Raw genomic sequence first — 117,330 nt, 5'->3', positions numbered from 1 at the left:
GGCTCAAATCACTGGGCAGAGTTGTGGGATGGACTACATCTAGTTAGTCTGCTGTCATCAGAACCACAGGCTCAAATCACTGGGCAGAGTTGTGGGATGGACTACATCTAGTTAGTCTGCTGTCATCAGAACCACAGGCTCAAATCACTGGGCAGAGTTGTGGGATGGACTACATCTAATTAGTCTGCAGAAATAATGACAGTGATGAAGTTTTCAAAGTAATCTAAACCATCACTTCCCAACCCTCTTCTCGGGGACCACCAGACATTTCACATCATTTTGTTGTTGCCCGGAACTGGCACAACTGATTCCATTAGTCAAGGGCTTGGTGATAGTTGCCTAATGGAATCAGGTATGCCAGTTTAGGGCTGGTGTTCCCAGAGAAGACGTTTGGGAATTAGTGAACCATCATCATATTTTTATTGATATTTTTTCAACGAGTAGTTTGAGCTCCAATCCTTGATTTGTCATCCATCTATTTAACTTTAATTGTCAACTTCACTAACCTAACATAAGAGAAACCAATGTTAGGTTAGTAATGAGGTTCTGTTGACTCTTCCCAATAGATTCCATTTGCATTGACTCTTTGTGATACGCATCGAAGCCCTGTGATCCAGGGGTTTGTGTATCATGGGGTTGTGATCTTAGTATTGTTTGTCTATCTGACAGCAAATTAAGTGGAATTTCACAAGTCTGATCCAATTGAGATCAACACCTAAAACCCTCCTGGCTTCATCTCAATAACTCACACCCATTGGGAATATAGTAGTAGTTGAGATAGGGAGCTCGTGAGAGAAGCTATAGGAGCAATAACTCACACCCACTGGGAATATAGTAGTAGTTGAGATAGGGAGCTCGTGAGAGAAGCTATAGGAGCAATAACTCACACCCACTGGGAATATAGTAGTAGTTGAGATAGGGAGCTCGTGAGAGAAGCTATAGGAGCAATAACTCACACCCACTGGGAATATAGTAGTAGTTGAGATAGGGAGCTCGTGAGAGAAGCTATAGGAGCAATAACTCACACCCACTGGGAATATAGTAGTAGTTGAGATAGGGAGCTCGTGAGAGAAGCTATAGGAGCAATAACTCACACCCACTGGGAATATAGTAGTAGTTGAGATAGGGAGCTCGTGAGAGAAGCTATAGGAGCAATAACTCACACCCACTGGGAATATAGTAGTAGTTGAGATAGGAGCTCATGAGAGAAGCTATAGGAGCAATAACTCACACCCACTGGGAATATAGTAGTAGTTGAGATAGGGTAGTAGCAATAACTTGAATATAGAGTAGTTGAGAGCTCGTGAGAGAAGCTATAGGAGCAATAACTCACACCCACTGGGAATATAGTAGTAGTTGAGATAGGGAGCTCGTGAGAGAAGCTATAGGAGCAATAACTCACACCCACTGGGAATATAGTAGTAGTTGAGATAGGGAGCTCGTGAGAGAAGCTATAGGAGCAATAACTCACACCCACTGGGAATATAGTAGTAGTTGAGATAGGGAGCTCATGAGAGAAGCTATAGGAGCAATAACTCACACCCACTGGGAATATAGTAGTAGTTGAGATAGGGAGCTCGTGAGAGAAGCTATAGGAGCAATAACTCACACCCACTGGGAATATAGTAGTAGTTGAGATAGGGAGCTCGTGAGAGAAGCTATAGGAGCAATAACTCACACCCACTGGGAATATAGTAGTAGTTGAGATAGGGAGCTCGTGAGAGAAGCTATAGGAGCAATAACTCACACCCACTGGGAATATAGTAGTAGTTGAGATAGGGAGCTCGTGAGAGAAGCTATAGGAGCAATAACTCACACCCACTGGGAATATAGTAGTAGTTGAGATAGGGAGCTCGTGAGAGAAGCTATAGGAGCAATAACTCACACCCACTGGGAATATAGTAGTAGTTGAGATAGGGAGCTCGTGAGAGAAGCTATAGGAGCAATAACTCACACCCACTGGGAATATAGTAGTAGTTGAGATAGGGAGCTCATGAGAGAAGCTATAGGAGCAATAACTCACACCCACTGGGAATATAGTAGTAGTTGAGATAGGGAGCTCGTGAGAGAAGCTATAGGAGCAATAACTCACACCCACTGGGAATATAGTAGTAGTTGAGATAGGGAGCTCGTGAGAGAAGCTATAGGAGCAATAACTCACACCCACTGGGAATATAGTAGTAGTTGAGATAGGGAGCTGGGAATATAGTGAGAGAAGCTATAGGAGCAATAACTCACACCCACTGGGAATATAGTAGTAGTTGAGATAGGGAGCTCGTGAGAGAAGCTATAGGAGCAATAACTCACACCCACTGGGAATATAGTAGTAGTTGAGATAGGGAGCTCGTGAGAGAAGCTATAGGAGCAATAACTCACACCCACTGGGAATATAGTAGTAGTTGAGATAGGGAGCTCGTGAGAGAAGCTATAGGAGCAATAACTCACACCCACTGGGAATATAGTAGTAGTTGAGATAGGGAGCTCGTGAGAGAAGCTATAGGAGCAATAACTCACACCCACTGGGAATATAGTAGTAGTTGAGATAGGGAGCTCGTGAGAGAAGCTATAGGAGCAATAACTCACACCCACTGGGAATATAGTAGTAGTTGAGATAGGGAGCTCGTGAGAGAAGCTATAGGAGCAATAACTCACACCCACTGGGAATATAGTAGTAGTTGAGATAGGGAGCTCGTGAGAGAAGCTATAGGAGCAATAACTCACACCCACTGGGAATATAGTAGTAGTTGAGATAGGGAGCTCGTGAGAGAAGCTATAGGAGCAATAACTCACACCCACTGGGAATATAGTAGTAGTTGAGATAGGGAGCTCGTGAGAGAAGCTATAGGAGCAATAACTCACACCCACTGGGAATATAGTAGTAGTTGAGATAGGGAGCTCGTGAGAGAAGCTATAGGAGCAATAACTCACACCCACTGGGAATATAGTAGTAGTTGAGATAGGGAGCTCGTGAGAGAAGCTATAGGAGCAATAACTCACACCCACTGGGAATATAGTAGTAGTTGAGATAGGGAGCTCGTGAGAGAAGCTATAGGAGCAATAACTCACACCCACTGGGAATATAGTAGTAGTTGAGATAGGGAGCTCATGAGAGAAGCTATAGGAGCAATAACTCACACCCACTGGGAATATAGTAGTAGTTGAGATAGGGAGCTCATGAGAGAAGCTATAGGAGCAATAACTCACACCCACTGGGAATATAGTAGTAGTTGAGATAGGGAGCTCGTGAGAGAAGCTATAGGAGCAATAACTCACACCCACTGGGAATATAGTAGTAGTTGAGATAGGGAGCTCATGAGAGAAGCTATAGGAGCAATAACTCACACCCACTGGGAATATAGTAGTAGTTGAGATAGGGAGCTCATGAGAGAAGCTATAGGAGCAATAACTCACACCCACTGGGAATATAGTAGTAGTTGAGATAGGGAGCTCGTGAGAGAAGCTATAGGAGCAATAACTCACACCCACTGGGAATATAGTAGTAGTTGAGATAGGGAGCTCGTGAGAGAAGCTATAGGAGCAATAACTCACACCCACTGGGAATATAGTAGTAGTTGAGATAGGGAGCTCGTGAGAGAAGCTATAGGAGCAATAACTCACACCCACTGGGAATATAGTAGTAGTTGAGATAGGGAGCTCGTGAGAGAAGCTATAGGAGCAATAACTCACACCCACTGGGAATATAGTAGTAGTTGAGATAGGGAGCTCGTGAGAGAAGCTATAGGAGCAATAACTCACACCCACTGGGAATATAGTAGTAGTTGAGATAGGGAGCTCATGAGAGAAGCTATAGGAGCAATAACTCACACCCACTGGGAATATAGTAGTAGTTGAGATAGGAGCTCATGAGAGAAGCTATAGGAGCAATAACTCACACCCACTGGGAATATAGTAGTAGTTGAGATAGGGAGCTCATGAGAGAAGCTATAGGAGCAATAACTCACACCCACTGGGAATATAGTAGTAGTTGAGATAGGGAGCTCGTGAGAGAAGCTATAGGAGCAATAACTCACACCCACTGGGAATATAGTAGTAGTTGAGATAGGGAGCTCGTGAGAGAAGCTATAGGAGCAATAACTCACACCCACTGGGAATATAGTAGTAGTTGAGATAGGGAGCTCGTGAGAGAAGCTATAGGAGCAATAACTCACACCCACTGGGAATATAGTAGTAGTTGAGATAGGGAGCTCGTGAGAGAAGCTATAGGAGCAATAACTCACACCCACTGGGAATATAGTAGTAGTTGAGATAGGGAGCTCATGAGAGAAGCTATAGGAGCAATAACTCACACCCACTGGGAATATAGTAGTAGTTGAGATAGGGAGCTCGTGAGAGAAGCTATAGGAGCAATAACTCACACCCACTGGGAATATAGTAGTAGTTGAGATAGGGAGCTCGTGAGAGAAGCTATAGGAGCAATAACTCACACCCACTGGGAATATAGTAGTAGTTGAGATAGGGAGCTCGTGAGAGAAGCTATAGGAGCAATAACTCACACCCACTGGGAATATAGTAGTAGTTGAGATAGGGAGCTCACCCACTGGGAATATAGTAGTAGTTGAGTGAGAGAAGCTATAGGAGCAATAACTCACACCCACTGGGAATATAGTAGTAGTTGAGATAGGGAGCTCATGAGAGAAGCTATAGGAGCAATAACTCACACCCACTGGGAATATAGTAGTAGTTGAGATAGGGAGCTCGTGAGAGAAGCTATAGGAGCAATAACTCACACCCACTGGGAATATAGTAGTAGTTGAGATAGGGAGCTCGTGAGAGAAGCTATAGGAGCAATAACTCACACCCACTGGGAATATAGTAGTAGTTGAGATAGGGAGCTCGTGAGAGAAGCTATAGGAGCAATAACTCACACCCACTGGGAACGGGGCCTTAGTTTGTCACAGTTGAATCTTCCAAATCCATTGATGAAAAAAATACTTATTTGTTTTTTTTGCACCTAGTAATTGACTATAATCGCTAACAAATGACATTTTGATCCATATCTGTATCCAGGATGATGGTTTATTGGTACACAGAGGTGTGTCCTGTGCTGTTTGACTAGCTAGATAGTTGAGATAGTTGAGATAGTGAGCTCGTGAGAGAAGCTATAGGAGCAATGACTCATTGTATTCATTGTATTCCATGCTGTTTGAGCCAATCAGCAGATGTTAATTATTTGAGATTCTATTCCATGCTGTTTGAGCCAATCAGCAGATGTTAATTCTTTGAGATTGTAGTCCATGCTATTTGAGCCAATCAGAAGATGTTCATTCTTTGAGATTGTAGTCCATGCTATTTGAGCCAATCAGCAGATGTTCATTCTTTGAGATTTTAGTCCATGCTGTTTGAGCCAATCAGCAGATTTTAATTCTTTGAAATTGTAGTCCATGCTATTTGAGCCAATCAGCAGATGTTAATTCTTTGAGATTGTAGTCCATGCTATTTGAGTGGATGAGCAAATAAAATACAACTCTGGAGATAGTGGGATAAGGAATGGCTTATAGGAGGGGCCAAGACAGAGGTGTATTTTATGCTATTTGTTTGGTTGAGCAGAGAAAGTTTGGGGGAGCCAAGACCCCTTGTAGGGGACCAGATGCTGCCAGGGGTCGAGTCAGAACTCCGAAGTATCACCTGATCATTCCAGAGACAGACGTTACATTTAACATCATAAAGGTTATCCACTTAAGACAACTTGCTGTAAATCAAAATACAAAGGTCAATTAACATGATAACCCTCCTCCCTAGTGACTAGGAAACTGGGTTCAAATCCATCTCCAGCCTGTCTCTGCTACAAGACATTAGCTTGGGGAGTTATCACAAGCCATTAGCCAGGTCTCAGGCAATGTTACTCATCGTATGAGTGTGGTTCACCGAACCCCCTCCGTCACAGCTAGCCAATTTACTTATCTGTCAACAATTCATTCCCCTCCTGGTTTTATGGCTCTGTTGGGCCAAGCCAATCTGCCTTTGTTCGTATGAGTCACACAGTATTCATCCTCCTATTGACATCAGACTTTTACAGCCCAATACATCTTGTTTCTATCACACTGCTCTGATTGTAGATTTACAGTTGGCATGTCTGTCTGGGGTGCTGCAACACAGTGATATCTGTCTGGGGTGCTGCAACACAGTGATATCTGTCTGGGATGCTGCAACACAGTGATATCTGTCTGGGGTGCTGCAACACAGTGATATATGTCTGGGATGCTGCAACACAGTGATATCTGTCTGGGATGCTGCAACACAGTGATATCTGTCTGGGATGCTGCAACACAGTGATATCTGTCTGGGGTGCTGCAACACAGTGATATCTGTCTGGGATGCTGCAACACAGTGATATCTGTCTGGGGTGCTGCAACACAGTGATATCTGTCTGGGATGCTCTGAGGATGAGACAAAGCAGATAGAGGGAGGAGGGGAGTGAGAGAGGATATCAGGCAGGCTTGCAGACAGTGTGCCAGGGCTGTCCTCTCCCCACAGCCTGGTCTAATTAAAGAGCTCAGTGGTGAGAGCTGGAGAGACCCCTACACACCCTTCTGTGCTGTGTCCCCCTGCCGGCATCAAACCTGCCAGCTGGGTGGTACTGACGCAGGAACAGGCTCTGAACTGTCACACTGACCCCAGTCATCTCCAACCTGTCTGGTGACTGTGTGAATAGCTCAGCTCAGATAGATTATATAATTATTTATTTTATTTTTTATTTAACTAGGTAAGTCAGTTAATAACAAATTCTTATTTTCAATGATGGCCTAGGAACAGTGGGTTAACTGCCTGTTCAGGGGCAGAACGGCAGATTTGTACCTTGTCGGGGATTCGAACTTGCAACCTTCCGGTTACTAGTCCAACGCTCTAACCACTAGGCTACCCAGTTATCTTGGTAACTGACACATTTTCACTGAGACTGCCATGGGGCCGATGTTTAGAGGTGTTGCTAAATGACTCAAATCACTTCTATTACAACAACACTTTCTCCCTGGTCTGAAATTAATTATTCCTCACACAGCCACAGTAATCTAATCAGTCTGCCTGACAACAAACTGCTTGTCTGCTCATTGGAAGCTTGTCCACTGCATGGGACAATATTTCACAAGGATCAGTCCATTGAGTTCACAGTAGCCTACTGTAGACTACTCTATTCTGGACAATGCACTCATAACACACCAACAATATTACTCTACAAATACTGTATACATATTTATCTTTCTGGCTTCATTTAAATGATTCTGTCCTCAGAAAGCACAGATGGATGACAACTGGGAATGAAAGTGCCTGGTGTTCTGCAGGAGATAAAGATGGGGGAGAACAGAGGAGAAGCGAGACAGGAGAGAGGACAGAGGTGAGGAGAGGACAGAGGAGAGGACAGAGAACAGAGGAGAAGGGAGAAGATAGGACAGAGGAGAGGACAGAGGAGAAGCGAGAGAGGAGAGAGGGGTGAGGAGAGGACAGAGAACAGAGGAGAAGGGAGAAGATAGGACAGAGGAGAGGGGAGAGGACAGAGGAGAGGGGAGAGAGGACAGAGGGGTGAGGAGAGGACAGAGGAGAGGACAGAGAACAGAGGCACACATGCCACCATCGTTACGCGCACCTGCCACCATCGTTACGCGCACCTGCCACCATCGTTACGCGCACCTGCCACCATCGTTACACGCACCTGCCACCATCGTTACGCGCACCTGCCACCATCGTTACGCCCACCTGCCACCATCGTTACGCACACCTGCCACCATCGTTACGCGCACCTGCCACCATCGTTACGCCCACCTGCCACCATCGTTACGCACACCTGCCACCATCGTTACACGCACCTGCCACCATCGTTACGCGCACCTGCCACCATCGTTACGCCCACCTGCCACCATCGTTACGCACACCTGCCACCATCGTTACGCCCACCTGCCACCATCGTTACGCCCACCTGCCACCATCGTTACGCCCACCTGCCACCATCGTTACGCCCACCTGCCACCATCGTTACGCGCACCTGCCACCATCGTTACGCGCACCTGCCACCATCGTTACGCGCACCTGCCACCATCGTTACGCGCACCTGCCACCATCGTTACGCGCACCTGCCACCATCGTTACGCGCACCTGCCACCATGGTTACGCGCACCTGCCACCATCGTTACGCCCACCTGCCACCATCGTTACGCCCACCTGCCACCATCGTTACGCCCACCTGCCACCATCGTTACGCCCACCTGCCACCATCGTTACGCCCACCTGCCACCATCGTTACGCCCACCTGCCACCATCGTTACGCCCACCTGCCACCATCGTTACGCCCACCTGCCACCATCGTTACGCCCACCTGCCACCATCGTTACGCCCACCTGCCACCATCGTTACGCCCACCTGCCACCATCGTTACGCCCACCTGCCACCATCGTTACGCCCACCTGCCACCATGGTTACGCCCACCTGCCACCATGGTTACGCCCACCTGCCACCATCGTTACGCCCACCTGCCACCATGGTTACGCCCACCTGCCACCATGGTTACGCCCACCTGCCACCATCGTTACGCCCACCTGCCACCATCGTTACGCCCACCTGCCACCATCGTTACGCCCACCTGCCACCATCGTTACGCCCACCTGCCACCATGGTTACGCGCACCTGCCACCATCGTTACGCGCACCTGCCACCATCGTTACGCGCACCTGCCACCATCGTTACGCCCACCTGCCACCATCGTTACGCCCACCTGCCACCATCGTTACGCGCACCTGGACTCCATCACCTTCCTGATTACCTCCTCTATATCTGTCACTCCCTTTGGTTCTTTCCCCAGACGTTATTGATTCTGTTTCTGTGTTTATGTCTGTACGCTACTCGTGGTTCTTGTTTTGTTCCATTTATTAATACATTCACTCCCTGTACTTGCTTCCCGACTCCCAGCGTACACGTTACAAGCTGTCTACCACAGCATATGCATTTCACTAGCTGAAGGCAAAACTCCCCAAGAACAAGCAGGATGTCACACCCTGACCATAGAGAGCCTTTGGTTTTTCTATGGTATAGTAGGTCAGGGCGTAACTGGGGGTTTCTAGTTATTATTTTCTATGTGGGGTTCTAGTTTAGTTTTTCTATGTTGGTGTTTGGTATGATTCCCAATTAGAGGCAGCGGGCTATCGTTGTCTCTAATTGGGGATCATATTTAAGTAGTATTTTTCCCACCTGTGTTTTATGGGATATTTTTTTGAGTTAGTGCACGTAGCACCTCTGTCGTCACGGTTCGTTGTTTGTTTCGTTCCTTATTTGTTGTTTTGTGCGTTTTCAAATAAATATTATGTGGAAACCATATCACGCTGCAGTTTGGTCCGATAATTATTCCAGCGAACGTGACACAGGAACTGAAGACAGCTGCAGAAAAGGCAGAGCATCACCAGGGAAGAAACCCAACATCTGGTGATGTCTATGGGTTCCACACTTCAGGCAGTTGTTGACTGCAAAGGATTGGCAACCAAGTATTAAAACTCACAATTTAATTTATGATTGTTAGTTTGTCCAATTACTTTTGAGCCCCTAAGTTTGGGGGGCCGTGTATAAAAATGGTTGTAATTCCTACACGGTTCACACAATAACGTAGACACAACCCTTATATTAAAGTAGACACAACCCTTATATTAAAGTCTACACTTAAAGCACATCTTGATTGTAGTATCCTTTCAAATCCATTGTGGCGCCAATATGCTGTCCAAATACTTACGGACTTCACTGTATATGGGGCAGAGGTTACAGAAACTTTTCCAGAAATCCTGGTTGGATTCCCGTTTTTACTGCTGATTCATTCCTGTTTCTGGGAACCTTCCAACCGGGATTTCTGGAAAACCAGGGAATTCTGGGAAAGTTATTGGAATTTTGTAACCCTGTGTGTGTGTGTGTGTGGGGGGGGGGGTCTCTGTGTCAGTCTCATAATACAGATGCTAATGCCAACGCTGCCCTGAGCCCCATAGAAAAACATTACTCATACAATACTCTCCATGGCAGATGCTGTGCTCTTCTCTGTCACTTTAGACTATGGAGACTAGGGAGTGGGGAGGCAATGTTGTATAGTGTTGTAGAGGGTTTGGTGCTGCTGAAGCTGCTTACCAAGCACGCTGCTGTTATTTTGCAGAGTATCGCCCTCTGGTGGGGAGTTGGATAATGGCATGGAGGTGTGGATTCTGTCATAAGCAGGACGTTCTGTGCATTGAAACAAGTCAAATAGTCACATACACGTGTTTAGCCAATGTTATTGTAGCGAAATGCTTGTGAAATAATTAACAGATTTGATTGACTGCTCAATAAACAGTCATATAATTGAGATTAATTAGTATCTACAGCACCTACCGAAAGTATTCAGACCTCTTGACTTTTTCCACGTTGTTACGTTACAGCCTTAAAATGGATTAAAAATAAATACATCCTCAGCAATCTACCCGAAAACAGCTTTATCGACATTTTTGCAAATGTATTAAAAATACAAAACAGAAATACCTTATTTACATAAGTGTTCAGACCCTTTGCTATGAGACTGTAAATTGAGTCCATCCTGTTTCCATTGATCATCCTTGAGATGTTTCTACAACTTGGAGTCCACCTGTGGTAAATTCAATTGATTGGACATGATTTAGAAAGGCACACACCTGTCTATAAAAGGTCCCACAGTTGACAATGCATGTCAGAGCAACAACCAAGCAACGAGATCAAAAGAAATCAATCAATCAAATGTATTTATAAAGCCCTTCTTACATCAGCTGGTGTCACAAAGTGCTGTACAGAAACCCAGCCTGAAACCCCAAACAACAAGCAATGCATGTGTAGAAGCATGATGGCTACAAAAAAAACACCCTTTGAAAGGCAGGAACCTAGGAGGAAACCTAGAGAGGAACCAGGCTATGATGGGTGGCCAGTCCTCTTCCGGCTGTGCCGGGTGGAGATCATAACAGAACATGGCCAAGATGTTCATAGATGACCAGCATGGTCAAATAATAATAATCACAGTGGTTGTAGAGTGTGCAACAAGTCCGCACCTTAGGAGTAAATGTCAGTTGGCTTTTCATAGCCGATCATTCAGTGTATCTCTACCGCACCTGCTGTTTCTAGAGAGTTGAAAACAGCAGGTCTGGGACAAGGTAGCACGTCTGGTGAACAGGCCAGGGTTCCATAGCCGCAGGCAGAACAGTTGAAACTGGAGCAGCAGCATGACCAGGTGGACTGGGGACAGTAAGGAGTCATCAGTCCAGGTAGTCCAGTGGCATGGTCCTAAGCCTCAGGTCCTCCGAGAGAATGAGAGAGACAAAGAGAATTAGAGATCACACTTAAATTCACACAGGACACCGGACACCTAGCCCCCCCGACACATAAATTACGGCTTTCTATTCCGCAACAAAGCCTCCTTCACTCACGCCGCCAAACTTACCCTAGTAAAACTGACTATCCTACCGATCCTCGACTACAAAATTGCTTCCAACACTCTACTCAGCAAACTGGATGCAGTTTATCACAGTGCCATCCGTTTTGTCACTAAAGCACCTTATACCACCCATCACTGAGACCTGTATGCTCTAGTCGGCTGGCCCTCGCTACATATTCGTCGCCAGACCTACTGGCTCCAGGTCATCTACAAGTCCATGCTAGGTAAAGCTCCGCCTTATCTCAGTTCACTGGTCACGATGGCAACACCCATCTGTAGCACGCGCTCCAGCAGGTGTATCTCACTGATCATCCCTAAAGCCAACACCTCATTCGGCCGCCTTTCGTTCCAGTACTGTGCTGCCTGTGACAGTTATGTATTTACTTTTCTGCTCTTTTGCACACCAATATCTCTACCTGTACATGACCATCTGATAATTTATCACTCCAGTGTTAATCTGCAAAATTGTAATTATTTACCTACCTCCTCATGCCTTTTGCACACAATGTATATAGACTCCCCTTTTTTTTCTACTGTATTATTGACTTGTTAATTGTTTACTCCATGTGTAACTCTGTGTTGTCTGTTCACACTGCTATGCTTTATCTTGGCCAGGTCGCAGTTGCAAATGAGAACATGTTCTCAACTAGCCTACCTGGTTAAATAAAGGTGAAATAAAATTAAAAAATTAAAACTGCAGCATAAACACTGGACGCTGAGGCAGGAGTGGTCGGGAGACACTGTGGCCCCGTCCGCGGATACCCTCGGACAGGGCAAACGAGCAGGATATAACCTCACCCACTTGGCCAAAGCACAGCCCCCACACCACTAGAGGGATATCTTCAACCACCTAGTTACTATCCTGAGACAAGGTCGAGTATAGCCCACGAAGATCTCCCCCACAGCACAAATTATCCATAGAGCTCCGGATTGTGCAGAGGCACAGATCTGCAGAGGCACAGATCTGGGGAAGGGTATCTAAAAACGTTGGCAGCAGTAAAAGATCCCCAAGAACAGTGGCCTCCATCATTCCTAAATGGAAGTAGTTAGGAACCACGAGACTCTTCCTAGAGCTGGCCCCCTGTTCAATCTGAACAAATGGGGGAGAAGGGCCTTGGTGAGGGAGGTGAACAAGAAACTGATGGTCATTCTGACAGAGCTCCAGACCTCTGTGGAGAAGGGAGAACCTTCCAGAAGGACAACCATCTCTGCAGCACTCCACCAATCAGGCCTTTATGGTAGAGTGGCCAGATGAATGCCACTCCTCAGTAAAAGGCACATGACAGCCCACTTGGAGTTTGCCAAAAGGCACCTAAAGACTTTCAGATGCTGAGAAACAAGATTCTCTGGTCTGATGAATCCAAGATTGAACTCTTTGGACTGAATGCCAAGTGTCACATCTGGAGGAAGCCTGGCTCCATAGCTATGGTGAAGCATGGTGGTGGCAGCATCATGCTGTGGGGATGTTTTGCAGCGCCAGGGACTGGGAGACTCCTTAGGATCGAGGGAAAGATGAACAGGGCAAAGTACAGAGATCCTTGATGAAAACCTGCTCCAGAGCGCTTCGGACCTCAAACTGGGGCGAAGGTTCACCTTCCAACAGGACAACGACCCTAAGCACATAGCCAAGACAACACAGGAGTGGATGTCTCAATGTCATTGAGTGTCCCAGCCAAAGCCCAGACTTGAACCCAATGGAACATCTCTGGAGAGACCTGAAAATAGCTGTGCAGCGACGCTCCCCATCCAACCTGACAGAGCTTGAGAGGATCTGCAGAGAAGAATGGGAGAAACTCCCCACATACAGGTGTGCCAAGCTTGTAGCATCATACCCAAGACTCAAGACTGTAATCGCTGCCTCAACAAAGTACTGAACAAAGGGTCTTGAATTTTTTTCTAAAAAACAGTTTTTGCTTTGTCATTATGGGGTATTGGGTATAGATTAATGAAGGGGAAAAAACTATTGAATCCATTTTAGAATAAGGCTGTAACGTAACAAAAATGTGGAAAAAGTCAAGGGGACTGAATACTTTCCAAATGCACTGTCATTCACCAGTTGCTCCTAGGCCGACTGCACAAGCGTGCTACAATGAAACAGTCTATAACTTCAGCTGTACAACTGGGTGAAAAACATTCATAAATGTAGTATATTTACAATGTGATGTTATTTATATAGTAATAAATAACACACAATGAATACCAAACAGAACAAAACATTTTTTTATTCAAGTATTAAAATGTAAACCACATTATTTTTTAATTTCAACACTCATAAAATACAAATCAACACAATTAGAAAAAGCAAAACTTGAACTTTCATTTTAACAATCAATTTGCAATGTGCAACTCTTTTCAGTATTTATTCATTCCCCTGTACCCCAACACCCAGTTCACTGCATAGAAATACTGTAGCTTGATTTCAACTACTATGTCTCCCAAAGATATTTCAGTTGGTCCCTAAACGAAAAATGGTATATACACGTCCCAAATTGAACACTATTTCCTATGTAGTAGACTTGAGCACACTATTCTCTATATAGTCCACTATATTTGACCACCCCTCTAGTTGACCAGAGCCCTGTAGTACAATCTATAGGAAATAGGATGCCATTTGATACAGTTGAAGTCGGACGTTTACATACACCTTAGCCAAATACATTTCAACTGAGTTTTTTCACAATTCCTGACATTTAATCCTAGTAAAAATTCCCTGTCTTCGGTCAGTTAGCATCACCACTTCATTTTAAGAACGTAAAATGTCAGAATAATAGAGAGAATGATTTATTTCAGCTTTTATTTCTTTCATCACATTCCCAGTGGGTCAGAAATTTACATACACTCAATTTGTATTCGGTAGCATTGCCTTTAAATTGTTTAGCTTGGGTCAAACGTTTCGGGTAGCCTTCCACAAGCTTCCCACAATAGGTTGGGTGAATTTTGGCCCATTCCTCCTGACAGGGCTGGTGTAACTGAGTCAGGTTTGTAGGCCTCCTTGTTCGCACATGCTTTTTCAGTTCTACCCACAAATTGTCCTTTGGATTGAGGTCAGGGCTTTGTGATGGCCACTCCAATACCTTGACTTTGTTGTCCTTAAGCCATTTTGCCACAACTTTGGAAGTATGCTTGGGGTCATTGTCCATTTGGAAGACCCATTTGTGACCATGCTTTAAGTTCCTGACTGATGTCTTGAGATGTTGCTTCAATATATCCACATAATTTTCCTGCCTCATGATGCCATCTATCTTGTGAAGTGCACCACTCCTGCAGCAAAACACCCACAACATGATGCTGCCACCCCCATGCTTCATGGTTGGCATGGTGTTCTTTGCCTTCCAAGCATCCCCCTCTTTCCTCCAAACATAACGATGGTCATTATGGCCAAAAAGTTCCATTTTTGTTTCATCAGACCAGAATACATTTATCCAAAAAGTAGGATCTTTGTCCCCATGTGTAGTTGCAAATCGTAGTCTGCCTTTTTTGTGGCGGTTTTGGAGCAGTGGCTTCTTCCTTGCTGAGCAGCTTTTCAGGTTGTGTCGTTATAGGACTCATTTTACTGTGGCTATAGATACTTTTGTGCCGGTTTCCTCCAGCATCTTCACAAGGTCCTTTGCTTTTGTTCTGGGATTGATTTGCACTTTTCGCACCAAGGTACATTCATCTCCAGGAGACAGAACACGTCTACTTCCTGAGCAGTATGATGGCTGCGTAGTCCCATGGTGTTTATACTTGCATACTAATGTTTGTACAGATGAACGTGGTACCTTCAGGCGTTTGGAAATTGCGCCCAAGGATGAACCATTTTTTTCTTAGGTCTTGGCTGATTTCTTTTGATTTTTCCATGATGTCAAGCAAAGAGGCACTGAGTTTGAAGGTAGGCCTTGAAATACATCCACAGGTACACCGCCAATTGAATCAAATGATGTCAATTAGCCCATCAGAAGCTTCTAAAGCCATGACATTTTCTGGAATTTTCCAAGCTGTTTAAAGGCACAGTCAACTTAGTGTAAACTTCTGACCCACTGGAATTGTGATACTGTGAATTATAAGTGAAATAATCTATCTGTAAACAATTTTTGGAAAAATGACTTGTCATGCCTTGTAGATGTCCTAACCGACTTGCCAAAACTATAGTTCGTTAACACATTTGTGGAGTGGTTGAAAAAAAATAAGAGTTTTAACTTCTTGAGTGTAGGGGGCATGATTTTCATTTTTGGCTAAAAAAAAACATACCCATTTGAAACTGCCTATTTATCAGGCCCAGAAACTAGAATATGCATATAATTGTCAGGTTAGGATAGAAAACACTAACGTTTCCAAAACTGTCAAAATATTGTCTTTGAGTATAACAGAACTGATATTGCAGGTGAAAACCTGAAGAAAATCAAACCAGGAAGTGCTGTTTTTCCTGAAAGCTCTCTGTTCCATTGGATGCCTTGCCTCCATTTAAAGGGATATCAACCAGATTCCTTTTCCTATGGCTTCCTCGAGGTGTCAACAGTCTTTAGACATAGTTTCAGGCTTTTATTTTGAAAAATGAATGAGAAAGATCACATCACATCAGTGGATAGCTCGGTGTTCGCAGAGTTTTGCAACAGAGTGGGGCAGCCATCGTCTCTCCCATTGAAAAAGCGACAGACCCAGTTGATATATTATCGATTATATATTTTATAAACAACCTGAGGATTGATTGTAAAAAAACATTTGACATGTTTCTGTGGACATTACGGATACTATTTGGAATTTTCGTCTGCGATGTCGTGACCGCTCGAGCCTGTGGATTTCTGAACATAACGCGCCAACCAAATGGAGGTATTTGGGATATAAAAATTCTTTATGGAACAAAAGGAACATTTATTGTGTAACTGGGAGTCTCGTGAATGCAAACATCCGAAGATCATCAATGGTAAGCAATGTAATCTATTGCTTTTCTGACTTTCGTGACCAATTTACTTGGCTGCTGGGTGTTTGTAATATTTTGTCTACTGAGAGAGATGTTCTTACATAAACGCTTGTTATGCTTTCGCCGAAAAGCTGTATTGAAATTTGACATGCCAGGTGGATTAACAGCAAGCTAAGCTGTGTTTTGCTATATTGCACTTGTGATTTCATGAAAATTAAATATTTTTAGTAATTTAATTTGGCGCACTGCAATTAAGCGGGTGTTGATGAAAATTATCCCGCTAATGGGAAGGGTGCGTCAAGAAGTTAATAGACTCCAACCTAGGTTTATGTAAACTTTCAACTTCAACTGTATATAGCAAAGGAAAGGGATATTTAATGAATGTATGGGCCTAGTAAACTCAGCAAAAAAGAAATGCCCCTTTTTCAGGACCCTGTCTTTCAACAATAATTCGTAAAAATACAAATAATGTCAGATCTTCATTGTAAAGGGTTTAAACACTGTTTCCCACGCTTAACATGCACCTGTGGAATGGTAGTTAAGACACTACGCTTACAGACAATTAAGGTCACAGTTATGAAAACTTAGGACACTAAAAAAAAAAGAAAAAAAAGAGGCCTTTCTACAGACTATGAAAAACTCCAAAAGAAAGATGCCCAGGGTTCCTGCTCATGTGCGTGAACGTGCCTTAGGCATACTGCAAGGAGGCTTGAGAACTGCAGATGTGGCCAGGGAAATAAACGGCTGATTGTCCTCGCAGTGGCAGATCACATGTAACACCTGAACAGGATCGATACATCCGAACATCACACCTGCGGGACAGGTACAGGATGGCAACAACAACTGCCCGAGTTACACCAGAAACACACAATCCCTCCATCAGTGCTCAGACTGTCCGCAATAGGCTGAGAGAGGCTGGACTGAGGGCTTGTAGGCCTGTTGTAAGGCAGGTCCTCACCAGACATCACAGGGAACAACGTCGCCTATGGGCACAAACCCACCATCTCTAGACTAGACAGGACTGGCAAAAAGTGCTCTTCATTGACAAGTCGCGGTTTTGTCTCACCAGGGGTGATGGTTGGATTCGCGTTCATCGTCAAAGGAATGAGCGTTACACCGAGGCCTGTACTCTGGAGCGGGATTGATTTGGAGGTGGAGGGTCCGTCATGGTCTGGGGAGGTGTGTCACAGCATCATCGGACTGAGCTCGTTGTCATTGCAGGCAATCTCAATGCTGTGCGTTACAGGGAAGACATCCTCCTCCCTCATGTGGTACCCTTCCTGCAGGCTCATCCTAACATGACCCTCCAGCATGACAATGCCACCAGCCATACTGCTCGTCCTGTGCGTGATTTCTTGCAAGACAGGAATGTCAGTGTTCTGCCATGGCCAGGGAAGAGCCCGGATCTCAATCCCATTGAGCACGTCTGGGACCTGTTGGATGAGAGGGTGAGGGCTAGGGCCATTCCCCCCAGAAATGTCTGGGAACTTGCAGGTGCCTTGGTGGAAGAGTGGGGTAACATCTCACAGCAACAACTGGCAAATCTGGTGCAGGTCATGCACTGCAGTACTTAATGCAGCTGGTAGCCACACCAGATACAAACGTGTCCCTGTGTTCAGGGACGTTATTCAACTTCTGTTAGTCACATGTCTGTGGAACTTGTTCAGTTTATGTCTCAGTGGTTGAATCTTATGTTCATACAACTATTTACATGTTTAGTTTACTGAAAATAAACGCAGTTGACAGTGAGGATGTTTCTTTTTTTGCTGAGTTTATATTCTTTTACATCATCTGACTGCAGACAAATAAATAGGAGAAGGTAACAGACTAGAGTCACTGGACCAGGACTCTCAAACCCTGTTTCTGGCGAGCTACTGTTCTGTACGTTCACTCCAACCCTAATCTAGCTACCGTTCTGTACGTTCACTCCAACCCTAATCTAGCTACTGTTCTGTATGTTCACTCCAACCCTAATCTAGCTACCGTTCTGTACGTTCACTCCAACCCTAATCTAGCACACCGGATTTTTAAAAAATTGCTAGTTGATGAGCTGAATCAGGTTAGTTTCAACTGGGGTGTGAGTGAAAACCTACAGGAGGGTATCTTTCCAGGAACATGGTTGGAGTGAAAACCTACAGGAGGGTATCTTTCCAGGAACATGGTTGGAGTGAAAACCTACAGGAGGGTATCTCTCCGGGAACATGGTTGGAGTGAAAACCTACAGGAGGGTATCTCTCCGGGAACATGGTTGGAGTGAAAACCTACAGGAGGGTATCTCTCCGGGAACATGGTTGGAGTGAAAACCTACAGGAGGGCATCTCTCCGGGAACATGGTTGGAGTGAAAACCTACAGGAGGGTATCTCTCCGGGAACATGGTTGGAGTGAAAACCTACAGGAGGGTATCTCTCCGGGAACATGGTTGGAGTGAAAACCTACAGGAGGGTATCTCTCCAGGAACATGGTTGGAGAGAACTGCACCATCTATAGGCATCCTTTTCTCATGCAAAATGACTCACACACAGAGCTTGATCATTTGTGAGTGAGGCTACGTCGTTGGACTGCTTTCATCTGACATATCACAGAAAAACTCATGCAGATACACATCAGTATATATATATATATATATATATATATATACTCAAAAACGGTAGAAAGCCAGATAACGCTGCTGAGTCTCACCCTCCAAATAACAATTAAGACAGTCTACTAAAAGAACATGCTTATCATGAATTAATATCCACATGATCCACTGTCTTCAAACTTGACTAGAATATAGGCACGCTAACCTTTTGATAAATGTATCAAAACAAGGGAACTAAATACCTCACTGGCAATACCGCTGTAAGGGACTGCAGGATTTTCCTCAACACTTTCATATTACAGGTACCTATGTTGTTAATCCTAGATTATTCCTGTAGAAGACAAATGTGAATTACAGCAGATAGATACCTCATTATTTATGAGACAATCGTCAAACAAACGTCTCCTGGACAGATAGGGCTTGCATCCAAAATGGCACACTATTCCCTACACTACTTTGGACCAGAGTCCTATATAGTGCCCTACATTTGACCAGAAGCCTATGGGCACTTTTACTCTGTATAGGGAATAGGGTGCCATTTCAGCCAGGGTCAGAGGTATTAAATATACAGCCTATTGTGCATTTGATTTGGTTTAAGTGGTTCGACATCACGCCCTCCTTATTTGACATCATCAAGTAAATCTGGTTATTACAAAATGAGGAGTGCTGACTGATTGGCTGGCTGACTGGAAATCAAACTGAACTCAGAACCTGGTCTCCTATTCATTAAGCTTGTCAGAGTAGGAGTGCTGATCTAGGATCAGGGTCCCTATTCATTCATTATGATTGAAAAGGCCACACTGATCCTACATCAGCCCTACTACTCTGAGACACTTTGTGAATACAGGGCCTGGTCCTGGGAGGGGTAACATCTTAGAGTAGAGAAACAGCCGAGGGGAGAGAGGAGAGAGAGAGAGAGCAAGGGACGGTCAGGAATGACAATGAATCTCACACTTAGTAGTCAGTCTATCTGGACATTCCTGGTTCATCTGCTAGAACAGAACGGTGCAGCAGAGAGACATCAAATAGAAAACATTCTTCCTATTTAAGTAAAAAGGAGAAGAAATCAAAGGAGAGGAAGATCAAAAGGGAAATGAAGGGCTCCAAGAAAATTGACATCAACTTCTAGCTACCAGGCTATTAGCTTCACGGCTGCTAACGACTAACGCCTGCCTGGCTTTGTTCAGAGCATTCTTCCATCTACCAGTTCCCTGAAGTGGAAGCAGAGAACCACAGAATTAGAATGATCATTCTAATTCAAAAGGATAATTCTTATTCTATGCAGAGAACAACTCCCCCTCCAACAGTGACTGAACTACTGACGGACTCCCTCCCTCCTTGACAAAGTGCCTTCGAGTGCAACTCCTTTCAGAGAAATTTAATTATTTCATTAGGAGCTTTCTATTGAAACAGACAGTAGTATTCTGCCTGCCACCAACTATCTCTAGTACTGTCTTAATACAGTGTAAATAACAGGTTATTATTAACATAATTACATAAACAAAAATAGTATTATTCTAAGAGCGTACTGGACAGAGCACAAATCATGTGTTTTTAACAGGTAGATAAAGAATGTGCGTGGAAATAAACAAATATAACAGACAAAATAGGACTCTTCTTTGAACGTAGGTTTAAAAATAATATTTAAGTAGTATGTACCTTCACATTATGAATCCCTATATGATAAATACTTGGATGAGTGGAGCCAAAAACAGCTCACACAGAGATTGCACTGCACTCATTTGTATGTTTTCTTCAACACAAAGTGCTGCTGGGTTGAGCCGAACTCGGAAGATAGATAACGAGGATAGGAACATAAGGGTGAATCCTAAATTCCACTTTAGATAAATGTTCACTTCCACTTAAGTCAAAATGGTCTCCAATTGACATCAATGCATGATTAGTGAAAATTCGACTGAAGTGGAAGGTAGGAGTCACCCCATCAAGTGGTCTTGTAGGGATATGTGGGCCTCCACTGGGCCGTACTCCTGTGGCTGCTGTGGGGCCCAGTCACATCTCGTATTCATCCGCTGCTCTGCTGGGTCTAGGTCCAGGAGACTGCAGCCTAGCAACCACCAGCAGCAGCAGGGCAGCCAGAGGTTCCTAAAATGTTCCTAGAATAATCATTCTAGAATCTGTACGGTCAGTCTGCAGCGATGCCTTTCTCTCGGAGTTCCTCGGTCACTCTCACCAGGTAAGTGGGGTCTGGGTATCCAAAGCTGTCAGGAGAAATGAACAGAAAACCCTCAGCAGGTCAGAGAGTTGTTGTAATCACAGGAACAGCTAGAGTTCCTTCTAGGAGCAAATGCACGACAATAATCACAATTTAACCCCCAACCACATGCTCAAAACATGGATAGCTTTCTATTGATATAAACTGAAAAATATATTTCTGTTACAGCTCATGAGAACAAACTAAAGCCATGTGATTCTAATTGATTCTATTTGACTTCCATGCAAGCAGTCATCAATAGCTTTTTTCACAAAAATGTAAACATGACTTGTCACATCTCACAAACATACTTAAATCTCCAATAGCCTTCAGTAAAGACATCTGTGTCCATACCAGTGTGGTCCGCCCCATAAGGAGGTCTTGTGGTGGATGTCGTTCCAGGTGATGACATTATGCATTCCTGTGGTCATGGAGGTCCCTATGGTGAAGATGAGGCGCTGTTCGAAGGCCCGGCGGAGCAGGCCCAGGACCCGGTTCCCCTCTGGGCTGTCTGGGAGGTAAGCCACGCGGTCCGTCCCAGGGTACCTCACCCCCGGGTTAGGGTGCTCTGGCTGCAGGATCCAGGCATAATTCAGAGGAATGTTAGAAAAGAACATGAACAATTATATCCACAGAAATGAAGTAAAGTGGTATAGACATTAAATAACATTACTTCAAGCATAGACTGGATTTTATTTAACTAGGCAAGTCAGTTGAGAACAAATCCTTATTTACAATGACGGCCTACACCGGACAACGCTGGGCCAATTGTGCGCCTATGGGACTCCCAATCACAGCCGGTTGTGATACAGCCTGGATACGAACCATTAAAAGATCCAAGCTGGGATTTGTAAACATTGCTGTGAACATGGCCACAAATAAAAATACTAAAAAGAAATGGTTAGCAATGTAAATGATGTATCAGATGTAGGAAAACCCCGAAAAGGTAAAGGGCTAGACCAAAAACCCCGAAAAGGTAAAGGGCTAGACCAAAAACCCCGAAAAGGTAAAGGGCTAGACCAAAAACCCCGAAAAGGTAAAGGGCTAGACCAAAAACCCCGAAAAGGTAAAGGGCTAGACCAAAAACCCCGAAAAGGTAAAGGGCTAGACCAAAAACCCCGAAAAGGTAAAGGGCTAGACCAAAAACCCCGAAAAGGTAAAGGGCTAGACCAAAAACCCCGAAAAGGTAAAGGGCTAGACCAAAAACCCCGAAAAGGTAAAGGGCTAGACCAAAAACCCCGAAAGGTTAAGGGCTAGACCAAAAACCCCGAAAAGGTAAAGGGCTAGACCAAAAACCCCGAAAAGGTAAAGGGCTAGACCAAAAACCCCGAAAGGGTAAAGGGCTAGACCAAAAACCCCGAAAGGGTAAAGGGCTAGACCAAAAACCCCGAAAGGGTAAAGGGCTAGACCAAAAACCCCGAAAGGGTAATGGGCTAGACCAAAAACCCCGAAAGGGTAATGGGCTAGACCAAAAACCCCGAAAGGGTAATGGGCTAGACCAAAAACCCCGAAAGGGTAATGGGCTAGACCAAAAACCCCGAAAGGGTAATGGGCTAGACCAAAAACCCCGAAAGGGTAATGGGCTAGACCAAAAACCCCGAAAGGGTAATGGGCTAGACCGAAAACCCCGAAAAGGTAAAGGGCTAGACCGAAAACCCCGAAAAAGTAAAGGGCTAGACCGAAAACCCCGAAAAGGGTAACGGGCTAGACCGAAAACCCCGAAAGGTAACGGGCTAGACCGAAAACCCCGAAAGGTAACGGGCTAGACCAAAAACCCAGAAAGGTAGTGGGCTAGACAAACACTTCTTACTAGTTCCCATTTCTATACCCTTCCATGCGTCTTTAGTATACACACACACACTCACCGCCTGTAAACCAGGGGGGAAGCTGTAGATGATGCAGATACACCCATAACCCGCGTGTCCTGGCAACTCCAGATCTGGGTCCCTCTCCACCATCATACACCCGGTAGCCGGCTGGTTCCCTATGAGCTGGCCGTACACCTGACGACACACAGGACACGCTCTCTTCACCTTGAAGGCCTGGTCTAGACACAACCGGCAGAATGCGTGGCCGCACCTGGGGGGGGTCAAAGAGGAAGAGAGAGAACACTTTTACTTATAATTTTGAAAACATTACATAGCATCAATAGCAGTGAAGGCTGACACATTTCATGGTTTGGAAAAACCTTGAGAATTACTGAATTACTGAAAAAGTTTCAAATGTAGCTATACCTCTCCAGCGTGGTCCTCTCCACCATGTCACCCATGCAGATGGAACATGAGGTGTAGTCGTCTGCCTCACTGTGGGATTGGTTATGAGAGGAGGCCATCATACTGCAGCTGACCTCCATGTTGTCCTTCTTCCTCTGTCCGAATTCGTTGTGGGACGTGGAGTTGGAGAGGACCACACAGGCCTCTTCCTCCGCTGGCTTCTTATATCTCTGTTGCTGCCTCTGAGAGCGTCTGGGCTGGGGAGGCTGAGGTGGTAGCAGGCTCCCCTCTCCATCCCCCTCCAGGACCCCCAACCCAACGCAGGGCAGCAGGGACCTCTTCCGTTTAGGACCCCCATCCTGTTTGCTCATCTCTTTGCGGGCGCAGCGGCATAAGTCTATGAAGGCCTTGCGGGTCTCGTTGGAGATGGGTCCTTCCTCAATCATCCCGGGTCGTCCCCCAGAAGGGGATCCCTCTACGGGGCGTAGCCGCACTGCACAGCAGCCTCCCCGCTCACCTCGGCGGATGATGCCGGCGCTCAAGCCCTGCTTGTCCTGAAAGTCTATGAGCCAGGGCTGGCCAGCGGCAGCCAGGTAGTCCCACACCGCCTGGGACACCAGCACCTCGTCACTACCCTGCCCCCCGCGCACACTCATCTCATCCGATGAAACTGCATAGGGAAATACGAGAGAAACCATTAGACACATATTCAAGCCTAACATAAAAGGAAAATGTCATGCTAAACTTACTGCACCGGAGGAAAATGTACAGGAAACACAATAGAGAGACTAACATTTCAAATAATGCAGTGAACGTAATTGTTAACATTTGCATGATAAACAATGTTCGAGAATCCCCTGGCGAGTGTGCTGTGGGACTAAGTTCCAGCAAGCAGTGTTGCCATGTTCACTGCAAATTGTCCTACATTGAAAAAAATGTCGAGGGTGAAAATGTATTGTTCGCGGCTTGCGGGTTTTTGGGCTAAATTGCACCTCGGGCACCACGGCATTTCTCTTAAAAATAAATAAATACATTTTATATTTGAGGTTCTTCATACTAACCATCCTTTGCCTTGACAGATTTTTGCACACTAGGCATTCTCTCAACCAGCTTCACCTGGAATACTTTTCCAACAGTGTTGAAGGACTTCCCACATATGCTGAGCACTTTTTTCGCTGCTTTTCCGTCACTCTGCGGTCCAACTCAACCCAAACCATCTCAATTGGGTTGAGGTCGGGTGACTGAAGGCCAGGTCATCGGACACAGCACTCTATCACTCACCTGGAGGTATGTTGAGTAATTGTCCTGATGAAAAACAAATGACAGTCCCACTAAGCCCAAACCAGATGGGATGGCGTGTCGCTGCAGAATGCTGTGATAGTCATGCTGGTTAATTGTACCTTGAATTATCGGTGGGAACCACACATGCAGAGATCTGTTCACCTACTCTGCGTCTCACAAAGACAACAGTTGGAACCAAAAATCTCACATTTGGACTTAGACCAAAGGACAGATTTCCACCTGTCTAATGTTCATTGCACATGTTTCTTGGCCCAAGCAAGTCTCTTCTTATTGCAGTCCCTCCAGGATTCTGCGATACTTCAATCACATAATTCAATGCAAAAATCAACCAATCAGTGCATATTATGCAAGAGCTCACAATTTTGACCAATCCCCGCACTTTTAGAGCATAAAAGAGTCCAATCAAAAGCGGGTTAGTAATTTTGACCAATTACTGCATGGTTACCGTGGAAAAAGGCCCAATTCAACCACAAGTTTTTTTACCCTGGCCTGTCAGCGTGTGAAGAAGATGGCTGATTGTTGATGGCTGACAGGAAGTACAATGACCAGAAATCAATCTCATTTGCCAACAAAAATAACAGTTAAAGACCAATTTCCAAATGTTTTACATGGAAGTGGGGGGAAATTGTTTTGCATTCCGTGCAACGTTGTGCTGGAACACAAGAGAAAGTCGACAATCAACAGTCACTTGGAATCAGCAAAGCGTATGGAAATGTCAGGACAGTTCCCACAGGAGCGGCAGATCACCATGACTGACGTGGTAGCAGGGAAGACTGCAGCAAGCACTGAAAGAATCAAGGTGAGTGGCATTTTACTCAAACTTTTACTCCTCTGACCTTGGCTTTAGTAGGGTGGTCGGCACTCTGCTCTCCCCAGTCTGTCTACGGAGAGCACGGCTCAAAGCACTGAGTGCAATTTGTCAACTTTTCCATTTAAAACTCTGTAAAAATTAATACGGATTACGAAAACACAATCTAACTGTTTATTTTATTTTTAGAAATGGTAATATTGTTTAAAAAGTACCTGGTAGCCATCCCTGGATACCACCACCTACAGGAAAAGTACTTGGGAGAGGAGGTCTACCTGAAGGTGAAGGAAGAACTCAAGCAAAATTTTGCAGGGAAGTCAGTGACAGTCATCATTGATGAAACTCCAGATGTTAAACATAGTCATCGCACCACTTGAAAAGGATACCTCGGGATAATTGTTGCCTACCTCACAGAGACAGTGTTTCTGGAGCAGTGCAAACATTCAACGGTTTCCATGGCGGTGGGGAAATGTCTACAAGATTACAATATCTCCAACGAGGACGTCATTGTCTTTGACACAGACAATGCTGCGTGCATGAAGAAAGCCTACAAAGCTGCACTGCAGTCATTGTTCCCCTCCTCTCTGCACATAACACGCTTGGCTCACAACAATCTGATAGGGAGTGCTTTCTGCAAACCTTTTGATCAGCTGAACGCATTCATGCTAAGTTCACATATGTTTTACCAGTCAGGGGCATGTAAAACAAGTTCTCAGCAGTGCAGTTTGGCATCTACAGTGGGTTCATAGAGATGGAAATACAGGTATGATTTAAATCTACATACCTTGTACATTTGCTTAAATCATTGTCATTTAGATCATTGTAATTATACAGAGAAAGGTGACCTACATTTTTTGGAAGACGCGATGTCATTTCACATTGAGTATAAGTAATATTTCTTATGTTCCTCTTTTTTATTCCTTGTCATTCACAGGTGTGTGGCCGAGGTGCCCCAACAGTCTGTAGAGAAACTCCATGAGATGCTACAAAACCAAGAGCTAGTTCAGTCACTGCAGATTCAACTGAACATCATGACAGACAAGTATAAAGTCATCCTGCAGCTTCTCAACATCTTTCAGAGCAGACATCCCGTGAAAACAAAGATCTTTCACTATTTAGAGGACTTGCAGATGAACATTGTGGCGAACAAATAACTACAGTATGAGGCTTGTTCACACTACTTTGATGCAGTTGACGACTTGCCCTTTGCTGTTGAGGCATACAGCAATGCAGAGGACAAAATGACGAAGTACATGTCAGATGGTCAGCCTGCCATGGAGTTCCCCCAAGAAGTTAGGGTGTTTGATCCACGTCACATTGTGTTTATGGATGATAGTGCCCAGCTACAAGGCTATTCAAGGCTTCAGTAAGGTACCGAGAGATGAACTGGGTGACTACTTGACCAATGTAGGACGAGCAGCACTGAGAGCCACAGTGAGTGGGGTGGTGGATTTGGATATCTTCTGGGATGCACTTCAAGAGAGACTTCCTGTGCTGAGCACCCTGGCCAAACACTACAAGGATGCAGTCTCAAACTCAGCTGATGCTGAGCGAAGCAACAGTATCTACAAGCTTGAGTTGTCCAGCCGTAGGCAATCAACCTCTTAACAACAACCTACGAGCCTTGGGTCTTCATGTACCACAATTAACGACTCCGCAGTGGAGCAATTGATATGGAGGAGGATAGGGAAGATGAAATGAATGATTACGTTGAGATATAGGCCTAGATGAGCTTGGCCCTTGGTCATCCCTCACCTCTCGTTATGTTCAGAAAAAGAAACAGCCCAAAAGATCACTTTGTCTCTAATTATTTTCACGGAAGATGAACTTGAGATTTGTCTTCATTTCAGATTGGACCCTAGGTGTTTCTTTTAACCTAGTTTATGTTTTTTTTTAGTACCTCCAGATTATGGGGGCAATCCCCCATAAGACATTAAATCTCAAGTTCATGTCACATTCAAGTTATGTTGGAACTCTAAGCTAGCTTCCACCCCTTTTTTCCTTCAGAAAAATAGCTGTTTTTCAGTATTTTGGGGCACAGAAATCACAAAACAATGTCGTGAAATCCTGGAGGGACTGTTAGTGTCATTTAGTAGTGGTTTCTTTGCAGTAATTCAATATGTGGGAACTCCTTCAACACTGGAAAAGCACTCCAGGTGAAGCTGGTTGAGAGAATGCCAATAGGGTGCAAAGCTGACATCAAGGGTGGCTACTTTGAAGACTAAAATATATTTTGCTTTGTTTCACACCTTTTTTGGTTACTACATGATTCCATATGTTATTTCATAGTTTTGATGTCTTTACTATTATTCTACAATTTGTTGTTGTTGAAAATAGTAACAATAAAGGAAAAACCTTGAATGTGTAGGTGTGTCCAAACTTTTGACTGGTACTGTATGTATGTGGATATATTTTTATTTCACTGTGACCTGCTGCTGACTACAAGGCAGTGAGCAGACTGAGTGAGTGGTGGAGAGCCAAAAGGATGCGTGGAGAGCGTGCTGCAGCAGGGGCAGCTGAGTCAGAGACAGAGCAGCATGCACACACATAATGACAACTTTCGGTTATTATGGAGACACTCTTTTTCCATAAAACATATTAACGCGACATAACTGATATAATGGTGACAAAGCATTGGAAAAGGACTTCAGGCGCACTAGAGCTCTATAGATAAATTCGCTCAGAGGTGGTTTAATGTAAACTGCATTCTATTGTTGACTTTCCTTATGGATAACCGCATCAAGCGAAGGGTTTTACTCATGCTCAGTTCTAGGGTCTGGAGTTTTACTCATGCTCAGTTCTAGGGTCTGGAGTTTTACTCATGCTCAGTTCTAGGGTCTGGAGCGCTGCGAGGTGGAAATTTGAAATGGAAGTTATGGAACTCCCTCGTGTGCTTGTGTTATGGGGGGTAAAGGTCCACAATGAAAAATTACATTAAAATGTGGAGAATGATGGGCTACATCTGCATCTGTTGGCCATCAAGTAGGCTATTCATTTCTACATGTCATTGCAGGTTACTGTTGCCTACCATTTGATACAATAAATATGTTGAAATTACTATCACTGGAGTCATTGCAAATCCATTTGTGCCACTTGTGTAGCTGGCAAACAGATTTAATAAATAGCCTGTAACTCAGTTTGTTGTTGTAGCCTTGTGTTATGTCCATGAATACATGCATAATGTTTTGTTAATTGGTCACAGCAAATGTATCATTCTTCACATTGTGGATTCTTCCCTGAAATTAGATGTTGGCATATCAGGGGCTATAGGCCACCTGCATCTAGCTCAGTAAACCATGGCAAAGTTGAATTGGAATTATTAACCCAGATTTTAGTCAGAAGCCTGTGTCTATTGAAATAAGTCAATCTCACAAACATGCCATTTATAATGGTTTCTGGTCTCAAAATCTGGCACAATTGCCAGAAAATAAACTAACATTTGCTTTTTGAAGTGCTTCTTGCACAGAGATTGAGATCCTCTGTCCAAGTTGCATCACTCAAACTCGCTTGCAGGATTTATCTATAGTTATACACATGCGCAAACAGGATTTATTTACAATTATAAACTGGGTGGTTTGAGCCCTGAATGCTGATTGGTTGAAAGCCATGGTATATGAGATGTGTACCACGGAAAAGACAAAACGGTACTTTTTACTGTTCTAATTATGCTGGATAACAGTTTATAATAGCAATAAGGCACCTCAGGGGTTTGTGATATATGGCCAATATACCACAGCTGAGGGCCATGTTCCTTAGATGTGGTATATTGGTCCTACTGTATACCACACCTCCTGTGGCGTTATGGCTTAATCATAGCAGTAAAAACAAGTTAAATCAACATCCATTGATGGAATGTTTTTATTTAAACTAGGCAAGTCAGTTAAGAACAAATTCTTATTTACAATGACGGCCTACCCTGGCCAAACCCGGACGACTTTGGGCCAATGGGACTCCCAATCACGGCCGGTTGTGATACAGCCTGGAATCGAACCATGGTCTGTAGTGACACCTCTAGCACTGAGATGCAGTGCCTTAGATTGCTGCGCCACTCAGGAGAGTTTAATAAGGGTGATTTATCTTCACACTTGCAACATTTTTAAACTCGCAATAATTATTATTTATGGGAAACCTCATTATGCTTCTTAGCCTACGTCATTAAAAATTACGCCGATATACCTTCTTAATTCACTCGATAACATTATGGAAAAAAGGTTTACTGGATAAATGTGGGTTTTCAGAAGTCACCGGGCTAGGAATTTTAGCTAGACCTGGCAACCCTGCCAGCATGTTTACACTGAGTGTACAAAACATTAGGAACATGCTCTTTCCATGACAGACTGACCAGGTTAAAACGATTGATGTCACCTGTTAAATCCATTTCAATCCGTGTAGATGAAGGGGAGGAGACATGTTCTAGAAAGATTGTTAAGCCTTTAGACAATTGAGACATGGATTGTGTATGTGTGTTATTCAGAGGGTGAATGGGCAGCTCGGCTTTTCACGGTAAACAGTTCGTATCAAAAATGGACCAGCACCTGTGGAACACTTTCGACACCTTGTAGAGTCCTTGCTCGGACAAATTGAGGCTGTTCTGAGGGCAAAAGTTGTTCCTAATGGAAGATGCTCATAGCTAACCATGTACTGCTCAGACAGGACCACTGCACGCTCCTGCAAGGGCAGACATACATAACATACATGGCTCTGAGCCTGACAGTGCATGGAATGTGTGTACACGAAGTTGTAGTTGTTGTTTAACTTGGCTTTGTTTGGTCTGATGAAACAAAAATACAACTGTTTGGTCATAATGAACATCGTTATATTTGGAGGAAAAACGGGGAGGCTTGCAAGCTAAAGAACACCATCCCGACCGTGAAGTACAGAGGTGGCAGCATCATGTTGTGGGGGTGCTTTGCTGCAGGAGGGACTGGTGCACTTCACAAAATAGATGGCTTCATGAGGGAGGAAAATTATGTGGATATGTTGAAGCAACATCTCAAGACATCAGTCAGGAAGTTAAAGCTTGGTAGCAAATGGGTCTTCCAAATGGACCCAAACATACTTCCAAAGTTGTGGCAAAATGGCTTAAGGACAACAATGTCAAGGTATTGGAGTGGCCATCACAAAGCCCTGACCTCAATCCTATAGAAAATTTGTTGGCAGAACTGAAAAAGCTTGTGCAAGCAAGGAGGCCTACAATCCTGACTCAGTTACACCGGCTCTGTCAGGAGGAATGGGCCAAAATTCACCCAACTTATTGTGGGAAGCTTGTGGAAGGCTACCCAAAAGTTTGACCCAAGTTAAACAATTTAAAGGCAATGCTACCAAATACTAATTGAGTGTATGCAAACTTCTAACCCACTGGGAATGTGATAAAATAAAATAAATAAAAGCTGAAATAATTCACTCTACTATTATTCAGACATATCACATTCTTAAAATAAAGTGGTGATCTAACTGACCTGACAGGGAATTTTTACTAGGGTTAAATGTCAGGAATTGTGAAAAACTGAGTTTAAGTGTATTTGGCTAAGGTGTATGTAAACTTCCCACTTCAACTGTATGCATAGTAGATACAGTCCTTGTTATGAAGTATTTCTGTGTAACAGCTTACGGTTTATTGCTGCAGTGTATTATCACAAGTCTTTCATATTGTGCTATTGGGAGTTCTAGGCCATGACATGATTCAAACTCATTCATGTCTTTTCCCTATTCTGCTCCATCCATTGTAACCTGTATGTGAATATTCCTAATTCCTTTCAGAACCATCCCCATGTAAATCTTCTCCTATGTGTGAACACAAATTCCCTGGGTGTCAACTCACGGGCTGCTTTATTCTCCTCTAACTGGGGGCGGTGTCGGTGAGTCACAACCCAGTAAAATACGTAGAGCCGGGTTGCTCTCTTTCAAACAGTCTCATCTTCTCATTTCATCCAATCCCAATGTAATCTGTGACCTGTACTAGTGTGTTGGAAAAGTGCACAGGAGACAGAGAGACAGTTTCATACATCCCCCTCATAATCAACAGCGGCTTGTGTTCAAGGCAAGCCACTGTTGAATAGAAAACATGTCAAGTGAAATACTGAACTTAATAGCCAACATCAGAAACATCATTAAATGGGATCAGTGAGTTTGGCGACTCTCATATTCTAAATGACTTTTACTTCAGTTCATTAAACTTTAAAATGGAAATCATATAAATGACCCCCCCTACTCTTTACCCAAATCTCTGCCATAACAGTGCACCAATCCAATGCAGTTTGAGTTTACTACCCTACCACAACAATCGTGACATGATGACAAAGTAAGGAGATCTGAGAACCCCACTCATAGTCTATATGCAGCTTCCAATCAGTGCTCCTATGTGGACTGTTAGAGCAAGAATTTAACATGCAGCCAGGTCAAAACGTTAAATTGTTCTCAGAACTGTTAAGTGATGTAATCATTATTTCTGCTGGTACACTGCTGCTATTTCGGCCTATGCTGCGTGGAGAAGGGTAGATTTGCAGCACGCAATTCAGGGAGTTCCTGCACGTGGGAATTCCTGCATCTGTAGGAAAACCCTCTAAACTTCTATTGGTCCATTTTTAGCTAGGACAGAAAGGAAGTGGGGCACTCCATTACAGTAGGTACCATAAAGTTGAATCACGACCGCCAAAAAACCCCACAGAAGAAGGGCCGAGGGCGACAACGGTAGACGGTGTCCTTCACCCCCGTTTGGCGGTCACTAACTAGCAAGCATGTTAGCTCACTGTGCAGCCACACCTCTTGCCTCATGTGTACCGGTCGGAGTGGCTAGCAGGAGGCGGGGGTCTGTCCGGCACTGTTTTCCCGCAGTTCTGTTAATGAAGGTGAGTGCAGGTGTTCGGCAGGCGGGTGCGCAGGTCACTGTCTACCAGTGTCGCCCCGCCTCCCGTTGGCTAGTAAGAGGTCCGGTACATAGCAGCCTGAAGGTGGGTTGTGAAAAACTCAGATAATACCACAGACAGAAGGGGAAATCCAGACACATCACAGGGGGCAATAAAGCTGAAGCATCAGTTTAGAATGTGCTCACTACCAATACAGGGCACTAAGTTATAAAGACTTGTCGCTTACGTTTTTTACATTTTTAAATGGCATTGTTAGGAGTGCAATGTCGAATTGAGTTTGGGAACATATGCACTTCAAAGGAGGCGTTCCCTAACGGAAATCTGAAAATACATGCTACAATGCGCCAATAGGATCTCGCAAACTCCTGCTTAGCCTTGCCCACCTCCTTGCTTGATCTGCCCACTATGCTTCATTGCTCCCACTATAAAAACGACACATTAACTATCTTATATTAGTTATAAATATCTTTGATAATACTTTTATTTCCCTTTTGACACACTATTTGTTTTGCATGAGAAAATGAGAGCCAGCGGCAAATTATTCGCCAAAGCAAGGTTCATGCACTGCTAGACAACAGACCTGTTAGAATACCGCTAATCGCAAACCGTTACAAAGTAACAACTGTGAAGCTAACGTGTTTGTTTCCATATGGAGCGCGTGTGTTTAGTGTCAGTAGTCGCAGCACACCTCAAAGCTACAACAGGCTGGCAGACAGTAGTTATCGCGACACTGCTGAAAGGAACGCTCTTCTGAAATGCAGACTGAGTAAACAAAGGAAACTGCGCCTACCTCAATCCGATCCTCTGTCCATCAACACGTTTAGCTGTTAGCAATATTTTACCTCTGACAGTCGTATGAAACAAGTGTAAATAAATATGATTTTAGATGGTTACCTTGCGATCCCATATATTCCCTTCAATCGAGAAAATATCCCCCTGTTGAACACAGAGAAAAACTGAAGTAGTAAACATTGACACACGTCAGATTACATTCGCATACTTTAGAAATCAGCAGCGAGGAACCAAACGATTCTGTTCAAATTCCTAAGTGGCACGTCCATAATAATTTTACTAAAGAGAATGCGGCGTGGGGTAAATTGTCTCACCTTTTGCCGTAGCTGTCAGATGAGTTTTAGAGATTATGGAACTAGCTACACCATCTTCCATTGGACGAGGCCTGAAAATCGTGTACTGCGGTGGATATGTTGAGAAGTATTTTGTAGTCAAGACATACTTGATATCCACTCTAAGCTATCCGTAACGTTAGCTAACAATTCATCCGAGTCCCCTTCTCGCTCGCTACTGGAGTTTGTCTTGCTATTTCCACGTCCTTGAGACAGACTACTACAACATCAACCCCCACTTACACACTAGGCTACGATTCCACGTTAGCTGTTTCATTCGGCTTGTGACAGCTGCGTACTCAAGACAAATACTTACAGAAATTGTTTGCACTTTCAACCATGTCTTAGCCTTTAAAGTCCATGGCCGTGTTTGAGAGCATCACGTCCATGATGCATTGTGGGTAAATGGTGAACGATTGACTGATCTACAAATAATAATGAGTAGTTTTTTTATGAAGCAAGGTTATTTGTAGACCAGTCAGTCGGTAGTCTTCTGCAATGTCGGTCCAGCTCAATGTCTGACAGTTTAATGACGAGACAATCATAAGCAGGAAGTTCGTCATAAGAACCCTCTGTGACGGGTAAAAAAAACATTTAGGCAAGGATGTGATCGGACTGAAAAACAGTAAAGACATTACAAATGTCATATTATATATATATATATATATATATATACGATGTACAAATAGTTAAAGGACACAAGATAAAATAAATAAGCATAAATATGGGTTGTATTTACAATGGTGTTTGTTCTTCACTGGTTGCCCTTTTCTCGTGGCAACAGGTCACAAATCTTGCTGCTGTGATGGCACACTGTGGAATTTCACCCAGTAGATATGGGAGTTTTTCAAAATTGGATTTGTTTTCGAATTCTTTGTGGATCTGTGTGATCTGGGGGAAATATGTTTCTCTAATATGGTCATACATTGGGCAGGAGGTTAGGAAGTGCAGCTCAGTTTCCACCTCATTTTGTGGGCAGTGATTCTCTCTCTCAAAGAATACACAACATTCTTAAAGAAAATAATGTGCTTTTTACTCCATACATTTTCCTTGACACCCAAAAGTACTCTTTACATTTTGAAAGCTTAGCAGGACAGGAAAATGGTCCAATTCACACATGTATCAAGAGAACATCCCTGGTCATCCCCACTGCCACTGATCTGGCAGACTCAATAAACACAAATACTTCATTTGTAAATTATGTCCGAGTGTTGGAGTGTGCCCTTGGCTATCTGTAAATTTTAAAAACAAGTAAATTGTGCCGTTTGGTTTGCCTAATATAAGTAATTTTAAATTATTTATACTTTTACTTTTGATACTTAAGTATATTTTTGCAATTACATTTACTTTTGATACTTAAGTATATTTCAAACCAAATACTTTTAGACTTTTACTCAAGTAGTATTTTACTGGGGGACTTTCAATTTTACTTGAGTCAGGTAGGATAAAGGAGGTAAGGCAATAAATAGGCCAATAGTGGCAAAGTAAATACAATATAGCAATTAAACACTGGAATGGTAGATGTGTAGAAGATGAATCTGCAAGTACAAATACTGGGGTGCAAAGGGGCAAGATAAATAAATAAATACAGTATGGGGATGAGGTAGTTAGATGGGCTATTTACAGATGGGCTATGTACAGGTGCAGTGATCTGTGAGCTGCTCTGACAGCTAGTGCTTAAAGCTAGTGAGGGAGATATGAGTCTCCAGCTTCAGTAATTTTTACAGTTTGTTCCAGTCATTGGCAGCAAAGAACAGGAAAGAAAGGCGGCCAAAGGAAGAATTGGCTTTGGGGGTGACTAGTCAAATCAAATCAAATCTATTTATATAGACCTTCTTACATCAGCTGATATCTCAAAGTGCTGTACAGAAACACAGCCTAAAACCCCAAACAGCAAGCAATGCAGGTGTAGAAGCACGGTGGCTAGGAAAACTCCCTAGAAAGGCCAAAACCTAGGAAGAAACCCAGAGAGGAACCAAGCTATGAGGGGTTGCCAGTCCTCTTCTGGCTGTGCAGGGTGGAGATCATAACAGAACATGGCCAAGATGTTCATAAATGACCAGCATGGTCAAATAATAATAATCACAGTAGTTGTCGAGGGTGCAGCAATCAGCACCTCAGGAGTAAATGTCAGTTGGCTTTTCATAGCCGATTATTAAGAGTATCTCTTTGCATGAATGTGATAATGCAGGGTGTTGAAAGATGCTAAAGCAAACAACCAAAAAAAACACCAAGAAAAACAACCAAATCTATAAAGGTGTCTGCATGGAGAGAGTCTCTTCCATGAATAGGGAAGTGGTGTATTTATCCTGGGAGACACCGGGCCCAGGTGCTTCCCATGTAGCTGACGACCCTCCCAACTCCGCCCACCAGCATCCTAATAAGGAAATAACAAAGAGAGAATACGGCAGACTGAGTGGGAGGGTCGTCACAGTTCTCATGATCATTGCAGCTCCACGAGGTGAGATCTTGCATGGAGCCCCAGCCCGAGGGAGATCGACAGTTCTTTTGTGTTTCTTACATTTGCGAATAATCGCACCAACTGTTGTCACCTTCTCACCAAGCTGCTTGGCAATGGTTTTGTAGCCCATTCCAGCCTTGTGTAGGTCTACAATCTTGTCCCTGACATCCTTGGAGAGCTCTTTGGTCTTGGCCATGGTGGAGAGTTTGGAATCTGATTGATTGATTGCTTCTGTGGACAGGTATTTCTGGCTCCTTTTATACAGGTAACAAACTGAGATTAGGAGCACTCCCTTTAAGAGTGTGCTCCTAATCTCAGCTCGTTACCTGTATAAAAGACACTTTGGGAGCCAGAAATATTTCTGATTGAGAGGGGGTCAAATACTTATTTCCCTCAATGCAAATAATGTATAACATTTTTGACATGCGTTTTTCTGGATTTTTGTTGTTGTTATTCTGTCTCTCACTGCTCAAATAAACTTGCCATTAAAATTATCGACTGATAATTTCTTTGTCAGTGGGCAAACGTACAAAATCAGCAGAGGATCAAATACTTTTTTCCCTCACTGTACCTGCTGGAGCGCGTGCTACGGGTGGGTGCTGAGATAAGGTGGGGCTTTACCTAGCAGAGACTTGTAGATGACCTGGAGTCAGTGGGTTTGGCGACGAATATGAAGCGAGGGCCAGCCAACGAGAGCGTACAGGTCACAGTGGTGGGTAGTATATGGAGCTTTGGTGACAAAACGGATGGCACTGTGATAGACTGCATCCAATTTGTTGAGTAGAGTGCTGGAGGCTATTTTGTAAATGACATCGCCGAAGACGAGGATCGGTTGGATGGTCAGTTTTACAAGAGTATGTTGGCAGCATGAGTGAAGGATGCTTTGTTGTGAAATAGGAAGCCGATTCTAGATTTAATTTTGGATTGGAGATGCTTTATGTGAGTCTGGAAGGAAAGTTTACAGTCTAACCAGACACCGAGGTATTTGTAGTTGTCCACATATTCTAAGTCAGAACCGTCCAGAGTAGTGATGCTGGACGGGTGGGCAGGTGCTGGCAGAGATCGGTTGAAGAGCATGCATTTAGTTTTACTTGCATTCAAGAGCAGGTGGAGGCCACGGAATGAGAGTTGTATGGCATCGAAGTTCGTCTGGAGGTTAGTTAACACAGTGTCCAAAGAAGGGCCAGAGGAATGCAGAATGGTGTCGTCTGAGTAGAGGTGGATCAGAGAATCACCAGCAGCAAGAGCAACATCATTGATGTATACAGAAAAGTGAGTCGGCTCGAGAATTAAACCCTGTGGCACACCCATAGAGACTGTCAGAGGTCCGGACTACAGTCCGTTGGTCAAGATTGTCTAGCTCGGCTGATTTATAGGGGTCCAGATTTTGCAGCTCTTTCAGAACATCAGCTATCTGGATTTGGGTAAAGGAGAAATGGGGGAGGCTTTGGCGGGTTGCTGTGGGGGGTGGGGGGCTCTTGATTGGGGAAGGGGTAGCCAGGTGGAAAGCATGGCCAACTGTAGAAAAATGCTTATTCAAATTATCAATTATATAATGGATGTATCAGTGGTGACAGTGTTTCCTAACCTCAGAGCAGTGGGCAGCTGGGAGGAGGTGCTCTTGTTCTCCATGGACTTTACAGTGTCCCAGAACTTTGAGATTATGCTACAGGATGCAAATTTCTGCTTGAAAAAGCTAGCCTTTAGCTTTCCTAACTGCCTGTGTATATTGGTTCCTAACTTCCCTGAAAAGTTGCATATCACGGGGGTTCTTCGATGCTAAATTGGAATGGAAATGGCGCCACACCAAACTGGAAGTCTTCCGACTAGCTTGGAAAGACAGTACCGTGCTGTACCGAAGAGCCCTTACTGCTGCTCGATCATCCTATTGTTCTAACTTAATTGAGGAAAATAAGAACAATCCAAAAATCCTTTTTGATACTGTCGCAAAGCTAACTAAAAAGCAGCATTCCCCAAGAGAGGATGACTTTCACTTTAGCAGTGATAAATTCATGAACTTCTTTGAGGAAAAGATTATGATTATTAGAAAACAAATTACGGACTCCCCTTTAAATCTGCTTATTCCTTCAAAGCTCAGTTGTCCTGAGTCTGCAAAACTCTGCCAGGACCTAGGATCAAGAGAGACGCTCAAGTGTTTTAGTACTATATCTCTTGACACAATGATGAAAATAATCATGGCCTCTAAACCTTCAAGCTGCATACTGGAGCCTATTCCAACTAAACTACTGAAAGAGCTGCTTCCTGTGCTTGGCCCTCCTATGTTGAACATAATAAACGGCTCTCTATCCACCAGATGTGTACCAAACTCACTGAAAGTGGCAGTAATAAAGCCTCTCTTGAAAAAGCCAAACCTTGACCCAAAAAAATATCGGCCTATATCGAATCTTCCATTCCTATAATATAATAATAATTCCTCTTAAAATTTTTTGAAAAGGCTGTTGCGCAGCAACTCACTGCCTTCCTGATGTATGCGAAATGCTTCAGCCTGGTTTTAGACCCCATCATAGCACTGAGACGGCACTTGTGAAGGTGGTAAATTACATTTTAATGGCATCGGACCGAGGCTCTGCATCTGTCCTCGTGCTCCTAGACCTTAGTGCTGCTTTTGATACCATCGATCACCACATTCTTTTGGAGAGATTGGAAACCCAAATTGGTCTACACGGACAAGTTCTGGCCTGGTTTAGATCTTATCTGTCGGAAAGATATCAGTTTGTCTCTGTGAATGGTTTGTCCTCTGACAAATCAACTGTAAATTTTGGTGTTCCTCAAGGTTCCGTTTTAGGACCACTATTGTTTTCACTATATATTTTACCTCTTGGGGACGTTATTTGAAAACATAATGTTAACTTTCACTGCTATGCGGATGACACACAGCTGTACATTTCAATGAAACATGGTGAAGCCCCAAAATTGCCCTTGCTAGAAGCATGTGTTTCAGACATAAGGAAATGGATGGCTGCAAACGTTCTACTTTTATACTCGGAAAAAAAACAGAGATGCTTGTTCTAGGTCCCAAGAAACAAAGAGATCTTCTGTTGAATCTGACAATGAATCTTAATGGTTGTACAGTCGTCTGAAATAAAACTGTGAAGGACCTCTGCGTTACTCTGGACCCTGATCTCTCTTTTGAAGAACATATAAAGACCATTTCAAGGACAGCTTTTTTCCATCTGCGTAACATTGCAAAAATCAGAAACTTTCTGTCCAAAAATGATGCAGAAAAATTAATCCATGCTTTTGTCACTTTTAGGTTAGACTACTGCAATGCTCTACTTTCCGGCTACCCGGATAAAGCACTAAATAAACTTCAGTTAGTGCTAAATACGGCTGCTAGAATCCTGACTAGAACCAAAAAATGTGATCATATTACTCCAGTGCTAGCCTCTCTACACTGGCTTCCTGTCAAAGCAAGGGCTGATTTCAAGGTTTTACTGCTAACCTACAAAGCATTACATGGGCTTGCTCCTACCTATCTCTCTGATTTGGTCCTGCCGTACATACCTACACAAGACGCAGACCTCCTAATTGTCCCTAGAATTTCTAAGCAAACAGCTGGAGGCAGGGCTTTCTCCTATAGAGCTCCTACCCATGTCAGAGACGCAAACTCGGTCTCAACCTTTGTCTTTACTGAAGACTCATCTCTTCAGTGGGTCATATGATTGAGTGTAGTCTGGCCCAGGAGTGGGAAGGTGAACGGAAAGGCTCTGGAGCAACGAAGCGCCCTTGCTGTCTCTGCCTGGCCGGTTCCCCTCTTTCCACTGGGATTCTCTGCCTCTAACCCTATTACGGGGCTGAGTCACTGGCTTACTGGAGCTCACTCATGCCGTCCCTGGAAGGGGTGCGTCACCTGAGTGGGTTGATTCACTGTTGTGGTCATCCTGTCTGGGTTGGTACCCCCCTAGTGGTGTGGGAGCTGTGCTTTGGCAAAGTGGGTGGGGTTACATCCTTCCTGTTTGGCCCTGTCCGGGGGTATCCTCGGATGGGGCCACAGTGTCTCCTGACCCCTCCTGTCTCAGCCTCCAGTATTTATGCTGCAGTAGTTTATGTGTCGGGGGGCTAGGGTCAGTTTGTTATATCTGGAGTACTTCTCCTGTCCTATTCGGTGTCCTGTGTGAATCTAAGTGTGCATTCTCTAATTCTCTCCTTCTCTCTTTCTTTCTCTCTCTCGGAGGACCTGAGCCCTAGGACCATGCCCCAGGACTACCTGACATGATGACTCCTTGCTGTCCCCAGTCCACCTGACCGTGCTGCTGCTCCAGTTTCAACTCTTCTGCCTTATTATTATTCGACCATGCTGGTCATTTATGAACATTTGAACATCTTGGCCATGTTCTGTTATAATCTCCACCCGGCACAGCCAGAAGAGGACTGGCCACCCCACATAGCCTGGTTCCTCTCTAGGTTTCTTCCTAGGTTTTGCCCTTTCTAGGGAGTTTTTCCTAGCCACCGTGCTTCTACACCTGCATTGCTTGCTGTTTGGGGTTTTAGGCTGGGTTTCTGTACAGCACTTTGAGATATCAGCTGATGTACGAAGGGCTATATAAATACATTTGATTTGATTTAATGTAGAATGCCACTGGATGTTTTTGTGCTGGTCAAGGGCAGTCAGTTCTGGAGAGAACCAAGGGCTATATCTGTTCCTGGTTCTACATTTTTTGAATGGGGCATGCTTATTTAAGATGGTGAGGAAGGCACTTTTAAAGAATAACCAGGAATCCTCTACTGATGGGATGTGGTCAAAATCCTTCCAGGATACCCGGGCAAGGTCGATTACAAAGGCCTGCTGAGGGGTGGTCGTTTGACTGCAGACCCATTAAGGATGCAGGCAATGAGGCAGTGATCGCTGAGATCTTGGTTGAAAACAGCAGAGGTGTATTTGGAGGGAAAGTTGGTTAGGATGATATCTATGAGGGTGGCCGTGTTTATGGATTTGGGGTTGTACCTCGTGGGTTCACTGATAATTTGTGTGAGATTGAGGGCATCAAGCTTAGATTGTAGGATGGCTGGGGTTTTTAGCATGTTCCAGTTTAGGTCACCTAGCAGCACGAGCTCTGAAGATAGATGGGGGGCAATCAATTCACATATGGTGTCCAGGGCACAGCTTGGGGCAGAGGGTGGTCTATAGCAAGCGGCAACGGTGAGAGACTTGTTTCTGGAAAGGTGGATTTTTAAAAGTAGAAGCTCAAATTGTTTGGGTACAGTCCTGGATAGTAAGACCGAACTCAGCAGGCTATCTCTGCAGTAGATTGCAATACCGCCCCCTTTGGCAGTTCTATCTTGTCGGAAAATGTTATAGTTAGGGATGGAAATTCAGGGGGTTTTGGTGTTCTTCCTAAGACAGGATTCAGACACGGCTAGGACATCCAGGTTGGCAGAGGTGGTAAAACAGTGAATAAAACAAACTTAGGGAGGAGGCTTCTAATGTTAACATGCATGAAACCAAGGCTTTTACAGTTACAGAAGTCAACAAATGAGAGCACCTGGGGAGTAGGAGTGGAGCTAGGCACTGCAGGGCCTGGATTAACCTCTACATCACCAGTGGAACAGAGGAGGAGTAGGATAAGGGTACGGCTAAAGGCTATCAGAACTGGTCGTCTAGTACGTTCGGAACAAAGAGTAAAAGGAGCAGGTTTCTGGGCGCAGTAGAATAGATTCAAGGCATAATGTACAGACAAAGGTATAGTAGGATGTGAGTACATTGGAGGTAAACCTAAGCATTGAGTAATGATGGGAGAGATAGTCTCTAGAGACGTTTAAACCAGGTGATGTCACCGCATATGTGGGAGGTGAAACTAAATGGTTGGTTAAGGCATATTGAGGAGGGCTAGAGGCTCTACAGTGAAATAAGACAATAATCACTAACCAGCACAGTAATGGACAAGGCATATTGATATCTGAAAGAGGCATGCATAGCCGAGTGTTCATATGGGTCCAGTGAGCTGTTGGGCTGGCTGGAGACTCAGCGATTCAGACAGCTAGCAGGCCGGGGCTAGCAAGCTAGCAGAAGGGCCTTAGAGGGACGTCTCGATGGAGGAATGTCTGTTTTAGCCTGTTTTCGTCTGTTTTAGCTCATGACCTAAGGCACATGCACAATATGGAAGTATATGCATGCAATACATGCATACTAACCAGTCTTGCAGGCGTTTACATGGTTTTGCCTAATGTCAGGTGATTGAAATTTCAACGGCAGTCCCAGTGCTCTAAAAAAGTAGGGCCAATAATACTTAACTGTGTCTATTTATTCTCAAATGTCAACTAGCTAAAGGATCAAACGCTCAGACAACTGTTAAGAGTAAGTTAAAATGTAATTTTATTCAATATTTTGGCTTGTCGGGGACTTTCCAAGTTTTGCAATGCTTTGTTTCAGACATGTATACCAAGAATTGGTATCACAGTCGGATTTAGGCAAGGTGGTAGCCAGCCATGGGGCCCAAAGTTTCCACCACCTGGTGCAGCAAGGGCCCACCTCGTAATGAATCTTACCAGACAAACGTTATTACAAAAACTTGAATCTAAAGTTAGTTTTAGGTTAATCTCTTATGGAAAAACTACCACAGGAGGTTGGTGGCACCTTAATTGGTGAGGATGGGCTCGTGGTAATCGCTGGAGTCATCTGTGGAATGATATAAACTACATCAAACATGGTTTCAGCCATTATTATATGCCGCCTCTCCTGCTGAAACTATGTAAACATAAATGGTACTGACCAATTACACAATACTTTAGTTCTGGGTTAAACCGATATTAGGGTAGTCGTTTGTGGGTGGGTATAATTTGTGGAACATTCAAACAGGAAACTGCTCCAAAAACTTAAAGTACAAGGTTGCCAACAAACAAAGCATACAAAGTAGCATGATCAATTTAACTAGAATAGGCATCAACTCACCACGTAGCTTGTTCTTAATGTTTGTCCATGGGCTACCATAGTGAGGACAGACATTTTCCAGAATAAAGTGGTAAGTTAAAAACTTAATGAAATAGCCCACTCCCTACCTGGTATCTTATTCTGCCGCTATACAACTTTATATGCGTTATTTGTTGACAACCTTGTTATTTACAAAGTTTTTGGAACAGATTCCTATTGGAACGTTCCACAAACTATACCCACCCGCAGTTTGTCGCTGTATTCTAATTCCAAGAGGGTTATTTGCATAAATCCGGAAGTTGAGTCAGTTATTTGTTGCAGCCAGGCGTTCTGGTACTTGTAGTTCTTTTTTACACCCATCTTAGATCTACACTCCTATCACAGTAAGTATTTCTCGTCACTATCTGTCCACATCTAACTTAGAATTGTGTGCCATTATATGTGTTAGTTATCGTAAATAGATATTCTGAAGTTTGGTATTACTGAGGAATTCACATTTTATGGTTATCATCTCGTATGATTTCGCTAGCAAGCTAACTAACAGCGCCAGTCTCTTGTCTCGAAACCAACGTGAGCTAGCTATGTTTCTTTTAGCTAGTTTCCAAATAACATTTGTACATAATACACTAAACATTCCATACGGTGTGAGATGGCCATCTACTTAAATGTGCAACAAGAGTGTGTGAATAAAGTCAGATAGCTAATTATCAAACAAACAAGTCAAGTTGTTAACAAGCCAGCCAGTTGGATAGCTAGCTAGCTAGCTAAATCAGTAGTTTGCCCCCATACCTTGTATTGCATCATGTAATTCTAGGTTATATTCCAGGCAGTTCTAACAGTTTGAATTTGGAAGACCTCAAGTTACTGTACTGTCATATCGTGTTCATGTACGACACAGTTACTTGTACTGTAGCTCAAGTTACACCGTTTAGTAGTTCCATATTTCAAAGCTTGTCATGTCTTGGCCCATCCAAACACATCTTAGCCAAACCTGTTACCCATTTCAGTCACATTTAGTTATTATTACACCCTTTACTCTGACCAGAGGTTTTGCTATTGAATGACTAACGTTACCTGCCTGGCTTTCCACATAGCTGTCTTTGCAAGACTAGCTAATAACCTCTAAATTGCTTATGTTTGTTTAAATTGACCAATAATTTTGTGTGGATGCTAGGTTTTTGTCTTCACTAGAAGGGTTGGTGGTGGTCGACCACACATTTTACAAGTAGGGGAATTGCTACTGTTGCTCATAAGACAGAATTGACTGATAATATTTCTGTTGATTCTTGTTTTTTTGTGAAACTACACAACCAAATTGACTCCAAATGTTGTTGTTGACAGACATGCCAGGTGAAACCACCACAGAGACAGTCCCAGCAATGGAGCTGCAACAGTCCCAGGCAGAGACCGGTTAGGATCTAATTTATATTTCTCAATGTGTCTGTACAGTTCTCGAGGCTGTGTCTTGACCTGGCATGATATGTTTTTCCACATATGGGGTCCAGGAACTCAACAGCAAAATTACTAAACAATTGGTTTCTCCTCAATATGGCATTTCTTTACTCTGATCATACTGGACCAAACCTTGTGTGCGTAATCTCATGTAACCTCTAACATAGAATCCAACAGGGTTTGTTTTGGTTTCCTGGACTCTGAAACATTACTTTATGAGGTTTCTTTCTACTGTACTCACCTGCACTGTATGAGTTTTGTCTTGGGACTGGGAATGGACAAACTAATACGCCATGATACTTTTTCTTGTGGTGTCTTGCATGGAACATAATCTGTCTCCAAAAAACAGACTGCAAAATGTCTGGCGAATACCTATTCAAAAAGGCAATGAGAAAGCATAGTGATGTCCTCACGAATTACAGTTTTCAGAATCTGAGCTATTAAATTAAATTTACCGGGAAGAAATATTTGCTAAATTACTGGATTCTCTTTTATTTTCAATGGACAATGTGCTATGTGCTTGGATTACCAGTGGTCATTATCCATTCACAATAGTGTAGGCCTAATGTTAAATATAATCTGTAATATTTATTGTAAAATGGCTTGTGAATCACCAATCTACTGGACCTGTTCATGCTAAATGAAAATGCTCAACTCAAAGGTTCCTCAACTGCTCTACATTCAGCTACATCTTTCATCAATCTTACTTTCCGTACATTTTCTGGCTGATCTAGCTGAAATAGTACACAAGGTAAAGCATGTTTGTTTAATTTCCTCCTTCACTTTCTTCCCTTATGATGAGTAGTTATCACATCTTTTGAACGATAAGCCTAATTGACCCTTTATTTAGTGCTTGTTTCTTCAGTCTGTGTACTGAAAGGTGATGGGTCCCAAGGTGTTTCACTTGAATGCGGGGCACTGCATGATAAGACTGGTAGGGGAATACAAATATTCATTATCTCTGTCACAAACACTCTCTCAAAAACTCATGGTTTATACTGTCACCGATTACACTCACATTGGGCTCATCATGCACAACTTGGCGGTCTACATTTGGCCCTTCTTCTGTGTGTAGAAACAGTACATGTATTGTGGTTCCATTAGTACATGTTTTAGGAGTTGTTGTTTCTCAACAGGAGTATTGGTTTCTCCAATTTCTTGTTAAGATGAATTTGGACTAAATTCAGCCCCAGTTTTGATTCGCATATGGTTATTTTTAAGGAGAGAGACTCTCACTCCATCGTTTGGAACAGTATCCCGCTTCACATTTAAAATATAAAAAAATCCCAACAAGGGTTGCAGCTTTTAATGTCGCTGTGACTCCCCCCTACTCTTTCTACTTCCCCCTTCTACTCCTACTCTTTTCCTGGATTCCCAGTGTTGAGATTCGATGGGAGTTGTATCGACAAACCAGTTTCACTACTTGAGGTTACCAAGGAAATGGCTGATCCAAACCCCACTGTAGCTGCCGAAGCAGTTCAAGATTACACTGAGAAGGTTAAGGACAAGCTGAATGAAGAAGAGATTGTAAACCCTGTTAAAGAAGAACCAACAACCCAAGACCAACCTACTGGTGTGCCAGAGGAAGACCGAGGGACCGCTGAGGAAGATGTGCCAAAGGTTGCTGTTGAAGAACAAGTTAGGCAAGTAGTGCCAGTTCCTGAAGCCACCACGGAAGAGCAAGAAACTGCTTCAGAATATCTGACGCCACCTGAAGTGGTTGAAGCCCCTGAGGTTGTGGGCGTTGCAGTCCAACAAAACGAAAAGGCCAGTCAGAGCGAGGAACCCAAGGTGAAGGTCCAGACTAATGATGTTAATGGTCATTCCAGGTCATTTGCTATTCATTCAGGTGGGTTATATTTATTACAACTTAATGACAACTGTCCCTCTACGTGCTTTTCTTTTGCCAATTTGGTTGGTTAAAATGTTTAAGTGGTGTTTCCCCTTTAGCACTAAGGAATCGGCAATGTTCTTTCTGAAAGGGTCACCTTTTTTGGTCTAAACTTGGGACTTTCAATGATCACCAACTACACAATTTCTAAATGTATTGAATGACACCGTCCCCCATTGTAAATCACCTGAACCATCAGTCAGGTTTTTGACAGGGTAGTCTTGACTACTGTACTGTGGCTGCCGTGGGTCTGTCTTTTAGGAAATGTATAACACCTTTTAGAAGCTGGTTGTCCTTGCTAGTAGTTTGCTGAGTAGTTTGTGTTGCAGTGCACAACAATCTGTATGTACCTCCATGTTTTTTGCCTGTGCTTTTTATTTTTTACTGTTGTGAGTTAAGTGCATCTAATATGCATTGCCACAGAAACCACTCCCTTTGCCACTCCTACCCCAAAAGCCTTTTGTGAACTAACACTCACACTTAACCCCCCCCTTACAAGCTCTGACTCTACATCTACTAAATGTGAATATTGTAGTTCTTGAGATTGAACATTCTCTTATGATGTTGTCAATCGCTGTATAGTGTGACAATGTTTTTGCACCGACTAGTTGGATTTTGTCCTTGACATTTGTATTGATTATGGATCCCTGTTAGTCTACTAGGGCGAACATTAAACATTCTCTTATGACATTGTCACTGTCGTCCAAATCCAACTGACATCCTGTCTTCCCTTTACTCTGCTTCCAAGGTGCTCTATTCCTTTACCCTGTGCTCTTCTACCAGACCCCCTAGCCCCCTAAACTGACAAGACTTTAAGTGGGACCACGCCTCCTCTCCTCTTCTCCCAAAGCTGTGCCTTCTTTCGACACCAAGTGCCCATCTCCAACCAACCCTACCTCCGCTCCTAAGTCCCTCGCCACTCTTCACTGCTCCTCCACTACCCCCTCTTCACCCTTTGCTTCGCCCCCTGTCGGCTCTCATTTTGGTGGTAAGGACCAGGCCACCCCACAACCCACGGTAATAAAATCTGGGGAGCCAGGGAATACTGAGAGGTTTACTAGGTCTAATGTTCTTCTAAACCTGTCCCTCTGGCCGACGCTGCCAACTGAATCTAACAATATTGCGCTGTTACCTGAAGCTCTACTACCAGCCAACTCTAACCCCACTGCCCCAGTTAATGCCAGACCATTGCCACCCACCATGTCTGAGAGGGCCCCAGACACCACTGGTGCAGCTTCACACATTCACAAACCCCCTGCTATTCCTATCCTCACCGGAACTATCCTCTGCCTCGTACGTTCAGCAAGTGGATGTCACTGCCGCCACCCTCCTAACTGAAGACGCTGTCCTCTTTTCCCCAGCACCTCCTGACATAGCTGTAGTAGCCTCCAAGTCTATTGTCCATCCAGAGAATTCCAAAACCACAACCTACTGCCTTTCCAGTTCAGGTCTCATTGTCAGAAGTGACGGCTGTTCCATTGGCTACGTTGCCTGTTAAAGCCCTTTCTCTTTTTAAAGTGTTTTGCGAACATGCTGCTATTGCACCTATGTCATTCTCCACTGCTTTGCCCCCTCTGAGAGCTACGGAAGGTCAAGCAAAGCCCGAGCTGCATAAGGCTACAGCTGTATCTGCTGAGGCTTCTGTTGTGAAGAATTAACTGCCCTGTGAGTCTGCAGCAGTTGACGACAGAGCTGAAGAGGTGTCCGTAGACGTGGCTGCTGAAGAACCAGCTGAGAAGCAGGTTGATATGCCGGCTGCTGCCTCTGTTGCCTCTCTCCAAACTTCTGCTACTGAGCCTCCTGCTGTTGAAAATACTCCCACCACTCTACACCAGTTTTCTCCATTTGATAAGGAAACTCCTTACTACACCCCCGCTGGTGTGGAGGTATTTGTCTCTCCTAAACCACCAGCACCTCGAGCATCTTTTCCCAGGCTGTCCCCTGTCCATGTCACCCCTCTGATTCCACTAGACGAACCTGATGGCAGCTCACCCGTATTCCCCTGTTGACCCACACCAGTGGAGTCTCCCCCTCCCGTCACCTCCATCTTTATCACTGAACCCTGTGGCTGGGCGGTATACTGTATTTTATGATATACTTACCTTCTATACCGGTATTTGAATGTTTTTGTTTGTTTAATGTGATACGCCATGTGTAATGTAAATTTTTATAGTTTTAGAGTCATCTCTCTCCACTCTTTGTCTCCGTGCCACTTTCCACATAGACCTAGCCACACCCCTTTCACTCAAGGGGCGCATTTGATGTTCCTCAACCACGGGACACTTTAGTCTGCATGGTCAATGCAGCACATGCAACAATGCTGTTTTCTATTTGCTTCTTAATATAAATCCACTAGAGTTCTATAATGACACTATTAGTTTGTGTTTCTTATATCAGCAAGTTTATTTTCTTAGCGAAGTAGCTTGAGAGAACCCTGAATCTTATAGGGTGAGAAACACTTAATTGTTCCTACCCTGCCACTATTGTCATCTCAAACACTGTTCAATGCTAATAAATGTATTGAATAGTAAGAGCAAACGTTTTAGCTAGCTAATACAGCCTGATTAATACCAGTGATGGTGTAGACCTGATTCAGCATGTTTGTGCAACATTATCTTCTAAATCAAATAGGAAAATGCAAAGCAACAATATGAAACTGTACTTTTTACTCCATAAATTTTCCCTACAGGAAGTAGCATTTTGAATGCATAGCAGGACAGTAAAAACATGCAATGTAGAAGAGAGCATCCAGAGCTTATCTAGGGACTCACTAAACACATGCTTTGTTTTATCAACTCTTTAGTTCCTACCCTGTCACAATAACAAGAAAAGGGTTTCCTCCCTGGCATTTTTAATTCATTGTCATACTTTTGATACTTAAGTATATTTCAAACACTGTATTCAAGTAGTAAGTGACTTTCACTATAATTATATTCTAACTATACAATTAGAATAGTCATTTCGGGAAATGCAAAATTCCAACAGTTTTGTTTGAAGTTGAATTGAACAGTATAAAAATCACAATTGCAACATTTGGTTAAAAATAAGTCCTAGATTATTTGCCCATGTTGTGCAGCCCTACGTGGTAGTGTGGAAATTCTCAATTGAGCAGAGGTATGAATAACTTAAGTAAAAATACTTTAAAGTTGATTTTGGTATCTTTATTATTTTTTATTTTTGACAACTTTTACTTCACTACATTCCTAAAGAAACTGTACTTTTTACTCCATACATTTTCCCTGATACCTAAAAGTACTCGTTACATTTTGAATGCATAGCAGGACAGTAAAATAGTCCAATTAAGCACTTGTGAAGAGAGCATCCATGGTCATCGATCGCCTCTGATCTGGAGGACTCACTAAACACATGCTTTGTTTGTAAATTGTGTTGGAGTGTGCCCCTGGCTATCCATAAATAAATAAACAAGAAAATGGTTTGCTTAATATAAGGAATTTGAAATTAATTACATTTTATCAATTTTACTTTTGATACTTAAGTATATTTTAAACCATACTTTTTAGACTAACTCAAGTAGTATTTTACTGGGTGACTTTCACTTCAGTAATTATCTTTACTTTTTCTCAAGTATGACAATTGGGTACTTTTTCCACTGCTGCAATTGAGTGCGGGAAATGCAAAACTTTTAAGTACTGAAATTTGTTTTGTTTGAAGTTGAATTGAACAGTATAAATTAATCAGAATGGAGAAAGACTCATCGAAATCACTTAATGTATGTGTTGCCACTTTAGGATCACTCACTACTCATAAAGCACCCTAGGATCACTCACTACTCATAAAGCACCATGGGATCACTCACTACTCATAAAGCACCCTAGGATCACTCACTACTCATAAAGCACCCTAGGATCACTCACTACTCATAAAGCACCCTAGGATCACTCACTACTCATAAAGCACCCTAGGATCACTCACTACTCATAAAGCACCCTAGGGTCACTCACTACTCATAAAGCACCCTAGGGTCACTCACTACTCATAAAGCACCATGGGATCACTCACTACTCATAAAGCACCCTAGGGTCACTCACTACTCATAAAGCACCATGGGATCACTCACTACTCAAAAAGCACCATGGGATCACTCACTACTCATAAAGCACCATGGGATCACTCACTACTCAAAAAGCACCATGGGATCACTCACTACTCAAAAAGCACCATGGGATCACTCACTACTCAAAAAGCACCCTAGGGTCACTCACTACTCAAAAAGCACCATGGGATCACTCACTACTCATAAAGCACCCTAGGGTCACTCACTACTCAAAAAGCACCATGGGATCACTCACTACTCATAAAGCACCCTAGGGTCACTCACTACTCAAAAAGCACCATGGGATCACTCACTACTCATAAAGCACCCTAGGGTCACTCACTACTCAAAAAGCACCATGGGATCACTCACTACTCATAAAGCACCATGGGGTCACTCACTACTCATAAAGCACCCTAGGGTCACTCACTACTCAAAAAGCACCATGGGATCACTCACTACTCATAAAGCACCCTAGGGTCACTCACTACTCAAAGCACATGTACAACTTTTATTATTCAAAAACTAAAAATATTGTCAATTCAAATTTGTTATAAATACGGTGATATATTATTTTGGCCATATCGCCCAGCCCTACTGATTTCCCTCCCCCACCAGATCCAGAGCCCATTGTGGTAAAGCCAGTGGTTAACAACAAGAAGGGTATGATGAATCCACATTGGCCTGCTTCGCATGGCAATTTTAAAATGACACTAACAATATTAGTATGCATCATTTAGGGTCTGGTCATTTCTAAAGGTGAAGTTTCTTCATTGAATAAATTGGGGTCAAATGTAAGATTTTGTTCAGTCACTGACATTGTACTAACAATTAAAAAAAAATAAAAAATTACATCGGGTAAAATGTAGACAATTCTAACTTTGTGAGTCTCTTATGCTGAATTATTTTTTATTTTTTTATATTTAAAAATATATTTTTCCTCAGACCACACTTTCTGTCGCAGTGGGATGTATTAATGCTTATGTGAATGGTTGTCTTAACTACCTTTATACCTACAGTCTATGTTTGGTCCATCCTCACTCTAGAAAATCCACCCTTTGCTTGGCTTCTGTAGTAGCAACCATTTAGTGCTGACCAAAACCTGACCAATGGCAAAATGTGTATTTGATTTGTTTATCTACACCCAGGGGCCAACCTCAAACTGTTTTTTTCTGGTCCAGCAACCCCATTTTTATATAATTTCATTTTATTGTGGCTATGACCGTTTTATTACAAATCAGTCTGATTTTAGAATTATTGACAGTATTTGAAGGAAGTTCGGTTTGAAGTGAAATGCATCAGAAAGGAAGTAGGAATTTTTGTATGATTGGTGTAGAAAATAATGTCATTGATGGTCTCCCCCCCCCAGTCTGAATAAGTGCCTGGTCTTGTCCACTCTGTTCTGTGTCCTGCTGCTTTTGGGCACTGTAGAAGGAAACAGAAGACATGTCCGGGTTCCTGAGAGTCTTCTTTCATTCATGGGGTCATAGTATTTTGTAGCTTAAACCGTTCAAAACAGAGCCATATTTTTTTTTTAAGAAAGCAAAAAACGCTCTGTTTATTACAACCATGTCTAGTGGCTATCGGTGGTTACTAACGTAACCGTGGTTCTATGAACCAAGCGTAATGTATTTTATTTCAGTTTCTCTCACGACCTCATTTTCAAATCAGTGAGACCTCTGTATTTGTGCAGATTTTCCCGAACTAATCTCCTGCAACTGTCCCAGGGAAGTGTATGAATGTATTTTGATGTGTTTGTAACCAAGTTGACTCCATATATTACCACATAATTACGTTCCCTTATCCTTTTCTGCTTACGTAAATAGTTTTGTTTATGTTATACTAAAGAACTGATTCTGTGATATGTTGTGACGTGTTCCATGTTCTAATGGAATTTATCTGGTGGTGTCTAGGGTCTGGCACAGATTCTGACAGTGATGACTCCGTACCAGACTTGGAGGAGCAGGACTCAACACAGACACAGCAGGCACAGGTACAGTATGGCCATTGGCCACCAGAGGGTGCTGCTCCCCTACACCCGGGGGGTCAAGTCGAGGGGGGAATCCCTCTTGTAAATAAATATATTGGTTATCCACTTTTTATTAACTTGATTTTGACCATAATATACTTAACGCAACCACCATCCTCATGTTAAGTAAAAATGACCTGTCTTAGGTCAGTTAGGATCACTACATTATTTTACGACTGTGAAATGTCAGAATAATAGTAGAGAACAGTTTATTTCAGCTTTTATTTCTTTCATCACATTCCCAGTGGGTCAGAAGTTTACATACACTCAATTAGTATTTGGTAGAATTGCCTTTAAATTGTTTAACTTGGGTCAAACTTTTTTGGTAGCCTTCCCCAAGCTTCCCACAATAAGTTGGGTGAACATAGGCCCATTCCTCCTGACAGAGCTGGTGTAACTGTGTCAGGATTGTTGGCCTCCTTGCTCACACATGCTTTTTCTATAAGATTGAGGTCAGGGCTTTGATGGCCACTCCAATACGTTGACTTTGTCCTTAAGCCATTTTGCCACAACTTTGGAAGTATGCTTTTGGTCATTGTCAAATTTGGAAGACTCATTTGCAACCAAGCTTTAACTTCCTGACTGATGTCTTGAGATGTTGCTTCAATATTCATAATTGTCCTGCCATCTATTTTGTGAAGTGCACGAATTCCCTCCTGCAGCAAAACACCCCCACAACATGATGCTGCCACCCCTGTGCTTCACGGTTGGGATGGTGTTCTTCGGCTTGCAAGCCACCCCTTTTTTCCTCCAAACATAACGATGGTCATTATGGCCAAACAGTTATATTTTTGTTTCATCAGACCAGAGGACATTTCTCCATTTACGTTCTTTGTCCCCATGTGCAGTTGCACACCGTAGCCTGGCTCTTTTTATGGCGGTATTGGGACAATGGCTTCCTTGCTGAGCGGCCTTTCAGGTTATGTCGATATAGGACTTGTTTTACTGTGGATATAGATACTTGTACCTGTTTCCTCCAGCATTTTCACAAGGTCCTTTGCTGTTGTTCTGGGATTGTAATTTTCGCACCAAAGTACGTTCATCTCTAGGAGACAGAATGCGTCTTCTTCCTGAGCTGAATTCTTTTTAAATATATTTTTTTAACCTTTATTTAACTAGGCAAGTCAGTTAAGAACAATTTCTTATTTTCAATGATGGCCTAAGAACGGTGGGTTAACTGCCTTGTTCAGGGGCAGAACGACAGATTTGTACCTTGTCAGCTCGGGGGTTTCGATCGTGCAACCTTTCGGTTACTAGTCCAATGCTCTAACCACTAGGCAACCCTGCCGCCCCAGGCTGTGTGGTCCCATGGTGTATATATTTGCATACTATTGTTTGTACAGATGAACGTGGTACATTCAGGTGTTTTGAAATTGCTCCCAAGGATGAACCAGACTGGTGGAGGTCTACAATATTCCATGCTTTTTAAAGGCACAGTCAACTTGGTGTATGTGAACTTCTGACCCACTGGAATTGTGAAACAGTGATTTATAAGTCAAATAATCTGTCTGTAAACAATTGTTGGAAAAATGACTTGTCATGCACAAAGTAGATGTCCCAACCAACTTGCCAAAACTATAGTTTTGTGAAGAAATTTGTGAAGTGGTTGACGAAAAAGTTTTAATGACTCCAACTTAAGTGTATATTAACTTCCGACTTCAACTGTATGTGAACAACAGCTGGTGCGCGATGTATAAGGAAGTCTTGAGGTTTTGCTCGCCTGAGGTAGAGTATCTCAGGATGAGCTGTAGACCACACTATCTACCTAGAGTTTATCTGTATTTTTCATAGCTGTCTACATACCACCACACACCGACGCTGGCACTGAAAAGATCTGAAAAGTTGGGTACTCAGATCCTCAAAAGGTTTTCTAGCTGCACCATCGAACATCCTGACGGGTTGCATCACTGCCTGTTATGGCAACTGCTTGGCGTCCGACCCCAAGGCACTACAGAGGGCAGTGTGTACGGCCCAGTACATCACCTGGGCTAAGCTTCCTGCCATCCAGGACCTCTATACCAGGCTGTGTCAGAGGAAGGCGTCAAAAATGTATTTGACTCCAGCCACCCTAGTCATAGACTGTTCTCTATGCTACCAAATGGCAATCGGTACTGGAGTGCCAAGTCTTGGTCCAAGAGGCTCCTTTATTGCTTCTATCCCCAAGCCAGAAGACTCCTGAACAGTTAATCAAATGGCTTCCCAGACTATTTGCATAGCCCCCCCCCCCCAAGGAACACTGCTGCTTCTCTCTGTTGTTATGTATGCATCGTCACTTTAATAACTCTACCTACATGTACATATGACCTTGACGCCGGTGCCCCTGCACATCGACTCTGTACCGGTACCCCCTGTAAACAGCCTGGCTATTGTTATTTTACTGCTGCTCTTTAATTATTTGTTATTATTAACTTGTATTTTTGTAAAAAAAAAAAAATTGTGTTTGCTTAACTGTATTGTTGGTTAAGGGCTTGTAAGTAAGCATTTCACTGTCAGGTCTACACCACCTGTGGTGTATGTGACAAATAACAACGTTTGATTTGAACTGAGCAATTTCCGCTAGATAAGCCAGCTTCAAAGTCAAAATTGGTCCCCCGTAAAAGTAATGTTAGGGTTAGGGTTAGGCATTAGGGTTTAGTGTGGTTAAGGTTAGGTTTAAAATCAGATTTTATGACTTTGTGGTTGTGCCAGCTAGTGACCCCTCTGCAGAGGTGCCTCTAGTATAGTCATGACGATAAATGACAACCTACTGATAAATGTGTCCAACTTACAGAATAAGTGATTTTTACAAACCTGTTCTCTCCTCAGCTTGCTGCAGCAGCTGAGATCGACGAGGAGCCAGTCAGCAAAGCCAAACAAAGTAGAAGTGAAAAGAAAGCCAGAAAGGTCAGTTAAGTTCATTCACATGTTCCTAGAGTAAATTGTTTTGAAATAGCATCATTCCCCAAACAAAGTTATTATGTCATTATCTCTGAAGTCTATGGGATATTATTTTTTTACCCAGTGTAAAAACATATTTTTTTAGTTTTAACGACTTTCAGTTCAGTTTCCTTTGGACAGTGTTTCCTACAGACCAATATGTTAGCTACTATAGTTTTCTGTGGACAAAAATGTAGTAATCTTCTCTGTCAACACCAGGCCATGTCCAAGCTGGGCCTCCGTCAGGTGATGGGCGTAACCAGGGTTACCATCAGGAAGTCCAAGAACATCCTGTTTGTCATCCCCAAGCCAGACGTCTACAAGAGCTCCGCCTCCGACACATACATCGTTTTCGGAGAGGCTAAGGTTGGAATCTATGCCTTTTTATATCAGACATGTGCATTGTCTTTGGGGAATCCAAGGCACGTGATGCTATTTTAAGTGGTAACCAGAAATGCTAGAAGAATCATTCATCAATTTCATCTTGGTTGGCTCTGACAGTGCAACTTTTCATTTGATGGGACCTGCTATACTTTCTAATAGTTTATAAATGCCTTTTTAAAGCTGTTGTAAGCCATTTATTTCACAAGTATGTTAAGTTCTCTGAATTACACCAAGATATGCTTGAAATATTCTTGCAGCTCTGTTTTCTGAAAGTTAATTTCCGTTTGTTCCAGATTGAGGACCTGTCCCAACAAGCTCAACTGGCAGCAGCAGAGAAGTTCAAGGTCCAGGGAGAAGACAGAATGTCTAGCATCCAGGAAAACACACAGACACCCACAGTACAGGAGGAGAGTGAAGAGGAAGAGGTGAGGGTCAAGGAAAGCATTTATTTACAATGACTGATGTGTGATTTATCTCACCTAGCTACTTAGATACATACACACAAGTATGTGGATTTGGCTATTTCTCCCAATTCACTTCTGGGTTCCATCATGCTTTGCAGGTTGATGAGACTGGCGTGGAGGTGAAGGACATTGAGCTGGTGATGTCACAAGCTAACGTATCTCGAGTGAAGGCTATACGAGCGCTCAAGAACAACAACAACGACATTGTTAATGCCATCATGGTAAGTATATTTAATTGGTCGTCACTTGTGTTATGAATGTAATATCAGGTGTAATTGACATTTCACCGTTGCTTGCTATGTTCTGAGGTGATGACCGGCACATTTCCATCTGTACAATAAAGTTGTAGATTCTATTCAATGTTGACACCTCCTAAAATACAAACCACTTTTTATTTTTTTGCAGGAGCTGACCATGTAGATGCCCAAGAACCATGAGGACCCGGGTCCAGTCCATCATTAAACACGAGTAGATGTGGTCTATTCAATTAATTCCAAGGATAAAAATAAAAGTTGTGGATTAAAGGGGATGGAATATTTCTTCTTCTGGTTACTGTTGTGTATTTATGTTTTCCCATTTGTTGTTAAATAAAATGTTTTCCTCGCATTATTTCTGTAAGATTGTGCTTCACTAATAAGCAGCGATGGGTGTAGTACCATTATAGGTAAGGAAACACAAAATAAAAATGTAATCGACGTTATCATTTCCTCAATCAAAGTTTGTATCAACAGATGTAGCCTGTGGAATACATCATTCTAGACAATATAATATTCTATGTCGTTATAAATATGCATAATGCGTCCTCCAATTGAATGCCTCATCCTTGAATATAAAATGGATCCTCCGTCTGACTCTATACCCACACATATTTTCTCAATGTTATTTATTTTTAATAGCTTCATTCACAAAGTTAGACATACTTAATTACAAAATAGGCCATCATCACTGTCAATCTTGAATGATCATTATTTGTTATACCAGTGAAATGTCCAAACTGCCTCTGCATGCCAATCATCTGACTGATCTAAACATTTTTTTAAAAATTTAACCAGGCAAGTCAGTTAAGAACAAATTCTTATTTAAAATGACTGCCTACCAAACCCCTCCCCTAACACAGACAACGCTGGGACAATTGTGCGCTTCCCTATGGGACTCGCAATCATTGGCCAGTTGTGATACATCCCGGAATCGAGCCAGGGTCTGTAGTGATGCCTCTAGCACTGAGATGCGGTGCCTTAGACAGCTGCGCCGCTCGGGAGTTTCATGGGAATATGAATTTAATGTCCTTTAATTACTGTTCTGTGAGTGAACTACAGCAGATGGATGTTAAACTATTAGCCTTGTATTTTGTTTCAATTAAAGTTTATATCCAGCCCTGGTGCATGAGAAGAAGGGAAAAAAATAAGCTACAATTCTGCCTCAACTAACCATCTTAAAATCTCATAAATTAGGTGTTTTTGGTGTAATAGTAAAGTTCTAGGCCTACTGTGCTATGTGGTTGTGTTTTATGTAAAAATGAAAATGATTAGTTATGTGATCTTGCATGACATTGATTCAGCTTGGTTGTAACTTTAGTAAACCCGAGCACAATTGTGAGAATGTTCTATTTGTAGTAAGAAATGATGAGTGGGAGTATCACAGATATTCAAGTGTTTTAAGCGATTGGAGCCCCCTTCGTGGTGCTGAAAGGACAGTGTCTTGCCATGGTGTTAAAAGCTGAACCAGCTTGTGGTGCTGAAGGATAGCGCCAGTGTCGTGCCATGGTGTTAAAAGCTGAACCAGCTTGTGGTGCTTTTCGGCCATTTCGGGAACAAACAATAATTTGCATTAATAGTACTACGACTACGTGGTATATAGCTATTTCTAGGCTGTAGCCTAATGTAAATACAAATACATATAGTTTATCATTGCACAAGGAGAGCTTTAGAAGCGAGTAGGCATTTCATTGTAGCTTACACTACGGTGTATCATTCAACTTCCATTTGATGAGCTTGAACACATGGTTACAATAAACCCTATTACAGAATAACAGAAAACCGAGCAGTGAACTATCAATTCAGATTGATTTGCATACAAACTCAGCAAAAAAAGAAACGTCCTCTCACTGTCAACTATGTTTATTTTCAGCAAATTTAACATGTGAAAATATTTGTACGAGCATAAGATTCAACAACTGAGACATAAACTGAACAAGTTCCACAGATATGTGACTATCAGAAATGGAATAATGTGCCCCTGAACAAAGGGGTGGTCAAAATCACAAGTAACAGTCAGTACCTGGTCTACACTGGAGTGGCTTACCAAGAAGACAGTGAATATTCCTGAGTGGCTGACTTACAGTTTTGACTGAAATCTACTTAAACATCTATGGCAAGATCTGAACATGGTTGTCTAGCAATGATCAACAACCAATTTGACAGAGATTGAAGAATTTAAAAAAGAATAATGAGCAAACGTTCCAGGTGTGGAAAACTCTTAAAGATTTACCCAGAAAGACTCACAGTAATAGCTGCCAAAGGTGCCTCTACAAAGTTTTGACTCAGGGGACATGAATACCTATGTAAATGAGACATTTCTGTATTTAATTTTCAATAGATTTGTCATTATGGGATATTGTGTGTACAGTCGTGGCCAAAGGTTTTGAGAATGACACAAATATACAATTTCACAAAGTCTGCTGCCTCAGTTTGGATGATGGCAATTTGCATATACTCCAGAATGTTATGAAGAGTGATCAGATGAATTGCAATTAATTGAAAAGTCCCTCTTTGCCATTGATAGAGGAAAATATGTTTGAAATGACTAATTATGTATACATTCCAATCAGAAACTGACTAGTCCAAATGCTATAATGTACTGTCCCTCTTGCTCCCTTTCACAATTGTATATAATGTAGTCAGGAAGTTTAGTAACAATGAAGGTCTGTTCTTTAAGTTCATTCAGTTGTACAAATCTCCAGGTGGTGGGAACGGGCCATCTCCAAAATGGTCGGGAATGTTGATTTATGCTGACTGGCCTTGACTTTCTGCTGATAACGCAGAGGCTTGAGAATTAGAGGGGCCCTCTGTTTGTGAAACGGAACGTTTGGAAAACGCTGACGTCATTTTCAGTTTATAACCTGTGGTAATGTGTGTGAGCATTTAGTACTCTCTGGAATTAAACGCTCTTTACCTGACTTTTAAGACTGGTCTCGATCTACTTCATGTATAATTAATGAACTTACACCTCATTAATGAATAGAAACGAGTGTGAAATTGGTTTTGGCAATTAAAGCATAGAGTAATTTAGAATTTCTCTATCAGCCATGCAAATGAACTAAATCCCCCAAAAACATTTGCACTGCATTTCAGCCCTGCCAGAAAAGGACCAGCTGACATGTCAGTGATTCTCTCCTTAACACAGGTGTGAGTGTTGACGAGGACAAGGCTGGAAATCACTCTGTCAGGCTGATTGAGTTAGAATAACAGACTGGAAGCTTCAAAAGGAGGGTGGTGCTTGGAATCATTGTTCTTCCTCAGTCAACCATGGTTACCTGCCAGGAAACATGTGCCATCATCATTGCTTTACACAAAAAGGGCTTCACAGGCAAGGATATTGCTGCCAGCACAATTGCACAAATCAACTATTTATCGGATCATCAAGAACTTTAAGGAGAACGGTTCAATTGTTGTGAAGAAGGCTTCAGGGTGCCCAATAAATTCCAGCAAGCACCAGGACCGTCTCCTAAAGTTGATTCAGCTGCGGGATCGGGGCACCACCAGTACAGAGCTTGCTCAGGAATGGCAGTAGGCAGGTGTGAGTGCATCTGCACGCACAGTGAGGAGAAGACTTTTGGAGGATGGCCTGGTGTCAAGAAGGGCAGCAAAGAAGCCACTTCTCCAGGAAAAACATCAGGGACAGACTGATATTCTGCAAAAGGTACAGGGATTGGATTGCTGAGGACTGGGGTAAAGTCATTTTCTCTGATGAATCACCTTTCCGATTTTTGGGAGAATCCGGAAAAAAGCTTGTCCGGAGAAGACAAGGTGAGCGCTACCATCAGTCCTGTGTCATGCCAACAGTAAATCATCCTGAGACCATTCATGTGTGGGGTTGCTTCCCAACCAAGGGAGTGGGCTCACTCACAATTTTGCCTAAGAACACAGCCTTGAATAAAGAATGGTACCAACACATCCTCAGAGAACAACTTCTCCCAACCATCCAGGAACAGTTTGGTGACGAACAATGCCTTTTCCAGCATGATGGAGCACCTTGCCAAAAGACAAAAGTGAAATATAGATATTTTGGGTCCATGGCCAGGAAACTCCCCAGACCTTAATCCCATTGAGAACTTTTGTGGTCAATCCTCAAGAGGCGGGTGGACAAACAAAAATCCACAAATTCTGACAAACTCCAAGCATTGATTATGCAAGAATGGGTTACCATCAGTCAGGATGTGGCCCAGAAGTTAATTGACAGCAGGGCGGATTGCAGAGGTCTTGAAAAAAGAAGAGTCAACACTGCAAATATTGACTCTTTGCATCAACCTCATGTAATTGTCAATAAAAGCCTTTGACACGTATGAAATGCTTGTAATTATACTTCAGTATTCCATAGTAACATCTGACAAAACAATATCTGGTCCTTCTGTAGCTCAGTTGGTAGAGCATGGCGCTTGTAACGCCAGGGTAGTGGGTTCGATCCCCGGGACCACCCATACGTAGAATGTATGCACACATGATTGTAAGTCGCTTTGGATAAAAGCGTCTGCTAAATGGCATATATTATTATTATTATTATATATATTATAACACTGAAGCAGCAAACTTTGTGGAAATTAATATTTGTGTCATTCTCAAAACTTTTGGCCACGACTGTAGATGGGTGAGCTTTTTTTATTGTATTTCATCCATTTTGAATTCAGGCTGTAACACAACAACGTGTGGAATAAATCAAGCGGTATGAATACTTTCTGAAGGCACTGTACCTCTAGGCTGCTATACATACTTATTTGGTTTGTCATTCTATCGTTTTTCATGGGATTTTAGTGGTAATTACATGTATTTAGAATTATTTATCAGAATTAATTTTCCAGAAATAGTTTTACCAGCTCAGTGTATTCTTAAATTGAAAAAAAGTAAGGGTGCGCCACTCCTTGCGCTCCAGCAGCACTACAACCCTGCCAGTAACGCCTGTTCATACTGGTGTTATACAGGGGAAATAGTTGACATTATGTGATACAGATCAACTATTTTTTTTAATTATTATTATACAGATCAACTCTCTCTGTGTGTGGGTGTGTGTGTGTGTTGCCACGGTAACAGCGTAGCTTACTTCAGGTAAAGCGCGTGCAAGAGACTTGTCCCTGCACGAGCGAAAGATCCAGAAACTTCTTTCGGACTGCGCGAGCGAGGCCACCGTGACTTGATTCTAGATGCGTCATTGCGCACAACGAGAAAAAGCAGTTACTGGTCTAGGATTGATATTTACATTTTGCCTTGTTTTTCGCTACAGAAGAGAATTTCCAACAACACATCGTGGTTAATACTGCGGTCTGGAGTGGGAAGAAATAGATAGCAAGAGATGTACGTGTGGAACGGGGGTAGGAGGGAGCTAACGTTAGCGTGCAATGCATGGGATGCATATTATTGGAAATGCGGGGTAGCTTGCTAGCTAGCTTCAAGCTTAATCAGCGTTTAACTAGGGCTGGCTGTGTCTGGCATGCCCACACCTTTATACGTGTATAGCAACGCTGCAATGATAGTTTCCATATTGTCCATGGGACACAGAAATGCAACGTTAATGTTATAGCTTGCTAGCGGGTGCCAAATGTAGCTAACTAACTCGCTAGGCCTGCTCTATGCTCCTTCATGTGCATGGGGACGATTAGTGGGAATGAATGGCGCGCTTGTCAGTTTACACTAGTCGAAATGTCGGCTTTACACTCGCGCAATGATATTCGTCCATATCATCACGAGCCATAGTGATACTTTAATAATAATAATACAAGGCGGAGTCTTGGCTTCATAGCTAGCTAGTTATTCAAGTTATTCCTTAATCACGTGGACTAGCTAGTTTTAGCTAGAGCCATATAAATTGGTATTAGCGAGCCATTTCCTTACGAATGGGCTCTTAGCTACTGGCTTGTTAGTTGGAGTTTCATGACATTCTATGTGGCCTGCTAGCTAGCTCATGAATTGATATATGGAAGGGTGTCGGAGCTGGTTGCCAATAATACCAATTAGGCTTGGCCATCAAACCACTGAATTCAAGGAAGCCTTATCCCTTGAGACCAGTGACAGTGAGCCACCTGACAAGTATGACCTTGGATTAAATAAAGTTGATGGGTGGAGCTACACTCCAGCTGATAAATTAATGTTCCTGATGTATGAACCAAACAATGTATTACCTTAGCTAGCTAATCAATGCTTAAAGCAAATGTGTATGCTTTCTGTTTCACCATGCATGTAGCAGATGAGTAGACAGCTTTCTAAGTGGCACATTATTCCGTTTTGCATCTATAATGAATGGCTGGAACCAGAGTGATATATAGATGGAACAAGCCCCCTATCCTTCCCACATTTTATCCCTTCATAAATGTATCCCCTATTCCCTAATGATGGTAGTCTTGGTAACTCTGTTAAACTATCATTCCCCTCGCCACTCCCTGTCATGCTAAACATTTGGCATAATGACACAGAGTACATAGAGTGGACTGTTGGCTAAACAAACTTGTACCCAGGCTATAATGATGGGGTGCAGTTTCCCAAATATGGATGGATGGATTTCATAATCAAAAACTAGAAGACATTGATCACTGCTTTGTATCGGACTAATCAGTATTCTCTAACGTCCTATAGGCAGCCAGCAACAGCGAAGTGGTATGACAGAAGGGACTCTGTCTTTATTGAGTTCCTGGTAGAAGACAGCAAAGATCTACAAGTGAAGTTTGAAAAATCAAAACTTGATTTCCGGTAAGCTGCTTCACCCGGTACACACTGTAGTTTAAGTGAGACTGATTTTAGGCTAAATTGTGAGCTGTCTATAAATTAGGCCTACTGCAGAGGCACTTTGGGGGGCAGTTTCCTGGACGCAGATTTAAACCTAATCCTGGAATAAAAACCATCATCTTCCTTTTAGCCCATGAATAAGATCAATCTTATTGGCCCTTACTGTCTGAATGAACAAAACCATCTATTTTACTTTGTCTTTTCAGTTGTGTTGGTGGGATTGAAACCCTCAAACACCATAATGAATTGGACCTTTTCGACTCAATTGATCCCAATGTAAGTATGTTTTTCATTTAGCTGCAGAATCACTATCTGCAATGACCCAGAAAAACCGCTGCAATGACCTGGATGTTAAATCGGCTGACAAAGAAGATCCCTCATCCAAAATGACTTGTAAATATACCGATTATCTCTCTTCCTCTCGTTACAGGCATCGAAGCACAAACGTACAGACAGATCAGTGTTGTGTTGTCTGAAGAAAGCAGAGGCAGGAAGAGCATGGCCACGGTTAACAAAAGACAAGGCAAAAGTAGGAACTGTTTCAATGCGCAATACTACGTATTCTACCTTACTTTTTCTGCCCTGTATTTCTGGGCCTCCCATCCATGTATCTTATTCCTAAAAGGCCAAACTGATTAGCACCCCTACCCTGAGACGCTTTGAATAGGCTCAGATCACATAAGAAGGGCATTTTGTCTTTAATGTTGGTTCAAATAATTTTGATTTGGGATGTCCTGTTTTCTTTCCCACAGTTTCAATGGCTGGGTGTCGACTTCAACAACTGGAAAGACTGGGAAGATGATTCTGATGAGGATCTGTCCAGTTTCGACAAGTTCTCAGAGGCAAGCATGTCACGTTGCACAAAGTGTGTAATGTTTTAAATGTGTTAAATTATATATATATTTTTATGTTGAAACAATGATTGTTGCTTATTTTCAGATGATGAATACGATGGGAGGAGAAGACGGCATGCCAGATCTGGGCATGGGTGGTATGGAAGGTCTCGAAGAGGTCTGTGTTTATTTTCTGTCATCTAAATTCATTTTACAGCAAATATATCAAGGCAAATGCAAACATTTACCAGTGTACTATATACGGTGGCTGCAAGAGAAACTACTTGCTTTCTTGCTCTGTTGAGTTTTCCAGTTTTGACACTGAATCTCATATTGTTTTTATTTCCAGCACGACAGCGATGATGAAAGTAAGTTGTGATATCATTTTAGCACATGGTTAAACGCAAGCAGCCAATTTCTATAGCATTTTCATGGTGCATTTCATTGGAAAGTTGTTCATAAGTCTCATACCATCCACACATGAGCCATGTTGTAGACTTGGTAGATTAGCTTTTTACCTGTTTTAATCTTTATTACATTTTAATATTTGTAATTTTTTCAGAGATGCCAGACCTGGAGTAATGGTGCATATAAAGTCTGTAACCGATGACGACAAGAAATGAAAGCCTCAAAGGTCGGTTGAAGAGAGAGACGAGTTGAGTTGGTAGCCATATTTGAAAAAGGAGGAAATATCAGCAGTTTTCCAAACACGTCAGAGGAACCTCACTGAGGAGAGACTATCTGTCGTCATGGCATCGCAGCAGAGCATTCTCCAGCCAATGTCTTAGTGCTGTGCTTTGCTGTTCTAATTCTGCATGGACAATTCAGTTGTTTCCATGATGTGCTGTGGGGTTCAGTTATACCGTGCTTTAACTTAACAACCAGGGGTGACTTCAGCAAGGAACAGTGTTATGGAACTTTCAGATAGAATTATGTAATGTAGAACAAAGGTGCCACTGACATGTAGAATGAAGGAATCGTGTCGGCTCATCGTATTTCAATCTGCAACGTTTAACAATGTTTTCCTACTGAATGTGGCCCTGCTCTGATGGGATAGTCTGAAAGTTACTCTCCACCTTTTTATTTAATAACGTCAGTGAGGTTACGTATTGAATATCAACATAATTGTAAATTCTAACCGAAGAAAAAACATGTTTTAAAACAACTGCCTATTTTCAATAAAGTTGTTTCTTTTTTTTAGTGAGAAATGTCCCCTTTTGTTCATACTGTACATTTTGTTTTATTTTTCTTAATGTATTGAAACAAGTTTTAGCTCCGAACAAATATTTTCTCAATGTACGTTAACATCTGTAAAGGTATGACAAATGAATGAATGAAATATGCATGTTAAACTTATTTTACAGTATAGCATAAATTGTAAGTTATAATTGAAAAACCTTTCAATCACATTTTGCAAGGATGCTTTTGTTTTAGTTAACATCGTACATACAGAACATTTTAAAAGTATATACCGTTGGTCAACTCTATTTGTTGCATGCTGTTTTGTATAAAACAAGCAGCAAATTGTTTATTTCTTCCACGTTGAAAGGGGTGCAGAAACGCAACAAAAATAACTTGTCATTACCAAGTTTAATTTAAACTCTCAGTACAAAAAAAATAAATGCACGCGTTAAAACATGCACTACTAGGTTTCGCAAACCTATATCGTAGATCATGTTGATGAAATATCAGTTTAAATGCGGTGGGAATTTCTCCACATATTTCTATTACACTGTCTCTGACTAAGTTGTTGTCCGGTTTAAAAAGTGTCTTGGCACGTAGTGAGAATAATATATCTTTGACCTAAACAGATTAAAGGGATATAAAGGGCATGACAACATGAACAAGGGTCATCTGTTATTACAGCATGTGAGAATGTCTGTTGAATGCTAGTACATGCTATGACCACCAGGTGGTGTTGATGGTCTATATACCATGGCTTCATACCCAGATATAACCATTGATACATCATTGGATATTAATTACACAGGAGTAGGGTACTGAGAGCATCTATACAGATTAGAAACCAACATAGCAATATGTTCTGCCAGAGAATGTACCTTTTGGACAGTCCCACTTGAAGTTTTAATTTCCTCTAAACAAAATGATTGTTGGTTCAGTTTAGGAGCATGCTAAATGTCGGCACTGCTCACCATTCACGGACTAAAATGAGTAAACACTCGATTCTGCTGATTGGGGCTTTTGTGTTGTAATATTCTCCATTTCAAATAATTATGCACAAACCATTAATTCCACATCTTTTTTGAATTTGTTAATATACATACATTTAATTTCCCTGTCCATTGAGTTCTATCACATTTATATTTGGGTTAAATTTTACAATTGGATAAGAAATTATGTATATTATGCAGATGCAAGGAAAATATGTTGTGACTGAATGGCACACCTGTCACCCCATTGGTAATAATGAACCTAAAACTGTTCCAGTGTTCTTTTCTACAGTTCAATCTAGAAGAAAACAGACAAAGACAGAAAAATCTGAATTTTAGGAAGTTTTTAACATAAAAATTATAAATCCAGGATTCTCTGATTATTAAAGTATATAATATGTTATTGATAGGATCTAAGCGTATGGTTATTACATATTTTCCCCATACCTTTCATAACTAAATGGTCAAAGTGGAGAAATTGTATAGCTTTGAAATTATATTGTCTATCTATCCAGTTTCAACAATCATGGTAAAAAAAAAAATTGTACACTGTAAATCACAAAGCTTTTCAATGGAATACAAGCATCATTATTTTCATTTTAAAAAGTAAGGAAACCTATTATATCCATCGTTGGGGGAATCAAGTGGAATAAAAGTGAATGTAAAAAGGAGAATCAGTTTACATGTCTGGTTCAGTTTACTTCTCTACCAAGCATTGGAAACGGAAAGGGGGTGTAATAGCACAATGAGCTGGTTCAACGATGCAGGACCCCTCCCTCCATCCCATCAACTGTCCTGTCATCATTAGATCAGAACACAAAATGTCCGCCTTGTAAACAGAGGGAGGAGGAAGGGGGGTAAAGCAGGAATGGAGGGAAGAGGGGAACCAAGGAATCGGGGGGGGGGCATACAAGTGCACGTTTAGTTTACCTCACATCCTCACCCAGACAGTAACACAAAGTTAAAGCATTTAGTCGCCTCAGTTAACACGATCCTCTCTCTTTTTCGCCTCTGTTTTTACCCACCAGGTATAAGAACCATAGCCTGGTTTCAGATCTATTTGTGATGTCTTGCTAAATTAATGGCAACATAGCACAAACAGATCTGCAACCAGGTTATAAGAACCTGAGTTTGGAGGGAAAAACAGACCTTAAACCGAACCCCCTCCCCCTAGAGACAGGTGAGAACCTCTTCTCCTAGAAAGAGAAGAGAACCTCTCCTCCTCGAGAGAGAAGAGAAACTCTCCACCTAGAGAGAGAAGAGAACCTCTCCTCCTAGAGAGACGGGAATCTCTCCTCCTAGAGAGACGAGAACCTCTCCTCCTAGAGAGATACGAGAACCTCTCCCCCTAGAGAGAGATGAGAACCTCTCCTCCTAGAGAGAGACGGGAATCTCTCCTCCAAGAGAGACGAGAACCTCTCCTCCAAGAGAGACGAGAACCTCTCCTCCAAGAGAGAAGAGAACCTCTCCTCCAAGAGAGAAGAGAACCTCTCCTCCTAGAGAGAGAAGAGAACATCTCCTCCTAGAGAGAGAAGAGAACCTCTCCTCCTAGAGAGAGAAGAGAACCTCTCCTCCTAGAGAGAGAAGAGAACCTCTCCTAGAGAGAGAAGAGAACCTCTCCCCGGCCTAGACAGAAGAGAGATTTAAAGGATATGTATAAGAAATAATCTACAATCAACTAATAAAATAAGCTTGAGCCACACGACAAAGCCAGTCAGGGTTTGATTTTTTTTGTTATTGAGTAAAATGACACAAAATAAAAGCCAATCCAGCTATCACACGCCTGTACATGAAACCGCTGTAACAGCAAAACCTTTAATGAAAAACCCCCAGCATTCCAGAAACAGAGTAAAACATAACAGTCTGGCACAGATAATACTGGTACTGAACTGCATACAGTAGAAACCCTTTTATGTCTTCAGGCACTTATCATGGCTGTAAAAAGTCAAAGTTGAGAGACATCAGGTCAAAGAAGTGAAATTTTGTAATACTAAATGAAAAATAATATACCATTTCAAGATAATGTGTTTAAATAGAAATGGAGATTGAGTTTTTGTGTGTGTTAATTTTCATATAAATCTGACTGTTTGTGCTCCCCTAGAAGAGACAGTCTACAATTAGACAGAACAATTTTTAAAAAGACAGCTAAAAATTGAAGGGCTTTTGGACAAAAGGGGAGCACTCTAAATATTTTGCTAGTAATGAATCAGAACTTTCATTGAGGAAGAGGGGGACAAAAGATGCTTCTTTCCCTTAGAATAGGCTGCAGTCTAACAAGGTACAATCTGTTGTTGTGTCACTGAACAGTCAACCCACTGTTCCCCCGTAGGTTGTCATTGTAAATAAGAATTTGTTCTTAACTGACTTGCCTAGTTAAATAAAGGTAAACTACGTACTGTAAAACAGCATGATGACGAACAAAGGAATTGTTCATGAAAAAAATAAATAATAATAACAATGGTCTCCTAAAACACGCACAAACAACACAACGCATGACTTGAAAATATAACTAGAGTTGAAAAAAATCCCTAGAAATTCTTCAAGGGCATAATAATAACATACACATCAGGTACCAGAAGTTTCATAAAAAAATGGAAATAGCATGAAGTTCACTGCTCTACTGTAGCTACACTCCTAGCAGACTACAAAATATAGATAGAAAAGAAGAGAGAGAGAGATGCCCCTGTCCTGAGCAGTTACAGCCACCTGGTCAGCCAGGACTGACCCACTCCCTACACAACAGGCCGCACAGGGTGCTTTCTTCAGTGGCCACTTCAAGTCCTCTTCTTACCCTCCATCTTTGTCCTGCAGTCCAAGGAGGGGAGGGGGTCATAGTTCACAGGTCGGAGGAGGGTTATAGCTTTGGCTGCCCAGTAATTCAGCATGTACTGTTTCTGGATCAGCAGAGTAAGGATGAGGAGGGTGAGAAAGGTTGGAGTTGTCGTGGTGGTCTGTGTGTACTATGTGGGTGTGTGGGTTAGAGAGGAAGAGAAATGTGTGTGTATGTGTGTTGGGTAGGGTTGAGGGTTCGGAGGAGGTTTGTGTACAGAATAGGGGAATATGGAGTTCAGAAAGCCAACCCTTTTCACCAGGCTTATAGGGCCTGAGTCTTGAGCTCGATGGGCTCTCCTCTGGCGTCTTGCTGGCTCTCAGCCTCTGGGGGCCTGGTACCCTTCAGGATGGCCATCCTCTCAGAGAGACTGCGCATGCGGGGGAACAGCATGAAATCATAGATAATAGCTCCCATAGCACCGCCAATCATCGGACCCATCCAGTACACCTGCCACAGAACCAGAACAAATAGAGGGAAGAGAGGAAGACAGAGACACACACACAGAGAGTGAGTGAGATAGGGAGATGTGTTGATGAGTTCATCTAGCGATATGTCACATTACACATTTCTAAACTCCAAACAACACATTGTAACTTGTTTTTAACTTGCCGTAAATGTTGTGGCTTCATAAGGTGTGAACAAAAGGTCTTACCCAGTGGTTGACAAATTTTCTGACCAGCACAGCGGGGGCGAAGGACCTGGCAGGGTTCATTCCAGTACCAGTATAGTACATCTACAGGAAGGACAGTGGATCAGGGTTATGTTTAGGTTGCAGAGTGTAGAATATGCAGTGGTCAACATCATAATTGCCCTCTCTCTCCTGACCAATCACATCAAAACAATGGATTACACACTCCTTCTCCCTTGTAGTCACAGGGATGGATTAATCAGGTTCTACTGCTTCTGTCATCGTCATCTAATCATTCATCATTTAAATTGACCGAAACCTAAATCGGCAGCTTTTGTCTATTATATATGCTGTTGTGATCATATTGTTGAGTCATAATGGCCTCTCTCTCCAAGACTATGTCTCTTACCCCACCTTCATCCCAGTTGACCCTGTGTCTAAGCTCGTTTTCACCCCGATACAATTCCCTATATAATCCATGGTCTATAAATATATATTTAATATATTTGTAATATGTCTTACCCCAAACAGATGTCCTATGAGAACAGAGAAGCCGATGGCCAGGGCGGCAGAGCCCAGGCGTCCGTTACGCCTCTCGTCGGTCACAGCGAAGATGCAGACAACCAGCTGCAGGGTGAGGAACACCTCCACGGTTGTGGCCATGCCCAGGCTGATACCTGGCTGCAGCTGGTCAAGGGGTCAGAGATCAAACACGGCTTAGTGAATGGTTCCAGTTCACTTTTGGAAGTCATATCGGCTCCACTGGCCGATGTGAATCACTTCAGCAGTCAGTCAATCAATCAATCAATCAATCAATCAATCAATCAATCAATCAATCAATCAACAGGTTGAACATTCAACACATCAAAATGGCTCACGGAGAAAAGATCATTAGCAAATCTGACATTGTCCATGCATTCTAAAGAGTGGTGTTTTTGTATAATTACCTATTCATAACGTCTAACATTGTAAAAGAAAAACAGTATCCACAACCCTGGCCATGTTTTATTAAATAATAAGACTGTTGGACTGTTATATAACCAACACATCTGCCACAGGCCTTCTATTAGGACCTTTAAACTGAGTTGCTATATTGTCTGATTCTCACAATGTTAGAAAGACTGAATTGGAAATTCTAATAGACCACCTAATTGTGGTTACACACACATATGTTCTTTATCCCCTGTCAAGTTCATTTCATTCATTCAAATGGCAGATGAAAATGGAACTCTGAAATGTGTGATAAATACTTTCCTATCAGGGTTGGGATCAATTCCATTTCAATTGAACTGAATTCACCTGTCATGGGTCAAGTAGTCCAAAGATTGTCTATTATATTGACAAGATAGTCAACTGACTGCTCTAACAATGGAAATACTGTCCTCAAAGATGGAAGGCAGGCGGGAGGAGGCGAGATAAGGTGGGACAATTCTAGCCAATGAGAGAGCAGATACACGTGTGAACAACATGCCATAAAGATAGAGGACTCATCTTTGTATCTCTGCTATCATAGCGTCAGCATGGGCTCATCTCCATTTTAAAGTACTCTATTTTCTTCTTATTTGACTGATTGCTCCCAACTCATAGGAATCCCCACCCAGTTGACTACTTTAAAATGGTGGAATCCCTTAATGGAAAAGCCCTCTGTCTCTATGACAACAGACACTACTCTGATAGTCATAAAAAATGTAAATTGCCTCATGCCTCATGCGTCCATGTATATATCAGTGCATTCGTAACAACCTAACCATTACTACTGTCACGTAGCAAATTAGCAATACATTTTTGTGTTGACCAAATTCGACACTCTCATTTACCTCACTTCGTGGGCTTATTTTCGTGGATACATTTTGGGCAGAGTAAAACTTCTCGCTTTGCCTCTTTCTCTCTGGCTAATCTTACCATGTTGAGTGCCAGGTTGCCCCTCATGTTGTTGGGGGTGACCGAGTAGAGCACAGCGGCCCCAGCCAGCGCCCCCAGACACTGGGCCACGATGTAGAAGACAGCGCGGAACAGGGACATCTGGGAGCCAATCAAGTAGGCAAAGGTGACAGCCGGGTTGATGTGTCCACCACTGATGTGACCGATGGACTGGATGAGGGTGGCAGCGGCCAGGCCGAAGCAGAAAGCCACGTGGAGAACGTTGTGGGACCCGGTGGTCCAGCGCAGAGCCGCCCCCAGACCAAAGAACACAAAGAACATGGTGCCATAGAACTCAGCGAACACCGCCCGCCAGAACGACATGGACCGGAACTCCCACATGGTGGCCAAAAAGTCAAGAGGCTAGCCCAAATGGCTACCCCAAATGTGTATTCTCCTTTAGAGTGAGCTAGCTCTGCTCACCGTATCAATAATGACTTATCTCAGTGATGCCTTCAAGGTAAGATAAAATAAAAAAGAGAGCAAACTTCAAAGCAAAATTGGCCCCTAAACCTAAAGATGCTTCCGCACGTAAACAACAGTTCCACATGCAACTCTCTAGGAGTCACTAACTTTACTGACTTCCAATGATCTGCAATGTTGTTTTCTGTAAGCTGTTTTCAGTCCAGTTATAGAGAACCGCGTCCTGTCTGTGTGGAGCGGAGTGTGGGTCTCTGTGCGTCAATATGGCAACCCTGCTCGTCCTGTCTGTGTGGAGCGGAGTGTGGGTCTCTGTGCGTCTATATGGCAACCCTGCTCGTCCTGTCTGTGTGGAGCGGAGTGTGGGTCTCTGTGCGTCTATATGCCAACCCTGCTCGTCCTGTCTGTGTGGAGCGGAGTGTGGGTCTCTGTGCGTCTATATGGCAACCCTGCTCGTCCTGTCTGTGTGGAGCGGAGTGTGGGTCTCTGTGCGTCTATATGGCAACCCTGCTCGTCCTGTCTGTGTGGAGCGGAGTGTGGGTCTCTGTGCGTCTATATGGCAACCCTGCTCGTCCTGTCTGTGTGGAGCGGAGTGTGGGTCTCTGTGCGTCTATATGCCAACCCTGCTCGTCCTGTCTGTGTGGAGCGGAGTGTGGGTCTCTGTGCGTCTATATGCCAACCCTGCTCGTCCTGTCTGTGTGGAGCGGAGTGTGGGTCTCTGTGCGTCTATATGGCAACCCTGCTCGTCCTGTCTGTGTGGAGAGGAGTGTGGGTCTCTGTGCGTCTATATGCCAACCCTGCTCGTCCTGTCTGTGTGGAGCGGAGTGTGGGTCTCTGTGCGTCTATATGGCAACCCTGCTCGTCCTGTCTGTGTGGAGAGGAGTGTGGGTCTCTGTGCGTCTATATGCCAACCCTGCTCGTCCTGTCTGTGTGGAGCGGAGTGTGGGTCTCTGTGCGTCTATATGCCAACCCTGCTCGTCCTGTCTGTGTGGAGCGGAGTGTGGGTCTCTGTGCGTCTATATGGCAACCCTGCTCGTCCTGTCTGTGTGGAGCGGAGTGTGGGTCTCTGTGCGTCTATATGGCAACCCTGCTCGTCCTGTCTGTGTGGAGCGGAGTGTGGGTCTCTGTGCGTCTATATGCCAACCCTGCTCGTCCTGTCTGTGTGGAGCAGAGTGTGGGTCTCTGTGCGTCTATATGCCAACCCTGCTCGTCCTGTCTGTGTGGAGCGGAGTGTGGGTCTCTGTGCGTCTATATGCCAACCCTGCTCGTCCTGTCTGTGTGGATCGGAGTGTGGGTCTCTGTGCGTCTATATGCCAACCCTGCTCGTCCTGTCTGTGTGGAGCAGAGTGTTGGTATGCCAACCCTGCTGGTGGTTAGTAGAGAAAAGGATGTCCTGCAGACATTCAGCCTCTCTGTCAGAGCAGGGAGAGCCCATGGGACTATTTATAACAGCCCAGGGCCACGGGCCCCCGGGGGAAGGGGCTGGGAGGGTTCACCCGTACAACACAACAGATCAACACAACAAAAATACTTAACCCTTCTCTCACCCTGACCTCTCGCTGCCCAGTGCCCATGCCAGGGATCATCATCCTAACCCTAAACCTGAACTCTGAGGTTCATATAGTTCATATAGTCCAGGACACAGATAAAAGGTTGAAGGAGGAGATTTTTGAAAGGCTATATGTTTGAATAGACATATTTTACTTTGATCATGTGTAAATTCAGGAAAATCCTATTGAACAGGTACCAGTAGTTTGGGTGGGATTCCTAACTGTTAATATTGGTAATGTTAGACGTTGAGGTCGGTAAGGTCAGATACTTGACATTCTACTACTACCAGTAGTGGATCGCTTTAGACAAATAGCAAATCACATTTTATTCGTCACATGCTTCGAAAACAACAGTGAAATGCTTACTTACGGGTCCTTTTCCAACAAGAAACAAATTTATATACACACATATGTGTATATATATATACATATGTATATATATGTATATATATATGAATAGTGAATAAATACACAGTGAAAAACAATAACGAGTAAAAATGACTTGTCTATATACAGGGAGTACCAGTACTGAGTGGATATATATAAGACCTACGTGGTTCCCAGTTAGCCTTTCCAGAGCCCTATTGGGCCCATCTCATCTCTCCAGTGGGGTAAAAAGGTTCTGTCCTCCTCTCTGAACATGCTTCAAGTGCTGACAGACACCAGAGGACAATCCCAGTATTCATAACACCATAGAGCAAGGGAGGCCCCATAACAGAAACCAACCTGAACTCACAACCTGCTGCCAACAGAAAGACTGAAGTAATGTGTGGTTATGCATGTAGTATTCTCATCTTACTATGACCTAAATTACAAGATGAGTTCAGGAGATTGATTGACTTACTGTCTGTTATGACAACATCAATGTAACTCTGACAATATTATTTGATTATTGAGGGTTTATAATATGTGTTGCTTTATATCAATGCAAATCAGTGATATGAACTATATCCATATTAATAATATATAATTATATTAAGAAGCCGGTTTGCCTCTACAATGGTGTTCTCAACTGTTAGTATTTTCCAAAGTTGATCTCTAACACTGCATTGAATATGTAACTGGGTTTTGAACCTTCAACCTTTAACCCCCTCAGTTGGCAACACTGCATCCAGAGGGGTGCCTCATTATCAACCGGTCTTTCTCAATAGTCTTCTGATTGTCTCCACACGCTAAGCTATTCTCATTCTCACACATCCACTCTATGAAACCCTTCAATGGAAACTCCTAGTGAACGATCATTACATTGATTGCAATACATGTATTTCTTTATTCTCCATAGGTAGCTCTCTCCCTAGTATTCTGGATGCTTGCAATGCAATTCAAGTTGGTTCTGCTCAGCCCCATATTTGATGAGGCAGACTTTTACATTGTATGTGGTGGCTGAGCGGAGAGGCTCGGGCTCAGGACAGATAAAGCAACAGAGGAGGAGGAGAGGGGTGGGGGGGGCGGACTACAGGGGGTTTGTACGGGAGCGTCCAGCATCGCGCTGATCAGGCTAGCCCGCTAGAGAGGACAGACGGATGAAAGGATAGTGCTGTGCTCAGGGACATTTTCCTCCCTTCCTTTCATACGCTAGAAACAAAAGGCTCCCAGTCACAGATTCTGTTGCTTTCTATGATCTGTTTGTCTTGCTGTCGAATGTATAAGAGCTGCCCTTATCCATGGTGGAGCAGTAGCTACTCATATAGCTGCCCTTATCCATGGTGGAGCAGTAGCTACTCATATAGCTGCCCTTATCCGTGGTGGAGCAGTAGCTACTCATATAGCTGTCCTTATCCGTGGTGGAGCAGTAGCTACTCATATAGCTGTCCTTATCCATGGTGGAGCAGTAGCTACTCATATAGCTGCCCTTATCCGTGGTGGAGCAGTAGCTACTCATATAGCTGCCCTTATCCATGGTGGAGTAGTAGCTACTCATATAGCTGCCCTTATCCATGGTGGAGCAGTAGCTACTCATATAGCTGCCCTTATCCATGGTGGAGCAGTAGCTACTCATATAGCTGCCCTTATCCGTGGTGGAGCAGTAGCTACTCATATAGCTGCCCTTATCCATGGTGGAGCAGTAGCTACTCATATAGCTGCCCTTATCCATGGTGGAGCAGTAGCTACTCATATAGCTGCCCTTATCCATGGTGGAGCAGTAGCTACTCATATAGCTGCCCTTATCCGTGGTGGAGCAGTAGCTACTCATATAGCTGCCCTTATCCATGGTGGAGCAGTAGCTACTCATATAGCTGCCCTTATCCATGGTGGAGCAGTAGCTACTCATATAGATGCCCTTATCCGTGGTGGAGCAGTAGCTACTCATATAGCTGCCCTTATCCGTGGTGGAGCAGTAGCTACTCATATAGCTGCCCTTATCCGTGGTGGAGCAGTAGCTACTCGTATAGCTGCCCTTATCCATGGTGGAGCAGTACATTTACATTACATTTAAGTCATTTAGCAGACGCTCTTATCCAGAGCGACTTACAAATTGGTGCATTCACCTTATGACATCCAGTGGAACAGCCACTTTACAATAGTGCATCTAAATCTTTTAAGGGGGGGTGAGAAGGATTACTTTATCCTATCCTAGGTATTCCTTAAAGAGGTGGGGTTTCAGGTGTCTCCGGAAGGTGGTGATTGACTCCGCTGTCCTGGCGTCGTGAGGGAGTTTGTTCCACCATTGGGGGGCCAGAGCAGCGAACAGTTTTGTCTGGGCTGAGTAGCTACTCATATAGCTGCCCTTATCCATGGTGGAGCAGTAGCTACTCATGTAGCTGCCCTTATCCATGGTGGAGCAGTAGCTACTCATATAGCTACTCATATAGCTGCCCTTATCCATGGTGGAGCAGTAGCTACTCATATAGCTGCCCTTATCCATGGTGGAGCAGTAGCTACTCATATATCTGCCCTTATCCATGGTGGAGCAGTAGCTACTCAGATAGCCTACTCTTTCCACCCCATATCTATATGCACTCACTGTGTAGCATACCCTTTACCAGAGTGCTTACACTGTAGTACCATGGGACAGAAATTCCATAAGAATACATTGGTTTTGGGGTGTGCCATGTCTGTTAACAATCACATTCATTTAAATCAATCAAATGTATTTATAAAGCCCTTTTTACATCAGCAGATGTCACAAAGTTCTTATACAGATAACCATCCTAAAACCCCAAAGACCAAGCAATGCAGATGTAGAAGCACCATGGCTAGGAAAAATTCCCTTTGAAAGGCTGGAACCTAGGAAGAAACGTGGAGAAGAACCTAGGCTGGAACCTAGGAGGAAACCTAGAGGAACCTAGGCTGGAACCTAGGAGGAAACCTAGAGGAACCTAGGCTGGAACCTAGAGGAAATCTAGAGGAACCTAAGCTGGAAACCTAGTGGAAACCTAGAGGAACCTAGGCTGGAACCTAGAGGAAACCTAGAGGAACCTAGGCTGGAACCTAGAGGAACCTAGGCTGGAACCTAGAGGAACCCTAGAGGAACCTAGGCTGGAACCTAGAGGAAACCTAGAGGAACCTAGGCTGGAACCTAGAAGAAACCTAGAGGAACCTAGGCTGGAACCTAGAGGAAACCAGGCTCTGTGACGTGGCTAGCCCTATTCTGGCTGTGCCGGGTGGAGATTAGAGAGTACATGGCCAATAAGGCCAGATCATTCTTCAAGGTGTTCAAATGTTCATAGATGACCAGCAGGGTCAAATAATAATCACAGTGGTTGTAGAGGTTGCAACAGGTCAGCACATCAGGAGTAAATGTCAGTCGGCTTTTCATAGCGGATCATTCAGAGGTCAAGACAGCATGTGCATGGGAGGGGGTGGGGGGGGAACAGCTGGTCTGGGACAATGTAGCACGACCAGTGAACAGATCAGTTTTATACCCACAGGCAGGATACCAGAAACTGGATCAGCAGCACGGCCAGGAGTCATCAGGCCAGGTTGTCCTGAGGCCTGGAGTCATCAGGCCAGGTTGTCCTGAGGCCAGGAATAATTTGGCCAGGTTGTCCTGAGGCCAGGAGTCGTCAGGCCAGGTTGTCCTGAGGCCAGGAGTCATCAGGCCAGGTTGTCCTGAGGCCCGGAGTCATCAGGCCAGGTTGTCCTGAGGCCAGGAATAATTTGGCCAGGTTGTCCTGAGGCCAGGAGTCGTCAGGCCAGGTTGTCCTGAGGCCAGGAGTCATCAGGCCAGGTTGTCCTGAGGCCCGGAGTCATCAAGCCAGGTTGTCCTGAGGCCAGGAATAATTTGGCCAGGTTGTCCTGAGGCCAGGAGTCATCAGGCCAGGTTGTCCTGAGGCCAGGAGTCATCAGGCCAGGTTGTCCTGAGGGTGGGAGTCATCAGGCCAGGTTGTCCTGAGGCCAGGAATAATTTGGCCAGGTTGTCCTGAGACCAGGAGTCATCAGGCCAGGTTGTCATGAGGGTGGGAGTCAACAGGCCAGGTTGTCCTGAGGGTGGGAGTCATCAGGTCAGGTTGTCCTGAGACCAGGAACATCAGGCCAGGTTGTACTGAGACCAGGAGTCCTCAGGCCAGGTTGTCCTGAGGGTGGGAGTCATCAGGCCAGGTTGTCCTGAGACCAGGAACATCAGGCCAGGCTGTCCTGAGGGTGGGAGTCATCAGGCCAGGTTGTCCTGAGGGTGGGAGTCATCAGGCCAGGTTGTCCTGAAACCAGGAGTCATCAGGCCAGGTTGTCCTGAAACCAGGAGTCCTCAGGCCAGGTTGTCCTGAGGGTGGGAGTCATCAGGCCAGGTTGTCCTGAGACCAGGAACATCAGGCCAGGCTGTCCTGAGGGTGGGAGTCATCAGGCCAGGTTGTCCTGAGGGTGGGAGTCATCAGGCCAGGTTGTCCTGAAACCAGGAGTCATCAGGCCAGGTTGTCCTGAAACCAGGAGTCATCAGGCCAGGTTATCCTGAGGCCAGGTCCTCCAGGATGGTAGAGAGAGCGAGAGAGATGGCAGAATTATAGGGAGCATACCTAAGATCACACAAGACACCATTTATTAACGACTGACCCCAGGACACAGACTGTTATAAATGATCATGTGTAATAAAAGGAAAGGGATGTTTAATTTTTACGATAAAGATCAGCGTAACTTTAAGCTATTCTCTCATACCAGTCAGCTGCACACTTCAATGTAATTTCCAAGCCCACTCTTACATGGAGACATGGAGGAAATTGAGCTGTGCATGTTGATGTTATCACCAACAATTTTAGTAAGTTGACAAACAACTGAAATAACCGAAGAACACAAAGTTCTGTATTATCTCAAAGTCTGAGTCGACCAAATGTGTAAAAATCAAGCTTTGCCTTTATGGCTGTAGGCCTTAATAAGGAAGAGGCAGGCCAAGCTCAGAATGAACTCGTTGGGTGGTGGGTTGTTGTATCTCTATTGTGGTCTGTGCGTTCTGCCCCCCTCCTGACCAGTCCTGCATCGGTAAGCCCTCTATTGTGGGTGTAAGCCTGTTTTACAGGGATGGGGTTAAAACCTGCTAGCGTGGGGAATTTATTTTCTATCACCTGCCTCTCTGCTTCAGACTGCTGACTCCAACACAACCAATCACTCCACAGCCCCTCTTTCTACCATCCAAGCCATATAGCTCGCTACCATCTATCTAATACTGTTTTTCCTGGCTATTTTAAGATTAATGCACTAGCTGTGGGTCGCTCTGTATGTGTGCGTCTGCTGAATGGCTGAATTGTAATGGAATTGTAATCTAGTGCTGTGTATATCATGTTATGTTGTTTCTTGTCTGGACCCCAGGAAGAGTAGCCATTGCCTTGGCAACAGCTAATTGGGGATCCTAATAAGTACTAAATCCACCCCAGCCCTGCTACTGTGTGGTAGAATCACACACTACAGCATACAGAAGCCTAGACCATCTCCTTCTCTCCTCAATAGCAGCTCCGAGCTAACTCACAGGCACTGCACAGTGGTAGAAACACTCATTACAACAAGGGTTGCAAAATTCCAGGAACTTTCCAGAAATCCTGGTTGGAGGATTCCGGATTTTCTGCCTATCACGTCTTGATTTCGGGAATCCCCCAACGTCATTGTTGGATCTATGAGTTTGAATTCAGTACTTAGGGCTCCCGAGTGGCGCAGCGGTCTAAGGCACTGCATCTCAGTGCTAGAGGTGTCACTACAGACCCTGGTTTGATCCCGAGCTGTATCACAACCGGCCGTGATCGGGGGTCCCATAGAGCAGTGCACAGTTGGCCCAGCATCGTCCGGGCTAGGGGAGGGTTTGGCAGGGGTAGGCCCTCATTGGAAAATAAGAATTTGTTCTTAACTGACTGGCCTAGTTAAATAAAAAATGTAAAATACATGACGTGTAGAACCTAAAGGTTTGTATATTTGCTGTGTCAGAAATTTTCCTCATAGTTGATTTCTTTGGTTTCGTGTATGAACGACGAAATAATGAACGATGTGGAAGGTGTGTTCCATGGCGTGTTATTAGCAGGGTGGACCTGACCTTCCACGGAGTTGCATTATTTTACTAGTCCAACGCTCTTACCACTAGGCTGGCAGACTTACTCTCGGAGGGAGCCACATATGCGATGGTGATGCCTACTATCTCAGAGTCACTGAAGCACAGTAGGAAGGTTCTGTTGAGGGTGGTCCTTTAGGATCAATATCAACCTAGAGGAAGGAAGACACCAGCACACACCCTTATCTCTGTGTGTGTGTGTGTGTGTGTGTGTGTGTGTGTGTGTGTGTGTGTGTGTGTGTGTGTGTGTGTGTGTGTGTGTGTGTGTGTGTGTGTGTGTGTGTGTGTGTGTGTGTGTGTGTGTGTGTGTGTGTGTGTGTCTGTCTGTCTGTCTGTCTGTCTGTGTGTGTGTCTGTCTGTGTGTGTGTGTGTCTCTACTGTGACTCTACATATGAACTCTTTCAAATACTTTAGCTGTGCTCGATTGAGCTTGTCTGGCGCGATGGAACCAATGGAATAGTCCCAAAGGTATAAACCCTGTCCGTCTGACACTCAAAACTTTCAAACACTATTTGAACCCAGGTCTGCTCTGTGTTTGACTGGTAGACAGTTCATTTGGGCACACCGAAGCAAAAAATTAATTCATGAAAACTAAAACAAGCGTAGTCCTTCCCTGTTCCAGTCTGTTTTCTTCCGGGTGGTTCCAGGTGAACACAACCTAGCTCTGATTGTGACTGTCAGACATGACTCACCAGTCACTCCAATAGCTCTTCAGGTACCTCTTGGTCAAACTGGAGGAAACGACAGAACAAGATAGATGACTTTATGAAGACTGTAGGAAATGACAGAACAAGATAGATGACTTTATGAAGACTATAGACAGGAGGAAATGACAGAACAAGATAGATGACTTTATGAAGACTATAGACAGGAGGAAATGACATAACAAGATAGATGACTTTATGAAGACTGGGGGGGGCGATAGGAAGGGTGGGAGAGAGGGAATGCTTTTATCAAGTTCACCTGCTTTTGCAATGTTAACATACGTTTCCCATGCCAATAAAGCCCTTACATTGAAATATAATTGAGAGAAAGAGAGAGAGAGAGAGAGAGAGAGAGAGAGGGTGGGGGGTGGGTGGGTGGGTTAGAGAGGGAGGAGAGGGAGAGAGAGGGTGGGTGAGAGAGGGGGGGAGAGGGTGGGTGAGAGACAGAGAGGGAGGGGGAGAGAGAGAAGGTGGGTGAGAGAGAGGGAGGGCGGGATGGGGGAGGGAGGAGAGAGAGAGGGTGGGGAGGGGGAGAGAGGGTGGGTGAGAGAGAGAAGGTGGGTGAGAGAGAGAGAGGGAAGGGGAGAGAGAGAAGGTGGGTGAGAGAGAGGGAGGGCGGGATGGGGGAGGGAGGAGAGAGAGAGGGTGGGGAGGGGGAGAGAGGGTGGGTGAGAGAGAGAGAGAGGGAGGGGTAGAGAGAGAAGGTGGGTGAGAGAGATAGAGGGAGGGGGAGAGAGAGAAGGTGGGTGAGAGAGAGGGAGGGCGGGATGGGGGAGGGAGGAGAGAGAGAGTGGGTGGGAGAGAAAGATGATTGGGATGTGTTTGTGCGTCCACTTTTCCAGTTTTATTTGTGCAAATTCACATTGTATGTGCTTGCTTGGGTGCGTGCCTACATGTATTCTTGCATGCTCGTGTGTCTCCTACCATCTCTGGTCTTTGATCCAGTTGGCCAGGTAGCACCTCAAGGGGAAGGAGGGGGGATAGAAATGGTTGAGGGTCTGTGTGGCCAGATAAGCGATCAGCTGTTTCATCTGTATCCACTGTGCCATGGTGAAGCAGAGTTGATGGATTAGACAGGAATAAAGGACATCTGATGAAGAACTAAACACGCCGACCTAAATGGCACCATATTCCCTACATAGAGTACTGCTTCTGGCTAAATGGCACCGTATTCCCTACATAGAGTACTGCTTCTGGCTAAATGGCACCATATTCCCTACATGAAGTACTGCTTCTGGCTAAATGGCACCGTATTCCCTACATAGAGTACTGCTTCTGGCTAAATGGCACCGTATTCCCTACATAGAGTACTGCTTCTGGCTAAATGGCACCGTATTCCCTACATGAAGTACTGCTTCTAGCTAAATGGCACCGTATTCCCTACATAGAGTACTGCTTCTGGCTAAATGGCACCGTATTCCCTACATAGAGTACTGCTTCTGGCTAAATGGCACCGTATTCCCTACATAGAGTACTGCTTCTGGCTAAATGGCACCGTATTCCCTACATAGAGTACTGCTTCTGGCTAAATGGCACCGTATTCCCTACATAGAGTACTGCTTCTGGCTAAATGGCACCGTATTCCCTACATAGAGTACTGCTTCTGGCTAAATTCAATCAAAGACATATTGCTGAATTAGGAAATCACAGTTGGTTTTGGTTACTGTAAAAGCCTTCTGTTGCCAGTTAGGGTCATGTTCATCTACCTCTCAGGCAGATGCTTTCAATTAATGTGTCAGCTATGTTGCTTTGATTTTAGTTCCAGCCGAAGCCAAAGGGGCCCGAATAGGGAATACTTGAGATAAATCTGTGAATATAAATCCCTTATAAATAGGTTATTTGTAAGAGCAGATTGTCAGGAGGTCAATGTTAGTTCCTTGCATCACACAGAGACAAACACCAGAGGTATATACCACAAAGGAGGGTCAAGGAGCTAGTCAGCTAACTTGAATACATTTTCTGGTATAACATTTTATTTTTTAGAAAGATAAGCTTGAAATGGGCATGGTCTCATTGACTCAACTAACTAAAACACATGTCTAAGTTTATCTTTAAAAACAAAAATGAAGCAGAATAGCAATAGTTATTTCTGGTTGCTTATTAAAGTTAGCTGGCTAAATCCTTGATCCTACTTTGAAGTACACCCCTCAGAACAGCCATTAGGCCACTGTGTTACAATCACTTCCGGTCATGTAAATGAACACCCTGACTCAGTAATGAGAATCAGATAAAAGATGTAAGTCCTCAACAGGACAGTGGAGGGACTTACACAAACAAAAAGGTTATCATTTGCTACCTTGTTGTTGTCATGTTGTGTTGCTACCATGCTGTGTTGTCATGTGTTGCTGCCATGCTGTGTTGCTGTCTTAGGTCTCTCTTTATGTAGTGTTGTAATATCTTTCTTGTCGTGATGTGTGTTTTGTCCTAAAAATATATTTTTTATCCTAGCTCCCGTCCCCGCAGGAGGCCTTTTGCCTCTTGGTAGGCTGTCATTGTAAATAAGAATTTGTTCTTAATTGACTTGCCTAGTTAAATAAAAATACAATTAAATCATTCTCCATCTATTGTTATGTTAGTAACGCAATGCCATCATCCCTAAACAAATTAAAGCAACAACATAAAACAGCATTCAAAAACATTGCTATGAGAACTATGGGAGAAATACTGTGCAAATGCCAGACATGCAGAAAACAAATGACAATTTTTCAAGTAAAGAATATGTTATAGAGCCAAGAACAAGACAGAACTGTTAAGACAATCTACACTACATATACAAAAGTATGTGGACACCCCTTCAAATTAGTGGATTTGGCTGTTCAGCCACACCCATTGCTGACAGGTGTGTACAATCGAGCACACAGCCATGCGATCTCCAAAGACAAACATTGGCAGTAGAATGGCTTTAATGAAGAGCTCAGTGACTTTCAATGTGGCACCGTCATAGGATGCCACCTTTCCAACAAATCAGTTTGACAAATTTCTGCCCTACTAGAGCTGCCCCGGTCAACTGTAAGTGCTGTTATTGGGAAGTTGAAATGTTTAGGAGCAACAACGGCTCAGCCGCAAAGTGACAGGCCACACAAGCTCACAGAACGGAAGTGCAGAAGCACGGAACTATTCGAAGGGACCTTCATGAAATGGGTTTCCATGTCTAATTAGCCGCACACAAGCCTAAGGTCACCTGGTGCAATGCCAAGAGTCGGCTGGAGTGGTATAAAGCTCGCCGCCATTAGACTCTGGATCAGTGGAAACACGTTCTCTGGAGTGATGAATCACTCTTCACCATCTGGCAGTCCGACGGACAAATCTGGTTTTGGCGGATGCCAGGGGGAACGCTACCTGCCCCAATGTATAGTGCCAACTGCAATGTTTGGTGGAGGGGGAATAATGGTCTGGGATGTTTTTCATGGTTTGGCTAGGTTCCAGTGAAGGGAAATCTTAATGCTACAGCATACAATGACATTCTATTCGATTCTGTGCTTCCAACTTTGTGGCAACAGTTTGGGGAAGGCCCTTTCCTGTTTCAGTATGACAATGCCCCCGTGCACAAAGCGAGGTCCATACAGAAATGGTTTGTCGAGATTGGTGTGGAATAACTTGACTGGCCTGCACAGAACTCTGACCTTAACCTCATCGAACACCTTTGAGATTAATTTGAACACCGACTGTGAGCCAGGCTTAATCGCCCAACATCAGTGCCCGACCTCACTAATGCTCTTGTGGCTGAATTGAAGCAAGTCCCTGCAGCCATGTTCCAACATCTAGTGGAAAGCCTTCATAGAAGAGTGGAGGCTGTTATAGCAGCAAACGGGGGACCAACTCCATATTAATGCCCATGATTTTGGAATGAGCTTGTTGGCAAGCAGGTATCCACATACTTTTGGTCATGTAGTGTGCTTAATACACCTAGCCTATAGCTTAATACACCTAGTTAATAGCTTAATAAACCTCGTTTATAGCTTAATACACCTAGCATATAGCTTAATACACCTAGCTTATAAGCTTAATACACCTAGCCCATCGCTTAATACACCTAGTGCATAGCTTAATACACCTAGCATATAGCTTAATACACCTAGTTTATAGCTTAATACACCTAGCTTATAGCTTAATACCCCTAGCATATAGCTTAATACACCTAGATTATAGTTTAATACACCTAGTCTATAGCTTAATACACCTAGCTTATAGCTGAATACACCTAGCATATAGCTTAATACACCTAGCTTATAGCTTAATACACCTAGCCTATAGCTTAATACACCTAGGTTATAGCTTTATACACTTAGCCTATAGCTTAATACACCTAGCTTATAGCTTAATACACCTAGCTTACAGCTTAATACAGCATGGAACATTTCAGAAAAAGATGTCTTGGCTTCAGAAGCTTCTGATAGGCGAATTGACATCATTTGAGTCAATTGGAGGTGTACCTGTGGAGGTATTTCAAGGCCTAACTTCAAACTCAGTGTCTCTTTGTTTGACAACATAGAAAAATCAAAATAAATCAGCCAAGACCTCAGAATTTTTTTTGTAGACCTCCACAAGTCTTGTTCATCCTTTGGAGCAATTTCCAAACCCCTGAAGGTACCACGTTCATCTGTACAAACAATAGTGTGCAACTATAAACACCATGGTACCACGCAACCGTCACACCGCTCAGGAAGGAGACGCGTTCTGTCTCCTAGAGATGAATGTACTTTGGTGCAAAAAGTGCAAATCAATCCCAGAACAACAGCAAAGGACCTTTTGAAGATGCTGGAGGAAACAGGTACAAAAGTATCTATATCCACAGTAAAACATGTCCTATATCGACATAACCTGAAAGGCCACTCAGCAAGGAAAAAGACACTGCTCCAAAACTGGCATTAAAAATCCAGACTACGGCTCTCTCCCTATCTGCACAAAATGTTGATTCAGGCCAATGAGGATGGAGCTCTCCCTTCTACTTTGGACGAAGCGTTCATTACAGTTATACATAAGAAGGGTAAAGATCCAGAAGAGGTAGGGTCATACAGACCAATATCTCTCCTTAATACAGACCAAAAGATTTTAGCAAAAACTCTGGCTAACAGGCTTAGCACTTTAATTGGCAAATTGGTCCATTTGGATCAGACCGGCTTTATCCCTAACAGAAACTCATTCTTCAATCTCAGGCGCCTCTTCAATATTATGTATTCTCAGAGGTTACCCAACGTGGACCTTGCCGTCAGCTTTTATATAGGAACCCCTGTGCCAGAATACTCACTAACCAATTTAACCTCAACAGGGGGACAAGGCAGGGTTGTGCTCTGTCGCCTATGCTCTTCGCCCTTATTATCGAACCGCTCGCTCAGACGATTAGATCTCATGCAGCAATACACGGCTATAATACTAAAGATACTCTAAATAAGATCTCCCTATACGCAGATGACATCCTCCTCTATGTAACAGAACCCCAGGCTAGTATCCCAGCTATTCTTGATGTGATCAATTTGTTTGGTACCTTCTCGGGATACAGAATAAATTGGAACAAGAGTGAATTAATGCCCATACGGTCGCAAAATACCTCCTGGCTAGAACATCTCCCATTTAAGTTATCTTCAGAAAAATTTACCTACCTAGGAATTGTAGTTACCAAACAATACTCCTTACTATTTAAAGACAATTTCCCCTCTCTGATACACAAACTCAAAGCAAACATACTATTTTGGAGAACTCTCCCAATTTCTCTGCTCGGAAGAATTAATGCCATTAAAATGGTCTTCCTCCCACAACTGCTCTACCTATATCAGAACATCCCACTATTCATACCTAAATCCTTTCATAAACAACTGGACTCAATAATCAATCCTTTCATCTGGGATTATAAAACACACAGGATAGGTAAAAACACCTCTGTAAATCCAAGATGGAAGGAGGATTGTCTCTCCCAAATTGTATATTTTATTACTGGGCCGCTAACCTCCGCATTGTTACGTTTCTGTTGGATGACGTACTCCCGGCATCCAGCTGGCTTAGTACGGAGCGTGAGGAGTGTCACCCCTTCTCTATTGGCGCTGTGATTTTGTCGCCTGTCAATCTGGAGATGTCACTTTATTGTAACAATCCTATTATACATAGCACAGTCCGAATCTGGAAGCAAATTAAAGTCCACTTTGAGCTTAGACCAATGTCATTCATGCTCCCTATCGCCAGGAATCCCTCCTTTGCCCCCTCTAACCTTGATAACACCTTTGAGCGATGGGGAGAGTTGGGGATAAGTACCATAGGGGATTTATACATAGAAGGGACCTTTGCTTCCTTTGAGTTGCTGAGGGAAACTTATAATCTTCCCAGAAGTAATTTTTTCAGATACCTACAAATTAGAGACTACGTTAGAAAACACCTCCCAACATTTGGGAATGCTAAACCTTCCATGTTTGACGGATGCACAAAAATATGCCCCACCTCAGACAAACTGATATCGCGTCTATATGATGCTTTTCAATCTGTTAGCACACCTTCTACTGATGCCATCAAGGCAAAATGGGAGGAAGAACTAGGGACTGACATCTCAGTGGCAGACTGGGAAGAGAGCTTGGAGTATATCCACACATGCTCCATTAATTCCAGACATCGTCTTATACAATTCAAGGTATTACACAGATTACACTATTCCAAAACTAAACTACATAGAATATTTCCTGACACATCCCCTACATGTGATAAATGTCAGGCTGTGCAGGGTACACTACTCCACTGCTTTGCCCTATGCTCTAGCTTGCATGGTTATTGGTGTGGAATTTTTAGGATCCTCTCTGAAGTTTTGGAGACTTCAATAGATCCAGACCCGCTTCTGATAATCCTGGGAGTATCTGAGTCCCTAAATGGATTAACCAACCCCCAAAAACAACATATCTCGTATGGTCTCATCTCGGCAAAAAAAATAATCTTGTTGTTTTGGAAAAGGAGGGAAGCGCCCTCTACCAAATTATGGCTCAGTGAATTGGCAAACACTGTACACTTAGAAAGAATTAGATATATTCTGAACAATAAATTATCAACATTTGATAAAATCTGGCAGCCTTTCCTCTCCTACTTGGACGAGTCGGCGCTGTGAATTCGTACTTATTAACGCACTCTCAATTGTAATATTTTAATCTACCTTTGGGCAGCATGTGCTGGCCCTGCCACCCGAGCAGTTGGGAGGGGGATAGGGGATGGGGGATAGGGGATGGGGGGGTAGGGGATGGGGGGGGATAGGGGGGAGACATCTTCCCTCTTTCTTTCTACGTGTCCTTGTTTTGTATGTCGTGTTTTGTATTATTTGTTTTGCACCCAGAACTCTGGGTCTTGTTGTTCCTGTATGCTCTTTTATGTTTAGATAAGAATTGTATACCTGTCATGTCACCTATACACCATTCTTGTGTGTGTTTAATAAAAATATTTGAAACAAAAATCCAGACTACGGTTTGCAACTGCACATGGGGACAAAGATCATACTTTTTGGAGAAATGTCCTCTGGTCTGATGAAACAAAAATAGAACTGTTTGGCCATAATGACCTTGTTATGTTTGGAGGAAAAAGGGGGAGGCTTGCAAGCTGAAAAACACCATCCCTACTGTGAAACACGGGGGTGGCAGCATCATGTTGTGGGGGTGCTTTGCTGCAGGAGGGACTGGTGCACTTCACAAATTAGATGGCATCATGAGAAAGGAAAATTATGTGGACATATTGAAGCAACATCTTAAGGCATCAGTCAGGAAGTTAAAGCTTGGTCGCAAATGGGTCTTCCAAATGGACAAATATCTCAAGAATACTTCCAAAGTTGTGGCAAAATGGCTTAAGGACAACAATGTCAAAGTATTGGAGTGGCCATCACAAAGCCCTGACCTCAATCCCATAGAACATTTGTTGGCAGAACTGAAAAGGCGTATGTGAGCAAGGAGGCCTACAAACCTGACTCAGTTACACCAGCTCTGTCAGGAGGAATGGGCCGAAATTCACCCAACTTATTGTGGGAATCTTGTGGAAGGCTACCCGAAACGTTTGACCCAAGTTAAACAATTTAAAGGCAATGCTACCAAATACTAATTGAGTGTATGTGAACTGCTGACCCAGTGGGAATGTAATGAAGAATTAAAATCTGAAATAACTCCTTCTCTCTTCCATTATTCTGACATTTAACAATGTTAAAATAAAGTGGTGATCCTAACTGACCTAATTTTAACTTGGATTAAATGTCAGGAATTGTGAAACAATTGAGTTTAAATGTAGTTGGCTAAGGTGTATGTAAACTTCCGACTTCAACTGTAGCCTTCAATTCTACCATTGCACTTGCCTACAGTTGTTACCTTCACAAAAAAAAAGGCAACACATATTGACAGGTAGGATCTTAACCCAACCATTGTTTTGTTTAGTATTAAAGAAATGTTGTGGAAATACAAGAACAACCAAATATTGATAAAGGACTGGTCATTTTCACCCTTCAGTAAGCCCCGCCCCCCCTTGGGTATTGTTGCAACCTCAGACCAAATTTGACAGGTGTGGTGATACTGATAATTTGTTGCCACTGATCAAATCAAATTTTATTGGTCACATACACATATTTAGCAGATGTTATTGCGGGTGTAGCGAAATGCTTGTGTCCTAGCTCCAACGGTGCAGTAGTATGTAACAGTGCAGTTGTATCTATAAACAATCACAGCAATACACACATCTAAAAGTAAAAGAAAGGAATTAAGAAATATATAAATATTAGATCAAGCAATGTCAGAGTGGCATTGACTAAAATACAGTAGATTAGAATACAATATGTAATGAGTAAAGCAGTTTGTAAACATTATTTAAACATGATTAAAGTTACTATAGTGTTCCATTATTAAAGTGGCCGATGATGTATATAGTCTATGTATATAGGGCAGCAGCCTCTAAGGTGCAGGGTTGCGTAACCGAGTGGAAGCTGGCTAGTGATGGCTATTTAACAGTCTGATGGCCTTGAGAAAGAAGCAGTCTCTTGGTCCCAGCTTTGATGCACCTGTACTGACCCTTGCCTTCTGGATGATAGCTGCGTGAAGAGGCCGTGGCTCAGTTGGTTGATATCCTTGATGATCTTTTTGGACTTCCTGTGACATCGGATGCTGTAGGTGTCCTGGAGAGCAGGTAGTTTGCCCCCGGTGATGCATTGGGCCGACCGCACCACCCTCTGGAGAGCCCTGCGGTTGTGGATGGTGCAGTTGCCGTACCAGGCGGTGATACAGCCCGACATGATGCTGTCAATGGTTTGATTACATAGCAGGTTAGGATAATTAACGCAGCAGGTTAGGTGAATTAACGTAGCAGGTTAGGAGAAAGGAAAAGGATTAGCTGTTGTCCCTGACACGACCACTAGAAGGCGCTGTAGGCCTCTGTCCTAGACACAATTCTAGAAATGTAAACAAGCCATCTGCAGTGCTGACAAGTGCAATTAAATCAACATATATATGTACAATATGTGTCTCACTAGTGGAGGCAGTGGAGATGCCTTGGATATAAGGCATAAAACATTGTAATTCGTTTATTGGGTTGAAAAGCTGTGAGGTTGTGCATCCCACTGCTACTGTTCTAGATGACTGTTGGGAATATACTAGTAGACAAGGCAGTGGTTTTGGTTGGACAGTTGGAAAGCTTGCTGATGAGAGTGGTTTGAGGGAGTTGGAGGTTGGCCCTTCTGTGGTGATCGGGGATGTTCCTCCGTGGTTTCTCCCAGATCCTGTTGTTGATCTAACCCTGGTAGAGAAAGGGAAAGATTGGTCAGAAGTCAGTGATTAAGGGAAACTGGTTGACATTTACATTGGTAGAAGTTTTTATGCTTTTTCTACCGCTTTTCACAGATGGATCCAATGACCCAGATAGTGGAGCACAGAAGCAGGTGTTTACCTTCCTGAATTTGATGTGCAGATATGTAGAAAACAGATGAACTGTTGGTGATAGTAGTTGCCCTCCAGTGGGTGGAGGACGTACAACCTGTTAGAATTATAGTATGCTCAGATTCTCTGTCTGTATTGAATAGTTTATCACCTGGTAAATCTAATATGAGTGATCTACTATTAGAGGTATTCATGTTATAATGGAGAATTGAGAGAATGGGTGTAGTAGTGAGATTCTGCTGGGTCCCAGCACATTCGGGTGGGGAAGGGAATGAAATTGTAGACCAGTTAGCTAATAGAGCTTTGAAACTAGTTATAATTGCTATTAATGTTCCACTGGGTAGAGTTGAAGCCAAATGTAAGATCAGAGCCATTTGGATAGATGTGTGGCAGGAGAGATGGGACTCTGAGCCCAAGGGCCGGCATTTATATGCCCTCCAAAGAAAGTGACCAAGATGGACTAAGATGTGGACCAAGATTCAAAGGTCAGATTAGGAAGGAATAGGTGCTGTTTGCTAGATTGCATTTAGGACATTCTACATTGAACTCATCATTATATCTGGTTGGCAAACATGTGAATGGTTTGTGTCCGGAGTGTATGGTCGATGAAATGGTGGAGCATGTGTTGTTATATTGTTGTAAGTTTGTTGAAGTGAGGGAAAGATTGAAGTGTAGGGTCATTGAGGTTGGGGGGTGGAAGGGATTTTGGGGGATGGGGGAAGGTCTATTAGAAGTTATTAGGGTTCTTTTTATTAGGTAGGGGGATTTAGAAATGTTGTAAAACGTGACTGACCACACACTCCAGCACAGTAGGTGGCGGCATGCACATTTAACTTTTGTTTGCAGACCGCCATTTATATCAAAGAAGAAGAAGAAGAAGAAACAAAGCACAATTCCCCAGGAATTTAACGACTGGCTAAATGCCCTTAGAATGATCTCAAAGTGGGTTGATTTCTGATTGGCCCGGTAAATTACTGTACACATATGATTGGTCAATTACCAATGGTTCTTGCACTCTGTAAAATGTAATTGCCAATGCTTTCCTGCCTGAGCAGAATGTTCAATATTTACCTGGATCATGACCTCTGGGTGCATTACTGAGTATACTTTGCTGGTGTCAAACTACATATGAAAACATGATACATATTTTGAAAGCTGAGAAGGAGTTCTTTCAAATGATATGACAAACAATAGCACCCCATCAATCAGTCAAGAAAAAACACATGTGAAAATGAGTATCGTATATGAAAATCCCTGCTTTTCCACCAAACAACTACCATTTACATAACATTCTAATGAAAATATTCTGTTAGGCTTGATGATCTGATATCAGAATATAAATATATTCTACTGTGCACAATTTACCGGAGACCTTCCGGAGACACCTGAAACCCCACCTCTTTAAGGAATACCTAGGATAGGATAAGTAATCCTTCTCACCCCCCTTTTAAGATTTAGATGCACTATTGTAAAGTGACTGTTCCACTGGATGTCATAAGGTGAATGCACCAATTTGTAAGTCGCTCTGGATAAGAGCGTCTGCTAAATGACTTAAATGTAATGTAAATGTAATGTAAATGTAATGTAAATGTAATGTAAATGTTTACAGCTGTTTTAGTGTCCGACGGTTTTGTTCTGTGAGCAGACACTTCCTTGTGTGGGTAGTATATTTAATACATATCTCATTATAAATGGTATTTAGTCTTACATATGTTAAGGAAAGACAGTAATATAACTGTATTGACAGAAAAAAGGGTAGGGGAATACATTATTATTCAAACCTGAAAACAGAGTGCAAGTTACATCACTATCATAACCGTAACATCATACAATATTCATCTATATACAGTGGGGCAAAAAAGTATTTAGTCAGCCACCAATTGTGCAAGTTCTCCCACTTAAAAAGATGAGAGGCCTGTAATTTTCATCATAGTTACACTTCAACTATGACAGACAAAATGAGGGGGGAAATAATCCAGAAAATCACATTGTAGGATTTTTATGGAAAAAAACAATTGGTCAGATTTTTCTTAATCATTTGTCCAATAAAATCATGTTTAGCTTTTTATTACCATTATGATTGATTGGTATAATTTGTAAACAAAAAAACCCATATCAGTAAAGGCTGGTTTTAGATCATTATGCCCTATCTGGGTTGGGAACCCTGACAAAGATGTAAGAACAAATTCTTATTTTGAATGACAACCTAGGAACAGTGGTTTAACTGCCTTGTTCAGGGACAGAACACCACATTTTTACCTTGTCAGCTCTTTAATTAGATGTAAGAACAAATTCTTATTTTGAATGACAACCTAGGAACAGTGGTTTAACTGCCTTGTTCAGGGACAGAACACCACATTTTTACCTTGTCAGCTCAGGGATTTGATCTTGCAACCTTTCAATTACTAGTCCAACACTCTAACCACTAGGCTCCCTGCCGCCCCAAATTTAGCGGATGTTATAGGGGACTTTCCTACATAAATAGAATTGCTTCACTGTGGTCACTGAGAGGATGTTTGTATATGTTTCTCATTGCGTTCTTTTCTGTGTAGTAAGGTGTTAAGGGATGAAGCTTCATGTGTCCTTGGAGAAGTTTAAAAACCACACAGCATGTATTATTCAGGCCCTTTTAACAAACACAAATGCGTATGTACGGAACCTCTCTCTCTCTCTCTCTCTCTCTCTCTCTCTCTCTCTCTCTCTCTCTCTCTCTCTCTCGGTAATGTCCTTGTTGGTTTCTACAGTGACTTTACTAAAGGTTATTTCCCTGTTGTAATTCCAATACTAAATCAGTGATTGGACGTAACACATTACAGAATGTATCCTTCACAGCAAATACTTACTATGAAATGTCAACTAAAAGCAGTAATTTGAAATACTGTTTGAGACAAAACAATAACAGTCTTGCCTATAAGCATCACCACCAGTGGGGTCAAAAGTTCAGCAAGTCATCTTTTACATTTATTTATCCTGTTAATGATAGGCTATCAGATTCCTATCTCTCTTTCCTGCTACCTCCCTCCCCCTCTCTCCCTGGCATAGCCTGGAGGAGTGTTGCAGCCAGCATCTGGAGTCCGGCTGTTTGAATGGGATCCTTTCTTACAGGGGCCTATCGGTCCAGCGAGCACCCTCAAGGCATGGGCCAACTGCTCTGCAGACCCACGGAAACAGGTAGGGGTAGCCAGGGGGAGTGGAGAGGGAAGGGGTAAGCAGGGGGAGTAGGGGGGTAGGGGTAGGCAGGGGGTAGGGGGAGAGGAGTAGGCAGGGGGAGTAGGGGGGTAGGGGTAGGCAGGGGGTAGGGGGGAGAGGAGTAGGCAGGGGGAGTAGGGGGGTAGGGGTAGGCAGGGGGAGTGGGGAGGGAAGGGGTAGGCAGGGGGAGTAGGGGGGTAGGGGTAGGCAGGGGGAGTAGGGGGGAAGGGGTAGGAGGGGGAGTAGGGGGTAGGGGTAGGCAGGGGGAGTAGGGGGAAGGGGTAGCCAGGGGGAGTGGGGAGGGAAGGTGTAGGCAGGGGGAGTAGGGGGTAGGAGTAGGCAGGGGGAGTAGGGGGTAGGAGTAGGCAGGGGGAGTAGGGGGTAGGAGTAGGCAGGGGGAGTAGGGGGTAGGGGTAGGCAGGGGGAGTAGGGGGTAGGGGTAGGCAGGGGAGTAGGGGGGTAGGAGTAGGCAGGGGAGTAGGGGGGGAAGGGGTAGGCAGGGGGAGTGGGGGGTAGGAGTAGGCAGGGGGAGTGGGGGGTAGGAGTAGGCAGGGGAGTAGGGGGGGGGTAGAGGTAGACAGGGGGAATGGGGGGGTAGGGGTAGACTGGGGGAAAGGGGGGTAGGAGGGTAGGCAGGGGAGTAGGGGGGGGGTAGTAGGGGGTAGGCAGGGGAGTGGGGGTAGGGGTAGACAGGGGGAATGGGGGGGGGGGTAGGCAGGGGGGAGTAGGCAGGGGGGTAGGAGGGTAGGCAGGGGGAGTGGGGGTAGGGGTAGACAGGGGAATGGGGGGTAGGAGTAGGCAGGGGAGTAGGGGGGGTAGGCAGGGGGAAGGGGTAGGGGGGGTAGGGGGTAGACAGGGGAATAGGGGGGTAGGGGTAGACTGGGGGAATGGGGGTAGGAGTAGGCAGGGGGAGTAGGGGGTAGGAGGGGTAGGCAGGGGGAGTGGGGGGTAGGGGAGAGGCAGGGGAATGGGGGGTAGGGGTAGACAGGGCAAGGCAAGGAAAGGGGAAAGGAGAGGCAGCGTAAGACAGTGGGAATGGAGCTGGGCATTATGTGGGTTTTGGGGCAGAATCACCAAACATAGCATTTTAGCCTCACACCTTTGCACATGTTCTCCCCTCTCCTCAATTTACAGTGCCTACAGAAATTATTCATACCCCTTGATTTATACCACATTTTGCTGGTTTACAGCATCAATTCAAAATTGATTAAATCTATCTGCACAATACCCCATAATGACAAAGTGAAAACATGTTGTTAGATTTGTTTTGCAAATGTATTGAAAATTAAATACAACACTATGTAATTTACATAATATTCAACCCCCTGAGTCAATAGATGTTAGAATCACCTTTGGCAGCGATTACAGCTGTAAGTCTCTAAGAGCTATGCACACCTGGATTGTACAATATTATTTTTTTTTAATTGTGGTTGTTGATCATTGCTAGACAGTCATTTTCAAGTATTGCCTTAGATTTTCAAACTGATTTAAGTCAAAACTGTAACCAGACCACTCAGGAAGATTCAATGTTGTCTTGGTAACCAACTCCAGTGTATATTTGGCCTTGTGTTTGAGGTTATTGTCCTGCTGAAAAGTGAATTTGTCTCCCAGTGTCTGTTGGAAAGCTTTTGCCTTGTGCTTAGCTCTATTCAGTTTATTTTTATCATAAAAAACTCTCTAGTCCTTTCCGATGACAAGCATACCCATAACATGATGCAGGCACCACCATGCTTTAAAATATGAAAACTGGTCCCCAGTGATGTGTTGTGTTTGTTTTTCCCCGAACATAACTCTTTGTATTCAAGACTTTAAGTCTATTTCTTTGCTACATTTTTAGCAGTTTTACTCTAGTGCCTTGTTGCAGAATGCACAGAATGCATTCTTTTGTATTATGTACAGGCTCTTTTCACTCTGTCATTTAGGTTCGTATTGTGGAGTGACTATAATGTTGTTGATCCATCCTCAGTTTTCTTCCATCACAGTCATTAAACTCTGTAAATATAATTCATTCATAAAAATGTATAAAAACATAATTCCACTTTGACATTATGGGGTATTGGGTGTACGCCAGTGACAGAAAATCTAAATGTAATTCATTTAGATTTAGGGGGCAATGCAGGTAGTCTGGGAGGCAATTTGATTAGCTGTTCGTGAGTCTTATGGCTTGGGGGTAGAAGCTGTTTAGAAGCCTCTTGGAACTAGACTTGGCGTTCCGGTACTGCTTGCCATTAGGTAGCAGAGAGAACAGTCTATGACCAGGATGGCTGGAGTCTATGACAATTTTTAGGGCCTTCCTCTGACACTGCCTGGTATAGAAGTCCTGGATGGCAGGAAGCTTGGTCCCGTTGATGTACTGGGGCGTACGCACTACCCTCTGTAGTGCCTTGCGGTCAGAGGCTGAGCAGTTGCCATAACAGGCAGTGATGTAACCCGTCAAGATGCTCTTGGTGGTGCAGCTGTAAAACCTTTTAAGGATCTGAGGACCCATCCCAAGTCTTTTCAGTCTCCTGAGGGGGAATAGGCTTTGTCGTGCCCTCTTCACAACTGTCATAGTAGGCTTGGACCATGTTGGTTTGTTGGTGATGTGGCTGCCAAGGAACTTGAAGCTCTCAACCTTCTCCACTACAGCCCCGCCGATGAGAATGGGGGCGTGCTCGGTCCTCCTTTTCCTGTAGTCCACAATCATTTGTCCTTTGTCTTGATCACGTTGAGTGTGAGGTTATTTTCCTTGCACCACACGGTCAGGTCTCTGACCTCCTCCCTATAGGCTGTGCTTCCCTTTGTAGTCTGTAATAGTTTGCAAGCCCTGCCATATCCAACGAACACCGGAGCCGGTGTAGCACAATCCGATTTTAGCCCTGTATTGAAGCTTTACCTGTTTGATTGTTTGTCGGACGGCATAGCGGGATTTCTTATAAGCTTCAGGGTTAGAGTCCCACTCCTTGAAAGTGGCAGCTCTACCCTTTAGATCAGTGTGAATGTTGCCTGTAATCCATGGCTTTTGGCTGTGCGTACAGACACTGTGGAGACAACGTTCTTGACACACTTATTGATAAAGCCAGTGACTGATGTGGTGTACTCCTTAATGCCATCAGAAGAATTCCGGAACATATTCCAGTCTGTGCTAGCAAAACAGTCCTGTAGTTTAGCATCTGCAATCAGGCAGGAGGATAGAGTTATGGTCAGATTTGCCAAATGGAGGGTGAGGGAGAGCTTTGCACACATCTCTGTGTGGAGTAAAGGTGGTCTATAATTTTTGTCCTTCTGGTTGCACAAGAAATTAAGTAAAATGGATTTAAGTTTCCCTGCATTAAAGTCCCCCACCCACTAGCAGCTCCGCCTCTGGATGAGCGTTTTCCTGTTTGCTTATTGCGGAATACAGCTCATTGAGTGTGGTTTTAGTGGCAGCCTCGGTCTATGATGGTATGTAGACAGCTACGAAAAATACAGATGAAAACTCTCTAGGTAGATAGTGTGGTCTACAGCTTATCATGAGATACTCTACCTCAGGCGAGCAAAACCCTGAGACTTCCTTAGATATCGTGCACCAGCTGTTGTTTACAAATATGCATAGGCCCTCGTCCCGTGTCTTACCACAGGATGCTGTTCTGTCCTGCCGATGAAGTGTATAACCCGTCAGCTATATGTTCTTAATGTTGTCGTTCAGCCACGACTCGGGGAAACATACGAAATTACAGTTTTTAATGTCCCGTTAGTAGGATATACGTGCTTTCAGTTCATCCCTTTTATTTTCACCGATTGAACATTAGCTACAAGAACAGAAGGCAAGGGCAGATTAGCCACTCGTTGACTGATCTTCACAAGGCATCCTGATCTTATTCCACAAAACCTATGTTTCCTTTCCCAGCGAATCATGGGGATCTGGGTCTGGTCGGGTGTCGTGAGTATATCCCTGGTGTCCGACTCATTGAAGAAGAACTCCTCGTCCAATTTTAGGTGAGTAATCCCAGCTCTTTTCGGTCATAAGAGACGGCAGCAGCAACATTATTTACAAAACAAGTTACGAACAACGCGAAAAAACAAAGAAAATAGCATGATTGGTTAAGAGCCGATAAGACAGCAGTCCTGCCCTCCGGCACCATCTGGTCTGTTAGAGAAGAAAGTTATACAATCTCTAGCAGAAGGCTGAGACATGGGGTTATGGTATAACTCTGATCTCTAACAGAAGGCTGAGACATGGTATAACTCTGATCTCTATCAGAAGGCTGAGACATGGTATAACTCTGATCTCTATCAGAAGGCTGAGACATGGTATAACTCTGATCTCTAACAGAAGGCTGAGACATGGGGTTATGGTATAACTCTGATCTCTAGCAGAAGGCTGAGACATGGGGTTATGGTATAACTCTGATCTCTAACAGAAGGCTGACATGGGGTTATGGTATAACTCTGATCTCTAGCAGAAGGCTGAGACATGGGGTTATGGTATAACTCTGATCTCTAACAGAAGGCTGAGACATGGGGTTATGGTATAACTCTGATCTCTAGCAGAAGGCTGAGACATGGGGTTATGGTATAACTCTGATCTCTAACAGAAGGCTGAGACATGGGGTTATGGTATAACTCTGATCTCTAACAGAAGGCTAAGACATGGGGTTATGGTATAACTCTGATCTCTATAGCAGAAGGCTGAGACATGGGGTTATGGTATAACTCTGATCTCTAACAGAAGGCTGACATTGGGTTATGGTATAACTCTGATCTCTAACAGAAGGCTGAGACATGGGGTTATGGTATAACTCTGATCTCTAACAGAAGGTTGACATGGGGTTATGGTATAACTCTGATCTCTAACAGAAGGCTGAGACATGGGGTTATGGTATAACTCTGATCTCTAACAGAAGGCTAAGACATGGGGTTATGGTATAACTCTGATCTCTATAGCAGAAGGCTGAGACATGGGGTTATGGTATAACTCTGATCTCTAACAGAAGGCTGACATTGGGTTATGGTATAACTCTGATCTCTAACAGAAGGCTGAGACATGGGGTTATGGTATAACTCTGATCTCTAACAGAAGGCTGACATGGGGTTATGGTATAACTCTGATCTCTAACAGAAGGCTGAGACATGGGGTTATGGTATAACTCTGATCTCTAACAGAAGGCTGAGACATTGGGTTATGGTATAACTCTGATCTCTAACAGAAGGCTGAGACATGGGGTTATGGTATAACTCTGATCTCTAACAGAAGGCTGAGACATGGGGTTATGGTATAACTCTGATCTCTAGCAGAAGGCTGAGACATGGGGTTATGGTATAACTCTGATCTCTAACAGAAGGCTGAGACATGGGGTTATGGTATAACTCTGATCTCTAACAGAAGGCTGACATGGGGTTATGGTATAACTCTGATCTCTTGCAGAAGGCTGACATGGGGTTATGGTATAACTCTGATCTCTAACAGAAGGATTAGGCATGGGGTTATGGTATAACTCTGATCTCTAGCAGAAGGCTAAGACATGGGGTTATGGTATAACTCTGATCTCTAACAGAAGGCTGAGACATGGGGTTATGGTATAACTCTGATCTCTAACAGAAGGCTGAGACATGGGGTTATGGTATAACTCTGATCTCTAACAGAAGGCTGAGACATGGGGTTATGGTATAACTCTGATCTCTAACAGAAGGCTGAGACATGCGGTTATGGTATAACTCTGATCTCTAGCAGAAGGCTGAGACATGGGGTTATGGTATAACTCTGATCTCTAACAGAAGGCTGAGACATGGGGTTATGGTATAACTCTGATCTCTAACAGAAGGCTGAGACATTGGGTTATGGTATAACTCTGATCTCTATCAGAAGGCTGAGACATGGGGTTATGGTATAACTCTGATCTCTAACAGAAGGCTGAGACATGGGGTTATGGTATAACTCTGATCTCTAGCAGAAGGCTGAGACATGGGGTTATGGTATAACTCTGATCTCTAACAGAAGGCTGAGACATGGGGTTATGGTATAACTCTGATCTCTATAACAGAAGGCTGAGACATGGGGTTATGGTATAACTCTGATCTCTAGCAGAAGGCTAAGACATGGGGTTATGGTATAACTCTGATCTCTATCAGAAGGCTGAGACATTGGGTTATGGTATAACTCTGATCTCTAGCAGAAGGCTAAGACATGGGGTTATGGTATAACTCTGATCTCTATCAGAAGGCTGAGACATTGGGTTATGGTATAACTCTGATCTCTAACAGAAGGCTGACATGGGGTTATGGTATAACTCTGATCTCTATCAGAAGGCTGAGACATTGGGTTATGGTATAACTCTGATCTCTAACAGAAGGCTGAGACATGGGGTTATGGTATAACTCTGATCTCTAACAGAAGGCTGAGACATGGGGTTATGGTATAACTCTGATCTCTAACAGAAGGCTGAGACATGGGGTTATGGTATAACTCTGATCTCTTGCAGAAGGCTGACATGGGGTTCTGGTATAACTCTGATCTCTTGCAGAAGGCTGAGACATGGGGTTATGGTATAACTCTGATCTCGAGCAGAAGGCTGACATGGGGTTATGGTATAACTCTGATCTCTATCAGAAGGCTGAGACATGGGGTTATGGTATAACTCTGATCTCTAACAGAAGGCTGAGACATGGGGTTATGGTATAACTCTGATCTCTAGCAGAAGGCTGAGACATGGGGTTATGGTATAACTCTGATCTCTAACAGAAGGCTGAGACATGGGGTTATGGTATAACTCTGATCTCTAGCAGAAGGCTGAGACATGGGGTTATGGTATAACTCTGATCTCTAACAGAAGGCTGAGACATGGGGTTATGGTATAACTCTGATCTCTAACAGAAGGCTGAGACATTGGGTTATGGTATAACTCTGATCTCTAGCAGAAGGCTGAGACATGGGGTTATGGTATAACTCTGATCTCTAACAGAAGGCTGAGACATGGGGTTATGGTATAACTCTGATCTCTAGCAGAAGGCTGAGACATGGGGTTATGGTATAACTCTGATCTCTAACAGAAGGCTGAGACATTGGGTTATGGTATAACTCTGATCTCTAGCAGAAGGCTGAGACATGGGGTTATGGTATAACTCTGTTCTCTAACAGAAGGCTGAGACATGGGGTTATGGTATAACTCTGATCTCTAACAGAAGGCTGACATGGGGTTATGGTATAACTCTGATCTCTTGCAGAAGGCTGACATGGGGTTATGGTATAACTCTGATCTCTAACAGAAGGCTGAGACATGGGGTTATGGTATAACTCTGATCTCTAGCAGAAGGCTAAGACATGGGGTTATGGTATAACTCTGATCTCTAACAGAAGGCTGAGACATGGGGTTATGGTATAACTCTGATCTCTAACAGAAGGCTGAGACATGGGGTTATGGTATAACTCTGACCTCTAACAGAAGGCTGAGACATTGGGTTATGGTATAACTCTGATCTCTAACAGAAGGCTGAGACATTGGGTTAAGGTATAACTCTGATCTCTAGCAGAAGGCTGAGACATGGGGTTATGGTATAACTCTGATCTCTAACAGAAGGCTGAGACATGGGGTTATGGTATAACTCTGATCTCTAGCAGAAGGCTGACATGGGGTTATGGTATAACTCTGATCTCTAACAGAAGGCTGAGACATGGGGTTATGGTATAACTCTGATCTCTAACAGAAGGCTGAGACATGCGGTTATGGTATAACTCTGATCTCTAGCAGAAGGCTGAGACATGGGGTTATGGTATAACTCTGATCTCTAACAGAAGGCTGAGACATGGGGTTATGGTATAACTCTGATCTCTAACAGAAGGCTGAGACATTGGGTTATGGTATAACTCTGATCTCTATCAGAAGGCTGAGACATGGGGTTATGGTATAACTCTGATCTCTAACAGAAGGCTGAGACATGGGGTTATGGTATAACTCTGATCTCTAGCAGAAGGCTGAGACATGGGGTTATGGTATAACTCTGATCTCTAACAGAAGGCTGAGACATGGGGTTATGGTATAACTCTGATCTATAACAGAAGGCTGAGACATGGGGTTATGGTATAACTCTGATCTCTAGCAGAAGGCTAAGACATGGGGTTATGGTATAACTCTGATCTCTATCAGAAGGCTGAGACATTGGGTTATGGTATAACTCTGATCTCTAGCAGAAGGCTAAGACATGGGGTTATGGTATAACTCTGATCTCTATCAGAAGGCTGAGACATTGGGTTATGGTATAACTCTGATCTCTAACAGAAGGCTGACATGGGGTTATGGTATAACTCTGATCTCTATCAGAAGGCTGAGACATTGGGTTATGGTATAACTCTGATCTCTAACAGAAGGCTGAGACATGGGGTTATGGTATAACTCTGATCTCTAACAGAAGGCTGAGACATGGGGTTATGGTATAACTCTGATCTCTAACAGAAGGCTGAGACATGGGGTTATGGTATAACTCTGATCTCTTGCAGAAGGCTGACATGGGGTTCTGGTATAACTCTGATCTCTTGCAGAAGGCTGAGACATGGGGTTATGGTATAACTCTGATCTCGAGCAGAAGGCTGACATGGGGTTATGGTATAACTCTGATCTCTATCAGAAGGCTGAGACATGGGGTTATGGTATAACTCTGATCTCTAACCGAAGGCTGAGACATGGGGTTATGGTATAATTCTGATCTCTAACAGAAGGCTGAGACATGGGGTTATGGTATAACTCTGATCTCTAACAGAAGGCTGAGACATGGGGTTATGGTATAACTCTGATCTCTAGCAGAAGGCTGAGACATGGGGTTATGGTATAACTCTGATCTCTAACAGAAGGCTGAGACATGGGGTTATGGTATAACTCTGATCTCTAGCAGAAGGCTGAGACATGGGGTTATGGTATAACTCTGATCTCTAGCAGAAGGCTGAGACATGGGGTTATGGTATAACTCTGATCTCTAACAGAAGGCTGAGACATTGGGTTATGGTATAACTCTGATCTCTAGCAGAAGGCTGAGACATGGGGTTATGGTATAACTCTGATCTCTAACAGAAGGCTGAGACATGGGGTTATGGTATAACTCTGATCTCTAGCAGAAGGCTGAGACATGGGGTTATGGTATAACTCTGATCTCTAACAGAAGGCTGAGACATTGGGTTATGGTATAACTCTGATCTCTAGCAGAAGGCTGAGACATGGGGTTATGGTATAACTCTGATCTCTAACAGAAGGCTGAGACATGGGGTTATGGTATAACTCTGATCTCTAGCAGAAGGCTGACATGGGGTTATGGTATAACTCTGATCTCTAACAGAAGGCTGAGACATGGGGTTATGGTATAACTCTGATCTCTAACAGAAGGCTGACATGGGGTTATGGTATAACTCTGATCTCTAGCAGAAGGCTGAGACATGGGGTTATGGTATAACTCTGATCTCTAGCAGAAGGCTGACATGGGGTTATGGTATAACTCTGATCTCTATCAGAAGGCTGACATGGGGTTATGGTATAACTCTGATCTCTAACAGAAGGCTAAGACATGGGGTTATGGAGAACTCTGATCTCTAACAGAAGGCTGAGACATGGGGTTATGGTATAACTCTGATATCTAACAGAAGGCTGAGACATGGGGTTATGGTATAACTCTGATCTCTAGCAGAAGGCTGAGACATGGGGTTATGGTATAACTCTGATCTCTAACAGAAGGCTGAGACATGGGGTTATGGTATAACTCTGATCTCTAACAGAAGGCTGAGACATGGGGTTATGGTATAACTCTGATCTCTAGCAGAAGGCTGAGACATGGGGTTATGGTATAACTCTGATCTCTAACAGAAGGCTGAGACATGGGGTTATGGTATAACTCTGATCTCTAGCAGAAGGCTAAGACATGGGGTTATGGTATAACTCTGATCTCTATCAGAAGGCTGAGACATGGGGCTATGGTATAACTCTGATCTCTAACAGAAGGCTGAGACATGGGGTTATGGTATAACTCTGATCTCTAACAGAAGGCTGAGACATTGGGTTATGGTATAACTCTGATCTCTATCAGAAGGCTGAGACATGGGGTTATGGTATAACTCTGATCTCTAACAGAAGGCTGAGACATGGGGTTATGGTATAACTCTGATCTCTAACAGAAGGCTGAGACATGGGGTTATGGTATAACTCTGATCTCTAGCAGAAGGCTGAGACATGGGGTTATGGTATAACTCTGATCTCTAGCAGAAGGCTGACATGGGGTTATGGTATAACTCTGATCTCTATCAGAAGGCTGACATGGGGTTATGGTATAACTCTGATCTCAACCAGAAGGCTGACATGGGGTTATGGTATAACTCTGATCTCTATCAGAAGGCTGAGACATGGGGTTATGGTATAACTCTGATCTCTAACAGAAGGCTGAGACATGGGGTTATGGTATAACTCTGATCTCTAGCAGAAGGCTGAGACATGGGGTTATGGTATAACTCTGATCTCTAGCAGAAGGCTGACATGGGGTTATGGTATAACTCTGATCTCTATCAGAAGGCTGACATGGGGTTATGGTATAACTCTGATCTCTAACAGAAGGCTGACATGGGGTTATGGTATAACTCTGATCTCTATCAGAAGGCTGAGACATGGGGTTATGGTATAACTCTGATCTCTAACAGAAGGCTGACATGGGGTTATGGTATAACTCTGATCTCTTGCAGAAGGCTGACATGGGGTTATGGTATAACTCTGATCTCTAACAGAAGGCTGAGACATGGGGTTATGGTATAACTCTGATCTCTAACAGAAGGCTGAGACATGGGGTTAAGGTATAACTCTGATCTCTAACAGAAGGCTAAGACATGGGGTTATGGAGAACTCTGATCTCTAACAGAAGGCTGAGACATGGGGTTATGGTATAACTCTGATCTCTAACAGAAGGCTGACATTGGGTTATAGTATAACTCTGATCTCTAACAGAAGGCTAAGACATGGGGTTATGGTATAACTCTGATCTCTAACAGAAGGCTGAGACATGGGGTTATGGTATAACTCTGATCTCTAGCAGAAGGCTGAGACATGGGGTTATGGTATAACTCTGATCTCTAACAGAAGGCTGACATTGGGTTATGGTATAACTCTGATCTCTAGCAGAAGGCTGAGACATGGGGTTATGGTATAACTCTGATCTCTAACAGAAGGCTGAGACATGGGGTTATGGTATAACTCTGATCTCTAACAGAAGGCTGAGACATGGGGTTATGGTATAACTCTGATCTCCAACAGAAGGCTGAGACATGGGGTTATGGTATAACTCTGATCTCCAACAGAAGGCTGAGACATGGGGTTATGGTATAACTCTGATCTCTAACAGAAGGCTGAGACATGGGGTTATGGTATAACTCTGATCTCTAGCAGAAGGCTGAGACATGGGGTTATGGTATAACTCTGATCTCTAACAGAAGGCTGAGACATGGGGTTATGGTATAACTCTGATCTCTAACAGAAGGCTGACATGGGGTTATGGTATAACTCTGATCTCTAGCAGAAGGCTGAGACATGGGGTTATGGTATAACTCTGATCTCTAGCAGAAGGCTGAGACATGGGGTTATGGTATAACTCTGATCTCTATAACAGAAGGCTGAGACATGGGGTTATGGTATAACTCTGATCTCTTGCAGAAGGCTGAGACATGGGGTTATGGTATAACTCTGATCTCTATAACAGAAGGCTGAGACATGGGGTTATGGTATAACTCTGATCTCTTGCAGAAGGCTGAGACATGGGGTTATGGTATAACTCTGATCTCTAGCAGAAGGCTGAGACATGGGGTTATGGTATAACTCTGATCTCTAACAGAAGGCTGAGACATGGGGTTATGGTATAACTCTGATCTCTAGCAGAAGGCTGAGACATGGGGTTATGGTATAACTCTGATCTCTAGCAGAAGGCTGAGACATGGGGTTATGGTATAACTCTGATCTCTATCAGAAGGCTGAGACATGGGGTTATGGTATAACTCTGATCTCTAACAGAAGGCTGAGACATTGGGTTATGGTATAACTCTGATCTCTAACAGAAGGCTGAGACATGGGGTTATGGTATAACTCTGATCTCTAACAGAAGGCTGAGACATGGGGTTATGGTATAACTCTGATCTCTAACAGAAGGCTGAGACATGGGGTTATGGTATAACTCTGATCTCTATCAGAAGGCTGAGACATGGGGTTATGGTATAACTCTGATCTCTAACAGAAGGCTGAGACATGGGGTTATGGTATAACTCTGATCTCTAACAGAAGGCTGAGACATGGGGTTATGGTATAACTCTGATCTCTAACAGAAGGCTGAGACATGGGGTTATGGTATAACTCTGATCTCTAACAGAAGGCTGAGACATGGGGTTATGGTATAACTCTGATCTCTAACAGAACACAGCACACAACTCTTTCTGCTTCAACCTATGTCTCTGATAGATATCACAGAGCCCAGCCTGCCTCTTTATAAGGCACATACAGATTGCCATGCCATGTATTGCACAGCACAGCATATCACAACACAGCACATCAGGGCATATCACAACACAGCACATCAGGGCATATCACAGCATAGCATGTCACAGCACATCACAGCACAGCATGTCACAACACATCACACTATATCACAGCACAGCACACTATATCACAGCACAGCATATCACAGCCCAGCACAGCACACTATATCACAGCCCAGCATATCACAGTCCAGCACAGCACACTATATCACATCACAGCATATCACAACATATCACAGGACATCACACTATATCACAGCACAGCACATTATATCACAGGACAGCATATCACAGCACACCATATCACAGCACAGCACATCACACTATATCACAGCACAGCACACCATATCACAGCACAGCATAACACAGCACAGCACACTATGTCACAGAACAGCATATCACAGCATATCACAGCACAGCACAGCAGATCACAGCACAGCACAGCAGATCACAGCATTTCACACCACACCACAGCACAGCACAGCATATCATAGTAGAACACTGTCTCCATGCAGAGGCTTTGAACTAGCAGGAGGTCAGGTTGGCTTCTCGAAACTTAAAATGCTTTAATTTAGTTGTTTTTATTGTCTGTTTCTATATCTTGTCCCATGCGACAAATCCTATCCTTCTTCCTCCTTATTCTCAGAATCCCTGTAATATGTGTCCTATTCACTATGGGGCTGGATCAGACTTAGTACATCTTTCAGTACTTTCAGTACATCTTTCCTACGCATGCCTTTCCTGCGCACAGTTTTTGGTATTCAGACTTGCCTTATTCAGTCATGTAATACACTCTGAATAAAATTAATTCAACCACTGAAAACGCTCCCACTGGCTGGTCAACATATGTTCAATAGGTTTTTCAGTACATGTATCTTAAGCCATCAATCAAATGTATCTATAAAACCTTACATCAGCTGATGTCACAAAGGGCTGTACAGAAACGCAGCCTAAAACCCCAAACAGCAAGCAATGCAGGTGTAGAAGAACGGTGGCTAGGAAAAACTCCCTAGAAAGGCCAGAACCTAGGAAGAAACCTAGTGAGGAACCAGGCTATGAGGGGTGGCCAGTCCTCCTCCAGTTGTGCCGGGTGGAGATTATAACAGAACATGGCCAAGATGTTCAAATGTTCATAGATGACCAGCAGGGTCAAATAATAATACTCACAGTGGTTGTAGAGGGTGCAACAGGTCAGCACCTCAGGAGTAAATGTCAGTTGGCTTTTCATAGCCGATCATTCAGAGTATCTCTACCGCTCATTTGCATATTGTTGAGCTAGCTATTGTTCTCAGTTTAAAATGATACCAGTAGATAATGTATACCGTATGAGGCTAACGGTTTTATAAGACAGATTTTCTACATGATTTCTCTGACAAATAAATCTCTGATAAAATTGTTTAGTACAAATCCAACCCTTGTATTCTAGGTACTGTACTATACAGGGATGTAAAGGTGCTGACAGTCTGTAAAGGAAAGGGGGAAACCTAGTCAGTTGTACAACTGAATGCCTTCAACTGAAATGTGTCTTCCGCATTTAACCCAACCCCTCTGAATCAGAGAGGTGCGGGGGGCTGCCTTAATCGACATCCACGTCTTCGGCACCCAGGGAACAGTGGGTTAACTGCCTTGCTCAGGTGCAGAATGTCTGATTTTTACCTTGTCAGCTCGGGGATTCAATCCAGCTACCTTTCGGTTACTGGCCCAACTCTCTAACCTCTAGGCTACCTGCCGCCCCACAGGCTAATTCAAAATGTCAAAAAGCAACATAGTGGGACATGGGGAGCATTCTAATTCTCCCTGGTTTATTTGCTGAGAATGGTTTTAAAACACAGAGACAAAATCAGAAGGTCAATGGCATGGAGGATCTTCACCCCAAACCAATAGCTGGGTGAATATCATGCTGTTCTCATGCTAAAGTTCAGGATACGCATAGAGAGAAAAGTGCATGAAAAAGGGAATTCCTCTCCATGTAAGTTCACATAACTCGGATCGGAATTCAGCCCATTGTGATTACATTTATGGAACAGAAATGACACATTCAATTCAAATCCTTCCAAGTAGATGATCCACTCATCTATAGAGCACATGCATCCCGGGCCTCAGCATAATTGCTGTTGGTTTGTGTTTGGTGAATGGACAGGGGCACAGGACTGGACCTGGGTTCAAATGCTATTTGAAATATTTATAATAATTATTTATTTATAATAATATATAATACTATTTGAACCCAGGTCTGGACAGGACAGTGCCTGGCTTATAACCTACACTAGGCCTGGAGAAAAGGGGCTGATCCGCCCTTCCATCCACACCCAGCCCTATTAAAGCCACTGTGGACCAGAGCTTTTCTACATGGTCTTCCTGCTGTGTCCTATCTGATCGATGTTGACTGGGGGTCACCTAAGCCTGTAGCAGCCATGGGACCAGGGAATTGCAGTGTTTGTGTTTGTGGTGTGTGGTGGTGCACACAGGGGGCTAAACGTTTACATGCATTAATGTGACTTCATTTGACTGGTGGCCCAGGCTGAGGTACAGACCATGGTGACCCAGAGCCCATGGACAGACTGCGCCCTATGTTAACCGCCTTTCTCCCCAGAGCTAGAGATAGCTCAGAGGTTAGGAGGAAACCAAGAGGCTGTTTGGGTGAACTTTAGTGTTGCCACATTCCAAAGTCTAATTTTCACTCAGCTTTTGTTTATTTCCAAACGAACATGAGAAAGCAGGAAATCAAGGTTCTGTGTGATGACTCTGAGGGTTTCAACAGGGAAATCAAGTACACGCTCAGACTGGGTGGGTAGTTAACACAGCGAACTGTTATGCAGGAGTTGGATGGTGATGTTGTGCCTCTATTGACGTTATTGGACTGACTGACACTGGCTGACTGGCTGGCTGGCTGGATGACTGGCTGGCTGACTGACTGGCTGGCTGGCCGGCTGCATGACTGACTGACTGGATGACTGACTGACTGACACTGGCTGGCTGGCTGGATGACTGGCTGGCTAGCTGGCTAGCTGGCTGACTCGCTGGCTGGCTGGATGACTGACTGACTGACTGACTGACTGACTGGCTGGCTGGCTGGCTGGCTGCATGACTGACTGACTGACTGACTGACACTGGCTGGCTGGCTGGCTGGCTGGCTGGCTGGATGACTGGCTGGCTAGCTGGATGACTGGCTGGATGACTGGCTGGATGACTGACTGACTTACTTACTGACTGACTGGCTGGCTGGCTGGCTGGCTAGCTGGATGACTGGCTGGATGACTGGCTGGATGACTGGCTGGATGACTGGCTGGATGACTGACTGACTGACTGACTTACTTACTTCCTTACTGACTGGCTGGCTGGATGACTGGCTGGCTCGCTGGCTAGCTGGATGACTGGATGACTGACTGACTGGCTGGATGACTGACTGACTGACTGACTGACTGACTGGCTGGCTGGCTGGCTGGCTGACTGACTTACTTACTGGCTGGCTGGCTGGCTGACTGTCTGTGGTGGAAAGGACACAGATTTGGATGGTGAAACACCTGGGTGTTACTGTAGAGCTGCTGTGTCCCTCTACTGCTTTCATTCACTAAATTGTGACCACTGATTTCTCTGGTAAAACATTCACTGTATTCAAAAAGTATTTTCTCACTCAGATTGGATCTCTGTCTCTTTCTCTTTCTGTCTCCCTCTGTATCTCTCACCCTTAAAAGCAATACAGCTTTTTAGTAATCACAAATTCGAATGTGTTTGTGTGATTGTGTGTATGTTTTGATATTAAGGATAACCTGCCTAGGGGGCAGGGTAGTTTAGGGTAACTGATTGTAGTGTGTGTGTGTGTGTGTGTGTGTCTGTGTGTGTGTGTGTGTGTGTCTCTGTGTGTGTGTGTGTGTGTGTGCGAGAGAGAGAGTAGAATATATCTTAATCTGAAAGAACAGAGGAGAGAGCAGACAGTGAGAAATGACTGATTGTTCGTGCGTGCCTGTGTGCAATTCACTGCCTGATAATGTGTGTATGGGTGTTAGTGTGCATGGCTGCCTCAGCGTGTGTGTTCAGTTGAATGACTGGTGGGAACAATATTGACTATTTGTAGGTAACTTTTGGTGGCCCACAAAACTGTCCTGTTAGAAACACCCCCCCCCACACACACACACACACACACACACAAAGAGCTCATCCTCGGCTCCCAACTCTCCTCACTCCTCAGGCCTGCAGCAGGGAGGGTGGTGAGAGGGGGTCTGGAAAGTGGGATGTCTCTTCCATCTCTCCCAGGCCCAGAGGAGGGGGGGGGGGTGCTGTCTCTCCTAGGCCCAGAGGAGGGGATGCAGTCTCTCCCAGGCCCAGAAGAGGGGATGCTGTCTTTCCCAGGCCCAGAGGAGGGGGTGCTGTCTCTACCAGGCCCAGAGGAGGGGGTGCTGTCTCTCCCAGGCCCAGAGGAGGGGTGCTGTCTCTCCCAGGCCCAGAGGAGGGGGTGCTGTCTCTCCCAGGCCCAGAGGAGGGAGTGCTGTCTCTCCCAGGCCCAGAGGAGGGGGTGCTGTCTCTCCCAGGCCCAGAGGAGGGGATGCTGTCTCTCCCAGGCCCAGAAGAGGGGATGCTGTCTTTCCCAGGCCCAGAGGAGGGGATGCTGTCTCATTGACCAATGCTGACCAGGAGGCAAAGAGAGAGGAGGCTGATGGTAGGAGCCTGGTAGAGAGATCAATCTGGTGATAGGAGCCTGTTAGAGAGATCAATCTGATGGCTAGAACAATAGCCATCTGTCGTGCGTGGCTGCTCTCCCTTCCACAGCTCCGTAGGGCCAGGGGACCAGCCAGTTGTGACTTTCTTTATTTTCACTCTCCCTTTTTTCCAGGGTAACTTTTGCCCCTTTACAATGGCCCTTTTGTCCCCCTCCCTCCGCCCTTTTCCAACTCTTTAGCCCTTCGAGCTCAATTGGAACAAAAGTTGAAAGCGCAACTATTCACCTTCCTCCCTTCCTCTCTCCTGCTCTCTGATTCCCATTATGACTTCTGGCTCCGACTCTCTGTCTCTAGCTGTGCTGCTGCTGCGTGTGTGTGTGTGTGTGTGTGTGTGTGTGTGTGTGTGTGTGTGTGTGTGTGTGTGTGTGTGTGTGTGTGTGTGTGTGTGTGTGTGTGTGTGTGTGTGTGTGTGTGTGTGTGTGCGTGCGCGCGCGTGCGTGTGTGTGTGTGTGTGCACGTGTGTGTGTGTGTGTGCACGTGTGTGTGTGCGCGCGTGTGTGCGTGCGCGTGTGTGTGTGTGTGTGTGTGTGGAGAAGATGCCTGCATGGTGTGGTCCTGGACTATGGGAATGAACTGAGACAAAGCCTCACACTCCAGTGCTTACCATGCTCAGCAGTTTCACACGTCTCTTATTTCCCACATTGGATCCCTTCCTCAATCTGTTACTGTTATCTCCATGATGGCCTCTTCCTGTCAGTTTCATTGTGTGTCACTCCCTATCCCCAGTGTCCAGGAAGTCAGCTCCACTAAAGAGGACGTTACATAGCGCACGCTGCCCGTCGGTGTGCGACACAAACCCCCCCGGTTGATAACTGTGTGTGTGTTGACCAGCCGGCACATGTGAATGAAAGGCCTGTAGAAACCTGGAGCTGTGGTCCCGAACCATTAATTGACACACACACACAAGCACACGCACCTACACGCACGCACACAAAAAGTGCTCATCCTCGGCTCCCAACTCTTCTCACTCCTCAGGCCTGCAGCAGGGAGGGTGGTGAGAGGGGGGCTGGAGAGTGGGACGTCTCTTCCATCTCTTCCAGGACCAGAGGAGGGGAGGAGGGGGGGTGCTGTCTCTCCCAGGCCCAGAGGAGGGGATGCTGTCTCTCTTAGGCCCAGAGAAGGGGATGCTGTCTCTCCCAGGCCCAGAGGAGGGGATGCTGTCTCTCCCAGGCCCAGAGGAGGGGATGCTGTCTCTCCCAGTCCCATAGGAGGGGATGCTGTCTCTCCCAGGCCCAGAGGAGGGGATGCTGTCTCTCCCAGTCCCAGAGGAGGGGATGCTGTCTCTCCCAGGCCCAGAGGAGGGGATGCTGTCTCTCTTAGGCCCAGAGAAGGGGATGCTGTCTCTCCCAGGCCCAGAGGAGGGGATGCTGTCTCTCCCAGGCCCAGAGGAGGGGATGCTGTCTCTCCCAGTCCCAGAGGAGGGGATGCTGTCTCTCCCAGGCCCAGAGGAGGGGATGCTGTCTCTCCCAGTCCCAGAGGAGGGGATGCTGTCTCTCCCAGTCCCAGAGGAGGGGATGCCGTCTCTCCCAGGCCCAGAGAAGGAAAGGGGATGCGGTCTCTCCCAGTCCCAGAGGAGGGGATGCTGTCTCTCTTAGGCCCAGAGAGGGGATGCTGTCTCTCCCAGGCCCAGAGGAGGGGATGCTGTCTCTCCCAGTCCCAGAGGAGGGGATGCTGTCTCTCCCAGGCCCAGAGGAGGGGATGCTGTCTCTCCCAGTCCCAGAGGAGGGGATGCTGTCTCTCCCAGTCCCAGAGGAGGGGATGCTGTCTCTCCCAGGCCCAGAGGAGGAGAGGGGATGCGGTCTCTCCCAGTCCCAGAGGAGAGGATGCTGTCTCTCCCAGGCCCAGAGGAGGGGATGCTGTCTCTCCCAGTCCCAGAGGAGGGGATGCTGTCTCTCCCAGGCCCAGAGGAGGAGAGGGGATGCGGTCTCTCCCAGTCCCAGAGGAGGGGATGCTGTCTCTCCCAGTCCCAGAGGAGGGGATGCTGTCTCTCCCAGGCCCAGAGGAGGGGATGCTGTCTCTCCCAGGCCCAGAGGAGTGGATGCTGACCAGGAGGCAAAGAGAGATAGGAGGCTAATGGTAGGAGTCTGGCAGAGAATTCAATCTGATGGTAGGAGCCTGGTAGAGAGTTCAATCTGATGGTAGGAGCCTGGTAGAGAGATCAATCTGATGGTAGGAGCCTGGTAGAGAGATCAATCTGATGGTAGGAGCCTGGTAGAGAGATCAATCTGATGGTAGGAGCCTGGTAGAGAGATCAATCTGATGGTAGGAGCCTGGTAGATGCATCAATCTGATGGCTCGGACAATAGCCATCTGTCATGCGTGGCTGCTCTCCCTTCCACAGCTCTGTTCATTATAGGGCCAAGGGACCAGCCAGTGGTGGCTTGTCTCATTTTCAACACATTGGACGGAGGCTGACTTCTCTTCTTAAGGGGTTCAAGCCGGTCCATGGTAGAGTGGGATTCAGATTGCAATTTGTTACTGCTGTCCTCAACAAGACTTTTCAGGGGAAACTTCTACATCTGATGGGTGAACTACTCCAGAAGATGTTGGTTGGACAACTTGAGACGTTGCACACCATGTGTTCATCAGGGCTCTCTCAACATCTCAATAAACTTCAACCTGATACAGTAGCTAAGGCTACGTTTACACAGGCAGCCCAATTCTCATCTTTTGACCAATTATTGGTCTTTTTGTCCAATCAGATCAGATCTTTTGCCCATAATTGGGAAAATGATCTGAATTGGTCAGCCTGTGTAAACGCAGCCTAAATGCCCCAGAAAGGTTGACAGAGAGGAAGTGAAGTAGCCTGGTGGTCCAGTCTGTCTGTGCTTTAGTCAACTCCTTTGTGTGTTTGTCCTTTGTATGGCTTGACAGCCATAGTAGAGTTGGTTACACTACAGCAGTATTAAATCAGGCTGGGAGTGAAAGCTTGGATTGTTGATCTAGGAACAATTTATCCTTTTTGATCATAATTAAAAATATTATATTGACAGATCCTAGATCAGCACTCCAACTTTGAACTGCTTTGTGGATACGGGCCGAGGCTGGGAGTAAAAGCTCGAAAGGAGAGACTGTGACAGAGGATAGAACAAGGTAGTGAAGGGGATCATTTACAGCCCCCAGCAGGGCTACAGTTTCAGCCAGGCACCATAATGGACTATCTGGCAAATAAGCCAGTGCTTTCTGTGTCCTGTAGATAATAGTTCCCAGCTGTTTGTGGTTCGGGGGAACAAAGGGCTGTTTGTAAAAGGTGATCTGTTGATTGGTCCTAGCGTCAGTACGAAGCTGTTTGATTGGCTCGGTTTTAATAGGACTTGGATCAGAGGAGAGCTGGCATCTGTGTACGGTACTGCCTTACACGCACGCACGCACACACGCACGCACACACACACACACACACACAAACACACACGCATGCACACACACACGCACACGCACACAAACACGCACGCACGCACGCACGCACACGCACGCACGCACGCACGCACGCACACACACACACACACACACACACACACACACACACACACACACACACACACACACACACACACACACACACACATATCCTGGGGCTGACTCAGTATACCATAACAACACTGGCCAATCTCTCTCTGTGTATGTGTCCAAGTGGAGAGGAAGAGAGAGTTGGAGAAGGAGAGGGAGGGAGAGAGGTGGAGAGAGAGAGATATGTGGAGAGGGAGAAAGAGGTAGAGAGGGAAAGAAGTGGAGAGGGAGAGAGAGGTGGAGAGAGAGAGAGGATGTGAAGAAAGAGAGGGAGGTAGATGGAGAGGTAGAGAGGGGGACAGGGAGAGAGAGGTGTAGAGAGAGAAAGAGGTAGAGAGGTGGAGAGGTGGAGAGGGAGAGAGAGATGGAGAGGGAGAGACGTGGCGAGAGAGAAAGAGGTAGAGGTGGAGAGAGAGAGAGAGAGGGAGAGAGAGAGAGGTGGAGAGAGAGGTGGAGAGAGATAGGTGGAGAGGGAGAGAGTGGTGGAGACAGAGAGGTGAAGAGGGAGGGGAGAGGTAAGAGGTGGAGAGGGAGAGAGAGGTGGAGAGGTAAAGAAGTGGAGAGGTAAGAGGTGGAGAGGTAGAGATAGGTGGAGAGAGAGAGAGATGGAGAGTTAACAGAGTGGAGAGGGAGAGATAAGTGGAGAAGGAGAGATAGGTGGAGAGAGAGAGAGGTAGAGAGGGAGAGATAGGTCGAGATGGGAGAGAGAGGTAGAGAGGTGGAGAGGTAAAGAGGGCAGGAGGTAAAAAGGTGGAGAGGTAGAGATAGGTGGAGAGAGAGAGAGATGGAGAGTTAACAGAGTGGAGAGGGAGAGATAGGTGGAGATGGGAGAGAGAGGTAGAGAGGTGGAGAGGTAAAGAGGTGAAGAGGGAGGGGAGAGGTAAGAGGTGGAGAGGGAGAGAGAGGTGGAGAGGTAAAGAAGTGGAGAAGTAAGAGGTGGAGAGGTAGAGATAGGTGGAGAGAGAGAGAGATGGAGAGTTAACAGAGTGGAGAGGGAGAGAGAGGTGGAGAGGAAGAGATAGGTCGAGATGGGAGAGAGAGGTAGAGAGGGAGCGATAGGTCGAGATGGGAGAGAGATGGAGAGAGGTGGAGAGGTAAAGAGGGCAGGAGGTAAAAAGGTGGAGAGGGAGAGAGAGGTGGAGAGTTAACAGAGTGGAGAGGTAGAGATAGGTGGAGAGGGAGAGATAGGTGGAGATGGGAGAGAGAGGTAGAGAGGTGGAGAGGTAAAGAGGGCAGGAGGTAAAGAGGTGGAGAGGGAAAGAGAGGTGAAGTGAAAGAGAGTGTTCTCTTGGGGTTTGTTGCAGTGTAAGTGACTAAGCTAAAACGGCTCAAAGGGCAGAGGCCTATCTGTTTTTTCTTTGAGTCAGCTTAGGTTACATGTTTACATTTTAGTGGTTTAGCACGTACAAGAGTGTTCAAAACTGTTATCAATCAAAGGGTGGCTACTTCAAAGAATCTAAAATATAAAATACATTTTGATTAACTACATAATTCCATATGTGTTATTTTATAGTTTTGATGTCTTCACCATTATTCTACAATTTAGAAAATAGTAAAAATAAAGAAAAAGCCTTGAATGAGTAGGTGTGTCCAAACTTTTGACTGGTACTGTACATTACTGCATTCATCTTAAGATGTCTAGGTCTACAAATTGAGAAGTCATGTGACTAAACTGAATAAAAAGAAGAAGAAACTGCACATATGAAACAAAGACAAAATAAAAATAGAATGATAGTAAAAAACTTTGGAGCGCCAGCCTCAGCTCCATCATTCATTGAATCTGATGGCTCCTTCATCCCAAGACCAATTGATATTGCCAACTAATTTAATGACTTTTTCATTGGCAAGATTAGCAAACTTAGGCATGACATTCCAGCAAGAAACGCTGACACTACCGTACACATCCAAGTATATCTGACCAAATTATGAAAAACAAGCATTGGATTTTTGAATTCCGTAGTGAGTGTGGAAGAAGTGAATAAAATGATTGCTGTCTATCAACAATGACAAGCCACTGGGGTCTGACAACTTGGATGAAAAATTAGGATAATAGCGTATGATATTGACACTCCTATTCCCCATATGTTAAATGTAAGACTACTAGAATGTGTTTGCCCCCAGGCTTGGAGGGATGCAAAAGTCATTCCGCTACCCAAGAATAGTTAAACCCCCTTTACTGGCTCACATTGCGATCAGCCTTTTACCAACCCTTAGTAAACTTCTGGAAAAAATGGTGTTTGACCAGATACAATGCTATTTCACAGTAAGCAAATTGACAACAGAATAGGGAAGGACACTCAACAAGCACAGCACTTACACAAATGACTGATGATTGGCTGAGAGTAATTGATGATAAAAATGATTGTTGGGGCTGTCTAGTTTTCAGTGCAGCTTTTGATATTAGCAATGTCCTTACTTTAGGGCCTGAGCTACAGGCAGTTAGACTTGGGTATGTCATTTTAGGCAAAAATTGAAAAAAAGGGGCGGATCCTTAGAGGTTTTTAACACCCACTTAACCCGGAAGCCAACCACACCAATGTGTCAGAGAAAACACCATCCAACTGACAACCGAAGTCAGCCTGCAGGAGCCCAGCCCGCCACAAGAAGTCACTAGAGCGCGATGAGCCGGATGCACAATAGCATACACATTGGATGATGTAACTTACCATACATCTTGGAGGACGTGTAGTAATATGTATCTTTCTCTGAGACCAGATTGCTTTTGTGTCATGGGAACAACAAAGGAGAATTAGGACAAAGGTTAGGATAGTTTACGTAAAATGTTAGGAGAATTAGATTAAGGTTAGGAAAAGGGTTTGGGGTGTTAGCTAAAATTATACAGTTGTCCCTGATGCGACTCAAATACGCAAGCTTTGGATTGCTAGACGGTCACGGTATATATAATATATATACAGAGCATTCGGAAATTATTCAGACACCTTAACTTTTTCCACATTTTGTTACATCACAGCCTTAATCTAAAATGGATTAAATACACACAACCTTTGTGTGTGACAAAGCAAAAACGGTTTGTTCTTTTGTGCCAATTTTGTAAATAAAAAAATACC

The 117,330-nt window shown here is 44.0% G+C and overlaps 4 protein-coding genes across 23 annotated transcripts; 2 read left to right on the top strand and 2 right to left on the bottom strand.

Annotated features, from left to right (window-relative positions):
* Positions 1 to 13,620: 13,620 nt before the first annotated feature.
* Positions 13,621 to 42,920, bottom strand: LOC118372733 (probable E3 ubiquitin-protein ligase DTX3). 19 transcript variants are annotated; one of them, XR_008085196.1, is made up of 9 exons: positions 33,406 to 33,953; positions 33,194 to 33,235; positions 25,649 to 25,726; positions 23,345 to 23,993; positions 22,976 to 23,189; positions 21,465 to 21,682; positions 18,664 to 21,117; positions 18,535 to 18,620; positions 13,621 to 18,448 (listed from the first exon to the last, which is right to left on the bottom strand). XR_008085196.1 is itself a non-coding variant. In XM_052484820.1 (8 exons), the coding sequence occupies exons 3-8, from the start codon at positions 33,204 to 33,206 to the stop codon at positions 21,042 to 21,044; spliced, it is 1,248 nt and encodes a 415-aa protein (XP_052340780.1). In that variant the 5' UTR covers positions 33,207 to 33,235; positions 33,406 to 33,490; positions 33,740 to 33,953; the 3' UTR covers positions 13,621 to 21,041. The 19 variants fall into 19 exon arrangements, 7 of the variants coding, with proteins under 7 accessions (XP_052340780.1, XP_052340779.1, XP_052340781.1 ...); XR_008085199.1 differs by having other exon boundaries at positions 18,707 to 21,117; XR_008085194.1 differs by having other exon boundaries at positions 18,535 to 21,117.
* A 101-nt stretch (positions 42,921 to 43,021) lies between these two features.
* LOC118372734 (nascent polypeptide-associated complex subunit alpha-like) lies at positions 43,022 to 56,572 on the top strand. 2 transcript variants are annotated; one of them, XM_035758718.2, is made up of 9 exons: positions 43,022 to 43,156; positions 44,115 to 44,183; positions 45,604 to 46,074; positions 52,084 to 52,163; positions 55,005 to 55,082; positions 55,335 to 55,481; positions 55,793 to 55,924; positions 56,062 to 56,184; positions 56,369 to 56,572. In XM_035758718.2, exons 2-9 carry the CDS (start codon positions 44,117 to 44,119, stop codon positions 56,381 to 56,383), a joined length of 1,113 nt encoding a protein of 370 aa, XP_035614611.1. In that variant the 5' UTR covers positions 43,022 to 43,156; positions 44,115 to 44,116; the 3' UTR covers positions 56,384 to 56,572. The 2 variants fall into 2 exon arrangements, with proteins under 2 accessions (XP_035614611.1, XP_035614612.1); XM_035758719.2 differs by lacking the exon at positions 45,604 to 46,074 and having other exon boundaries at positions 43,034 to 43,156.
* A 4,741-nt stretch (positions 56,573 to 61,313) lies between these two features.
* LOC118372729 (prostaglandin E synthase 3-like) lies at positions 61,314 to 64,997 on the top strand. The gene is made up of 8 exons (XM_035758712.2): positions 61,314 to 61,527; positions 62,803 to 62,916; positions 63,159 to 63,228; positions 63,383 to 63,481; positions 63,705 to 63,794; positions 63,892 to 63,963; positions 64,135 to 64,153; positions 64,348 to 64,997. Coding segments are annotated over exons 1-8 (486 nt in total). The 5' UTR covers positions 61,314 to 61,525; the 3' UTR covers positions 64,368 to 64,997.
* A 2,673-nt stretch (positions 64,998 to 67,670) lies between these two features.
* LOC118372731 (lens fiber major intrinsic protein-like) lies at positions 67,671 to 71,679 on the bottom strand. Its single transcript, XM_035758715.2, has 4 exons — positions 71,320 to 71,679; positions 69,940 to 70,104; positions 69,442 to 69,522; positions 67,671 to 69,236 (listed from the first exon to the last, which is right to left on the bottom strand). Exons 1-4 carry the CDS (start codon positions 71,677 to 71,679, stop codon positions 69,051 to 69,053), a joined length of 792 nt encoding a protein of 263 aa, XP_035614608.1. The 3' UTR covers positions 67,671 to 69,050.
* Positions 71,680 to 117,330: the final 45,651 nt, after the last annotated feature.

The sequence above is a fragment of the Oncorhynchus keta genome, chromosome 28 (genome assembly GCF_023373465.1).
Source record: "Oncorhynchus keta strain PuntledgeMale-10-30-2019 chromosome 28, Oket_V2, whole genome shotgun sequence".
Classification (NCBI taxonomy): Eukaryota; Metazoa; Chordata; class Actinopteri; order Salmoniformes; family Salmonidae; genus Oncorhynchus; species Oncorhynchus keta.
This window is presented reverse-complemented; position numbering and strand designations above follow the sequence as displayed.

What these genes read in the sequence shown, in the direction of transcription:
- LOC118372734 (XM_035758718.2), top strand. Translation starts at nt 44,117, where the DNA reads ATGCCAGGTGAAACCACCACAGAGACAGTCCCAGCAATGGAGCTGCAA. An exon ending in TCGTTTTCGGAGAGGCTAAG is followed by an intron (nt 55,482 to 55,792) that starts GTTGGAATCTAT and finishes CGTTTGTTCCAG; the next exon opens with ATTGAGGACCTGTCCCAACA. An exon ending in AGGAGAGTGAAGAGGAAGAG is followed by an intron (nt 55,925 to 56,061) that starts GTGAGGGTCAAG and finishes CATGCTTTGCAG; the next exon opens with GTTGATGAGACTGGCGTGGA.
- LOC118372733 (XM_052484819.1), bottom strand. An exon ending in TATCCAGGGATGGCTACCAG is followed by an intron (nt 23,994 to 25,648) that starts GTACTTTTTAAA and finishes TTCCCTATGCAG; the next exon opens with TTTCATCGGATGAGATGAGT. An exon ending in GAGAGGACCACGCTGGAGAG is followed by an intron (nt 23,190 to 23,344) that starts GTATAGCTACAT and finishes GACCCCCCCCAG; the next exon opens with GTGCGGCCACGCATTCTGCC.
- LOC118372731 (XM_035758715.2), bottom strand. Translation starts at nt 71,679, where the DNA reads ATGTGGGAGTTCCGGTCCATGTCGTTCTGGCGGGCGGTGTTCGCTGAG. An exon ending in GCAACCTGGCACTCAACATG is followed by an intron (nt 70,105 to 71,319) that starts GTAAGATTAGCC and finishes CCCCTTGACCAG; the next exon opens with CTGCAGCCAGGTATCAGCCT. An exon ending in GAAAATTTGTCAACCACTGG is followed by an intron (nt 69,237 to 69,441) that starts GTAAGACCTTTT and finishes GTTCTGTGGCAG; the next exon opens with GTGTACTGGATGGGTCCGAT.
- LOC118372729 (XM_035758712.2), top strand. An exon ending in AAATCAAAACTTGATTTCCG is followed by an intron (nt 62,917 to 63,158) that starts GTAAGCTGCTTC and finishes TTGTCTTTTCAG; the next exon opens with TTGTGTTGGTGGGATTGAAA. An exon ending in GTTTCGACAAGTTCTCAGAG is followed by an intron (nt 63,795 to 63,891) that starts GCAAGCATGTCA and finishes GCTTATTTTCAG; the next exon opens with ATGATGAATACGATGGGAGG.